The sequence below is a fragment of the Fistularia commersonii genome, chromosome 23 (genome assembly GCF_037954325.1).
Source record: "Fistularia commersonii isolate RoL2024-O1a breed Wild chromosome 23, RoL_Fcom_v1.0, whole genome shotgun sequence".
NCBI lineage: Eukaryota > Metazoa > Chordata > Actinopteri > Syngnathiformes > Fistulariidae > Fistularia > Fistularia commersonii.
In genome coordinates this window covers 10,700,511-10,842,993 of record NC_141306.1, presented here as the reverse complement: position 1 = coordinate 10,842,993, position 142,483 = coordinate 10,700,511, and the positions used below count along the sequence as shown (strand labels likewise).

The following is a 142,483-nucleotide window of genomic DNA, read 5'->3' as shown; positions in this document are numbered from 1 at the left end:
AGCGTTTTGGATTGGGAGTGGAATAAACGAATGAATTTCATCAAGCTGGTTTCTGCTGTTGCAATATGTTGTTTAGGACATGATTCTGGACAATATATGTCAAGTTCAGTATCATCTTATCACAGATTCAAAAGATAGAGCCATTCGTTCAAAATATGCTTATCTCACCGAGTCGACGTGTTTCTGATTAGGAGTGGAAGTAGCCACTGAATTTCATCAATCTGGTTTCCACTGTTGCAGTATGTTGTTTAGGACATGATTCTGCACAATATATGTCAAATTCAGTGTAATCCAGCTACAAGTTCAAAAGATATAGCCCTTCAGTCCAAAAGCACTTATCTCAAAGAGTTGAAGCGTTTTTGATTAGGAGTGAAAATAACTCATGAATTTAATCAAGCTGGTTTCTGCTGTTGTAATGTGTTGTTTAGGACATCATTATGCACAATATATGTCAAATTATGTGGTATCCCATCAAAGGTTCAAAAGATATAGCCATTCGTTCAAAAAGTGCTTATCTCACCGAGTTGAAGCGTTTTTGATTAGGAGTGGAAATAACTAATTAATTTCATCAAGCTGGTTTCTGCTGTTGCAATATGTTGTGTAGGACATGATCCTGCACGATATATGTCAAATTCAGTGTTATCCCATCACAGGTTAAAATGATATAGCCATTCGTTCAAAAAGTGCTTATCTCACCGAGTTGAAGCGTTTTGGATTAGGAGTGGAATAAACTAATGAATTTCATCAAGCTGGTTTCTGCTGTTGCAATATGTTGTTTAGGACATGATTCTGCACAATATATGTCAAATTCAGTGTTATCCCATCACAGGTTAAAAAGATATAGCCATTCGTTCAAAAACTGCTTATCTCACCGAAATTGAAGCGTTTTTGATTAGAAGTAGAAATAACTAATGAATTTCATCAAGCTGGTTCCTACTAGTGCAATATGTTGTTTAGGACATGATTCTGCACAATATATGTCAAATTCAGTGTTATCCCATCACAGATTCAAAAGATAGAGCCATTCGTTCAAAATATGCTGATCTCACCGAGTCGAAGTGTTTCTGATTAGGAGTGGAAATAACTAATGAATTTCATCAAGCTGGTTTCTACTGTTGCAGTATGTTGTTTAGGACATGATTCTGCACAATATATGGCAAAGTCAGTGTAATCCAGCAACAATTTCAAAAGATATAGCCATTTGTTCAAAAAGTGCTTATCTCACCGAGTTGAAGCGTTTTTGATTAGGAGTGGAAATAACTAATGAATTTCATCAAACTGGTTTCTGCTGTTGCAATATGTTGTATAGGACATGATACTGCACAATATATGTCAAATTCAGTGTTATCCCATCACAGGTTGAAATGATTCGTTCAAAAAGTGCTTATTTCACCGAGTTGAAGCGTTTTTGATTAAGAGTGGAAAAAACTAATTAATTTCATCAAGCTGGTTTCTGCTGTTGCAATATGTTGTTTAGGACATGATTCTGCACAATATATGTCAAATTCAGTGTTATCCCATCACAGGTTAAAAAGATATAGCCCATCGTTCAAAAACTGCTTATCTCACCGAAATTGAAGCGTTTTTGATTAGGAGTAGAAATAACTAATGAATTACATCAAGCTGGTTCCTACTAGTGCAATATGTTGTTTAGGACATGATTCTGCACAATATATGTCAAATTAAGTGTTATCCCATCACAGATTCAAAAGATATAGCCATTCGTTCAAAAAGTGCTTATCTCACCGAATTGAAGCGTTTTTGATTAGGAGTGGAAATAACTAATGAATTTCATCAAACTGGTTTTCTGCTGTTGCAATATGTTGTATAGGACATGATACTGCACAATATATGTCAAATTCAGTGTTATCCCATCACAGGTTAAAATGATTCGTTCAAAATATGCTTATTTCACCGAGTTGAAGCGTTTTTGATTAAGAGTGGAAATAACTAATGAATTTCATCAAGCTGGTTTTTGCTGTTGCAATATGTTGTTTAGGACATGATACTGCACAATATATGTCAAATTCAGTGTTATCCCATCACAGGTTAGAATAATATAGCCATTCGTTCAAAAAGTGCTTATCTCACCGAGTTGAAGCGTTTTGGATTAGGAGTGGAATAAACTAATGAATTTCATCAAGCTGGTTTCTGCTGTTGCAATATGTTGTGTAGGACATGATTCTGCACAATATATGTCAAATTCAGTGTTATCCCATCACAGGATAGAATCATATAGCCATTCGTTCAAAAAGTGCTTATCTCACCGAGTTGAAGCGTTTTGGATTAGGAGTGCAATAAACTAATGAATTTCATCAAGCTGGTTTCTGCTGTTGCAATATGTTGTTTAGGACATGATTCTGGACAATATATGTCTAATTCAGTGTTATCCCATCACAGGTTAAAATGATACAGCCATTCGTTCAAAAAGTGCTTATCTCACCGAGTTGAAGCGTTTTGGATTGGGAGTGGAATAAACGAATGAATTTCATCAAGCTGGTTTCTGCTGTTGCAATATGTTGTTTAGGACATGATTCTGGACAATATATGTCTAATTCAGTGTTATCCCATCACAGGTTCAAAAGATATAGCCATTCGTTCAAAAAGTGCTTATCTCACCGAGTTGAAGCGTTTTTGATTAGGAGTGGAAATAACTAATGAATTTCATCAAGCAGGTTTCTGCTGTTTAAATATGTTGTTTAGGACATGATTCTGCACGATATATGTCAAATTCAGTGTAATCCAGAAACAAGTTCAAAAGATATAGCCGTTTGGTCAAAAAGTTCTTTTCTCACCGGGTTGAAGCGTTTGTGATAAGGAGTAGAGATAACTGATGAATTTCAACAAGCTGGTTTCTGCTCTTGCAATATGTTGATAAGGACATGATTCTGCACAATATATGGCAAATTCAGTGTTATCCCATCACAGGTTCAAAAGATATCGCCATTCGTTCAAAAAGTGCTTATCTCACCGAGTTGAAGCGTTTTTGATTAGGAGTGGAAATAACTAATGAATTTCATCAAGCTGGTTCCTGCTGTTAAAATATTTTGTTTAGAACATGATTCTACACGATATATGTCAAATTCAGTGTTATCCAGGAACAAGTTCAAAAGATATAGCCCTTCAGTCAAAAAGTACTTATCTCAAAGAGTTGAAGCGTTTTTGATTAGGAGTGAAAATAACTCATGAATTTAATCAAGCTGGTTTCTGCTGTTGTAATGTGTTGTTTAGCACATCATTATGCACAATATATGTCAAATTCAGTGGTATCCCATCAAAGGTTCAAAAGATATAGCCTTTCGTTCAAAAACTGCTTATCTCACCGAGTTGAAGCGTTTTTGATTAGGAGTGGAAATAACTAATTAATTTCATCAAGCTGGTTTCTGCTGTTGCAATATGTTGTGTAGGACATGATTTTGCACGATATATGTCAAATTCAGTGTTATCCCATCATAGGTTAAAATGATATAGCCATTCGTTCAAAAAGTGCTTATCTCACCGAGTTGAAGCGTTTTGGATTAGGAGTGGAATAAACTAATGAATTTCATCAAGCTGGTTTCTGCTGTTGCAATATGTTGTTTAGGACATGATACTGCACAATATATGTCAAATTCAGTGTTATCCCATCACAGGTTAAAAAGATAGAGCCATTCGTTCAAAATATGCTGATCTCACGGAGTTGAAGTGTTTCTGATTAGGAGTGGAAATAACTAATGAATTTCATCAAACTGGTTTCTACTGTTGCAGTATGTTGTTTAGGACATGATTCTGCACAATATATGGCAAATTCAGTGTAATCCAGCAACAATTTCAAAAGATATAGCCATTTGTTCAAAAAGTGCTTATCTCACCGAGTTGAAGCGTTTTTGATTAGGAGTGGAAATAACTAATGAATTTCATCAAGCTGGTTTCTGCTGTTGCAATATGTTGTATAGGACATGATACTGCACAATATATGTCAAATTCAGTGTTATCCCATCACAGGTTGAAATGATTCGTTCAAAAAGTGCTTATTTCACCGAGTTGAAGCGTTTTTGATTAAGAGTGGAAAAAACTAATTAATTTCATCAAGCTGGTTTCTGCTGTTGCAATATGTTGTTTAGGACATGATTCTGCACAATATATGTCAAATTCAGTGTTATCCCATCACAGGTTAAAAAGATATAGCCCATCGTTCAAAAACTGCTTATCTCACCGAAATTGAAGCGTTTTTGATTAGGAGTAGAAATAACTAATGAATTACATCAAGCTGGTTCCTACTAGTGCAATATGTTGTTTAGGACATGATTCTGCACAATATATGTCAAATTAAGTGTTATCCCATCACAGATTCAAAAGATATAGCCATTCGTTCAAAAAGTGCTTATCTCACCGAATTGAAGCGTTTTTGATTAGGAGTGGAAATAACTAATGAATTTCATCAAACTGGTTTTCTGCTGTTGCAATATGTTGTATAGGACATGATACTGCACAATATATGTCAAATTCAGTGTTATCCCATCACAGGTTAAAATGATTCGTTCAAAATATGCTTATTTCACCGAGTTGAAGCGTTTTTGATTAAGAGTGGAAATAACTAATGAATTTCATCAAGCTGGTTTTTGCTGTTGCAATATGTTGTTTAGGACATGATACTGCACAATATATGTCAAATTCAGTGTTATCCCATCACAGGTTAGAATCATATAGCCATTCGTTCAAAAAGTGCTTATCTCACCGAGTTGAAGCGTTTTGGATTAGGAGTGGAATAAACTAATGAATTTCATCAAGCTGGTTTCTGCTGTTGCAATATGTTGTGTAGGACATGATTCTGCACAATATATGTCAAATTCAGTGTTATCCCATCACAGGATAGAATCATATAGCCATTCGTTCAAAAAGTGCTTATCTCACCGAGTTGAAGCGTTTTGGATTAGGAGTGCAATAAACTAATGAATTTCATCAAGCTGGTTTCTGCTGTTGCAATATGTTGTTTAGGACATGATTCTGGACAATATATGTCTAATTCAGTGTTATCCCATCACAGGTTAAAATGATACAGCCATTCGTTCAAAAAGTGCTTATCTCACCGAGTTGAAGCGTTTTGGATTGGGAGTGGAATAAACGAATGAATTTCATCAAGCTGGTTTCTGCTGTTGCAATATGTTGTTTAGGACATGATTCTGGACAATATATGTCTAATTCAGTGTTATCCCATCACAGGTTCAAAAGATATAGCCATTCGTTCAAAAAGTGCTTATCTCACCGAGTTGAAGCGTTTTTGATTAGGAGTGGAAATAACTAATGAATTTCATCAAGCAGGTTTCTGCTGTTTAAATATGTTGTTTAGGACATGATTCTGCACGATATATGTCAAATTCAGTGTAATCCAGAAACAAGTTCAAAAGATATAGCCGTTTGGTCAAAAAGTTCTTTTCTCACCGGGTTGAAGCGTTTGTGATAAGGAGTAGAGATAACTGATGAATTTCAACAAGCTGGTTTCTGCTCTTGCAATATGTTGATAAGGACATGATTCTGCACAATATATGGCAAATTCAGTGTTATCCCATCACAGGTTCAAAAGATATCGCCATTCGTTCAAAAAGTGCTTATCTCACCGAGTTGAAGCGTTTTTGATTAGGAGTGGAAATAACTAATGAATTTCATCAAGCTGGTTCCTGCTGTTAAAATATTTTGTTTAGAACATGATTCTACACGATATATGTCAAATTCAGTGTTATCCAGGAACAAGTTCAAAAGATATAGCCCTTCAGTCAAAAAGTACTTATCTCAAAGAGTTGAAGCGTTTTTGATTAGGAGTGAAAATAACTCATGAATTTAATCAAGCTGGTTTCTGCTGTTGTAATGTGTTGTTTAGCACATCATTATGCACAATATATGTCAAATTCAGTGGTATCCCATCAAAGGTTCAAAAGATATAGCCTTTCGTTCAAAAACTGCTTATCTCACCGAGTTGAAGCGTTTTTGATTAGGAGTGGAAATAACTAATTAATTTCATCAAGCTGGTTTCTGCTGTTGCAATATGTTGTGTAGGACATGATTTTGCACGATATATGTCAAATTCAGTGTTATCCCATCATAGGTTAAAATGATATAGCCATTCGTTCAAAAAGTGCTTATCTCACCGAGTTGAAGCGTTTTGGATTAGGAGTGGAATAAACTAATGAATTTCATCAAGCTGGTTTCTGCTGTTGCAATATGTTGTTTAGGACATGATACTGCACAATATATGTCAAATTCAGTGTTATCCCATCACAGGTTAAAAAGATAGAGCCATTCGTTCAAAATATGCTGATCTCACGGAGTTGAAGTGTTTCTGATTAGGAGTGGAAATAACTAATGAATTTCATCAAACTGGTTTCTACTGTTGCAGTATGTTGTTTAGGACATGATTCTGCACAATATATGGCAAATTCAGTGTAATCCAGCAACAATTTCAAAAGATATAGCCATTTGTTCAAAAAGTGCTTATCTCACCGAGTTGAAGCGTTTTTGATTAGGAGTGGAAATAACTAATGAATTTCATCAAGCTGGTTTCTGCTTTTGCAATATGTTGTTTAGGACATGATTCTGGACAATATATGTCAAATTCAGTGTTATCCCATCACAGGTTAAAATGATATAGCCATTCGTTCAAAAAGTGCTTATCTCACCGAGTTGAAGCGTTTTTGATTAGGAGTGGAAAAAACTAATTAATTTCATCAAGCTGGTTTCTGCTGTTGCAATATGTTGTTTAGGACATGATTCTGCACAATATATGTCAAATTCAGTGTTATCCCATCACAGGTTAAAAAGATATAGCCCATCGTTCAAAAACTGCTTATCTCACCGAAATTGAAGCGTTTTTGATTAGGAGTAGAAATAACTAATGAATTACATCAAGCTGGTTCCTACTAGTGCAATATGTTGTTTAGGACATGATTCTGCACAATATATGTCAAATTCAGTGTTATCCCATCACAGATTCAAAAGATATAGCCATTCGTTCAAAAAGTGCTTATTTCACCGAGTTGAAGCGTTTTTGATTGAGAGTGGAAATAACTAATGAATTTCATCAAGCTGGTTTCTGCTGTTGCAATATGTTGTTTAGGACATGATACTGCACAATATATGTCAAATTCAGTGTTATCCCATCACAGGTTATAATCATATAGCCATTCGTTCAAAAAGTGCTTATATCACCGAGTTGAAGCGTTTTGGATCGGGAGTGGAATAAACTAATGAATTTCATCAAGCTGGTTTCTGCTGTTGCAATATGTTGTTTAGGACATGATTCTGGACAATATATGTCAAATTCAGTGTTATCCCATCACAGGTTAAAATGATATAGCCATTCGTTCAAAAAGTGCTTATCTCACCGAGTTGAAGCGTTTTGGATTAGGAGTGGAAAAAACTAATTAATTTCATCAAGCTGGTTTCTGCTGTTGCAATATGTTGTTTAGGACATGATTCTGCACAATATATGTCAAATTCAGTGTTATCCCATCACAGGTTAAAATGATTCGTTCAAAATATGCTTATTTCACCGAGTTGAAGCGTTTTTGATTAAGAGTGGAAATAACTAATGAATTTTATCAAGCTGGTTTTTGCTGTTGCAATATGTTGTTTAGGACATGATACTGGACAATATATGTCAAGTTCAGTATCATCTTATCGCAGATTCAAAAGATAGAGCCATTCGTTCAAAATATGCTCATCTCACCGAGTCGACGTGTTTCTGATTAGGAGTGGAAGTAACCACTGAATTTCATCAATCTGGTTTCCACTGTTGCAGTATGTTGTTTAGGACATGATTCTGCACAATATATGGCAAATTCAGTGTAATCCAGCAACAAGTTCAAAAGATATAGCCATTCGTTCAAAAACTGCTTATCTCACCGAGTTGAAGCGTTTTTGATTAGGAGTGGATATAACTAATGAATTTCATCAAACAGGTTTATGTTGTTGAAATATGTTGTTTAGGACATGATTCTGCACGATATATGGCTAATTCATTGTAATCCAGAAACAAGTTCAAAAGATACAGCCGTTTGGTCAAAAAGTGCTTATCTCACCGAGTTGAAGCATTTGTGATAATGAGTGGAAATAACTGATTAATTTCATTAAGCTTGTTTTTGTTCTTGCAATATGTTTATTAGGACATGACTCTGCACAATATATGTCAAATTCAGTGTTATCCCATCACAGGTTCAAAAGATATAGCCATTCGTTCAAAAAGTGCTTATCTCACCGAGTTGAAGCGTTTTTGATTAGGAGTGGAAATAACTAATGAATTTCATCAAACTGGTTCCTGCTGTTAAAAAATGATGTTAAGAACATGATTCTACACAATATATGTCATATTCAGTGTTATCCCATCACAGATTCAAAAGATATAGCCATTCGTTCAAAAAGTGCTTATCTCACAGAGTTGAAGCGTTTTTGATTAGGAGTGGAAATAACTAATGAATTTCATCAAGCTGGTTTCTCCTATTGCAATATGTTATTTAGGACATGATTCTGCACAATATAATTCAAATTCAGTGTTATCCCATCACAGATTCAAAAGATAGAGCCATTCGTTCAAAATATGCTTATCTCACCGAGTCGAAGTGTTTCTGATTAGGGGTGTAGTTAACCACTGAATTTCATCAAGCTGGTTTCTACTGTTGCAGTATGTTGTTTAGGACATGATTCTGCACAATATATGGTAAATTCAGTGTAATCCAGCAACAAGTTCAAAAGATATAGCCATTCGTTCAAAAACTGCTTATCTCACCGAAATTGAAGCGTTTTTGATTAGTAGTGGAAATAACTAATGAATTTCATCAAGCTGGTTTCTACTAGTGCAATTTGCTTTTTAGGACATGATTCTGGACAATATATGTCAAATTCAGTGTTATCCCATCACAGATTCAAAAGATAGAGCCATTCGTTCAAAATATGCTTATCTCACCGAATCGAAGTGTTTTTGATTCGGAGTGGAAATAACTAGTGAATTTCATCAAGCTGGTTTCTACTGTTGCAGTATGTTGTTTAGGACATGATTCTGCACAATATATGGCAAATTCAGTGTATTCCAGCAACAAGTTCAAAAGATATAGCCATTCGTTCAAAAAGTGTTTATCTCACCGAATTGAAGCGTTTTTGATTAGGAGTGGAATAAACTAATGAATTTCATCAAGCTGGTTTCTGCTTTTGCAATATGTTGTTTAGGACATGATTCTGCACAATATAATTCAAATTCAGTGTTATCCCATCACAGGTTCAAAAGATATAGCCATTCGTTCAAAAAGTTCTTTTCTCACCGGGTTGAAGCGTTTTTGATTAGGAGTGGAAATAACTAATGAATTTCATCAAGCTGGTATCTACTGTTGAAATATGTTGTTTAGGACATGATTCTGCACAATATATGTCAAATTCAGTGTAATCCAGAAACAAGTTCAAAAGATATAGCTGTTCGGTCAAAACGTGCTTATCTCACCGAGTTGAAGCGTTTTTGATTAGGAGTGGAAATAACTGATGAATTTCATCAAGCTGGTTTCTGCTTTTGCAATATGTTGATTAGGACATGATTCTGCACAATATATGTCAAAATCATTGAATTTCAGCAACATGTTCAAAAGATATAGGCAATGGGCATAAAATGCTTATTTCACCAACTTGAAGCGTTTTTGGTACAAAGTGTAAATAACTAATGAATTCTTTCAAGCTCGTGTCTGGTGCTGATATATGTTGTATAGGTCATGAATCTGCACTATATATGTCAAAATCTCTGAAATCATGGCACATGTTCAAAAGATATAGCCATATGGTCAAAAAGTGTTTATCTCACCGAGTTGAAGGGTTTTTGGGTAGAAAGTGAAAAAAAATAATGAATTCTTTAGAGCTCGTGTCTAATGCTGAAATATGTTTAATAGGACATTTTTCGGCAAAACATATATGAAAAATCACTGAAATCAATCCAGAGGTTCAAAAGATATAGTCATGTGGTCAAAACGTGCTTCTCTCACCGAGTTGAAGCGTTTTTGAAAGAAAGTGTAAATAACTAATGAATTCTATCAATCTGGTGTCTCGTGCAGAAATATGTTGAATAGGACATGATTTTGCACAATATATGTCAAAATCACTGAAATCAAGCCACAGATTCAAAAGATATGTGGTCAAAAAGTGTTTATCTCAACAACTTGAATCGTTTTTGGTACATAGTGAAAGAAAATAATGAATTATGTCAAACAGGTGTCTGGTAATGAAATATGTTGAATAGGACATGATTCTGCGCAATTTATGTCAAAATCAATGTATTTCAGGCACAGCATCAAAAGATATAGCCATGTTGTTAAAAAGTGCTTATCTCACTGAGTTGAAGCGTTTATGGTACAGAGCGTAAATAACTAATGAATTCTTTCAAGCTGGTGTCTGTTGCTGAAACATGTTGAATAGGACACAATTCTGCACAATATATGTCAAATTCAGTCAAATCCAGCCATAGGTTAAAACGATAAAGCCATGTGGTCAAAAAGTGCTTATCTCACCATGTAAAATCATTTACAGAACAATTTTTGAATAAGTAATGATTTCTGTCAATATTGTATCTTTTGCTGAAACATGTTAAATAGGGCATGATTCTGCACTATGTCTGTCAAATTCACTCAAATCTAGCCACAGGTTCAAAAGATATAGCCATGTGGTCAAAAAGTGCTTATCTCACCGAGTTGAAGCTTTTATGGTACAAATTGTGATTCAGTTATGAATTCTATCAAGTTTTGTTCTGGTGCTGATATATGTTGAATAGGACATGATTCTGCACATTATATGTCAAATTCAGTCAAATCCAGCCACAGTTTCAAAAGATATAGCCATTTGGTCAACAAGTGCTTATCCCACTGAGTTGAAGCGTTTGTGATAAGGAGTGGAAATAACTGATGAATTTCATCAAGCTGGTTTCTGCTCTTGCAATATGTTGATTAGGACATGATTCTGCACAATATATGTCAAATTCAGTGTTATCCCATAACAGGTTAAAAAGATAGAGCCATTTGTTCAAAAATTGCTGATCTCACCGAGTATCAGCGTTTTTGATTAGGAGTGGAAATAACTAATGAATTGCATCAAGCGGTAAAAATTGTGAATCAGTTATGAATTCTTTCAAGCCTGCGTCTAGTGCTGAAATATGTTAAAAAGGACATGATTCTGCATTTTGTCTTTCAAACACACTCAAATCAAGCCACTGCTTCAAAAGATATAGCCATTTGGTCAAGAAATGCTTATCTCACCTAGTTGAAACGTTTATGGTACAAATTGTGAATAACTTATGAATTCTATCAAGTTTGGTTCTGTAGCTGATATATATTTAATAGGACGTGATTCTGCACAATATATGTCAAAATCACTCAAATCCAGCCACAGGTTCAAAAGATATAGCCATGTGATCAACAAGGGCTTATCATCACGAGTTGAAGTGTTTATGGTCCAAATTGTAATAACAAATGAGTTCTACCAAGTTTTTGTTCTGGTGTGGATAAATATTGAATAGGACATGATTTTGCACAATATATGTCAAAATCACTCAAATCCAGCCACAGGTTCAAAAGATAAAGCCATGTGGTCTAAAAGTGCTTATCTCACTGAGTTGAACGTTGATGGTACCAATTGTGAATCAGTTATGAATTCTATCAAGTTTGGTTCTGGTGCTGTAATATGTTGAATAGGACATGATTCTGCACAATAAATGTCAAAATCACTCAAATCCAGGCACAGGTTCAAAAGATATAGCCATGTGGTCAAAAAGTGCTTATCTCACGGAGTTGAAGCGTTTATGGTACAAATTGTTAATCAGTTATGAATTCTGTCAAGCTCGTGTCTGGTGCTTAAGTATGTTAAATAGGAAGCGATTTTGCACAATATATGTCTATATGTTTTTTCATTAGCACTGGATGAGAGCCGGGATGTGCAGGACACAGTGCAACTGCTGATTTTTATTTGTGGAATTAGTGCAAACCTTGAAATGTGCGAGGATCTGGCAGCCCTCCAAAGTCTCAAAGGGACTACGACGGGGGGGAATATTTTTGGCAAAGTATGCCAAACCATGGAAGAGTTGAACCTTGACTGGTCAAAGCTTGTTAGCATCATGACTGATTGACCTCCTAGTATGGTTGGCGTGTCTTGCGATCTAATCAGGGTGAATCGGGCTGGTCTAATCGGGATGAACATATATTGGTAAGCTTACTTTTCTGACTTGAACAAGCCATTCTGAGTACAAACAAATATAATCATAATGAAATCTACTGGGATAAAATCTATTCTACAACCGTACTGGTAGTGAAATGTGATGTGTTGGTAGGTGTTGGTATCAGTTCGGTTTCATAGCCTGCTTGCTTTCTGGTTTTCACAGTGAATCTGATATGAGAGAGCTGCAAAAAGTTGTGTTTACAAGAAAGTTAATGTTCCTTGGTCTTTTTTTTTGTAAAAAACTTAAAAATGGTTATTTGGTTATTATTTATTTCATAAATAGTGTTATTTATTTCATTAATAATATTATTATTTTCTGATTTTTTTTCCTGTCAAGATCCCAGAAAGAGTTAATTTTTGATCATGTGTGGCTTTCTGGAAAAAAAAATAAATGTTTACATTTAGACACCAGATTGACCACCTCACACTTTTTGTTACAAACTGGCCCGGCCCCCCGCCAGAGAAGGGAAAAGTTTTTTGGCCTCGCAGGAAGAAGTTCAAGGACCCCTGATTGGAACCAGATTGGAATGGAGATAAAATATTATTTGATTCTAAAAATTCCTTTAATTTGTCATTTTGGGGATTTTTTTTTTTGCAGGTGGGACTACGGTTAAAGATATGTGAACAAGGCTTACTGATAAAATCATCAGCCAACTTTGTGAAAAATTATTAAATTCTATTAGGACAGCAGCTTTACATGTCCAGCCCCATCAGTGCATTGTTTACCTCTGAAACAGATACAGACACAAACTTGAACAAGCAAGAGGTGGGTTCACCCATAGTCTGCAAAATCAAGGTTGAGTTTACACTTGCCAGACCAGGGTTTAATGACTCAAACAGGAATACAGCAGAGAAATGATCATTAAAACGATTTAGTATGTCTTTCAGACATGCATTGTCTATTTCAGACAGTGTACCAGACTGAGTAATTAAATAATTTGGCAAGTCATTAGTTGTCATATGTCGATAACTGTCATTTCAGTATGGGTGAAACATCTTTTTAAACAGAAATACAACAAATGAAGCAGGGTTAAATTATTTGAGATTGTTCCAAAGGAACATTAAAAGCCTCCACTCTAAGTTCCAGACCCTTGCCTTTTTTCTTCTCCCTATGCTTTTGAACATGCAACCCCCTCACCCTTCTTCTTTGACCCACAGCAGCCCAATTTCCACTGCTACCTTGTAGGTAATAGGCACCAATGGCAGTCATTGTTAACCTGGGCCTCAACTGATCTGGTACGGAAGTCATAGGTTTGATTTGCATAGTTGTTTTATGGCATGAGTTTTACGCCAGATACCCCTCCTGGTACAACACCCTGCATCTATCCAGGCTTGGGAGCGTCTCAGAAGGACACTGGTTTGTGCCTGGTAAGAATTCTAAGAATATAAGAATTAACCTATAAAACATTTCAACAACACACACACCAGTTCCTCACAGTCAGTGAGTTATTAACAAGTTTTTCAAAAATGCTTCAATTGGTGAGATAAGTACTTTTAGACCACCAATGCTGTATCCTCCCCAGTTTTTGTTAGATAACAGTAGCTTCAACATATATCGTGTAGAATAAATATCTAATATCTTATAATATCTTATAAAACACATTTCCCCAAAACACACCAGTTCCCAAGTTATGAACCACTCTTGGAGATAGTCTTTGACCTCTTGGTGCAGCGGTTTTGGGGCTGAAACATATGTCTTTTTCACAGGCGTAGTGTCATGTAGTGTGATGTGCATGCTTAAAGAGGGGATACACCCAACATCTTTGTCATCATAGGCAAATGCATGACACTCCTCTCGTAGCAGCTGCTTCACTGCTTTCTGCTGGTCAGGACTGAGATGGTCAAGTTTAACTGGGGGATCCCGCAGACCTGGTTTAGTGTGGGATTGCATGTTACTGATGACCTCATTTACCTTGACCTGTATACCACAGTCGTTTTCAAGTCTCTCAAATGTATTTTCAGAACCTTGTGCTGCAACTGGATACAGTGCTCTTACTTCTTCTAAGTAACCCAGGTAGTGTGTGAAGGCAGGGTAAGGTCTTGCTTGTTTGCATTCAGAATAGAGATAGGAATAAAAACTGGCCTACCCCGTGTGACAGTGACTAGTCCTTCTTGAATGACCAGGCCCTCAGGTAGTTGTAACAGTTCATCTGGAATTAACAGTAAACTCCGGCCAGCATACTGAGCTCCTATATATGTACGGACATAGATGGTGCTTATTTGAGCTCCTGACAGGCGAATTTCCTTCTTCCCTGTGCAAACAGTCCCAACTCTTTGGTCTCTGTGAGTCTGTAACATCTTGACCATAGATTTAGCTGTTGTGACTGACACTGAGAATGTTTGACTGATTTTTTGTATGTGCTGTGTTTTCACGTTCTTTGTCCCACTTTCCCACTACCTCGCCTATTACATTGAACCCGATAATAGGTTGTTCTGCAACATTTAGATCACTCGAGACTAGGATGGGAACAATTAATGTTTTTGAGGGGTGAGTGTCAGAGTTCAAGTGAAACTCGGTCTCCAGCCAATGAATGGTATTTCGCTGCCATTTGCTGCTACAGCTACCAGTGGTTCAGACAAGAGTTCTGTGAGAGATCTCAGCGTGCTGTGAGGAAGGTGTTTCTGTCTCCATTCCTCATTTATTAAACTTGCCTGAGCACCTGTGTCCCATAGAGCTTGCACTGGTATGTTATCAAGTTGGCACTGTACCACACATCTTCTTCCGATGAGACTGATGAGCTTGGTTTGACACTGACAGGGCAGATTGCCGTTGGACTGAGAGGGAGTCATGGTGTCTTTGTGTTCACCTGATGGCTTCAGCGAACATTCAGTGTTGGCCTGCAGTGTTACAATCTCAATGTGGGACCTGGAGGATGATTGGGTTACTGTTGGTCCCCCTTCAGCAACCCCTTTCCATTTCCCTGCAAATTTTTTTGTCTGCAGCCACGAGAGAGATGTCCTTCTTGTCCACACCTGAAGCAGTGCTGACAGATATCACCAGTACCTACTTCTCTGCACGCATGGCATCCTTTGGCCTGAGTGGATGTGCGTTTTAGTGGCGCTGACCTGGACTCAGTGTAAAGTTTCTTAATCTCCAGCACATCTGCTTTCAGGCTCTCAATTAACTTAACAGTCTCTGGATCTGGCCCTGTATTTTGTCCTTCCTTCTTCTTATTGTCACCTCCTTTATTTTGTCTTTGATCCTGTGTGTCATTGTCACTTTTTGGTTGTGTGTGACTGTGGGTGGGCTGTACCTCTGCTTGTATCTCATTCACTCTGGGGAGTTTGACTGATATATGTCTCTTAAGTTTGTTCTGTCTCTCTGTTTCAAGGCTGGCAGCTTCATTTATTTTTTCAATTAAAATCTCATCTGTGACTTCTGAATCGCTCAGGTATGGTTTCAACTGGAACTTCACTGCTTCACTTGGCAAACCTGTTTCAAGGGAATGCAGGAACTTGCGTTGGATCAGATTTGGGCTAAACTGGTCACCTTCATCTTCTTCCCCAGTCCTACTGAGTAGTTTCTCTTTAAGTTCAATTGCTCTAAACAGAAAGGCTTGAGCAGATTCTTTGGGGTCTTGGGTGATGTTCATGAGCCTGTGCAGTAGGTCTGATGATGAGTCAACCTTAAAATGTCCTCTCAAGATGATTCTGAGAGTGGGGAGAGTGAGGTCCCGCTTCACTTCCAGCAGGTCTTGGAGATGAAGGCCTGGGCTGACGGCTTTAATAACAGCCTCAATGATCTCACTCTCAGGGCACCCCTTCCTGACTCGATCTGGTTGCTTAGGCTAGTGAAAGAAAGCTTTTCTTTCTGCCCTGCTTCTCCAACCTGGCCCGAGATTCTAAATTCTTTCTTTAGGGTAACTTCAGGCACTCTTTGGAAATCAGAGGTTATTGTCTCTCTGTCACTGGTTACTGCCATACTGCTCAGCTTTGTATCTAGCGCTCCTATCTTCTCCTCCAGGAGACGACATTCCACTGCCTGTACTTGCTGAAGTCGTTCATATTCCTGCTTGAGTAGTTCTATTGCAGCCTTATCTGACTCAGGATCATGTATTTCTTGTGTTTCAAGGGACTTTACAAATGACTGGAGCTCTTTAATATATTGTTGGAACACTTGGGAATCTTCACCATCTTCAATTTCACCAATTGTGACTTCCACCATCCTCATCAGGGCATGGCGGGTCTGTACATTGAATCCTTCACCTATTGATTCCTGCACTTAAAATGATGGCACACTTTGATGAGCTCTGGCTTGTCCAAGGTCCACAGAGTTACGAGGATGTCATCTAGCACCTGCTCCTTATTGTCTCTGAATACGTCTAGGTTCGACTCTCAGGTGAGTTGTCTCAAGATTTTTAATTTTTGCCTCCTGGCTAGCTCGCCAAGGTTATGTTACACACAGGAGGCAGGAAATTGTGTGTCACATGTGATTTATTCCTGGAATACACAAGTCAATACGTTTCAGTCAGAGTGGCGAGTGACTGCTGGAAGCCAGACGCCGACAACCACTGATTGTGAGCGAGGCTTCAGAAGTCAACCACCCGCTGTTGTGTCACTACCGCCACCCCCGGTCAAAGTAAGAACTACAACAGCGTCAATTCAAACATTTCCAGCATAGTGTGGGTGAGTGCCATCTGAAATCAAAACAACAACAATATACACACAAAACAAAAATGTCGGGGGGTGTCTCCACATCCAACAATACCAATCCAATAATCAAAATAGTCCTGGTTGCCACACACCTATATTCTCTTCAACTCTCCAGTCTTTCAGGAATGAAGCAGCCTCTCAGATGAGTGCTGAAATATCTTTATTGAATACTTTTACGTGCGTTATTTGTTTATATTTTAATCAATGTCACGTTAAAGAACAATACCCAAACAGACTCATCCCGCTCTTTTAAGTCAGCAGTCGATTCCGGCACACGACTTGTCCAATCACCGCCTGCTATTTCGCGTGGTTACCCATATCCACCAATAATTTCAGCGTGGTTTAATGTAGGTGGGACTTCCGATTCGTTCAATAACCAAAGGCCTCCCCATGCGGTTTTGGACTGTTTGATACGGCTCAGAACGCACGAAAAGGGTAAGCCTTATTAAATACATTGGGTTTTAGAAAATATAGGTTTTCCTTGTCATCGATTTTGCTTAACTATCCGAAAAGATTGTGTTTTGCAATTTTTTTGAAGGAACTACGACTGATTGAACAGACTTATTTCATTGTTTGAGGATTGTAGCAAGCTAACTTCTGTTCATGTGGCTACCGTGTCCAATCCAATAATCTTAACATATTGTGTTGTGAATTGATTTTAGTTGCGCATCTAACCAATTCTTTATCATCCCCAATATTTGCATTTGTCCTGTGGGATCAATTGTTGCTGAAGCAACATTTGATAGTAAATTTTCTTGCCACGTTCGCAGTCTTCATGCAAGACAATAGCTCTACGTGGAGGCACTGGCTCCAGCGAGCCGGGTAGAACACTAACATCGCAAGCTAAACCGAACTTTCACTCACAATCTCGAAAATACGTTGCGTTTCAGCGGACATTTTGTCTTTGCTCAACTAACTCCCCTCGGTCTTAGTCGAATTCATACGCCTGTCAATTTTAATGTAATTCTCAATTTCTTCCCACGGCCTAGTAAAGTGAAAGCGAGCTTTGTGTACATGATGCTTATCTCGCGGGCAATATAAATATTACGGACACTTTTCCTTATGAAGGTCTCCCGATCTTTTCTAGACAACTACGATGGCTGAAAATGACGTTGATAACGAGTTGCTTGACTATGAGGAAGATGAAGAACCTCAAGGGGCTCCTGACAGTGCAGCCCCTTCTGGCAAGAAGGAGGTGAAGGGTTCCTATGTTTCCATCCACAGTTCTGGCTTTAGAGATTTTCTTCTCAAACCAGAGCTTCTCCGTGCTATCATTGACTGTGGTTTTGAACATCCTTCTGAGGGTGAGTTGTGTATTTAGTTTCCATTTTTCATGTGCCTGCAACAAAGGACAATAAAGTAGCGATAATCTGATTTATTTGTAACATGTCTTGAATTGGTTAATTTTTAATGTTCTGTGCAGTCCAACATGAGTGCATCCCTCAAGCCATCCTGGGTATGGATATCTTGTGTCAGGCAAAATCTGGAATGGGCAAGACAGCAGTGTTTGTTCTAGCTACACTGCAACAAATTGAACCTGTTGATGGGCAGGTAAGTTCCTGGGGTTTAACAGATAATATTTAAAAGAGTAGTGGCTCAGAAGTATAATTTTAGGCTGAAGTAAAGTGAAAATTAATTTTTGTATGTACAACATCTTTCAGGTGTCTGTATTGGTCATGTGCCACACACGAGAGCTGGCTTTCCAAATTAGTAAAGAGTACGAGCGCTTCTCCAAGTACATGCCTACCGTCAAGGCCGCAGTATTCTTTGGTGGCATGGCCATTCAAAAAGATGAAGAAGTCTTGAAGAAGAACTGTCCCCATATTGTCGTTGGAACTCCAGGCCGCATCCTTGCCCTCATCCGGAACAAGACCCTCAGTCTGAAGAATGTCAAGCATTTTGTCCTTGACGAATGTGACAAAATGTTGGAGCAGTTAGGTGGGATATTTTTTCCAATATTACCTCTTTTATTTCACACAGCTAAATAACAAGTTGCCCGATTGCTTCCAACCTAAAGCATGATTACAATATTAAAAGTCCTTTTGTTGTTGGCAGACATGAGGTGTGATGTACAGGACATCTTCAGGATCACACCCCATGAGAAGCAGGTCATGATGTTCAGCGCAACACTTAGTAAGGAAATCAGACCAGTGTGTCGCAAATTCATGCAAGATGTAAGTGAACAATGATTTGTTATTTTGATGCCTTTTTTCTTTTTTTGAATATGTAACATAAACAGTAAATGTATGTCCTTCTTCTACTATCAGGTGTGTTTGTATTTATTTATTCATTTATTTATATTCCCTCCTTGTTTACAATTATGGCCAGACACTCAATAACTAACCCAACATCTCCTATGTAGCCTATGGAAGTATTTGTGGATGATGAAACCAAACTTACCCTCCATGGCCTGCAACAGTACTATTGTAAGCTGAAAGACAGTGAGAAAAATCGTAAGCTCTTTGACCTTCTGGACGTATTGGAGTTCAATCAGGTATAATTTTTGCATTGTCCTTGAATTAAGTATTTTGAATTAAGTTTGCTTCATCAAGATCATTAGAATGAAATGTCTTGTTAATGCTACCTCTAGTACAAAGACTGTACTCTTGTGAATGGTTTAGCAGGTAACATGAATTAAAGCCACAGATGTCTAGTTTATTGTCAATGCCAGGTTGATGTAACCTTTAATTTTATAAGATGAAAAGATAAAATCCTGTTTTTATAACAGGCCTTGTCCAAGCTGTTTCTCATATCTTACATCCTTGCTTTACATCTAGGTGGTGATCTTTGTCAAGTCAGTTCAACGCTGCATCGCTTTGTCTCAGCTTCTAGTGGAGCAAAATTTCCCTGCTATTGCTATTCACAGGGGGATGGCTCAGGAGGAAAGGTGAGAGGAAACATATTCACAGATTCTTCTTGGCATTCTTACACTCATAAGATATACCCAAATGCACTGTCGTGTTTATGGAGTATAAATCCGCATTCAATACCACCCTGTCTCCAAAGGAGCTATTGTGCCTCCCGTCTGCTGTGATAATCCCTTATCACTTCTTTTTATCCCTTAGGCTGTCTCGCTATCAGCAGTTCAAGGACTTCCAAAGGCGAATCTTGGTTGCCACTAACCTGTTTGGTCGTGGGATGGATATTGAGAGGGTTAATATTGTATTCAACTATGACATGCCAGAAGATTCTGACACATATTTGCACAGGGTAAGGACTTGAGGGGGAGTTCTGAAGATGTCTCTTTGTAAGACATCATGCAGGGGAAAAAAAGGGGAATTACTGAGATTTCATTTGAGAAAACAATACGTTATCATTTTTTTTTCCTTGTGGTTCATTTTGACAGACTTATAAGTACACTGTAATCTGAACTTTCAAAATCAACTTAAATTGTATTTTTTATCTGTCAGAAAGTATGTAATCTTTTCTCTTCGAATGGCTCATCAAATTGCAAATGGTAAAAGAGCAGACATTACTACGTCACTGCTTTAAAGTTTCTGTATTCATATTAGCATATCATTAGACTTCAACTATAGTTCTGAGTCTTATTCCTTGATATTTACTGTTTTGTGTCACCAGAAATGGAAATTTGAATCCTCCTTTTAACTGAATCTTATCACCTGCCATGTTGCGCTGTGCTAATGACTGTGTTTTGGCAGCCGTATCATAAATGTAATAAATAAATAACCCAATGCTTCTTTTTTTAGAAACCATTCAACATTGCGTTATTTAGGAAAGTTTCTCTAACTTTTGCTTTCATCTGTTAGGTTGCCCGTGCTGGAAGGTTTGGAACAAAAGGCCTGGCCATAACCTTTGTGTCTGATGAAACTGACGCCAAGACTCTGAATGATGTGCAGGATCGCTTTGAGGTGAATGTGGCTGAACTGCCGGATGAAATTGACATCTCTTCTTACAGTAAGTACAAGTACCCAATGAAATTAGATTTATTGTCAAAGCATAGTCGCTAACATTGGTATGATGGCTTGATAGCCATTTTGGATTTAACATATTAAAAACAGTTTTATAGTAATCCTCTATTTTTCTTTTCTTCAGCTTAGCATCAGAGGCAGTTAGTCATGTCAATTCAGGGGCAGATAATCAGCTAGTGTTTCAAACTCTTAGTAAACTTATTTGCAGGAGACACAAGTTCATGCTGCTGTTCAACCACACTAATTAATCAGAAAGCACTCATTCATGATTTACTACATAATTATAAGTTAAGCTGTAGCTCATTGTACTGCCAAGTTCATCTCATTGCTCCTATTCTGTCCCTTTCTAGTTGAGCAGTCAAGATAGATTCTCTCCACCAAACAGAAGTGTCCTCTCTGTGGATCTTGTTTCTCGTAACTGGAAGTAAATATACTTGTTTGGTTTTTATACATCTTCCTGTTTTTTTGTTTTTTTTTCTTGTCCATTTTTGGGACCTTGTATGTTTGATTTTAATCTGTGTGACTTTGTGGTTTTTGTTTTGGCTTCTCTGGTGAAATTAAAGCTTTTTATGAAATTACATTTTACTATTGTGGTCTATGAGGCAGTTTTCATCCATCACTCATGACAGTCTTCATTTATAGTAAGTATTAAGAGCAGTAGTGTTGAGAAACATCGGCATCTTCAGATTTTTTTTAAAATTTGATGTCCTAAACTTTGTATGTTGCAGCTCTGCACAATTTTATAATGTACCATGTACAGGTACAGCAGTTCTACTTGAGTTTTCAATTCAGTGCATCAAATTAGGGGAAGTTCTTTTGTCACAGCAGCATAATGGTTATAAAATCAAAAAATATAAATCGAGACAATTCGAAGATTGCGAAAGTCGTTCTCTCTGTTGTCTATTTGTGAACAACAATGTCAAGGATCAGAATGGGGAGGAAAAAACAGCAAGGGTGAAAATGGACAACCAAATTGACGACAAGGATAGGAACATGACCATAACCATGACAAAAAATAAGCAGGGCTTAGACCAACAAGGATAAAAATAGACAACATAGTTGGGCATCACACATGTAAGTGGGTGAAGTTGTGGTAGCACAGATACACCACCAGCAGGTCAAAATCCAGACTGCTGTTAAACAGTCTGATGGCCATGGGCACAAAGAAGCATCTAAAGCGTTCAGATCTGCCCCGGGTGGGATGAGCCGTGGGGTGAATGAGCTGCCCATCAGCCACAGTTTGTTGTGCAGGATGTGGGAAGGATGAAAAATTGTCAGTTCTAGTTAATGTTCATTCATGAACTATCGCACTGAGTAAGATAAATACATAGGACCCCCTCACCAAGTCAGGTGAACAGCAGATTCCTATCAGCATTTATGAATGACCTCACTGTTACTACACTTTTGAGGGCTTTAAAAGAAACATAAGTGGCCACCTGTGCAGGTAATTGGGCCTACCACGAAGTTTCAGGAGCATGGCCTTGTATGGGAAAAAGGACAAGCTGCGACTTCCGATCAGTAATCTGTCAGAGGAGTTCATGGTTACCCATGCAAAGCAAGCTCTGCTGTGTAGGGATCCAACGACACCAAAATCCTCAACCAGATTGAAGTATGAACTGGTTGGAGGTGGAAAGCCCAGGAGACAGTTAACCAAGCTGAAATATGATTAAAGCTTCCACGAGCAGTTGTGTCTGGCCAGGCTGGTCTTTGAAGCAACCTAAGATCTCTTGGCCTGAGCTTCAAAGGCTGGGTCACTCTGGATAAAGTTCTTGATTAAGTCAGTCTACAACGTCCTCCCCAGCCCATCTGACAACATCTGTCGGGATCAAGCAGAGACACTTGTTTGTCCTCTCTGCTAGAGGAGAGGACATCCTAAGCTCTTGCCCGAAAGCCCTGGCGGAGGAGCGCTTACATTCAGCAAGATTTGACCACTGCAATTAGCCCATCATGGATGAACCATGAGCAGAAGGAAGCTAATGGTTCAGTGTCTTGCTCAACAACACTTCAACAGGCTAGGATGAGCGTGGGAATTGAACTAGACTTTTCTATGTTCAGTTTCAAGGACAACCACTGTAACCCCCTGAGCTATGCTGCCCCATCAGCCATCAAAAACATCACTGTGCTACTGAGAAGGTGTCATAATGTCCATGGATCAGGAGGGGAGATCTGTGGGCCACACAAGCTATCGAGACACAAGCTGGGTACTGGTCAGCCCCTGCTGGGTAACCTGGGCAAGGGTGTCTGATGTTGAAAGACCCAAAACACCCAATGACCTCAGGTTACATTGTCAAGCTTCAGCTCCAACGGCCTTTGAGGACCCGGTGCTGAGCAGACTGGTCTGAGCAGACCGGTGCCGAGCAGATCCGCCGTCACGACTCTCCACAACCTCCTAACATTTCCTGACTCCTCTTGACCTCCGTCATGGCTGGCAACAAGTGTAGATTTTTTTGATATTGTAAAGGCTAGCATTGCAAGCCCCCTATAGAATCTCCCCCGCCACATGGTCCAGCTCCTTTGGGGGGACCCCAAGGCATTCCAAGGCCAGCCTGGAGACTTAGTCTCTCCAGCATGTCCTGGGTCTTCCCCGTGGTCTCCTCCCAGATGGAACATCGGAATACTATAATATCTATGCTGAGGAGCAGCAGCTCTACTCCAAGCTACTCCTGGATGACCAAACCTCTCACTCTCTCTAAGGGAGAGTCTGGCCACCCTGCAGAGGAAATTTGTTTCGGCCGCTTTTATCCGCAGTCTTATTCTTTTGGTCACTACCCATAGTTTGTGACCATAGTTGAGGGTGGGAACGTAGATTGACCAGTAAATTGAGAACTTCGCCTTTTTGGCTCAGCTCCCTCTTCACCACGACAGACCGGTACAGAGTCCGCATTGCTGCAGACGCCGTACCGATCTGCCTGTCGATCTCTCCCTCCTTCCTTCCCTCACTCATGAACAAGACTCTGAGATACTTGAACTCCTCCACTTGGGGCAGGACCTCTTCCCCAACCCAGAGTGGGCATTCCACTCATTTCAGTTTGACCGCCATGATCTCAGATTTGGAGGTGCTGATCCTCATCCTGGCCACTTCACACTTGGCTGTGTATCACTCAAAATAGAGCTGGAGATCATGACCTGATGAAGGCAACAGAACCACATCATCTGCATGTCCTGGGGACTCCTGAAAAATGTCCGCCATCGGGTCGAGAGGCTCATCATCCCGAAATTCAGGGTTAACAGGGTGCTCCGTGGTGTCTGTGGAAAAAACAACCATGGAGAATTAGAGTACTTTATCTATTCTACCTTCTTGTATATAAATATATTTTAAAATTAGATGGGGGCGTGTTTAGTTGATGGATCTGGTAGGCAGGCCTGGTAGGCATATCTAGTAGAGTCTAAGAGCAGGGGTGGGCAAACGACGGCGGGCCACATGGAAACATGGAAAGAATGTACAGCAGGTCCGGATGATTAAGGGTAGAAATGGAAATGTATTGACAGATGCTGTAAGAGTGATGGGAAGATGGAGAGAGAGGCAAGGGTAGAAGAGGTCACTATTGCACTATTGTAGACCACAAAGTAGCGAGATTAGTAGAAGTGAAGTCATTGGAAGGAAGGCATTGAAGAGGATGAAGAGTGTTGGTCCTGATGATATACCTGTGGAGGTGTTGCAGCGTTTGGGAGAGGGAGCAGTTTCTGATTAGATTATTCAACAGGATCGTATCGAGTGAGTAGATGCCTGAAGAATCGAGACGAAGTGTGATGGAATAAGAGGGGAATGTGCAGAGTTGCAACTATAGAGGGATAAATTTGATGAGCCATACAGTGAAGTTATGGGAAAGAGTAGTGGAAACTAGACTGAGAGCAGGAGTCAGAATTTGTGAGCAGCAGTATGGCTTTGTGCCTGAAAGGAGCACTACAGATGCAGCATTTGCTAATAGTACTGCTAATAGTACAGAGACGGTCAGAGGGAGCTGCATTGTGGTTTTGTAGACCTTGAAAAGGCATATGGCAGGGTGCCAAGAGAGGAACGCTGGTATTGTATGAGGAAATCTGGAGTGGCAGAGAAGTATGTTAGACTGGTGCATGACATGTATGCTAACTGTGAGACAGCTGTGAGGTGTGCTGTAGGTGTAACAGAAAAATGTTCAAGGGGGAGGTGGGACTTCATCAGGGACCAGCCTTGACCACCTTCTTTCGCAGTTCTGATGGACAGGCTGACAGATGAGGTTTGACAGGAATCTCCATGTACCATAATATTTGCAGATGACATTGTGAACAATAGTGAGCAGCGTACAGGTTGAGGATAATCTTGGGGGGTGGAGGTATGCTCTGGAAAGGAGAGGAATAGTCGCAGCAAGACAGGGATATATGTGTGCGAATGAGAGTAACCCGCATGAAACAGTGAGGCAACAGGGAGTGGAGATCAAAAAGTTGGAGGATTTCAAGTCCTTAGGGTCAATAGTCCAGAACAGCGGAGAGTTTGGGAAAGAGGTAAAGAAACAAGTTTATGCAGGTTGGAATGGGTGTAGAAATGTGTCAGTGGGACTCTATGCTTGAAAAATATCAGCCAGAATTAAAGGAAAGGTGTATAAGACAGTGGTTAGACCAGCGATGCTATGCAGTTTGGAGACAGCGGCATTGAAGACAGGAAGCAGAGCTGGATGTCGCAGAGATGAAGATGTTGAGGTTCTCTTTGGGAGTGACAAGGATGGGATAGGATCAGAAATGAGTCTATCAGAGGGACAGCACATGTTTGATATTTTTGAGAAGATCAGATACGCAAGAATGAGATGGTTCGATCATGTACAGAGGAGGGATAGTGAATATATTGGTGGACGGATTCTGGAATTGGAGCTGCCAGACAGGAGGTCTAGAGGAAGACCAAAGAGAAGACTTATAGATTTAGTGAGAGAGGCAGTGACATGCGGTGAGGTTTATGGCTGGTGAGGCACTGACGTCGTCACAGTCAGATTTACAAACATATGAACCCTACAGAATAGCTTATTCACCATTTTATTGGCAGCAGTTGACATGTTAAGTTTGAAATATCATATCAGCATTTTTTACATAAACAAACTGTAGCATAGAAAAAAAGCACTTGTAAAAACAAAACATTATTATCTCTTACCTTTACTAATAAATGAAGTCCATGCGCCGCATCCCCTGACGAAAAGCATCGATAACTTGCTTATAGAAGTCTTCCTTATCTTTCTTCAGTTTTAAAAGTCTCTCTGTCTCAATGGAAATCACTGCCAGTGAAGAAGGTCATCCTTGATCGGTCCTGTTCCGACTGTATGTTTTGAGTCTTTTCTGTGCCGAGAATGACCGCTCCACCGATGCTGTCGTAGCCGGAACGGTGACCACCGGCCGGAGCAACTTTCTCGCCTTAGGAAGAGTTTGGATGAGATCCATCTCGGCCAAAAAGTTGAGAAGCTGCCCAGGAGATTTACATTCATCCCTTGTCGTTTGTGGGCTATGCAGCCCGATGAGATTGGCAAAAAATAACTGGATGGCTGCACTTGACTTGCTAACTGTTTACTGTAGCTTGCTATTGCTAATTGTATTATTCGGTAGCCGAGTAGTAAGACGGATCCCTGGGATCAGCGGTGCCCCCTACCATGAGGCACCGTCACTGCATGCCTCACTTAATGTCTCCTCACACTTGTTTTACGATTATGAGAAACATATTACTGTTTTTGACAAAAAACATTTGACACATCAGCTAAACTATGGAAATTTAGTCCATATATTAAAAGTGTTTTTTTAATAGTTACATCCACAGAGACAGCAATATGGTCTCAGTGCATAGCATGGCAGCACAGTTAGCAGAATCATTGTGGGCTCAGCTGGTTGCCACGTCACCGCACGTCTCTTCTTCATATTTGACAGGTAAATAGGATTTTTTTAAACAATTTTGAAAAAAACTAAAAACGGTGAAGTAAACCGGAAAATAACTTTAAAGTACAAATCACTGAATAAATATAACCATTTAATTTATTTTTTCATTTTGCATTTTTTTCTTTCCATGATGACAGGCGAGGCCCGGCCTCCCCTGCCTCTTCTGACTGCACGTCACTGGAGAGAGAATATGAAGTTAGTTTGTATGAGAAAGGAGGATACAGAGAATAAGGTGAGATGCAGAGGGTTGATTTGTTGTATCGGCCCCTGAAAGGAAAAGCCTTAAGGAAAGGAAGAAGAAGTAGCTTTTTTTTTCATTTGTCATATCCTCACCATTTATCTTCAGCTGATTGTTAGGAGTATTTTATATTTATGGCTATTCTAATTATACCCTGTTTTTCAAATAAATGACTAGTCTAGCGTCCCCGTGCTGAAAAAAGACAGCCCTGTAATTTCTAAATTCACCATGCGATGACGCTACTCGTCATACTGCCTTCCAGAGAAGCGAAAATAAGATGTTTTGCTCGCCAATTGTAGTACCCAAGCGGAAGTACTCCTGGTCAGTGAAGACGGGGCAAGTGTCTGCCAAAGTGTAAGGTAAACAGTGAGACCTCTGCTCAAGACAAAACATTGTGTTTAATCGTGTTACGTTTTGGAGGAGATTTTCGCTCCAGTTTGAGTATGTGTGCGTTTCACTGCTAGAAAACGTATTGGCGGTAAGGCGAAGAGGACGAAAGGGCAGTAACATTAATGGCGGAAACGTGCTCCCGGTCGAAACGACTGAATTATTATACCGAGTATTGTTGTACAAACGTAACTAAACGCTGGCTAGCAGTTTGCCAGTTTTCAGCTGTGTTTTTCTTAACTCAGTAACCTGGTCGCTTTGGAAATGTACGTCAGTAATGCAAGCTATTAAACTGGATTTAGTGTATGGTAACACAAGGTCAAAGGTTTTGGGTTTTTACCTTACCGGTTTCAGGGAGTGAAATCCTGATTATATTTAAGGGCTATTCGAAGTAACGCGATCGATCTGCTAAATGCCCATCTGGTCGAAATTCTAAAACGGCTATTCGATTATTTGCTTCAATGGATTGAAACTTGCAAAATGAAAAACATTTTCCAAAAGAAATGTTATCAGCATTTTTGTAGGTTTTTCAATTTAGAATTTTATTAAGATTCAAACACCTATATTTGGTTAAGTATTTTTCGATTACATATCCTAAATTTGGCTGGAAAAATATTAAGTGACTATGAGAATGAGATGCTTTATTCTCTCATCTCTTATGTTTTAAAATTCTACAACTTGTAAATCAGACTAAACATGAATTTAATTATTTTCTGGTATTTTCTTTATCTATTTTTTTCCATGCTTCCCACAAAACTTTTCATTTGTATAAAACTCGTATCCATGTCTCGATAGAGATAGACGCTTTACTCAACTGTTGTGCTATGAAGAAATTCAAATGTCAAATTTTGATGAAACTGCATTGAATTCACATGATTTAACATTCATCGTCTGTTCTTGTATTTCATGTCTTTCATACAGATGACTCACAGACTGCTAGCACGTACAATTTGGACATTGTCTGCAAAACGGATCCGCCAACTTCCTGCATCCTCAGCATCCATTACCTTGTCTTCATGTTCCTTCTCAATGCAGTTGGCCATTCACAGGAACACTCTGCTCTGTCCTTCACGCACTCTGCCCTGCACTCTTTCTCTCACTCCTAGACGGGAAATCTCCTTCAGCGTCCAGAACCATGAGGATTTCACAGAGAGGGTCATCAATAGTGAACTACCAGTGCTAATTGACTTCCATGCAAAGTGAGTGTGTCTAAGAGGGAGTTTGATTAAATCAACATTTTCCAATTTAGAAACACAGATTGATAAAGTTTAGATGTTTGCTTGAATACAGTATGTAGAAAACTTCTAATTGTTTCCAATGCAGTATGGATATGTGTAGATGAGTCATTTTTTTTAATTCAGTAGAACCGAAAGCAAAGTCATACTAGTACAAGTGAAGCCTCTAAACAAGTCCGTTTAAGCTGTAAAATCTAGTGAAATAACTGTGCTTTTATGTGATACCTTTTTTATTGCCTAGTGGAAAGTGATTTCCAGTTCCAGTATCTCTAATTGCTCTAAATTTGATTATTGGATTTCATGTAAATCTGAAGAAACACAAACAAAAAGTCTAGTGTAAACTGAACTGTATTTCATCTGAACTTGTTCACAGCTCATCTTGTCTGTCTGTCTGTCTGTCTGTCTGTCTGTCTGTCTGTTTGTTTGTTTGTTTGTTTGTTTGTTTGTTTGTGTTTAGGTGGTGTGGTCCTTGTAAAATCCTTGGGCCAAGGCTGGAGAAAGCTGTTGCAAAAAAGAAAGGCCAAGTTGCCATGGCAAAAGTTGATATTGATGATCACACAGATCTTGCTATTGAATATGGGGTGAGATTTGGCGTTTTAGTTTGAAAATGTGCACTTACCAAGTACATTTTGTAGTAAGGTTAAACAATGTAGTGTATGTTTTGACATCTGAATTAAGAATTGAGTAACCTGAGTTTCAATAATGTTATAGCATAATTAAAGTTAGTGTTGTTGTGACATAATATTCGTAGGGATGATGACAATGAAGCTGTCCAAAATCAGTGTCATAGGACAAAAGCGCCAGGATTTGAAGTGTGAAGTCAAGCTTCTGAGGCTTCTGCTTCCACTTGGATGTGCTTCTCCTGAAACTTTATATATAAATGTAATTGTAATCAGTGTTGTATTTAATAGTAAACTAAAAGCGGATTATCTTAGTACATTAAGAATATTAAGAACAAGTGTATTTGTCCACGATGACAGGTTCAAGTAAATTAACTATTTTAGTGTTAGTGACACATTAACCTGGCCTTTAAGGTGGACCTGCTTCCAAATGCTGATCATTTGGCTCAGCATAGATAAAACTAAAACTGCCGTCTTCAAGTTGACAGATTTGTGTACAAGTAAAATTGTATCATTTGCACATTATCATAATTTATCATTATCATAATTTTCTTAAAGGCAAAATATTACTTTTGGCAGGTCAACAAGTCAGCAGATGCCAACCATTGCTTCAAAATTAATCAAAAAATGAAATTTTGCCATCACTGGTTTAAGGAGTTATTTATTCATTTATACCATCAAATCATTATACTTGTTCTTATAATTTCTGCCACCAGGTGTCTGCAGTTCCCACTGTTATTGCAATGCGAGGAGGCGATGTAATCGACCATTTTGTGGGGATCAAAGAAGATGATGAACTGGACTCTTTTGTCAATAAGATCATTGGACAATAAACCTGCCACAACAGTCCTGCCAAGTCACCACCGTGGTGTTGTTTTGTATGATTCTGGCATGTTAATCGGGCATGGACTGTCATTTTGAGCCTGTTTCTCACAGATATGCAAAACTCCCAGGTCAGCTGGCATCCTTAAATTGTTAAACCCATCTATAAACACTCTGCCTCTGCTTTGTATTATTGCGTCAATCTCTCTGTGACCTAGTGCTTTATTATATGTAACTACTGCATTGTGCATATATTGATTATTTCTTGTTGAGTTTCATGTCCCTTCCGCAAAGTGATGGCTAGTTCACGTCAGGAACTTGTTAGTAGGAGTGTAAGGGTTGGCTCTAAGGTTTTGTTAATTTAATATGAACCCAGCAAAACAGCACTTACTCTTTATATCATGTGGGATTAACATTGATAGTATATTTTAGAAATTTATCTTAAGACATCCACAACTGAATGCAGTTTGGCAAGTGCTACCTGTAGTTTTTTGTTTTGTCCTCATGAGGGTAGCATTCAATATCATAGGGCCATTGTACAGGTACAATGTGAGAAAGGTGAGTGTATTTATTTGACTTTCATTTCACATTCATGAGCCCTGCCAATTGATTGGAAGTGAAAGCCTTCCCCTTAGTGGAAAAATGACTGATACAATCAAGAACTCAAAGGTGTTTTGGTATAGAATGGCAAGATTGAAATGTCAACCTTAAGTGTTCTAAACACTTCACTTTCAACATTCCTCTTTGGTCTGAATCTGGAGCATGTATAAATATAAAAAAATCTTGTCTTACAGAACTTATGGGGGGTTTAAAAATACAGAGAAACTGACTATTCATGCCTGTCTTCAGTTTTCCTCTGCTCTCTGTTTGAACTTGTGGATTCTATTCATGCTTTCAAAATCCTCAACTGAAATGACACTTCTGATCCTCCCTAGTTATCTGCATTCATCTCTTCAAATCAAAGGTTTGGTCTCTGCTTCCTCTGTTTGCTATCCCAGCACATGAACAAACACCCTCAACCCCACTATCTTTGTGCACCATCATGATGTGATAATAGAGGTTGTGTTCAGTTGGACTTTGAACATTAGCACACTGCTGACTATTCCATTTATGTTTTTAGTGCCACCTGAATTTTTCTCACGTCTACATCAGAGTTTAGCTGTTAATGTAAATATCACAGACACTGGTATTTCAAATGACTGTACTGAGAAGTGCATTCAAATGCAGTTTCTTCCAAAGTTCAGTTGGAGTAATCCTTGGATGTAGACTGGAAAAAGACAGGTTAGATGGCAGTACCAACTGTCAAGGAGAGAGGGTTTTAGACAATCCCAGGGGGTAGCAATCTAAAGCAGGGCAGGTTGTCACAAAATAACTTCTTGGTATCTATTTAAAAAAATGGAAATGAACTTAATAATTGTTTTCCCATTTAAAGAGCTCTTCATTGTTAAAGGTGGGAAGGAGGGTAAAAAAAGCCCCTGTTATTTTAAGTCCCTCCAGTCGTAATTACTTCATCTTACAGCTTAGTAGCTTGAAATGATTTGCATCATAATCTTTTGTCCTTCGATGACTCACAGTGATAGAGAGAGCTTCCAGAGTGTTCATATAGTGTATATCATTTAACTGTCAGCAGCTCTGATTCAAATTTGGTTATTTCAAATTGCCCCACTGATATGTTCCAACTGAGCTGCTCTGTAATAGCTAAGGTGGGGAGCCTGTTGATTCCTTTCATTTGGGAGAAAATCCGCTGGCATAACTTGAATAGTTGAAAGAATCAAGTGGGTGTGGGAAGTCAGTGGTTCAGATGTTGAACATGGTTTGTGGATGGTAGATGAAAGAAATATTTTGCATAGTTTTGAGATGTTTGGGATAGCATGACCACACCATTGACGGGCAGATATAGCTAATCTGCCTCTCAAATATCTGTATTTCAGCCCTCGAGATTCACCAAGCTGCCCCTAAAAGTCACACAAAGCCCCCCTATTTGTGTCTGCCTTTAAATAGGGGAAAAATGAAGACAGACTCCAAAGGTTCATGAACAACTCATAACGCTACACCTCTTCCGCCAAAAACAATAGACCACACCTCCGTCCTCACTCGCCATGGTCTCTCACTGTTGCTCAAACGCTCTTATGACCATAAAAGGCAAAAAAGTCAGACAGGGGAAGCCAGCGGCAGCTGAGCAAATGGCTGAGAGGCAGAGTTGCATAATTCTAGTAGTTTGTCTGTTCCAATTTGCCTTCCAAGTTTTTAAAGCCGTAAGTGCTAGCGCTTGCCGGGTTTGATGGGAATAAAAATTGCATTTGCTTGCTCAAATGATGTAAATGTGGCAGATGGCAGTGGTCTGATGCTGTTTGATGTTATTAATGTGTCGAAAGAGTGCTTCCCTATAACAAAATCCAGATCTGTCATGGTCTATGTGACTTTAGTTTAAAATAGATACATGGCTGTATTTATATTTTACACCATGTCGTCTGCTACCTTGGGAGCTCCCCCCTACCCTCCACAGAAAAAGATATTAACCAGGCACAGACAAAGCTGCTACTTTTTATATCACCACAAGTTTCCCATGACACACATATATCTTGCAATACAACAGCAGTTGTATGTAGATAAAACAGCAATACAGTACATCAAGTAGTGTTGTATAGAGTGCTTATCAAGAACATCATATCATAGATAGGTGATCAAGGTAGCTCACTAAAGCGTTTCATATTTTTCCTACACACCACATTCCTGAGCTTTGTGAGTAAACATGTACCTCATTACTACTTCCTGTGTACTGATTTCTAAGGGGAGGAAGATGGAGTTGCACAAAACAGGGCAAGACCAGATGACTGAAAATGGAGTAACCGTCCAAGATTCTTTTTTTAAACAAAAAAGGGGTGGATTTAGTTTTTCTTTTTAGGCTTTCTGGTACATTCTAGTAAACGCCTTTGCTTTTAGCATGCCAATTGAAACAAGTAGTATTTATCTTGCTGTGGTGGGTGAATGAAGAAAATAATAGTCTTATGTGACAAATATTTACTGTTAAATTTGAGAGAAATCCCCAAATGAAGTTATATATTTGGTTTTTTTGGGGGGGGGTGCTACTGCTGAATACAAAAAAAAACCTGCAGCCTCAACAAAGGGAGAATGTATTGCATGTCTGCCGTAGTAATCTCTATTGGCCTTATCTTAGTATCCTAATAAAATGCTGTGGCACATAAAGTAAGAGTAGTAATTAGGGTAACATGCTATCCTTTAATGTGCTTACATCGAATAGGTTCAATTCTCTCTGACTGTTCAAAATAAAGATTTAACATACCCTGAATTACAGCCACACCCTGCTGCTGTTACAACCAAACGGATAAAAGTAAGGGAGAGGCAGAGAGAAGGAGGTCAGATCTATCCATATTTGGTCACTCAAACTTCATTTTAACCCTGTAATTCTTTCAGGGAGCATATCTGTCTGTTGCCATTGGTTTAGCTGTAGTTTGAGAGTGTAACATATCTTAGTTTAGTGATTTTGATTAGTTTTTTGTCTTACCCCCAAGAAAGCTATGTGTGGTGTTTCATTATATCTTGGCAGCATGAACTGCTGGACCAATTTCCATCAAACTTTTAATCAGGCTGGATTTTGACTATCAGATCCAAGTCATTACAATTAAATAAGGTTATTGATCAAGAAAAATCCTCACCAATCTAAATTGGGGCAAACCATGACATCCTAAGCTGTATCCTCACTACTCTATACACTGCAATTTTATGGTTTCCCTTTTTTTTTAATTACGGATCATTTTCTCTTTAAGTCTGGTTCAGTTAAAAAAAACAACATTATGTTTTAATTTTTTTCAGCCTCTGTGAAGATATTTTTAACCTATTTAAGCCTTAAACTTGATGTTCTTAATTTTCTGATATTTCAAACTGCAACAACTTCACTCACAGTCTGTCAATGTGAGAAAACAGGATGACCTTTGATCTATCTGGTGACATTTCAGATACTTCCCATTCAACCTATAGAAAGAATGAGATTGTGACATTGTGAGGTTCATTAATTTTTCCGATTGGCCATCTGAACGTTAAGTCATTCTCAATTCATCAATAATATGATGTGACAATTTTTTTTAAATAACCAGATGTAATATCAGATTGTAAATATAGAGATATGTTAAGCAATTGTGTAAATTCTTGTGGTTCTAAAGGTGTCTTGCTGGTGTTAAAAATTGCTAAATGGCAATTTACGATGATAAACAGATATTGACATATTAAAATGATTTTCTTTTTTTTTTTTGAAAATAATCAAATGTTATTTGAACAAAAATTAGTGAATTAGAAAAAAAACCTACAACATTCTTACAATTATGTTTCTAGTCGTGGGCTTTTCTAAATCAGTGCTTGATGTACAGTTGTCATCGTGGTCAATATCTTTTATTATTATTTTCAAACGAATATAAATGAGCTATTGATTTTACATCTCTTAACATCTCCCGACTATTTTTGGCATGTGCATTGACCTTTACCCTAAGAATCAGAATCAGAATCAGAATCAGAATAGTTTATTGATCCCACAGGGGAAAATTGCTTTTCGTTGAAAGCAACTCCTGCTACAGAGTCAAGTGGGGAAGATAAAAATAAGAATAAAATAGCAAATAATAGAAATAAAATAAAAAGAACAGTAAAGATCAAAAGAAAGACAGAAAAATAAAGTTAAAGGTATGTAAAAATATATGTAATGTATATACATGTGTATTTACAAGTACATGTATATGATTACATGCAGTCACTTTGTATATAACTAAGGGTTGTTTTACAGATTATCAGTTCCACCAAACACACTAACCACTCAATGGTTTGTGCTTCTGCCTGACAGCATGGAGAGGCCACTAATTTGATTCTGACAGGGGACCTTTCTCTGTGGAGTTTCCATGTTCTCCTGGTATCTGTGTGGGTTTCCTCTGGGTTCTCCGGTTTCCTCCCATGGTCCAAAAAAACGTGCAGCAGGTTAATTGGAAAAGTTGGGAAAATTGGGAATGAGAGAGTGGATGGTTGTTTTTCTTTATAGGTGGCCTGGAATTCACTGGTGACCAGTCCAGGGAGTACCCCGCCTCTTTCTCACTGGCAGCTGAGATAGGCCCCAGCATCCCTTGTCACCCTAGATGTAGGATAAGCAGTTGATGGGTAGAAGGCTTGCATTGCACTGTCCACTTTTTCTGTGTAAACTTTGGCAACAGTACCATAGGACTACTTCCAAATTCAAAATGATAATTGGATAATATATCAACAATTATATCTATTTATATAAATATGTGTGTGTACATATATATATAAAGAAACAAAGGGGACAAAGCAGTAAATATCTGAAGTGCCTCCACCAAGTACCATGAAATTATTTATGATAATCTGGCTGTTGAGCTTTCTTCGGAGCTGCTGGGTGGAGCTAGAGGGTTTAGGGGAAGCAATGATGATATGTTGCACAAATATTCCTATTGATTTTATTTTGGATGGGGGGTATAGAAATTATAATTTAATTGAATTGCTGGCTTCTAATCAGTTTAGTTTGTTACCGAGAACTACATCATCACAGGCCATGAGGTCAATTCCATTGAGTCACTCAGCTTTTGACTGTTTACTTATGGAGAAAAACAACACAAATTCACTTGTACCTACATTATTCATATATATACCCAATGAAAATATCGTTTTCAGTACCAGTTGGGACCAAATGTCTTTTTTCATTATAAACATAGCGATCACAATAAGTTGATGTTGAACAAATACCACTTATTAATTACGCTTGATAAGTTCAGTTTAGCTGATTTGTCATGTCTGACCCAAAATAAAATCATCATACTGTTAGTTATCTGTGTTATCTGTTGTAAAGCAAGCAGTGGTTGGACCTGACCTTGATGACACATGGCAGCGAAGCTGGTGACGTCAGCAATTTTGAGCGTGACTGGTACTTATATGGACATAAAAATCCTTAGTATGCACATACCTCTCTGGTTAAACACAGCTTTATCTGCACCCCTCCTTCTCCTCTCAACTTTTTCAAGATCAGTTTTTGTCTGAGCTTATTGCCCTGCCCAGTGTACCAAGCGATTGTCGCCCCTCCGTTTAGACTCCTCTTTGCGTTATTGGCTAAAAGTCTGCGAATTACCAAAGCGCGGTGGTCATTGGGCCATGGGGCGGATACAAAATGGTTGTGTTCCGCCTTTCCCTGGACCGCACCCCGGCCCAGGCTGAATACGTACTTAGTAAGGCTACGTCTGCCGGAGAACAGTCGGTGGAGGAGGGCAGAAAGCTGAGAGGGAAAGGAAAAAAACGAAAGAGTGAAGTAGAGAAAAAACGGGGAAACGATAACGGTAGTCACCTTGAATTCCCTGCGAAATTGTTGCTGTCGACAGGAAGAGAAGTTTGACTTACGGCGACGGAACCATCCAGTTTTGGTAGAAACCATTTGAGAGGCTTCCTGTATCTAAAAAGCAGGTAATTTTTTTCAGATTCACCACTTTTCCCTGCGACGCAATGCTTGTACTCTCCCATAACTCGTTCAATTCACACGTCACTCGAACAAGTGAACCAGGAAGCACGGATCGGTAGTTCACCGTTGCGAAGGGTGGTAGGCGAATTTCTCAATGTATACGGCGCCTGGAACTTAAATGGGCCTGAGTTTTCAAAGTGTTTGGCTGAAGTATATGCACATTTTAAGCAAAAAACGAGTAGTAACAGGTTAGCATCGGCGCTGTGGCAGTTATTGAGAGGCTAATGGCAGGAAGTGGTTCACTGGAATGCGTTGTAAAAAAAAAAGGGCCGCTAAATAGTTTCCGCATAACTAAGAAGGAAATAAAGGTGGAACGAATTTGGATACTGTAAAACCCTCATCTATAATAGTTATGGCCTTTCGAATGAGCTCGGTTGGGTGTTTCAACGGGTTGAAGCCAGAAATACTGGATGGCCAGTATGTCTGACTGGCGGCTTGACGTAACTGCAGCGCCAGTGGAATGAGAAGCGGGACTCCAGCTCAAGTTTGCAGTGCTAATGCGTTTTCTCTCCATGAGGGGGTTATTCAGCGAATAAATTATGCATTCGACTTTGATTAGTTTCCCTTGATGCTAATTCTTTTGTCCATGTCACGAAATAGTACTCCGACTTTTTAAGTGTTTTTCCGTTGACATTGAGGGATTTGGATACTATTATCTAGTGCTAAAACAAGATAGTGATGGGAAACAACACATGGTCTTACTTAAACATCTTTTTGATGCAGCACTTGAATTGTTAATGTCAAACGAACTTTCTCTTCAAATTTTTAACAGCAGTTTAAGGATGAGCTGTACACGAAAAAAAAATCGAGTGGAAATTCAAAGTACATTCTGAGTATGGTTAACGGTGTGTCAATTAAGGCTGTTTTTTTATGATTCTTGTTTTCTTATCAATTATCCCCAATTAACAAAGGAAATTTACTGAACAAATACTTGAAAAAACAGTCGTAAATGACAGCTTTTTTTTTCCTGTGATTAAATTGTAGCCATATCGGAGGTCATTTTATGAGAGTAGTCTATGACTTAAGAAAGTTTTAGATTGTGCAAGAAAGCATTGAAACAATTTTCAAGCTAGTTGCAATTATTTAATGAACATTATGCTGTCAACATTCAACGATTGCTATCAATATCAACATTATTGCTGACTTTACCATAAATCATCCCTGATTTGTCCTGTTTAAAATCAGCAAATATTTGTGTGTCAGGACATAGTCACCTATTTTGTTAAACATATTAAAACATTGATTGTCGTGTGTAGACATAAATATCTGTCTGTAAGTGATTTCATAAGTGTTTTGATTACTGAGTTACATCCTTCATATTGCCATTCTAGCCCTTGGCTATATTGTAATAGGATTATTTCCCCCAGAAAATATGCAACCTGAGAGGGGTATATTGGGTCACCTGTCCTATCCTTTTGTTACATTTGAATCACAAATAAAGTTCAGCTAATCCATTGTGCAATGGGTTCTCCTGAAGCCGGTACTACTTCCTTGCCAGTTTCTGTGCTGTTGAGGAGTGAGGCCCCTGCTGAGTTTGTTGCATTCCATCATTGGTATGTCAGCAGACTCCATACAGGAGTCCCCTTGGGAGACATTTACTGTCAGCTACACAAAATCAAAAACAGCTTTCTTAAAATCCAAACTTGTTTATGTTTTCTGAAATGAGAACATACAATGTTGACACTTTCAATTAATTCTATTCCGCAGTTGTTTCTTGTAATTGTGTTTTAGTTCTTTTTTGTAACTTTTGATTAATGTTCGTTGATTGTGCTGTGTTTTTATTGCGTTCTCATTTCATTCCTCAAATCAACTTGATAGCATCAAGCTCAGAGGAGAGGTTAAAAATCAGATCCCATGTCTTTGTGCAATATCAGTTTGCACAGAAAATGCTGAGATAATGTTAACTCAAAATACTACAAAACCTTCTCACACTTGGAGACCTGTAAATGTCACTATTCAGTTAAAATGAAAATCAAAATAGTGCAGAAGTCTCATCACCCATGTCTATACTAGGGATATAAAATGACAGATGTGTTATCTAATGAGAAACTACACCCATCTTTCAATGACTCTGTGCATCCTCTACCTATTGTACCAATGGCAACTCAGGCACCAACCTGATGTGTATTCTCAGCAGGATAGAAGTGGATTGAAATGCACATATCGACATGTTGTTTTTTTTTTTTTTTTGAAATGCAGCTTAAACGTTTGGTGGAAACCTCAATACTTACAGCAGTAACTGGGGGAAAAAAATCTACATGCTCACAGATTTTTCCATCCATCCACATCTGTCAGTAGCAATACCGTTGATTGATACGCTGATTACAGGATTGATTGATTGATTACAACACTGAATTCATTGAAGTATCCAGGGACAGATGTCTGTTTTTATCAAGTTGGTTTTGCTTGTTCATAAATGCTACCTTTGGTCAGTATAAACACATGTTTAAGGAACTATCTGAGAGATAAAGTTATGTCTGTTGGTCACTAGTAGTGTCTTTCTCCTATTCTTAAATTTCCTAGTTGACTTAGTCCTCATAGTAGATCTTTCTTGGTGTCCTGTCCTCCATGCCTGTCTTATTACACACACCACCACCCAACACTGGACTCTTTTCCTCTGCCTGTTTTTGTCAATCCCCATCCGTTCCTCTATCCTTCCCCCTCATCACACGCACCTGTTAGGTTTCAGTAAAGCTTCACAATACCAGGAAATGTCTGGTCTCTGACTACATACACAAAGAAGTTAATGGGAATTGTTAGCTTGAAGGACAACCTATGCCAATCCCTGCTGGAATTGATTGATTTTGATTAACCACTGCTTATTTTGCAAAATGAATGAATTAATGAGAAATTGCCTCCTCAGAAAATGTCTACCCTCACATGATTGCAGTTTGCTGTCTTGTAGGAACATTTTCCATTGTTGTCCATAAGTCTCAGCACTTTAATATTCAGGTATGGAGGAAGTAAATTAAGTATTCTATCTCAAAAAATGCTTCAATATGTTTTTGTATTATAACAAAGCGGGCGATTTGTGTATGATATGAGTGCTGTCTATGTAAAGCCATTTGGACACTGTTTTGCATTTGGTTGCTGGACACCTGGCATTAATTGTTTGTTCACTAGGCTTCTTTTGAAACTTTTGAATCTGTTTTGCAACACTTTATAAGTAAATGATGCATGGTAATCAGCCACTCATCTTTGACCCTTAATCCTTACCAAACTTCTTAGACCAATTTGAACAGGCAATCAATATGCAAAGAAATTAAATTCAAATTCTGCCATTATGATATTTTGGAAGTCCTTCATCAGAAAACTTTCACCTGAGCTGTGATGGTTGCACATTCTCCCTCTCAAATCTGCTTCATTAGCTATGGCATTTTTCTATTGAAGCAAAATCCTTGTGGTTATTTCGATGTTTCCCAAAATTGGGAAAAAAAAATTGGGGGGTTGAATTTAAGCCTTGTCAGCCGCACTCTATATATGTATCGGAAACACGTTTCCTTCTGTTATTACTTGACATTATTTTCCCTTCTGGTATTTACGAGGTAATCAAATTTAAGTATTCGATGCCAATACTTATCAAAGCAAAACTGGAACTGAGTATGGGTAGGAATGTGGAAAATGATGCATGTCTGACATGCAGTGAGGCTATTTTTCCAGCAAGGCAGGTGATTTACATCAAGTTATCTGAGCCATTCGGCATGCACTCAAGAAAATGCCAGCTTCACACAAAAAACTCAATAACTTCAAAGTAGCTTTCTTGTTTTGTCATTCCCCTATTTTTTTTTATCACCCTCATTCAATTACGAAGAAATGTGGGCACTAGGATGCAATCCCGATTTTGTTCATCAGACTTATCTTTCCAGTCCCTTCCCAACATGACTTGCTATATCTACAGTGTGTGTGAAAGTAGCTCTGGTATAACAAAATTTAGATATGACAGCAATATCTGTTGGCATTATAATCAAATAAAATGGACTAGGTTGACCTCTGCATAGCCATAGGAGGAGGGTGGCAGAGACAGTATATTGATAAATGAGATCAGACTTCTCTCTGAGAAATAACTTTTTTTTTTTTCCCAACTCTGCTGTCTTAATGTTTACATCTTGTCTATTCACCACAGTATAGCATGTGCAATGGTTTCCCATCTGGAGAAATTCAGAGTGCACATCTGTGACTTAACATTTTCATTTTGCTGTAGAAGATGTTACAACCCCTTGTTTTAAAGTAATGGAGGGAGGGCCTCTTGGCAAAGTAATGAGATGTAGTTTGGTCATTGGGTAGGCTGTTTCACTTTTATGAAGTCAAGGGAAATAAATTAAAGCGAAATAATTAAAAAAATTAAATTATATTCTGGAACTTGTACATTTTCTTCTCTTGTCTTCTGTAACTTGATCATTAAGGTTAGTCCTCTGTTCATAACTACATCACTCTGTGATGTAAGAAGGGGTGCAATTCACCATCATGTTGTTTTATAGTCATGTTTATTTTATATTTAATCTTTAATGTAAACTGTAATTTTGGCAGGACTGTTTTTCCATTTAAGTTTTCGGATTTAAGACTTCATAGTATCACTGTTTGGCTCTATAAAATATGTTATCTTTTGCTCAGTTTTTGATGGCTATCCTAACTTCTGCCTTGTATTAAGTCACTTGTAATATTAAGAAATAACATGACACCAAATGTGAACAGTTCTCAACAGAATAGAAAGAGCTTTTACTACTGACCAGTGCTCCAAAGTGACCGAGAATCAATAAAGACTTATTTCTCTCAGGATTACAGAAGGTTTTGATAGTGGGTAGAGAAAACCTCATCCATGTGCTTGTGTTGGAATTGGATGTAATGTGTGTTTAAAATACTTTTCTTAACTCTGACTCCTTATTGTTTTTCCCTTCTTTCAGTATAGAAAATACCTCTGTCTAATTTAGTTATTTGTTTGTATTTTGGTCTTTCTTCTCAGGAGATGTAATTTTAAGCACACCACTGACTTTTCGATCAGATGTGTGTATATATAGCCTTGACACATCTAAATTTTCATGTTTCTATTTCATGAGCTACATGTGCCATTGAGAAATCTAATATAATTTAGAAGCCTTAGTATACACTGCTCAACAAAATAGAGAACACTAAAATAGCCCATCCTAAATCTGAATGAATAAAATATTGTTATCAATACTTTGTTCTTTACATAGTTGAATGTGCTGACAACAAAATGTCACACAAATTATCAATGGAAATCAAATTTATTAACCCATGGAGGTTTGGATTTGGAGTCACACTCAAAATTGAAGTGGAAAAGCACTACAGGCTGATCCAACTTTGCAATGTCCTTTAAAACAAGTCAAAATGAATCCGTGTTGCTTCCAACGTGGACAGTTTGATCTCACTGAAGCGTGACTGACTTGGAGTTATATAGTGCTGTTTATGTGTTCCCTTTATTTTTTTGAGCAGTATTTAATATACCTTAATGCCATAATGGCCAAGATTACAAATGATTTGAACAATCCAATACAAGAAATAATGGGCTAAGGATCTCTCAAATCAATACAAACTCCTGAAAGGTGCTCTAATCCCCCGAAGGTACACATGACCTTAACATGCAAGTAGAACAAGAAAGAAAGGTCTAAAAAAATAGTCGGGGGGTTTAGAGTAATGTGCATAATGAACATAAATTTGTTGAATGCCTGTTTCTCCCTGATAAAGGGCGGGTATGGCAGGAATGTGACCCTGAAATGAATGGAGAAACAGAAGGGAGGGGGTAAGGCTTCCATAGAGAGAGACTGAAGGCAGAGGAAATGTGGAGAGATAACGCAACAAATCTTCCCCGGTTAAAGTTTAGTATAGCTGACTAGAAATGAGTTTGCATGCAGTGATGGATGCCAGCTGTAGACAGCACTATGGGGAAAAAGGGAAGCTGGGGTCATTAGAAGACGAATTCTCCCTTCGATTAGTGTCTAATGTGGTGGACCCGATGCAATCCAATAATGCACAGTAACTTCCGTTCCTTGTCTCTTGAAATACTAGTGTCTGTCATTTAAGCATGATGTGTGGTTTATCAATTGTGCAAAAACATTTATATTTACAAAGTATAAATCAGCTGTAGGTTTTTGTTAAGGTAATTTTTCAGTTGTACATTTGCAGAGTTGATAACTGAACATATAAGAATACAGAATAATTCAAGTATCTTGGTAATATTGGAGGTAGGTCATACCTTTTTTTTTTTTTGTTCCTTTTTTTTTTTTTTTTTTTTGCTTTGCTATGTTGAGTGTTTCATAACGTTTGCTTTGAGAATTTGGCAATGGCATCATGTCCCACAGGACTATTTTGCAATGTTGAACTGTTCTCATTGAACTTGTGTATCATTTAAGACATTGAAGGAATTGCTTGAACCTTACCTCTTTTTTTCCCTTTTGTTTAAATATCTGTCTGTTGGGCAGCTGTTTTTTGTCATGGGAGTTGGGAAATTGAAAGAGGGTATCATAACAAGTTGTCCAGGAAAAAGTCTAAAGGCACCAGTGTCATTGAAAGCACGCCATGTTAAGTGTCTCGCTTAATTTTATTTCCACCCACTGAGGACATTGTTCCTTTCTATACTGGTTATACTGGTCTAGTCACTCTTTGTATGGGTTTATCCCTAACACTCCCTGTTAACAAGAAGCTGTTTATAGTAATTTCAAGATTCATAAGCAGCAGCTTGTGAATTCCTTGTATGCATTTTCTTGTTGGAGATAGTGTTTACCATTTCATATACATATATGTACATGACTGTTACTTCAATAAACTGCAGTTTTGTTTGTATGCTTTCGCAAGTGAAGCAGTTTTCTGCTTGTTTGCTCTTTGCCCTGAAAGCAAAAAGATATGGCTTTATTGACAAATCTGTTTACATTTCTTAAAGGACTAACACTATCACAAAGAGTTTTAGCCCAATTAGAACCAAGTCATCACTCTATGAATGTAAAAAATAGTCACAAATTGCCTGTGCAATAGAAGTCTTGGAATTGGTGTTTAGACACACCAGAGACTTCCCAATACCACTTTCAAAAGGATTCCATTACAATGGGGTTTTGTTAACAAAGAACCAAACACAAATTGAAGATAACCCATGAGAGTGGTTGTTGTATTTATTTGGAAGTGGGGTTGCATTTTGTAACAGATGATCGAAGGGTTTCACATTTTTCTAACAAAAGCTGGTCATTGGGCACTGACTACTTTTGTCTGCGTTCTCATCTTCATGCATTTTTTGCCTTGGAATGAACATTCAGCAATACATCCACTTGAAGCTGCCACTCGTTGTCATCAGACGAAAACAAACATGGTGGCAGCTGAAGAGGTTGCTATTTGATATCTCCTAGCATATGCTGATGTGATGTGGTGATTGACAAATGTTTTCAATTGGTCAGCAAAATTCCCACTCTGACTGCTCACCACCTTGTTGTGGTCTATGATGTGTCCCTAATGGATCTTCACACATCCTTTTCTACTGTACAATGAACCCACCAATTTCCTCTTGAGTATTTTACAACAATTGCTTAGCCCAAAGTTGTGCTGTTTTGCAATCTTTCCAGCAGTTTAAAATTTCAGCTCAATATTGTCCCTGTGGTTCTCAGGCATACTGTTGCCCTTGGTCCATATCTGTTAAGCTCAGAGCATGAATTAGCCTTATATATGCCTCTCACATTAAATGAAATCGAATACTTTTGATCCTGGAAAATAATGTAAAATGCAAGTGATCCAGCTGCTAGTAGTTTTATTTGCATTAAGCACAGCAGATTGTAACGTCTTGTTTCCTGACACATTTGTGTTTTTGGTCAACCAGAGTTAACAGGAGCTAATACAAATATCTCACTGAGCTTAGACATGTTTTGTCTTTGCATTTTTATAGAGATTACATGCGAAGAAATAGAAACAGCAAAATTTTAGCGCTGTACAAGTTTTCATACAATCAACACAATTTACTAGTTTTGTTGTAGTGACAGGAAACAACTTTTGAGAAGGATCAGTTATTGGTTTTAAATGTACAGTACTAACCATAAACACTTTTCTCTGTGTCTCTCTGAAACAGCAACCATGTCAGACGCAGACAGGTTTTTGTATGTGGACCGCAATCTGGTCAACAACCCACTGGCACAGGCTGACTGGGCCTCGAAGAAGCTGGTTTGGGTTCCATCAGAACGCCTAGGCTTCGAAGCTGGGTCTGTGAAGGAGGAGCGTGGTGATGAGTGTGTGGTTGAGCTGGCAGACTCTGGAAAGAAGATCAGGGTGAACAAGGATGACATCCAGAAAATGAATCCCCCCAAATTTAGCAAGGAGGAGGACATGGCTGAGCTTACCTGCTTAAATGAGGCCTCTGTGCTGCATAACCTGAAGGAGAGATACTACTCAGGACTCATTTATGTAAGTATAGAGTATATTGTATTATTTACAAAAATAATTGAACCATTAATTCAGACATACATTTGCCTTTTATTTGTGTTAGAATTATGTGTGGACAAATGCCATCTGTGTAAGGACATAATCTTAAAATGCCATTTAAATGCAATCAAATTATATATCATAACTCCTACATTGTAGGTTGACCCTTCTGTTTTTTGATACTTTTTGATATGCTAGTACCCATTTTTAGAGTACCATGGATTGGATTGAGTACACAATTTCCTGCTTACTTGTGATAGAGCTTATCTTAATTGAAATTGTCCAAACTCAGTCAATCTATGAAACAGGTAAAATGCAATCTCTTAACACACATTATGCAAGAAATTCTTTTAATAACCATATCTTGATATTCTCTTCAGTGCTTGGCAATTTTTGGGGGGCTAAAGAATTGTAGATTGACTATCAGAGGTAAGCAGGTGTGAAACAGGGGAGTGCAGAAAATGCAGGAATCTGCTCTAAAAGGTAAAGCAAGCTTACAAAATTAATTAGCAGTTTATATTGAAAAGAAGTGAGGAGTGTACATAGTTTTTCAAGTATCCTTCTCATCTGTTTGAGTATTTCTCTCAATATCCTGCTGCAAATTCAATCATAGGCAACTACAAATATCTACCAAGATGGGGAGTGTTCATCAACGGGGAAACTCTCCGTTATGTTAGACTTGAGTGCATTATCTTGACCATGCATTGCACGCTAAATATAAATCAAATGTTTAAATGTTCACCATTTAATGTTTAACATTTTAATAGACTTCTTCTCCCACCACTGCAGCTTTAATTTATTTTTTCCCTTTTTCTGTTTTGAAGCACAACCTAACAGAACTCATCTTTTCTGCAGACATACTCTGGCTTATTCTGTGTTGTCATAAACCCCTACAAGAACCTACCAATCTACTCAGAGGAGATTATTGAAATGTACAAGGGCAAGAAGAGGCATGAAATGCCACCCCATATCTATGCCATTACTGACATATCATACAGAAGCATGATGCAGGGTAAGTCACTGATCCCACTAGAATATTACATTCTGCAAGAACCGAGTAAGAAATCTATTGTGAAGTCATTATAACAGTGAAGTTGGCCTGCATATATTGTTTTGGTTTCTTTTCTTTTGATATATTGGGAGTTAAACCCAACAGAATTTCACACGCTTCACCAGTTCCATTGGACTTCATCACACAATAATGCACTCAAAAGATAGCAAAAGGGGCATGTGTGTATTTGTGTCTTCCTAACGTATTGGTCATACTCCTGACTGTTTTGACAGGGAATCACAACAAACTTTTTGGTATTTATTAAGCTAAACTCAAAATATCCCAAATTGTTTGAATATAAGTAGTGGTATTATACTTTATCAGTGTTTTGCCATTCAAACTGTCCTTACTATTTTAACTTTTTTTTTTACCCCGTTTTGGTGTTAGATCTACTTTTAAAAGGCAATGGACTCTTTTTTTTTTTTATTTGGACAGGTGTTTCCATTCACAAGGAGTAGGGACATTGATTTCCTGTCTGTTTTACATATGATTGATGTAACCCTACTGAAATTATGCATAATTATTCTAGGTAGGTTACATAATCAGTTTTTTTTTTCTGTTTGTTTTTTTTTTCCTCTTTTTAGATCGTGAGGACCAATCCATTCTTTGCACGTGAGTTCCGATTTATAAATCCTCAGCACATACATACTTTCAAGGAGCCTAATTGGATTTATAGTACTATTTTTTTTCAGTTTCTTCCAAAAATTTCTCCCCTGCTTTGCTTTCTGATCCCTCATTCATTGTTTTCACCTTGTGTGTCTCTTAGAGGAGAGTCCGGTGCTGGTAAGACAGAGAATACGAAAAAGGTCATCCAGTATCTTGCCCATGTGGCCTCTTCTCACAAGACTAAGAAAGACCAGGTAATTTATTAATCAATCTTCTTTAAAGCCTTCTCATCTAAACTTTCCTGTTTAATACATTGACCATGTCTTTTGATTTTTCATTTGTCTCTCTCAATTTATCTCTTTTCCCTGTAAGTGTTGATTTCCATTTAATTACTTTTCAAGGGATACAGGATCCCTGATTTCCCACAAAATATTATCCTTTTGCACTATAAAACTTCAGTTCCTACAATTCCGTTTGCATTGTTCCTGTGATAATTATCACTTTTGTGTATGGCAATATCTTTGACACTTTATATTACGTAATTGTTGATCTAACCAACAACTTTTAGCTTTTGTTTGACTAGATTGTTCTATACTGTAGAAGTATGAGATAAACAAAGGACAACCACTAGCCTGAAAGGAATCTGGGTGGTGAACACTATAATAGCTCCGAAGGCACAGAGACCTGGGGGTGGGGGGGTGGTCTTAAGAATTTGATGAAGAATTAACAATTATATAACATTCATTGCCAAAGATAATGCCTTACACAAATTCTATACAAAATAGGTAGGTATAGAGTTCTGCTGTTTTTGTATCAACAAAAGGCAATGCTTCATTTGTGTCTTTGGTATTGCTGATATTCCATGTCTCCTTATGAGACTCAATCTTACATATACTATAAAAAATTAGTCCTGCATTTCATATTCAAAACTATGACCTCAAATTAGTTTTTATGGGCCTGCTAGTTTGCTGATAGGTCCAGTTGATTATGACTCAGTGCATATCAAAGAATATCACATAAGTCATCCAGCATGCCATTTTTGAGGTTGTTGTATTTCTCTCTTCCCATCAACAGAGCAGCTCGGTCCTATCACATGTGAGTTAACTCTCTTCCTCCATTCACACTTTTTACCCCCCCCCCCCCCCCCCCATCCGCTTCTCTCATCACTTTCAACTCCACCCCTACACTGTCCTCCATTTTCTCATCAAATGAGGGGACAGCTATAGGACACGTGGTATTGCAGAAGAGGGATGACTTGATTGTTTATAGCTAAGTGGCAGTTGTGTGGCTGTGTTCCAACTCAGGGGCTTCATCCTTCAGGGCAGCATTTTCAATATCAATTATACAGCAGGGTCATCCAATTAGAAGACTCCTCCACTCTAAGTTAGGTTTGTACTGGGTCTCATTTAGAGCATGGGGCAGAGTTAAACTTTCATGCCCATTCATTTCCTCTCAACGCAGTTTGTGTCCACCAGTAAATCTCTGTTCCCCATCTGATTAAATTAATGTTGAACATTACAATGTATTAAATTGAATACTCAGCTATTTAAATTCTCACTTTTGTATGAAAAAACACACCATCAAATATTTTCCAATGTAAAAGATGGATGGGTGCTGCAGGTTTTTATTCTTTTTTGGAGCTGCAGGATTCACACAAAATGTCTGGTCATGAGTCATTGCAGGTGACAAGACCATTGTTTCAGAGGCTTAGATTAGAAAAAGTGAAAAGTAAATTTGAAAATACTGTAAGTGCTGTAGTGCTGGTCTAATTATTTGGAATATCTGCAGTAAAATTGAAGTTTTCTTAAAAGGAGTCTAGGCTGGAGAAATGCAAAATACTGTAGTGTTCTAAAGTAGAAAAAGAACTCTGTGGGGGAGCTGCTTGTTGTTTCACAATCTGACTTCTATCCCCCCCCCCCCCCCCCCCCCATGTTCAATGTCAACTTAGGTTAGTGTGGATTGTAGTACCATAACATTTACAAAATACGAACATTTTATTACATCTTAAACTAATTCATTTTATCTTGACTGAGCTAAGCAGATGTCTGGTGGACATGGATAGGGAGACTGTTTTGTGAGGGGAGGGTCTGGCTTTTCCTTTACTGGTTGTAAACTGCAGCAGACAGTTGCTATATGATGTAGTGGACCACACAGTATAATTTCATTCATATTCTAGTTGGCCTTTTTGATAGACTGTGCTCTCCAAAGGATGCAGCTCCTTATTCGGGACAATACTCTGTGTTGCTCGGAAAACTTCAGCCAGATATACCGGTAAATGCGTCAGAGGCAGGGAGATGCATCGAAATTGGAAGAAAAAAACAAAACAATTTTTGCGTATAGGTAAGTGTGATGAGTAGAGTGTGTGTGTGTATCTGGCTGAAAAAAATCCAGCATCTTTTGCCCTTTACATGAGTTACTGGTGTTTTTTTGGATTAGAAATTTGTTCGATCATATTTGTTTACACAATGTAAATACCACATGTGTTTAAACTATTTAGTAACTTAACAATTGTATGTCACACATTGCACATACTATATAGTTGCATAAATGTATTGAAAACCAGTAAAGCTTGAGTAACAAGGTTTAAAGCCGGTGATATGCTGAAAATGATCTGCAGAACTACAGTTTGTCTACTGCTTTTTTTCTGGATTATAATGCTCTTGGGTGGATATGATCGGTGACTGGAGGTATGGGTTCTTCACTTTTTACTGAATTGGTATTAACCTTAGGTTTTGTTGGGAAAAAGCTTTGTGTTTGTGTTTTTTGAGGTAGAAAAAAAACATTCTCATTCCTACAGTTTGTATTTATTACAGATCCCACAATATTACAATTTCATCCATAAAATTCAGATCTTTCCATTTCTAGCAAGAAATTATTCTCAACGTTTACTTTTCTCCCTTCCATAGATGTCTAGTGGGCAAATGGGGGGGGAAATCTCTTAAATTTGTGTCCATTGTTCTTTTCCAGGGGGAGCTTGAGAAGCAGCTGCTGCAGGCCAACCCCATCTTGGAGGCCTTTGGAAATGCTAAGACGGTCAAAAATGACAACTCCTCTCGATTTGTAAGATAAAACTTTGGTTTAGATTTCCTTTTAATTGCTCCTCATTTTTCATGTTAATTCCACATACATGGATGTTTGTTCTCCTCCAGGGAAAATTCATCAGGATCAACTTTGATGTCAATGGATACATTGTTGGTGCAAACATTGAAACTTGTATCCTTACTTAGATCTTTTTAGAAAAATTGCACAGTACAATCTTGAAAATTGAGAGGTGTGATTGCCAGATATACGAGAATACGTCCTTGACAGGTTTGTTGTTTAGACTTGTTGGAGAAGTCACGTGCCATTCGACAGGCTAAAGATGAAAGAACCTTTCATATCTTCTACTATCTGCTCACAGGAGCTGGAGACAAATTGCGTGGTAAACACAACTTTGCATACACTTTATCTTCTTTAATACACTTCTTTATAAATTATCTTTTTTTTTTTTTTTTTTTTTTAATACCAAGTTTGCTGTGTAGTTCTTAAATTTTAATTCAAAAGGATTGCGGAAGCTAAACTTTTTAATCTTGGCATAATTATTTCAGCTGACCTCCTTCTTGAGAATTACAACAACTACCGTTTCCTTTCGAATGGGAATGTCACAATTCCTGGGCAGCAGGACAAAGACCTGTTCTCAGAAACCATGGATGCCATGAGGATCATGGGTATCCCAGAGGAGGAGCAGATAGGTAAGCAGAAAGAAATTAATTTCAAACCATCCCCCCCTTTTCTCTGATGGTTTTTGACTTTCTCGGTTTTACCCACTCTGGTTTACTGACATGTTATTCCAGCATGATGCGAACATTTGTTCTTGTTTTTCTCAGGCATGCTGAAGGTGGCAGCCTCTGTGTTGCAGCTGGGAAACCTGAGTTTTAAGAAGGAGCGCCACACAGACCAGGCCTCAATGCCTGACAACACAGGTAAGTCAGAACTTTATCTTTGAATATTTGAGCAGCACAAGTTTGTAGATCACTTGGACCCTTGAGAATTTTTCCATGTAGTTGATGATCAAGCAATGTAATCTTAAAATCTTATTATTTTCTTCCCTTCTGTAACTCTTGTCTCCTCATTCTCCATCACTTTCTTTCTATGTTCTTTTTAACAGCTGCTCAGAAGGTGTGCCACCTTATGGGGATGAATGTCACAGACTTTACCAGGGCCATTCTGTCACCCAGGATCAAGGTAGGGAGAGACTATGTACAGAAGGCCCAGACCCAGGAGCAAGCAGAGTTTGCAGTGGAGGCCCTAGCTAAGGCTACATATGAAAGGATGTTCCGCTGGCTTGTCATGAGGATCAACAAAGCCTTAGACAAGACCAAGAGACAAGGAGCCTCCTTTATTGGCATCCTTGATATTGCTGGCTTTGAGATATTTGAGGTAATTGTATCCGAATGTCTGCCTCAGTGTTAAACAATGCCTTAAAGCCCTCGTGGAGTAATGCAAGTGCAATGCACATGTGTTGTTCTCCTCAGCTGAACTCATTTGAACAGTTGTGCATCAATTACACCAACGAGAAGCTGCAGCAACTCTTCAACCACACCATGTTCATCCTGGAGCAGGAAGAGTACCAGAGGGAAGGCATCGAGTGGAGCTTCATAGACTTTGGCCTTGACCTGCAACCATGCATTGATCTGATTGAAAAACCTGTGAGATTTACTTGGGTTTTTTTTTTGTTTTGTTTTTTTTTTAGATATTTGTTAGTCTCTTACAGACTTGCCATGTATTAAGAGTAGCATTTTCCCCAATGTGTCCAGGCAAGTCCTCCTGGGATTCTCGCTCTGCTGGATGAGGAGTGCTGGTTTCCCAAAGCCACAGACAAAAGCTTTGTGGAGAAAGTGCTTCAGGAGCAGGGCACACACCCCAAGTTCTTCAAGCCTAAAAAACTAAAGGATGAGGCAGATTTCTGTATCATCCATTATGCTGGCAAGGTAGTACTTTTGATGGTTCATTATCGTCAGCTGCGAATCTTTAAGAATCCCAAAAATGATCCTTTTTGTAATGTCTGGTGTGATGCATTTGTTGTTTCTTCAGCTAGAAAAGAAAATAAGCTATTGATTCACCCAAACAATCATGATTTTGGCCATCCTTAGGTTGACTATAAAGCAGATGAGTGGCTAATGAAGAACATGGACCCTTTGAACGACAATGTTGCATCATTGCTTAACCAGTCTACTGATAAGTTTGTCTCTGAGCTCTGGAAGGATGGTAAGTTGAGGCTTACAATTTTATTTTGAATTATCATAAACACCAACCAATTGTTTGGCCATTTGCATTATTCTCATACTGTCTTGATGTGAGAGGCACAGAATTGTCAGGGAGCCTATTTTATCAATGTTTTACTCTACAGCACAGTTTCTTTCATTGGTTTTCTTTCTTTTATTCCTGCTGTTTGTTTCATCTTTAATCATTCTTCGCTCCTCCCAAATCCATTCTTCTATTCATATTGCCTCCATCTATTTTTCCTCTCTGACTAAGATCTTTCTAAAACATCAGTGAATTGTAAGTTGCCTCAGTGTCTTTAGCCAGATCAGTGTGCAGTGAATAATGTGTGTGGCAACTTTCCGCTTCTTGCCCTATTATTGAACTCTCCCTTTCTCCCTCAGTGTAATAGCATTGTTTGGGACTCCTGGTGGTGGTCATGGGTACTACAGCAATGGGTATATACTGCATGGGTTTGGCTTGATTTTGCTGTATTTTTTGGTCATCACAAAACATGCACACTTCAGTCTGTAAAGTTTTTCACCTTTTCAACACATACAGATTTAAATGAATCATCACACAGTTTTCACCAAGAACTAAGTGTGATAGGTGTTTGAGATTACAAACTCACTGCACTGATTTTTTTTTCCTCCCTTAATGTGGTGTGTTTGTACTCTTTCCACTTTTTACTGGGATTTTTGTTTCACAGTCCTCATGTTTCCCGCCACATTCATTCTATGTGATGTTTCACTGGTCCTGGTTTTTGAACATCACCCCCTTGACTCTTGCTTCTGATGTTTGTTTATTCAGAAGAAGGGCAGTGTCATGTGTTTGGTTTGAATCTGCCTAGTTTAGTAATGTGTTTGTTAGATTAAATCCTCATCCAACAGCTGATGTTACTTCTGTCTGTTTACTTTTTCATTGCCCCATCATTTAGTGGACCGCATCGTGGGTCTGGATAAGGTGTCTGGTATGTCAGAGATGCCAGGTGCCTTTAAGACTCGAAAGGGCATGTTCCGGACAGTGGGACAGCTCTACAAGGAGCAGTTGTCCAAGCTCATGGCCACTTTGAGGAATACAAACCCCAATTTTGTGCGCTGCATCATACCAAATCATGAGAAAAAGGTATTCGAAGGCTTGCATACCTGAACCACTATGTAAAAATATATTGAAATATGTTGTACTGTCCTGTCTGCTGATCAGTTTAGCTTTCACTGTCTCTTGCCTCTTGTCATCTCCTGCAGGCTGGAAAACTAGATCCCCACCTAGTTCTGGACCAGCTGAAATGTAATGGTGTTCTAGAAGGGATCCGTATCTGCAGACAGGGTTTTCCCAACCGCATTGTCTTTCAGGAGTTCAGACAGAGGTAGTAGAACTCAAAAAACATTCTTTCTAGGCTTTTTATCTGTTAGAATGTATAACTGTTTTATCCGCTATCCTCCCAGGTATGAAATCCTCACCCCCAATGCTATTCCAAAGGGCTTCATGGATGGTAAGCAAGCTTGTGTGCTCATGGTAAGTTAAGTTTACTAATACAGTCCTATGAAAAACAGCTCATTTTGCTGGAAGACTGAATCACCGAATTTCCTCTGTCAGATCAAAAGCCTGGAATTAGATCCCAACCTGTATCGGATTGGCCAGAGTAAAGTCTTCTTCAGAGGTGGGGTCCTGGCTCACCTGGAGGAGGAGAGAGACATGAAGATCACTGACATCATAATCAGTTTCCAGGCCTGGTGCAGAGGCTACGTGGCCCGCAAGTAAGTAGATAGTAGTATTGGTATACAATAATCTAAAGTGGCTGTTTTATAATATTAAAAAATGAGACCAGCGATGATGTATGGACTAGAAACTGTTACAATGACCAAAAGACAGCAGGCAGAACTAGAGGTTGCAGAGATGAAGATGTTGAGGTTCTCTTTGGGAGTTACCAGGATGGATAGGATCAGGAATGAGTCTATCAGAGGGACGGCACATGTTCGATGTTTTGGAGAGAAGGTCAGAGAAGCCAGACTGAGATGGTTCGGTCATGTACAGAGAAGGGATAGTGAATATATTGGTAGACGGATGCTGGAATTGGAGCTGCCAGGCAAGAGGTCTCGAGGAAGACCAAAGAGAAGATTTATGGACGTAGTGAGAGAGGATATGAAGGTAGTTGGTGTGAGAGAGGAAGATACAGAGAATAGGGTTAGATGGAGAAAGTTGACTCGCTGTGGCGACCCCTGACGGGAAAAGCCGAAAGAAGAAGAAGTGAGACAACAAAATGGCACCTTATTTCAAAAGGGAAAACAAATATATTATTTGACTATTTAAATATCCTTGTAAGTTTAGAATCTTGCTTAATGCTGACATTGCTTTATAGGGCTTTTGCCAAGAGACAGCAGCAGCTAACTGCAATGAAGGTGATCCAAAGGAACTGTGCTGCATATCTTAAACTGAGGAACTGGCAGTGGTGGAGACTTTTCACCAAGGTAAATATGTATCCTAATCTTACAACACCTTTTTGTAAATAATTTGATCTGTGCTCTTAACATTTTTTTTTTTTTTTTTTTACTTCTTTACTCTTACCTGTGTCCATTTATATATTGTTCTTAGGTAAAGCCCCTGCTACAAGTCAGCAGACAGGAGGAAGAGTTGCAGGCAAAGGATGATGAGTTGAACAAGGTGAAAGAAAAACATATGTATACTGAAAGACAGCTTCAAGAGATGGAGGAAAAACATCATCAGGTAAACTTGCAGAAACAGTCTCACAAAAATGTGTGTAAGTGTAAAGTTTAGGGAAAAAACTTTTGGAAACTTTTTTTTTACAATGAGACTATAGATAAGGCCTGGCCAACCTGTGGCTCCCAAGCCGCATGAGGTTCTTAAGTTCATGTCGAATTTTTTGTCTTTCACTTGTGCAATCACGTGCCGCACCAGCGTTCTCCACGCACAACAAACAAAAACACCCAAACACAAAAATTGACATGAACGTCACAGCCGCATGTGGCTTGGGAGCCACAGGTTGGCCAGGCCTGCTGTAGATGTTCAAATGTCATAACGGTGCCCTTTAACTTGGTTTTTAATGAACGCCAGATATAAGTATGATTATCCTTTTTCTGTACATGTAGCTTAGTGCTGAGAAGATGGCCTTGCAAGAACAGCTTCAGGCTGAAACAGAGCTTTGTGCTGAGGCTGAAGAGATGAGGGCTCGCTTGGCTGCCAGGAAGCAGGAATTGGAGGAGATCCTTCATGACCTGGAGGCTCGTGTAGAGGAGGAGGAAGAGCGGGCTTCTCAGCTGACCTTGGAAAAAAAGAAAATGCAGCAAAATATTTCTGTGAGTATGGAGAACACCTTCAAATTAGTTTTATAATATAAACCCTCAATAACATTTGCAACCTGTTTGCATAAACTAGATAGATCCATTTGATTGTTGTAAAATATCGGGAAATAGGACTTGGAGCAGCAGTTGGATGAAGAGGAGGCAGCAAGACAGAAACTGCAGCTGGAGAAGGTCACAATGGAGGCCAAGATGAAAAAGATAGAAGATGATGTCATGGTTCTTGATGATCAGAACAACAAGCTAAACAAGGTTGGACTGACACAAATGCAACTGCGTGTGTGTGTGTGTGTGGGGTGACAGACAGACAGATGTTGGGATGTTTTACTGCAAGAGAGACTGGTGCACTTCATAAAATCAATGTTTTCATGAGGAAAAGAACATTCTCGAGAAATAATTGAGCAATCTCTCAGGACGTCAGCCAGGAAGTCCAAGCTTGTGTGAAATGGGTGCTCCAAATGGACAGTGAACCAAAGCTACCACAATTTTTCTGAGTTCTTTAAGAACAATAAAGTCAACGTTTTAGAGTGGCCATCACAAAAGCCCTCATCTAAATCCTACAAAGAATTGATGGGCAAAGTTAAAGAGGCGGTTGTGAGCAAGGCAGCTTACAAACCTAACTCAGGTACACCAATTCTGTCCAAGGACGGGCCATAATTACAGAAAATTCTTTTGGTTTAGCAAATACAAATTATTTTTGCATTCATAGCTGACCTAGAACCGGTTAGGTTTCGTCTGATTTAATTTCAGACAGTGTGGGGGGGTGTTCTTTTTATGTGGTGTATGTCAACTTGTGGTTTCAACAAAGTGCCCTGCAGTCTGTTTAGAAATGAAAAAGCTTCTTGGATTGGTGACTGAGAATCTGAGAATTTGATTTTACATATTTCGTCTATACAGGAGAAGAAGCTGCTGGAGGAGAGGATCTCTGAATTCACCACTAACCTGGCTGAAGAGGAGGAGAAATCAAAAAGTCTGCAGAAACTCAAAACTAAACACGAGGCTATGATTACAGACTTGGAGGGTAGGAACACAATGAAACATTGGCATGTAATAGATGGACACCAAAGATCAATATAGATCACAGTATTAGGATTACTTCCAATGTTTTATTTCTATCCCTATAAACTTTTTTTGTGTTCACTTAAACAGACCGATTGCGCAGGGAAGAGAAGCAGCGCCAGGAGTTAGAAAAGAATCGACGCAAACTGGAGGGAGATTTTACTGAGGTACATGACCAGATTGCAGAGCTACAAGCCCAGATTGCTGAACTCCGCGCCCAACTAGCCAAGAAGGAAGAGGAGCTTCAGGCAGCTTTGGCCAGGTCTGTATGGACTGAACTGCTCCTCAATAGTAGTAATTTCGGGGTCATTTCAAGGTTATTTTTAATTGCTGACTTGTATTCATATATCTTTCATTGGTTAGTACATTTTTAATGAAAGCAATCCTGTATTCAGTGTCATACCCCAACTCTTTCATAGAGTAAAAATGTGTTTGATTACATTATACAGTTCATGCTGAAATCACTGAACTGTCCTCACCCTCTTTTAGAATTGAAGAGGAAGCTGCGCAGAAGAACCTGGCCCAGAAAAAGATCCGTGAGATGGAGGCTCAGCTCTCTGAACTGCAAGAAGATTTAGAGCTTGAAAGGCAGGCCCGCTCAAAAGCAGAAAAACACCGCAGGGACCTAGGAGAAGAGCTAGAAGCCCTCAAGACTGAACTAGAAGATACTCTGGACTCTACTGCTGCTCAGCAAGAGCTCAGGTAGACATTTAGATGCTGACATAACTTACTTAACCCTTGAATTGTTACCTTACATCTTGGTACAAGCAGATAAACATTTGCTCTCCGTGTCTAGGACCAAGCGTGAGACAGAGGTAGCACATTTGAAGAAGACGCTGGATGATGAAGCAAAAGTCCATGAGCAGCAGCTGTGTGAGATGAGACAGAAACATGGTCAATCTTTGGATGAGTTGAATGAGCAACTGGAGCAGGCTAAGAGGGTAATTTTAAATATATTTTTTTAAGCCTTTTATCCAATATAGTTTTTTGACTTCAATAACATTGCTGGCTTCAATGTCCAGAATAAAGTGTCTGTGGAGAAGGCTAAGCAGGCTCTGGAGTCAGAGAGGAATGAGCTTGCCATTGAGCTGCAAACACTGATGCAAGGTAAAGGAGAATCAGAGCACCGTAGAAAGAAGGCTGAAGCCCAGGTCCTAGAGCTGCAACTCAAACATTCAGAGAGTGAACGGCAAAGAGTGGAGCTATCTGAGAAAGTCACAAAAATGCAGGTACAACTTCGCTTTAACATTTTGTGTTCAAGTTCCTGCTCCTGAATTATATTTGCACAAGTATGCTCTTTCTGTGTCCTTGAGTCACTACAGGACACATCAAAATTTTCCTTGAACCTTTATCCTGTGAAGTTCAAGGGGATATTTTTAAATGTCGATGCAGGAAGTTATAGGTATTTTTTGACACTTTATTGTATGCTGCTTTCAAAGGCTGAATTGGATAATGTTACTGCACTGCTAACTGATGTGGAAGGCAAGTCAATTAAGGCAACCAAAGACCACTCTGCACTGGAATCCCAGCTGCAGGATGTCCAGGTACATACACTATATTCTTGTAGAAATTTCTGTGTTTTTTTCTGCTGCTATCTCCTCTTTTTTATTTCTTTGGTAATCAGTTAATTATTTGTTTATATGTATCATTTAAATTCAAAAATGGTTTTAATGCTTTTGTTGACCACAGGAAGTACTACAGGAAGAGACACGGCAGAAACTGTCAATGGGCACGCGCCTGCGTCAGCTGGAAGATGAGCAGAATAATCTGAGAGAGCAGCTGGAAGAAGAAGAAGAAGCAAAAAAAAATGTTGAAAAGCAGCTTCAAACAACACTCAGTCAGGTAAAAAAAAACAGCCCACACGATTTTTTTTCTGCTGTGCTCTATTAATCCCGTATGAGAATTTATTAATCACATGTATTTAATACATTGTGTATGAACCATGAGCAACTGGCATCCAGTGAGCAGTGCTGTAGGAGCAGTTGGACATTCAATGTCTCACTCAACAACACTTTTACAGTTTAGGAGGGGCTCAGAAATTGAACGATGAGCTTTTCTGTTCCAAGATGATAACTCTACCACCTGAGCAATGCTGCCCTAATATTTGGGTCTGAATAGGTTTTGAGATATCTTATTTAAAAGAGAAATATCAAAAAGTGTCTGCATTCTAGCTTAGGCTAATTACACATCCTTTGCATTGTCCTAGATGTTCTCATAGCTATTTGCACAAAATCTCTTGTCCTTTATTGTTGTGTGTCCAACAAACTAATTGTTAAATTCTTAGTCACCATGACCAATTTACCCAAAACCCAACCCGTAATCCATATTTTGTGCAGAATTTTACTTTTTACAGCTTCGATTGACAGATTATTAGAAGGGAAAGTTGGGGTTTGCAGCTTCCCTGCTCCTCCTGTCTGAATGCCAGTGTCCTTGGGCAAGACACTGAACCCCAGTTGTTCCCAATGTTCTGGTTAGCACCTTGCATGGCAGATGTGTGTGTGTGTGTGTTTTTAAACCATTAGGTGATGATACCTGTATAGGGAAAGAAACTGTCTACCATTATTGCATCATTTGTGATAATGTTGCGCATTGCTACATCACATTTTATCTGTAATATTACCCCACCTCTGTTCCATATAGCTGATGGAAATGAAGAAGAAGCTAGAGCAGGATGCAGGTTGTCTCGAGAATGCTGAAGAAGGAAAGAAAAGGCTGCAAAGGGACCTTGAGGCAACAAGCCAACGTCTGGAAGAGAAATGTGCTGCCTATGAAAAGTTAGACAAAACCAAAACACGCCTTCAGCAGGAGTTAGACGATCTTCTTGTAGATCAGGATCACCTCCGACAGATTGCCTCTAACCTAGAGAAAAAGCAAAAGAAATTTGACCAGGTAAGGCACATTTAGACCTTTAACATCATTAGAATTTTGTGGTCAGTTGATTAGATCTTGTGTTTTTAAACTTCCTTCAATATTTGTTAACCTCTGCCTAGATGCTGGCAGAGGAGAAGAACATCTCTGCAAGATATGCAGAGGAGCGTGACCGAGCTGAAGCAGAGGCCCGTGAGAAAGAGACCCGGGCATTGGCTTTGACCCGCGAGCTAGAAAGCCTCATGGATATGAAAGATGAACTTGACCGCAACAATAAATTGCTTCGAGCTGAGATGGAGGACCTTGTGTCATCAAAGGATGATGCTGGAAAGAATGTAAGATGACCCATTATGCCTGATGGCCTTTTTTTGTTTTGTCTTCAATTTGTGCATGTTTCCTCCTTGTTTCATCGAATGTTCTGCAGGTACATGAGTTGGAGAAGGCTAAACGTGCCATGGAGCAGCAGCTGGAGGAGATGAAGACTCAGCTTGAAGAGTTGGAAGACGAGCTGCAAGCCACAGAGGATGCCAAACTTCGTCTGGAGGTCAACATGCAGGCCATGAAGGCCCAGTATGAGAGAGACCTCGCTGGACGTGATGAGATGGGCGAGGAAAAGAAAAGGGCTCTGGTCAAACAGGTAGACTGCACTCATTTGTTGAGAAAGGAATCTCCTGTATTAATGCAACCTTTCAACATTTGATGTTTCTATGGTCTTTCATCCTTCAGATGCTTTTTTTAATCAATATTAATGTCCATATTCTGTGGCTGACTGATACATCATGCTCTCTTTCTAGCTGCATATTTATAAATTCTACCACTGTGAAATTGAGTATACTAAAGTTGATTGTAGGATAGGGAATTTTTTTTAAAAAACATATGACCAAGAACTATTTTCAAATGTAGGTATGAAATTTACTGTTTCAGGATTTTTTTTTTTTTCATGAACCCATTAGAAAAATTCTGAGAAACCCTGCCTTATCCTAAACAATAAAAGCAGCTCCTTTTTCATCTGTAACTTTACTGCAAAATAATTGTTCAAACACTATTTTCACTAATGCAGAGTCAATTTACCTCCTTGTAAATCTTCTTTTCCTTCAGGCAGTTCCCTTCAGGGGTCAGCACAGCTAATCATCTGCGTCCATTTAAACCTACTCTTTGCAGAAGCCTGATTTGTCTGAATTATATTTAAAAATAATTAAAATTGTAATAGTCCAAATGTATAAGTTAACAGGATCTATTTTACTCAGGTCCGAGAGATGGAAATGGAGCTGGAGGATGAAAGGAAGCAACGTTCTGCCGCTGTAGCTGCCCGAAAGAAGTTGGAGCTAGATCTGAAGGAGCTTGAAGCAGGCATTGACATGGCCAACAAAAATCGGGATGAAGCCCTTAAACAGCTGAGGAAACTCCAAGTGAGTTACTTGTAGTAATATCTTCCATAAAACATTCAAATTCATAAAAAACACAGATTCAAATAATTGAATCTGAGTCTTTAACCCATCTCTATATAGTTTGTCCAGGCTTCCTTTGACTCAGTTTGAAAACCTTTTGTTCCTCAGGCCCAGATGAAGGACCTTGTTAGGGAATTGGAGGACACTCGCATGTCCAGAGAGGAGATTCTTGGCCAGAATAAGGAGAATGAGAAAAAAGTAAAGTCCATGGAAGCAGATATGCTCCAAATGCAGGAGGTCAGTATTTATTTACACTTCTGGTCTAATGTCTTCAACACGTTGCACCAACTCCATCTAATCGTTGCTAGCATCTTGCTACAAATGTGAAAACTATTTGGGTTGAGACGTTTTTAACACTGTGCCCCTCTGACTGCAGGAGCTTGCTGCTGCAGAACGAGCAAAGAGGCAGGCCCAGCAGGAGAGAGACGAGCTGCAGGATGAGATAAACAATCAAGCAACTAAGAAGTAAGGTGTTATCATGTTCCATAAAATTCCAAGATAGCCAGTTCTATGCGTCGCCGTTTTTTTTTTTTTTCTTTAACAGTTGGTCAACCTCTTCAGTGTGTTTTTTTTTTTTTTTTTTTTCTCCCCCTGCCTTTCTGCAATATATCAGTGCTCAAATCGCAGAGGAAAGGAGACGATTGGAGACTCGCATTGCTCAGCTGGAGGAGGAGCTGGAAGAGGAGCAGTGCAACACTGAGCTGGTCAATGACCGCTTGAAAAAGGCAATGCTCCAGGTCTGTAGGTGGTGAAGAGGACACTTTTAAGACCGGAGCAGTTGATAATTAAGTCAACTTGTCTCTTACCTTCTTATTTTAGTTTTGGTCCCACATGTGGTTTGAAATTGGTAGATTTATGTGCTTAATGTGGAGAACTGAGTCCCTGTCCTGCATTTTTAAGACTGACCAGATTAATGTGGAGCTAACTGCAGAGCGCAGCAGCTCTCAGCGTGTTGAAGGTGCTCGTGCCCAGCTGGAGCGTCAGAACAAGGAACTGAAACTCAAGCTACAGGAGCTGGAGGGAACAGTCAAGTCAAAGTATAAGGCAAATATGGCTGCTCTGGAAGCTAAGATAGCTCAACTAGAGGAACAGCTGGACATCGAGACGAGGTGAAGTACTTATTCATGACTTATGATTATTCTTAAACTATCATGGCAAAGTTTACCATATTCATCCATTAAGTCGAAACTGTTGTTGATCTTATGCCATGTTTACTATTGTCATCCTCTTTACATAGGGAGAGGCAGGGTGCTACCAAGCTTGTGAGGCGCACAGAAAAGAAATTGAAAGAGATCATCCTGCAGGTGGATGATGAAAGACGTAACACAGAGCAATACAAAGATCAGGTAGTGTTTCCATAATTATTCCAAAATGACTTCTTAAAGTCATCATTGGAAATGAACATGTACAAATAAGAGATTACACAGCTTATCAGAGTATATACATTTTCTTATGGCTTTATCTAACACTGTTTTTCTTTTTAGGTAGACAAGTTGAACTCCCGTATGAAGCAGCTGAAGCGTCAGCTGGAAGAGGCTGAGGAAGAGGCTCAGAGAGCCAATGCCAACCGAAGGAAACTGCAGAGGGAGCTGGAGGATGCCACAGAATCTGCAGATGCTATGAATCGTGAAGTGTCAACTCTTAAGAGTAAGCTCAGGTAGGTGCAAATGTCCAGTCTTATTTCTTGAATTTTAGAGGTAATCCAAGCAATATTTGTTAATATGAAAGGAGTCATTTTAGAAGATGCTCATTGAAGGGTGCTAATGCTTTTCTTTTCTTTTTTTTTTAATTTGTTTTAGCTTGACAAAATATTTTTCTGTTTTAGGCGTGGTGACCTGCCTTTTACCATGCGCCGCATTGTCTCCCGCACTGGTGTGGAGAGTGATGAGGAGGCTGAGCCCAAGGGTGACAACCCTGATCCCAAGCCTGAATGAAATGCCATAGTGTCCTTTCATTTGTTAACAGCTTAAGTGAATCATACATTGACCAAAAGCATCTCTTTACAAACTGAAAAATGAAGAGCACTAAAATATGAAACTAAGGGCAGGGGCAGGGCCATCCTTTGACAGCCGGATCTCTTAAACATTGATAGCCTTTCACCGACAGAAGCCAGTTAACTCAGACAATCACCATTAAGTTTTTTTTTTCCCTAAATTTTTCTTTTGCTTCACTTATCATTCTCTGGGAAAAAGATATTTTTATAAGGAAACATTGCGCTTATAACTGTCCTGATGTACGATTTATTTTTCTATTCAAAAGCTTAGAAATGGAAGACAGAAGAATGCATAAATGAAGACCAATTAATGGAAGGGGACCAAAGTCATATCTCAATCTTTAGATTTTATGCAGGAGTTTTTATAATGGTTAACAATGAAAGTACTACATGTTTATTATAGATCTTGCTTTCGCTTTTGTCTTTATATAATGAAGGTATATATGCTCAAATATATTCTGTTTATTGAGCTGCAGTTAGTCAGTCACTATGCTTTTTGGTTTTGGTAATTATGAAGCATATTTTAACACAATGCAAGACTTGTTTGACATTTTCTGAAGGCATTTGGGACTGCTGAAGTTTCTTAATTTTGCACTTAAAAAAAGAAGAAAAACAACACTTAAGCCTAGACATTATAAACGACTGCATTACCATCTTTTTAATCAAACCTCAGTGGAGGCTCTTGAAATTTTGGAAATGCACATGCTTATGTTGCCAGTACAAAGATAACCAAAACATACAGAAAACCTTAAGTGTACTTGAGGTGGCCCAAGCCCAGATATTGGGTTTTTTTTTTTTTTTGTTTATCACAATCAATGTTATTTTTTTTTTAATTCATGTTAAGGTTGAGGTTTAAATGGGATGATGGATTAGTTAACTACTCACAGCACACACTGTATTCTCAGTGCACAGTTTTTCAAGGAAGGAGTAACTTAGGTTATGAAGCAGTTTCAAGAAGTATGGACTAGTGGTAGTACATTGATGTGAGGAAATCATCCCTCTAACCTGCTCTCACTATGTTAGAAGGGCAGGTTGAATTCAACAGACCTTGGAGATGAAAACTCTTTACCTCAGGCTGTGCTCAGGGGCAGCTTTCGGCTCACACTGCTGGGAAGTGAGAGGAATGTGTTAATTACACAAAATGAGCTGACAGTTTTAATGGTTCCTTGCTCTCTGACTTAGAAAAAGTCACATTCAAAAAAAAGAAACTACCAATTAAATTTGAAATGTTTGTCTAGACCTCTTGATTTGTAACAATGTTCTGTTAATGTTGGCATTGCAATTAAAACGGCTTTCTGAAGTGTTATCTGTTGACTCTGATTTCAACATTTCTTGTCTAATGATACAAATTTCTTACTTTAAAACTACATGATTGTTTGTTTGCTTACGATCTCTATTGATGCTGTATTTTTTATAAACATTAATTGATGGGCTATGCAGGATGAGGCACTCAACAGTGATTCCCACACAAAAGAAAGGTCCTTTACCTGAAGGTCTTGAAAACCTCAGGCCTGTGGCTCCCACCTCTCCTGGTGATGTGGGTTTTTACAAATCTCTATGGCCTTCGTCACTAAAGTAACTGAACCCCTGGTTGATCCTCTCTAATGTGCCTAATGGGCAGGAAGTTGGGATGGATGATTCTCAGATCTTCATAACAGACTCAATCAACAAACACCTGGAACCCCCCCCCCACACACACACAACACAGTCAGGCACTGGTATCCAGACTTCTCCACACCCTGCAACCTCCTACTGGCTGAGAAGCTTATCGCCTGTGTTGACTTCAGCCACAAATGCATATGATGGATCGTCCGCATTCTCACCAACAGAAGGTGTTGCTCAACAACTTCTATGACACCCTCTTCAGCTCCACTGGCTTACCACAAGGCTGCATCCTGTTGCCCCTGCTCTTTATCATGGACTGTAGGTCCACCCAGCCAAACTGCCACCTGGTGAAGTTTGCCAATGACACCATCCTTCTGTCCTTACTGTCTGGTCCTTCACATCATCATGGATCAGCTACTCAGGACTTTGAACACTGATGCAAAGCCTCCCGTCTTGAGCCGAACGTTAGTTAGACCGAGGACATGGGGGTTACAATCTCCATCCTCGGGAAACCAGTTAAAATAGTGACAGACTGTAGGTACCTGACCACTCTCTTTGACAACCTCCTGAGGCACTCTTCAAATACAGGATATCTTCAGAAAATGTCATCAGCAGCAGTACCTGCTCAAGAAGCTGAGGTCATTAGACACGTGCTGAACCATCCTGACCATGTTCCATTACTCATTCATTGAGAGTAAAATGACCCTCTCTTTCACCACTGGTTCTACTCAATCAACCTCCAAGACAAAAAACACCGGTTGAGCTGTGCCAACTTATGCTCCATAATCATTGGCCACCCCATCAGATCTCTAAACTTTGTCTACAATCTGCAATCGGCTTCTACAGGAGCCACCTCACATCCTGTTTTCAGCATTTGAGTGGCTCTCCTCAAACAACAGACTCCACTGTCCTGGCTGCAAAACACAGAGGAGGAGGGCGACCTTGTCTACAGAGCATTCCAGCTCCTCAACATCCAACGCCTCAGATAACCCCCCACCTCCACCCCATAAGTGTATTTTTTGTAGGTTTTGTATTGTTATAGATGTACAGCTTATTGTATAGATGTAGTTTATTATACAGATGTACTGTTTATTGATTGATGTGTGGTTCTTTGTATGTGTCCCCTGTGCCTTTCAATTGATCCTTTGGGACAACTAAAGTGTTTCTGGGTTTAAATTACCCTTTCTCTAAAGTTGAGGGCTCAGTACAAGATTTTTTGCCCAATTTAACCCATGATTTACTGCTGGGTAGGATCGGCACCAATCAGCACTAGTTGGGGACAGTTGGTGTAGGGGTAGAGACTAATCAGCAAATGTAGGAGGAGACGAGACCTAATTCAACCTCAGTGCTGTCAATCAAACGTAAGAATTTTTGAGTCAACTCTGAATGCAATCGGGTAGTGTGTGCTGATTACAAACCCATGTTACCGACAGCCAATGAAAAAAGTAAATGGTAAACAGGGAATAGGCATCAGAAGATAAAGGGGGTAGTAATTTGCCAAAATTTAAAAACAATGGCGAACAGCAAAGGTGGGTGACGGCATACCATGGACAACTGGATGACATGAAATGACAAGAAAGAGCAGATGAAAGGCTGATGAAATCCTTCTGGATTTGGAGTTGGATGAAATTTGACATCTGCATTTACTGCTGATGAGGAATGCAGCCAAGGCCTGCTTGCTGCGCTGCAGTAAGTTCGCAGGCTACAGTTGCATTGTGGGGAGTGTAGTATTGGTGCGTTCAAAATGCCAGCGGCGGCTGCGGCCTGCGGGCTGCTTATGATAATAATCAATTTCATCCTAGGGGCCAGAGATAATTTGTTCCGGCCCGCGGCCCTTGAAATACTGGAACCTGGAAATTCTGGTGTAAACTCTTGCAGAAAGGGAGAACATGCAAACTCCACACAGAAAAGCCCCCTGTTGGAAATTTATGAGAAACTATCTTAGTGTGCACTGCACCACCCTGCCGCCCAAGTAAAGAAAGACCTTTTCTTAAATCATATTGTGGTGGACACAAAAGGGTGTGGTCTCTCACCCCACAGGACTAAGGGTCGAGGGGCATGGATAAGCCAGGTATATATAGACGGTCCCGGATGTTCAAGTTTCAGTGTTATTTTTGGTGTTTCAATAAAGATTCAAGCTCCTCTAACGCCTCCGCCATCATTCATCGCCTGAAACACCACATTGGTGACCCCGAACTGTACATGTCGGACTCGGATGAAGCATGCAATGCTATCTCATGTATGGCGCCCCATCCTGCTCAGTCGGACCCGGCCGTCACGGCTGTCCGGCTGCTGGAGTTTTGGCAGAGCGGCCCGGCCGATTGGTTCCAACACGCGGAGGCGATTTTCCAACTGCAGGGAATTTTGTCAGATATGCCAGATATTTTTTGGATGTCGCGGCTCTGGACCAGCATCGGGCCATGGAGCTGTTGTGCAACCCTCCGCGGCGTGGCAGGTATGCTGCGTTAAAGGTGTTCCTGCTCCAGAGGTAGGGGCTGTCCGCTACGGAGCGGGTGGACAGGCTACTTTCCATGCCTGGCTTGGGAGACGGGTCTGCTGTGGATCTTATGGACGACATGTTGTCGCTGCTGGGATCCGACGACGGCGGGTTCCTTTTTCTACATTTTTTTCTGCATCAACTGCCGGCTCCTGTGCGCGTGATCCTGGCAAACTCCCAATGTTTAGCCGCTGGTGACTACCGCGGCTTGGCGGAGGAGGCTGACCGCATCTTGCTAACTTCCAGAACATTCGTTGTCCAGAGTGCAACTCCGGAGCCCTTGAGGACGGCGCTGGATGACGAGGATGCAGCCGTCATAGCTGGTGTCGTAGCTGGTGTCGTAGCTGGCGTCGTAGCTGGCGTCGTAGCCGTGCCGAGGCCCGTCCTACGTCTCCACGGCGCGGAAACTTTTCCACCAGCGATTTGATAGCAGGGCACAGCAGTGTGTTCCGCCCTGCTCAGTAGCAGCTGTGGGCGCCGGCGATCGCACACAGCTGTTGTTCGTCAAGGACTCGAGGTCTGGGCTCAGACCTGGTTGACTCTGGATCGCAAAAGAACCTGCTTCCACCGACAAGGGAGGACATGCAGGCCAGAGGCAGCGAACCGCTGTTGAGTGCGGCGAACGGGTCCGCCATAGACATCTTCAGTTCACGGTCGTTGTCGGTTTGCTTTGATGGCCGCCATTTTGAGTGGGAGTTTGTGATTGCCGCCATTACGACCCCAATTATTGGTACGGACTTTCTGTGTGCCAACGGCCTGTTAGTAGACATCGCGAACCGCCATCTTATTGCCACCGATCCCTGTGAGACAGGGGGTTTGGGCCAATTTTTTGGTTTCAGGGGATGTTTATCATCGGTTATTGGCAGACTTTCCGTCGCTGACGATGCCCACATTTTCCACCCGCTCATTGAGACACGGAGTGGAGCATTTTATTCCCACTGCAGCGCCGCTGTTATTTGCGCGGGCAAGGCGCCTGGACGTTGCCAAACAAGCGACTGCTCGGGAGGAGTTCGCTACTATGGAGCGTTTGGGGATCGTGAGGGCGGTCTGACAGTCCGTGGGACTCCCCACTTCACATGATGCCCAAGGCAGACAGATCTTGGCGTCCGTGTGGCGGCAATCGCAGGTTGAACAATGTGACCTTGGCGACTGTAACCCTATTCCCCACATCCAGGACTTCTCCGTGCGGCTGTCGGGCGCCACCATCTTTTCCAAGGTCGACCTGGTGCGTGGTTATCACCAGATACCCGTACATGCGGAGGATGTGCCCAAGACCGCGGTGATCACCCCCTTTGGTCTGTTCGAATTTCTTTGTATGCCCTTCGGGTTGAAGGGGGCCGCCCAGACCTTTCAGCAGCTCATGGACTCGGTGCTGCGTGACCTCCCGTTCGTTTTCGTTTACCTCAATGACATTCTGGTGGCCAGCCCATCGGCTGATGTACACCTGGAGCACCTAACTCAGGTTTTCTGCCGCCAAGCCGAGCATAGCCTCATTATCAACACGGCTAAGTGTCAGTTTGGTCTTTCGGCTATTGATTTCTTAGGGCACCGCATTTCACCGCCGGAGTGCAGTTCAGTTGCCATCGAAAGTGCAGGCAGTGACGGATTTCCCGCGTCCGAAGTCGGTCAAAGCGCTGCAGGAGTTCTTAGGCATGGTTAATTTTTACAACCGTTTCCTCCCTCATGCTGCTCACCTCCTTCGGCCGCTATACGAAGCTTTGCGCCCCCCACGTGCATGGGGACGCAAAGACAGGGTTGACTGGACTCAGGAACGGGTTCAGGCTTTTGACGGCGCTAAGGTCCCGGCGAAGGTGGCCCTCCTCGCCCATCCTGCACCCATGGCGCCGATAGCATTGACGACTGACGCGTCTGATGTGGCAGTGGGGGCTGTGGTTGAACAGTGGGTGGCGGATACCTGGCAGCCGCTTGCCTTCTTTAGCCACAAACTGAGGGACAGCGAACGGAAATACAGTGTTTTCGACAGGGAGTTGTTGGCCCTGCATCTGGCCACATGGCACTTCCGTTTTCTTCAGGAGGGTCATTCCTCCACGGCGTATGTGGATCACAAGCCGTTGACTTCTGCCCTGGCAAGGGTTGCCGAGCCATGGTCTGCCCGCCAGCAGCGACACCTTGCAGCTGTTTACAAGTTCACTACGGACATTAGGCATGTGGCAGGGAAGTGCAACCCTGTACAGATTGCTTGTCGTGGGTTCTCGATTGTCCTGTGCATGTCGGGATCGATTTTGCGGCTATGGCCGCTGACCAGCCCGGTGACACAGATGTCCTTGCACTGCGGTCATCAAGTACGGGTCTCGTGCTGGAGGATGTGGCTGTTCAGGACGGTAGCCCTGCACTTCTCTGCGATGTCTCCACTGGCCGGCCCCGACCGGTGGTCCCCGAGGTTTGGGGGCGTCGGGTTTTCGACTCTGTGCACTTGCTCTCACACCCGGGAGTCTGCGCTTCGGTGAAACTTGCCAGACAAGTTTGTCTGGCCCGGCATTCGTAGGGATGTGAAGCAGCGGGCTGCCGCGTGTGTGGCATGTCAACATGCCAAGGTTCAGCGGCACGTAAGAGCCCCCCCCTTGCGCCGTTCCTGGTTCCGGCCAGGCGTTTTGACCATGTCCACGTCAACCTGGTGGGCCCTCTACCCCCTTCGCAGGGTTTTACCCACCTACTCACCATGGTGGATAGGACTACTCGGTGGCCTGAGGTGGTCCCGTTGTCCTCCACGGCTGCTACGGACATGGCTCGAGCATTTCTGTCTTCTTGGGTTGCCGGTTTTGGTACCCCATCAGATATTACTTCGGACAGGGGTCCACAGTTCGTGTCGTCGCTCTGGTCGGCATTGGCTGGGTCTTTGGGGACGACGGTGCACCGTACGACGGCGTACAACCCTCAGGCTAACGGATTGTGCGAGCGGTTTCACCGGTCCCTGAAGGCGGCATTGTGGGCTGAGCTCTCGGGCGACAATATGGTGGACCGTTTACCATGGGTCTTGCTGGGGTTATGCTCCGCTCCTAAGGATGACCTTGATGCCTCCCCCGCTGAGCTGGTGCTTGGTCAGCTACTGCGTGTGCCAGGGGAGTTTTTGCCTGAGAGGTCTGCTCCATCTGTCCGTCCATTTGCACCCCTGGGTTCGCGTTTTCTGGACCCGGCCCACCACTGTTTCCCGCGGTCTTTTGTGCCAGCAGAGCTCATGTCTGCTTGTTTCGTGTTGGTTAGGCATGACGCTCACCGCTCACCACTGCAACCCCCATCTGATGGGCCATTCCGGGTGCTGGAGGCAGGCACCAAGAGTTTTGTTTTAGACATGGGCGGGCGTAGGGAGCGCGTCACACTGGATAGGTTGAAACCGGCGCACAGGGTGGCAGGTGAAGATGTGTCCCCTTTCCAGGTGCCCCGCTGGGGCCGCCCCCCGTCCAAGCCTGCAGTGCCGCCCATGCAAACACAGCGTCCAGCCCCTCCTGTTGTCGTACCCGAGGGCCGTCGGAGCCGTTTCGGCAGACTGATGTTTCCTGAGTCTCTTCTGGGTGTTCGGGGGGGGGAGGGTGGACACAAAGGGGTGTGGTCTCTCACCCCACAGGACTAAGAGTCGAGGGGCGTGGTTCAGTCAGGTATATATAAACGGTCCCAGATTTTCAAGTTTCAGTGTTATTTGTTGGTGTTTCAATAAAGATTCAAACTCCTCTAACGCCTCCGCCATCATTCATCGTCTGAAACACCACAATATATCCTTTATTTAACTAGAAAAAATACCATTGAGATTAATAACCTATTTTTCACAGGGGTTTCATTACATAAAATGTATGTTTGGTGCTTAGTACAATGTTATCTGGTCGCTTTCTTTCACCATTAGTTTCATCCCAAGTTAAGAATTTTTTCTGATGGTTCACAGGATTCACTTTGGACGGTCACCAATATTCAATGATACAGAATAACGCTTGACAACTACGTCCATAAAATACTTTATCAGAGACGCTTTTGACAGGAACATATGCACGAGGACACCCTGGGCCACAGTTTGATGATCCTCTTTGCGGTCATTTCATCCAACTTGGGGCCACATGTCTCAGACACCTGGTTGAAGAGACGGGTGGAGCTATGAACTGATCAGTATCTGAAAGTGAGTTGACCCCCATGGTGGGAAAGGATGCTAGTCAGCCCTGGCAGGTCCAAACCTGGTGAAGATCTGTTGGGAATGTGTGCCAGAGTCCTCTGTTAGAGGGAAATTCAAATCCCACCAACAGTAAACTTTGACCATGTCCCAGGGGAGTCAAAGGACATAGGGTCTGAGTGGGCCATGTTCTGTCATGCAATTTTAATGGCAGTAATCCCCAAACCTGCCAGTGGATACCTGCAGTGAAGGATGCCATTAAGCTGAAAAAGTTGTATCATTCTCCTTTGGCCATCAGGAGGCCACTGATGGGTGATTTTGCCCACAGTAGAATACAGCTTTGGCAATTACCAAGTTAAAAACTTGGGGATTGAGAACAGGCTTGTGAGGCCATGGAGAACTACTTCTGGACACCTTCTATCGAGCCGATCAGGAGGGGGAAGCAGTGTGCCGTCAACACTGTGTATTATGGGGATTGGATGCTGCTGACCTTTACTCATGACATTGTGGGTCGGTGGAGGGAATACTTCAAAGTCCTCCTCAATCCCACCAACAGACAGCATTACCTGGATGCCAGGGAAAACACCCACGATGGTGGTTCCCACTTTCTTAAATAGGGGAACGAAGGGCTGTTCCAACTACAGGGGACCATACCCCTTAGCCTCCCTGGAAAGGTCAATTTTGAGGCTACTGGAGCATTGGGACATCTAGTTGTTGAAGAATAATTATTATTATAATAATAATTTATCCTTTATTAATCCCTGTCGGAAAATTCATTCTCTGCAATTAACCCATCATGGATGAACCATGAGCAGTAGGCTGCTGTCAACCAGCACCAGGGGAGCAGGGGTTCAGCGTCCTGCTCAACAACGCTTTGACACACTGGGAGGAGCCGAGAATCAAACCAGGAATGTTCGGTTTCCAACTCCTCCATGAGTGTGAACCACCATGAGTGTGTCCTACTCATGAGTCACTGACTTTCTAGGAATCAATAAAGTTTTATCATAACAATAAGATATGAAAAATTACGAAGCAGCCGGCGCACTTGTTAGGATTACGGTCTCACGGCAAAAGGGACCTGACTCAAGTGGTCAACTGAGGCGTTTCTGTACTGAGCTTTCATGTTCTCTACATGCTTTTGTGGAATTTCTGCTAGTACTCTTGTTTTCCCCTGCAGCCCAAAATCATGCAGAAAGTTAAATTAAGACTGTTACCAGTTACCCAGTTACCAGATCCCCAGTTGCCAAGATGTTATTGTCCTATTGCAAATGTGTCAAACTCAAGGCCCTTGGGCCAAGTGTGGCCTGCCACATCATTTTATGTGGCCTGTGAAAAAGTCTTAAAAGGTCTGAGTGTCTTAAAATAAATAGGTCAAATGTTTACATTGACCATTAACTACATTTCCAACAATTTATTTTCATGTTACCCGTGAAGTGACTGAATCCCGCCATTAGATTGCAGTGTATCCACAAGTTAGCCCTCCAGAAAAACAACAATTGTCCAGGAATTAAAAGTAGCAATGTTTTTAGTGTTTACAGGTTTTTGTATTTATGCAGACCAATCTGCAAGGCTGTCTGCAGCCATTTGTTTTTGTAAAATTCTACATTTGTCACATATGTTCTTAATAGCTCACTATTGTTAGTTGAACTTATTCTGTTATTCTGCCCCTCTCAATTCTGACAAAAAAGTTTTTAACAAAGTTAATGTCATAACTCGTGCTGGATGATGTTTTTTCACTTGGATACTATTCACTTTGATCATTGGTTGATGGCGTAAAGTGGATTTCTTAACCTGACGATAAAAAAAGATTTATTTTGTAAGAGAGCAACTGGTAAACATATGTTTGTACATCTATGCAAATGCATATGCAACATTTTGGATTTGAAAGAGTTATTTAACATTAAGGTGTAGTTACATTTATTTTACATTACATTTGGTTACATTTAATTGTATTAATACTGTTACTGTTACATGTGGCCCTTTGAGAGCAGCCATTATGCTGATGTGGCCCTTGGTGAAAATGAGTTTGACACCACTGTCCTATCTGATCAATAATATTACCAGCTACACAAAAACGATAATAAAATCCTTCAAAATATCATAGTTTGTATAAAATTGTAAAAAAGACTTTTCTTGTAGGGCGCAGTTGATGTTTACATCGCAATAGTGTCAGGGTAGTGATGTCACAAGGTTGACTTTGGCTCAGCCCCATTCATTTTACTCTATGGTGCAAAAAATGTAATTCATACAACCCTTCTCATTTGAACCCAAGAGAGGTGTGAGCGAGGAGGAAGACAGAACTCAAAATGAGCTTTAAAATGAGGACAAACAAAGATGTGAAGAGGCAAGAGCCATTGCTCGGTCTTATGTCATCAGATGCTACTTCTGCAGTAGCAGTAGCGGATTTTTGACATTCTTGCTGGAGAATATCCTGCATCTTCTTCCTGTTTCTTTGAGCAGGCTTCAGTCATTTCGCTAAGACCTTTTGTCTGCTTGTGACAGAAAACTGCTGGCATGATGTTTTGCTTCAAATGTATCTGGAAAGAAGCAGTGAGAACACAGCTACGGCTCCTGAGGAAGTTGTATGCATCTACAAGCAACTTCCCACTTCTTTGTTCTCCTCTTTTCCCTGAGAAAACAGTGTCAATTCACTCCCTTTGTTTCCCTTGGAGTGGAAATTGCCCCCAAAAACAACACGATATGGCATTATTACCACGTATATTTTAGCATACCGAACGAAAGTTAACACAAGCAACCTCTATATGTCATCAACATGTATTGTCCTAGTAAAACAATAGTGGTGTCCTTAGGTTACAATGTATTTTAAATTGTGATTTAAAAAAAATGTCATGTTTTCATGTTTTTTAACAACAGATTCTCGTATGATTTAAAAAGCAAAGCATATCTATGCCTATTATCCTCCCAGGCAGGGTTCTCCTTCATAAGTGCGAATAACTGTTTTAAATGATTGTATGTCCCTATTTGTGGACTCTGTGTGGCTCTATTTTTTCACCTATTTTGCAGGCTAAGAGGGATTGAATGAATAAAATTGTTGACAATTGTCTAGCAATATTGAGAAATATCCGCAATTTTAGATAAACTACCCATATTGTTTATTCTTCAGCAAAATCTTTAAAATGTGTTTGCATAGTCTGCCTCTGAGGTCCCATCCGGTCAATGCCAGCTTCTACAGCGCTGGAAAATGCACAACAAATACACTTTCCTAAACACATTGCATTACCCTACATGACTCTGTCTTATGCAAACAGGATTGCCACAAAGGTCAGTCTTTCAGCAATAAGTCAGCGCAAAGACTGGGTCTTTCCATCTCCGACGTCCTACTAATTGGATTTGTGATTGGAGTATGGATTCTGTTGTATTTATATATCAATATTCACACTTATTTGATCATAGATTATTGCGATGAAGTAATTACGACCAGAAATTATTCTGCTGTAATGTTCAAGATAAATCATGCCCAACTCGTTTGCAAATGGCTGAAGTATGTATCGTCATACAGAAGAACCAACCAATCAAACGCGAGAAATCTCACTATAAATTGAACGTCATTTCCTCCTAGCGCCCTCTTTTACACGCGTCCCGCAGATCTTCATACGGCTTTGTTTCGTGTGAGTATTAATCGATTATATTATATTATAGAAGCTATAATAGCCACTCATATAGCCAGTGGGCGATGGGGTACACCTTAAGCCCCCAACAACGTTAATACATATTTGAGGTATCGCCTCTCCCACCATCCGCCGTCTTCTCAAAATGTCTGCTAACTGATGTAGCTTAAATGCTAATCGCACATGCGCCGACAAGATCGTGACTTCATTTACTCTCAGTCATACGTGTTCATGTTTTACGCAAGCTGTGTGTTTATGGAAACATCATGGTATAGCTCGGAACATCTTTTGAAACGTTAGCAGATAATGTATTGAAACCTCGAAACTACCACAAGTTATCTCGAACAATGATCTAGCAATAAAATGTCTGATGCTGATTAGACTTTCATCCTACCGTTCACTCTAGCTCTACAAGTCAGGCATGTTTTTTTCTTCAACTTGAGACAACTTTGTTGTTACATCAACTTGTTGTAATGACTACGACAGAAAACCTATAATAAATATTAATAGGAAAAGCATAAATCCTTTAACTAGTGATGGATAAGGCCCCATTTCGTTGGCTTCACTTACAATAGGTGGCACATACAACCATAAAGGCAAGAAAAAATTAGATTGATCAGATGATTAATGCTACCATTTTTCCCCAGCTCTCCCATCTCACTCGTAACGCAGGGAAAGAAGTCACGATGTCCGGAGGTTTGGATGTCCTTCAAATGAAGGAGGAGGATGTGCTGAAGTTCCTGGCAGCAGGAACCCATCTGGGAGGTACTAACCTTGACTTTCAGGTGGAACAATACATTTACAAGAGGAAAAGTGACGGTAAGTACCAAAGTCTTTAATGGAATGTTTCCCCTCCTAATACCTTTTTATTAGATAGTATGGTTTTCAGTTCTTTGATCTTAATCCTTGGTCACTGGTGGTGATTGCATCAAGACCTGTATCCTGGATGTTGTATAAATAATGAGGATGCAAATTACTGAAACCCTTTACTTAAACTGCCCCCCCACTGTATATATGCCCTAGTACTTAGCACATAAGTTTAACATAGCAAATAGGATAGCTTGCATGTATATATGCCCTAGTACTTAGCACATAAGTTTAACATAGCAAATAGGATAGCTTGCATGAGTTAAGTCAGAAAATCTTTTAGCAATTTAATATAAACTCCCTTCTCACAAGGTGTGTACATCATTAACCTTAAGAAGACCTGGGAGAAATTGCTGCTAGCAGCCAGGGCCATCGTAGCCATTGAAAACCCAGCGGATGTTTGTGTCATCTCCTCCAGGAACACTGGGCAGGTACAGTAAATCAAAATTTCTTATTTAGGTGGTCTTCAAGTTTTGAGACCAAAGTGTAAGAACAAATGCACACCATTAAAGCTTGGCTCCGCTGTCGGTGTTCAGGTGTCGGAAGTGTGCGATAGTAACAAGGCTGGGTTTTCGCTAACGCCATGAGGACTAATGTCCTTTGACTGGGGTTTGATGGTAACTTAAGCCACAGGGTCAACTTCTTGCCTCATGATACAAAAAAACATTTCCATCGGCATTAGATTTCTTAAATGTTTGTGTACCCCTCTAGAGAGCAGTGCTGAAATTTGCCTCTGCTACTGGAGCCACCACCTTCCATGGCCGCTTCACCCCTGGTACATTCACCAATCAGATCCAGGCAGCCTTTAGGGAGCCCCGTCTTCTGATTGTGACAGATCCTCGTGCTGACCACCAGCCACTGACTGAGGCTTCCTATGTAAACATCCCCACAATTGCCCTTTGCAATACTGACTCTCCACTTAGATACGTGGACATTGCCATCCCTTGTAACAACAAGGTAAGATTGACTTATGTACAGGGATATTCTAAGGATTTCAGACCTATTAGTCCCAAAGTCTTGTTATCTGCAGTGTTTTCAGACTTGTAGTCAACATTAATCCAGAAAAAATGAGCAAAAGTCTTTCTGAAGTTCCTGACTACACACAAAATTGAAAAGTTACTAGCCTGCTCTGATGTTGACAGGGTCACCACTCTGTGGGTCTAATGTGGTGGATGTTGGCCAGGGAGGTGCTCAGGATGAGGGGCACAATCTCCAGGGAGCACCCATGGGAAGTCATGCCAGATCTGTACTTCTACAGAGACCCAGAAGAAGTAAATCAATCAAGATTTTGTACTGAGATGTGTTAAGCGATTGCTGAATTTACAACTATACAACTTTGATTATAGATTGAAAAGGAAGAGCAGGCTGCAGCTGAGAAAGCTGTTGGAAAGGAAGAGTTCCAGGGTGAATGGACTGCCCCTGCAGCTGAGTTTGCCCAGCCTGAGGTTGCAGACTGGTCTGAGGGTGTTGCTGTGCCATCAGTGCCAATTCAGCAGTTCCCTGCTGGTAAATCCCGTTATTTGCAAGTCACTATTTTTTAACCCTTACAAGCATGTGGTATCATATGCTGTGTTATTTGATACTCCTATCATATGTCTGACCCCTTATAGCTGCACCAGCTGTGAAAACTGGAGAAGTTTTTTCTGGTGAGTATGTAATGAGAATTTAAAGTCATTAAGTAAATGTTAGTTACACAAATTTATAAATGGTATTGTCATTACAGAGGACTGGAGCACACAGCCTGCTACTGAAGACTGGTCTACTGCTCCCACTGCCCAAGCCTCTGATTGGGGGGGTGCCACTTCTGACTGGTCTTAAGCACCCATTTTGTCAACAAATAAAGTGTTTCGTACACTTGACATGGTTCTGTCTCTTTCTCCCCCAGACATCAATAATTTGGGCAGCGTTTTGTAGACCTGCAGGGAAATGCATGAAATTCCAGTTCTTGAAGTATAGTAATCTGTAATTGACAGAAATTATAGCATAGCTGAAGTGGTCTCAAACCTAACGATGTTTGACTGGAGTGCTTTGAAAGTATTTGCTTTTAAAGTGAGCCCGAGATGGGGTAAAACTTATCGTAGGAAGAATTAACTTCAAGAAAATGAATTAACCCAAATGGATAAGACTGTTTTAGAATTTACATTACATTGCAGTTGGCAGATGCTTTTATCCAAAGTGACTTACAATAGAGGACATAGGGACTGCAAATACACAATGCACAAGAAATATACAGAACAGTAAGCTTGGGTTAGTGAGTTGGTTTTTTTTTTTACAAGACACACACAAACGTACACACACTGCATAGCCTAACTTTGACTTTGCTTCAAAATGTGAAGCAACATCATAGAAATCAGTACATCTTATGATTTCTTTCACAATAATTGGGCAAGTAGCATACTAGGACTAGTCAATGTGATGAAAGATACAATTTGGCTGTTTTGGGCATGTTGGCACAATCTAAATATTGTAGATGCGAACTAAACTCTAGTCGCACATCTAGCAGTGCAATTATATCATTTCTTTTTTTCTTGGCTATCAGCGTTTAATCGTCTAAAGTTTGTCTTGCACTAAGCTTTAACGTACAGCTGAATACTGCCATTGCACAGTCACACGGGCAGAGCCTTGCAAAAACCTGTTCATCACTGATATTCAACCCAGAGACGATTTCTGTGGAGTCCCAACTGAAGTAGAGCCGCGATCTCAACGTTAATCCTCGTCACCCTGGTGGGCGTGTCCTGGAGCGGTCCCAGCTCTGCCATTGGACTAACATCGTTTCCTTTCTTCACCGACTTCCGCTTTCTTTTCATAAGCACGCCCAACCACGGAATAATGATAATAATGATCAAGATGGCTACTAGAGAATCCTCCTTGCTGTAGCTAAACACTAGTCTCATGGAAGCACCCCCAGCTGCGTTTTTTCACCCTTCAAGATCCTTTTAAATAACGGGGATTGAGCCAAATACTCTGCTATATGGATTTAGAGGATTAAGAGAAGTTAAAGTAATTGAGTTGGCTGCGATACTCATTCCGAGAAAACTAGCTACCAGCTAACTAGCTGTAGCTGTCGACTATCTCCAGGTTAGGTCTCCAAATTGAGCCTCTTCCCCCACCTCCCCTTGTTTCGCGTGCCCGGCGGGTGGATGAAAAGCTTCAAATGGCAGAGCCCAGGAAAGTCCCGTTCATTACCATTTCATCCTTCAACACATCGACACCGACCACCGACTCCAACAAGAAACGCCGCCGCGAAGATGAGGGCGTCGACGTCACTTTTCGGAGCACCGGTGAAGCAAGTATAGCGGCGCTCGGGTCAGGAGGTTGCGGAGGTCTTTTTGGGAACGCGAAAAGAGGGGACACCGAGACAGGGGACACGAAACCCACGGTCCGCCTCGACCTGCCCCTGAGAGAACCAAATGAGAGAGGTTCTACTGAATTCAGCTACAGTGAACTGGTCCTATCAACTGTTTGCCAGGTGAGTAGTTCTGTCAAAGCAGGCAGGCTCACACAGCAGGAGTTGCTATCCTTGAACGCCGCAGAGGAAGTGAAGTTTCATACATGCAATACATGCAATCAGAATTATTTGTTCAGCTGTGTAGTACGCATTAAACCATTGTTACCAAACTATTCCGTGTCGATGTTATCCACAAACACGTATCCTCATCCAGAAACATCGTCTGGAGATTTGTCAAGGTACATTTAGAACCAAGACAGTAGTAGATAGTGTATTAAAGGAGAACAGACCAATGAATGTGAATAAAATTTCAATGACATTTATGATAAATAGCAATTTTGGTGTCCTACCCCTCTCTTTTTTTTTTGTTTTCTTCAGGAAAAGGTTACAGGTACAAATGTCCATAAAGTGCTAACCCCTTCATTGGATCCCAATGACCCCTTTGCTGATGAGGAAAGGGAAAGATTGAAGCTTGAAGAGTTGGCCAGGAAGTTTGAGAGCAAATATGTAAGTGTTACAATGTTGCTGCAGAAGTATTAATTTGTGGATGTCTTTTTTTTAAGTTTGCTGAAGGATGTAATCCCCTCTGTCTACAGGGTGGCGGCTTAAAAAGGAAGAAGAAAGACAGGATGCAGGATCTTATTGATATTGGCTATGGCTATGATGAGTGTGATCCCTTCATTGATAATTCAGAAGCGGTGAGTTCCCAATTTACCAAACTGCCTGCATTACAAAAGTACTAGCAGCATTACTTGATATAAATCTGAGTTTTTTTTTTAAATTTTACCTAACATCCAGATGTTTTTCAACTGCATTTCAAGATAATGTTTTTTAATCTTGTTGACTGTAAAAAATTCCAAGTGGAATTTCGGAAGTTACGTATTAAGGCTTAAGCATTTTTGTACCATTCAAGGATTGTAATTTTTTCTGATTTGTGAAATACTATGTAATCTATTTATTGGAGGCATATATACACACACACATATGTATATATATATATATATATATACATATATATATATATATATAGTTATATACACATAAAATCAAGAATAAATAGGTATCTTTGTTGAAAAATGCTTAAAAATTGTTTTCGTTTTTTTTTGTAACATTTTGTTAAGAGCTGCTAAGATTGATACCAGTAGTTGTAATCTCTCTGATTCAAATAAAAACAAATTATTGCAATTGGTGACGAGCATGAAGAGAATTGTGTTGCACATATATTTTTCAAGACTGGAGCTATTTATTTTCATTCTTTTGTTAAATCTCAAGATGTTGTGCACAGAATTCATTCCTCAAATTTCCACAACCCATAAATTGAAACTTAGCATAGATAATTATCAGGAAACAAGAACTTGATAATATTGTTTTAGGAGGTGCGCTTAAGTTCATAGTAATTTTAAATATGACTCAAAGTAATTTATAACTATCAATTAATGATACAAGTTCGTATTTTGATTTAGTTTCTGTACAAATGTAGTTTGTTGATGTTTGAAAAATTGTCTACTTTAAGCCAGGTCATTATGCCTGAGGACTTAAAGGGCCTGCCACTTAACATACCAAGAGATCCCAGGATTAGCGAAGGTGGGAAATAAAGCCTGATAGTTCTGGTAAATATCGAACAAGAGAAGGAAACTAAAGAATGGGATTGTTATAGTGTTGTGGCTCACATGAAGGGGGCAAAAGAAAATCAACTAGTGACAGCAGACACTGGGTGTGGCAGTGATGGCTGTTTGGCTTGCAGGAAAACTACAAGTGGGATGATGTGAAGTGATACACATCATCCCCCCGTTCTTGAGCTACAAAAAGGACCCTGAGGACCTCAATATGCTAGGAAGTTGCAGGATTGCATGGAGTCTGGATTTAGTTTGCGAAATTAACTTCAAAGTACAGAGGAAAGACTGAAGTGCAGTATGTGTGCCAGGGGCTGATAACAAATGGCTAAGAATTATTTAGGTGTCCAGGCCAGAGGAACAAAATCAGGTATCCGAAGGGGGAACAGTGTATGGATCCTGACAGGACACTGAGAGATTAGGGGAGGTTTTGTGGGTTCCAGTATCTGCAAAAGTAAGGAGAGTATCCCTTACTCTGATTCACAAGCTCCTTTCTAGTTGGGTATTTTGTATTATTGAGCACTTGCCATGACTTAGAGTAGATGTTCATTTGTTTGAGAAGTGCAAGAAAAGTTAAAATCTCGTCAGGAAGGCAAAATATTAGATACAGTAGTCATTTGCTTGCTTAAAGGTGTTCAGCAGTTATTGTAAAAGACAATCAAACAATAAATTTGAATCTCCTTTGTGTGCAGTATGATGAGCTTGTACCGGCCTCTCTCACCACAAAACATGGAGGCTTCTACATCAACACAGGCACACTGCAGTTCAGAGCAGCATCTGACTCAGAAGAAGAAGGAGCCAGCACAGAAAATAACCATTTCAAGGTATGTTCCATTTACTTGGATATTCAGAGATTTCATGTTCATCATAGCAAAGGGACAACATCCAAAAACTACTCAACCACTCTGAAAACTGGCATACAAATTAATAGCCATATCCTGTGTTACAGAAGATAAAAGACAGTGAAGAAAGGGTGAACAAAAAGAGACGGAAAAAGCCAGATGGAGGAATTCTGGAAGACAAGAAACCTAAGAAGAATAAAGTCACAAAGCCAGGGTGAGGGTTTTATTTTAATGAGGATTTCAAACAGGCCATATGTTTTCGTTACATTTTCCATAAGGACAGTATATTTGTATTTCTGTATGTATGAATGAATGCATGAATAAGTCCACCTCTAGTGGGATGACTAGTACTTTTAACTCTGTTGTCAGAGGGATAAAAACCCATGGCGAATGAAAGTGACATTATTGGTCAATAATGCGAACATGTTGCCTGCTTTTTTTTCGCAGTCATTTTCAAAATCTAATGTAGTCCAACCCATTGAATTTCAGTTAGAGCCGGCTTGTCATGGTGGATCTCTTAATATTTATCAGGTTTCGGCAACGTGGTTCTGGTTGAATTTGGTCATGTCGATGAGTGTGTTTGCACATCAATCGGGTGGGGTGGGTCACTTGAGTCAGAATTTGTTTTCCTTGATTTGATTTGTGTGTTGGAAAAACAAAAGAGAATTTGGGTTGCTCACCTCAATTGATATTTGAATGGAGGATCATAAGGGTAATGTGTGAGTCTTAGGGGAGGAGCCCCATAACAAGCCCCATTCAACCTAAACCGGTCCCAACCAGTCACAATAAAAAGAGCTGTCAAAGAAAGACCATGACCCGGATGACCAAGAACCATCATTCAATTAACTATTACCTGAACACTTCAACAGTACTGTCCTAATCATGAACTATTATTGATATTATTATTAAACAGTCTCAACTTAAAAGAAGGTAAACATGGACAACAAATGGCCCTGACCAGTTGCTTTTCGCAATCGCTGTTTTGATATTCGCACTAATTCATCTTCATCTTCTGACACTATTTCTTGTGTCCCACCTATTCTTTTTTATCGGTTAGTGATAACATGTGCTTGCAGTTGGGTTGGTAATCAGCACACATTACCTGATTATGTCCAGCGTCAGCTCTTAAAATTCATGTTTGATTGACTGTGACTGAGGTTGGGTTGGGTCTACCCCCCTCACATATTTACAGATTCAGGTCTTTACCCTTCACACACTACAGATTTTTTTTTCCTCAAGTTTTTACCAAATTGGTAACAGCTGTGAAAGATCTGTGAACCTAGATTTAGCGTGACATTATTAACTCAAAATGGCAAGCCTAAGTTGTGCTTGGTATATGTCACATTTTTGCAAGACCCATGAATTAGACAAGTGTACCAAGGATCACCTCTTTAACCTTCTCCAGGCAGATGTTGCAGATTTGCGACAGCCAAATATCAGATTTTTCCTGCAACTACAACTTAATTTGAGCCTGAGAGGGTTAAGTGAAATTACTTAAGCAGACTATGAGTTTAAAATGTCAACAGGATGTTCACCTGTTTTGGATGTTTTTTTTACAGCCACTTACCTTTTTTTTGTATGTGTGTGGCTTGTTTTCTGGGACCTCTGGTAGAGTTTCATCCCTAAATGTTTATCGGCCAGAAAAGAAAAAGAGGAAGAAGCTCATGAAAGATTCTCTCCACCTGGCCAACATGCTGCGCCGCTTCACCAGGGAAAAGGAGGAGATGCGAAAGAAGAACTTGGCTGCTGCTTGTCTTCAACGGCCCAGTGCTAAAGTGCCTGCTACCAGTAATGCAGTTGTCAACACCCATGCCAAGCCGTCTTGTGGGAATGACTGTAGAATTACTGACCTCACTGCTGACCCAGCAGTGATGTCGCTTTTGGGATCAGCCAATAATGAGATGTTACAGGACATGATGGGGGACTTGGACTTTGGGATGCTGGACTCTCCTCAGCCATCCATTCCAGGTCAGATGGAGAATGGCTCCTTTGGAATGGGGCATAAAGCAGGTGGTGGCCGTGTGGCACAGAATAATATGATGCCCTCACCTCCCCTGCCCAGTGGACTCCCGGGCCCACTCTCAAAGCGCATTGAAGATCTAAGAGCGGTATGAGCTTCACAAATGTCACTTCAATCCGAGTTAGCATATACAAATCTCATTTATTCATTACTGAAGACAATCAATTTTTAATATTGTCGTGTGTGTTTCTAATGCTTACTTTATGTCTCAGGCATCTCGTTTGTTTGATGAAGAGGGCAGGAAAAAATTCTTCACATTGGATATGAACAACATTCTGTTAGAGTGAGTGGCAGTGATATGTTCCTTTCTGCAGGATTGCATAGGATGTCAGTTTAATGTAAAATTTCACTTTTATATGTTCCAGTATTGAGTTGCAGGTTCAGGAGCAACCAGCCGACGTGCGCTCAGCAGTCTACTCTCACCTGGAGGCCTTTGTCCCTTGCAATAAAGAAGCTCTGTTGAAACGCCTTAAGAAACTTAGCCTGAACATCCAGGTGTGTAGTTGCTGCTTGGTATTTTTGTTTTACTGGAAAAAAAGCTGCACTTTTTAAGTATTTTTTTTCCTAAAGAAATTCAGGCCACAAAGACTGTATAAGCAATGTCATTTGCTCCACTGTCACACCTATCAGATCTACTTTCTTAACCCACTTTTTTTTAACAGTGTCAGGTGTCAGCATTCGTATTAACCATTTTGTCATGCATATAAGGGCAAAACCAAAACTTCGGATAATAAAAGATTTATTACAAAAATAAAGAAACTGTATTAAAACTGAAGTTCAAGGTATTAAATACCATATAAATAATCATAGCGTTTTTTTGGATTGTAATAAAATGGAAAATGACAAGGTTACTTACTGAAAATTTAAACTGTCCTTTCTATAAAAAGGTATATCCTTTATAATCTAAGACTAAGACCTGCTGCCACATGTGGATGATAATGATAGTTCATTCACAGGAAATTAGTGCAATAGTTAAAGATGTAGTAGTGAACTGTTTTGTTATATTTGCTAACTGTTCTCTGTCCTTTTCAATCAGGATGACCGTCTGAGAACTCCCCTGCTGAAGCTCAAACTGGCTGTTTGCAGCGTAATGCCAGAGCAGATTGCTCGATACAACATGGACTGTATTGCTAAGGTGGCAAAGTAAGGGAACTTTTTTATAAAATGTTATTAGTTTTGTTCTGATCAGGGTTAACTTTTATACATGCTACTAATTTCTTGAATAATAGGCAACAATCTGAGGAAGGAGAGAAAAATGGGTCAGAGGATGATGATGATGAGGAGAAACCAGGCAAAAGAGTGATGGGGCCTCGAAAGAAGTTTGTCTGGGATGACAAACTCAGGTCAGTTACACAGAGGCTGTGATACTCTTTACACATTCAGCATTAACTTTTTTTGAAAAGGCTCTTAATCGATATATTATTCTCAATAAATTGTTAACCAATTCAAAATGTTTTCTGTGAGCTTGCAAATTGTTAGGACCTGATTTACAAGTGAGTGACATAAAATAGAATAGTGTCCATAAACGTTTCCACTACATCGATTATTCTATCATACCCCATTTGTTATGTCTAGATTTGAAAATGTAAAAATGTAACATATGCATGTTTATGGTCTTATTTTATGCCATTTTATCCCATGATCATCAGGTAGTCTTCTGCTTCAAAGATCCTTTGTGCTTTGCAGGACATTACTGTGCAATTTGATGCGGGTGAAGCTGAGCTGTTATGAGCTTGAGGCCAAGCCCTCTCTGTCTCTGGAAGACTACCTCAAAACCTTCATGGAGAATGAAGTTAAACCTCTCTGGCCAAAGGGTTGGATGCAGTCCAGGTGTTTATTTGTTTTATAGTATTTGTAATGACTGGTGAGGTTTCAACCCTCTTCATCCTTTTTTTGCTTGTGTTTTCATCAAAGGATACTTTTCAAAGAGAGTGTCATTGCTCATGGTCACCTCACAGGGTACACGTGAGTGATGCAACATGAAATATATCTTTTAAATAATTGATTCATGTTGTAGTTACATCAACTGATGTTGTTTTATTGTTCTAGGGCAAAGAAAAAGATGGTTCCTGCAACTAAGTCCAGGCCAAAGGTGAGTCTGTGCTACTTTAGCTTGCTTAACTCTGCTCAGTTTAAACTTCCCAAAAGATAATATCCTATATTTTGATACAGTCAGAAACAATTATTTCCCTAACTGATATTGAAGTGTGAGTTGTAAAAACTGAGTCCTGGTCCTGTCCCTGATAGAATATGTGGCTCTTTTATTTTTGATGGTGTTTCAAAGCAGGAGTGATGCATACCTTGCAAAATGCGTAAGCTTGCAAAAGCAATTCAAAGTAAGTATCACCAAAAACCTGATAAAGTAAACTGTTGCTGAGGCTGGCACGAGATTGAACTGAGATAAGGTTTCAGTGCTAAGCCCGATTAATCTGTAACTAAGGGGCAGGGCAAGATGTCAAGCTCAAAAAATTGACTTATCGGTCATTTAATTTAGCACAAATATGCAAAAAATGTTGATCCATCTAAACGGTCAATGCTGGCCAGCAATCCTCTGAATATCACCAGGAAGAACAGTTCTTAAAAGCTGCAAAACACTAAGTAAACCAAAGCTACAGTGGGGCAAAAAAATTCTCCCACTTAAAAAGATTATAGAGGCCTCTACTTTTCATCATAGGTACACTTAAACTATGAGAGACAGAATGCAAAAAAAAATCCAGAAAATCGCATTGTCTGATTTTTAAAGAATTAATTTGCAAATTATGGTGGAAAATAAGTATTTGGTTACCTACGAACAAGCAAGATTTCTGGCTCTCACAGATCTGTAACTTCCTTTGTAAGAGGCGACTTAGTCCTCCATACGTTACCTGTATTAATGCCACCTGTATGAACTGGTTATCAGAATAAAAAAAGATACCTGTCCATAACTTCAGTTGTGGACAGGATGTGCACAGTCACACTCCAAACTCCACTATGGCCAAGACCAAAGAGCTGTCAAAGGACACCAGAAACAAAACTGTAGACCTACACCAGGCTGGGAAGACTGAATCAGCAATAGGTACACAACTAGGTGTGAAGAAATCAACTGTGGGAGCAATTATTAGAAAATGGAAGACTTACAATACCTCTTATTATCTCCCTCCATCTGGGGCTCCAAAATAAGATCTCACCCTGTGAGATCAAAATGATCACAAGAACAGTGAGCAAAAATCCCAGAACCATGCGGTAGGACCTAGTGAATGACCTGCAGAGAGCTGGGGCCAAAAGTAACAAAGGCTCAGTAAAACACTACGCTGCCAGGGAGTCAAATCCTGCAGGGGTAAGCATCCATCCGAAGTTTGCTAGAGAGCATTTGGATGATCCAGAAGAGGATTGGGGGAATGTCCCATGGTCAGATGAAACCAAAATAGAATTTTTTGGTAAAAACTCAACTTGTCGTGTTTGTAGGAGAAAGAATGCGTAGTTGCATTCGAATAAAACCATACCTACTGTGAAGCATAGCGGTGGAAACATCATTCTTTGGGGGTGTTTTTCTGCAAAGGGACCCGGACAGCTGAGTCATGTAAAGGAAAGAATGAACGGGGCCATGCATCGTGAGATTTTGAGTGAAAACGTCCTTCCATCAGCAAGGGCAGTGAAGATGAATTGTGGTTGGGTCTTTCAGTATGAGAATGATCCCAAACACACCGGGCAACGAAGGAGTTGCTTCATTAGAAGCATTTCAAGGTCCTCAAGTGGCCTAACCAGTCTTAAGATCTGTGTTGAAAATCTGTGTTGCCCAGCGACAGCCCCAAAACACCAATGCTCTAGAGGAGCTCTGCAAATACCAGCAACGGTGTGTGAAAACCTTATGAAGACTTACATAAAATGTTGGACCTCTGTCATTGCCAACAAAGGGTATATAAGAAAGTATTGAGATTAACTTTTGTTCTTTGACCAAATACTTATTTTCCACCATCATTTGCAAATAATGTTTTTTTTTTACACTCAAACGATGTGATTTTCTGGATTTTTTTTCAAACTCAGGCCTCTCATCTTTTTAAGTGGGAGAACTTGCACAATCGGTGGCTGACCAAATACTTTTTTACCCCACTGTATGTAAATGTAACTTTGTAATCCCATTTTTGAAATGCTATAAGACCCCCTTGGAATGTTCTTGTGGCTACAGTTGAATATTATGGCAAAGCTTGTCATTTGAAGGCAGTTTTTGACATTCAGACATGGAAGTGTTTCAAAATTCTGATTGCTGAATTATGGTAAACTTCTATTTTTTTAGGAGGCTGTGTGGGTACAGGGCACCACTCCTTCAACAAGTGCCACTCCTCCTCCAGTGTCCCAGGATGCTAAGCGACCATCTCAGTCAGATTCTGAACCCATTTGTCTTGATTCCCTTGATGAGGACCTGACAGCTCCCTCGCTGGATTCCATCTCACAGGCCCTTGCCATCCTTGGGAATGCAGCAAAGGGTTTGGCACAGGGTGACAACCCTCCGTCTCCAGAAGCAGTCAAAACTGCTCTGATCCCCTCTTTAATTCATGTTTCGCCTCTCGTTCAGCATCAGAAAAAGAACTCTATCAACACAACCAGCTCCAGTTCACCTCACTACATTACCCCCGCTTCGTCTTCCTCCACATCCTCGGCTCGGCCCTCTGTCACACCTTCACCTCTACCCTCAGCGAGTGTGGAAGGGCTGGGGGGTGTAAAATGTGTCGGACAGGTGCCTAGACCCCCAGTATTGAATACTCAAAGACCTATTGGTGTGGCTAAAGCCACGACGCCTGCTTCCCCATCTAAATCACGACCACCACCCACTGCATCTCCACTTGTGCCCCCAGGATCAAAGATTGGGGTTTCCACTTCCTCTTCTGGCCTCCTCAAATGTAGCAATAACGTTAAAGCCAGCAGTGGCGACACTCTGATTGTTACTTCACCTCAGTCAAGGCCACACACCCTCCCATCACCTGCGCACATGACACCCAAAACTTTCCAGACGACCCGCCTGTCTCTGACCCCACAGAGCAAATCATCGCTCTTACTACCTGGGGTTCAGCCTCAGCAGAAATCAAATTTTATCACCCCCATGCATGCCACTCTGACTAAATCCACCCACAGCAGTATCCCACCCATTGTCAAACTCACCCCCCGCACCTCTATCACTGCTCCCACTACAACCTCAATTTCTCAAAGCCCCAGGTCTCAGGCAAGTCCGTCCATACACCAGTACTCTCCAAAAAGCCAAGCAGGCTTCCGCCCACCTTTCTCAGGTGCCATAGCAGGAACAGCTAAAGCAGGGCAAGGCAGCTACACTCCTTTGGGCAACCAGAAGACCCCTAACAGCATTAGCACCACCAAGACCAGCCTTAACACCTCATCCATCAGTAAACATTCAGGATCAAGTGCCTCCTCCACAACAGTCTCTTCCAACCCAGGCTCGCGTCAAAGGCCGGGGAGTGGGACGCCTCAGGTTACAAAACCAGTCACGTCTGTCCCATTGACATCAGTCTCTTCTCAGTTGCCACAGGTTAGCAAATTGCATATTACCACTGTTCATATTCACAATATATATATATATTCTTCACATACTTAAAATCTTTGTATATGCACAGGTCTCTAGTGCAGGTAGCAGTGGCCTGCTTGGGTCAGCGCCATCTCTTCCCCTCGGATTTGGGATGCTTGGGGGTCTTGTGCCTGTCTCGCTGCCCTTCCAGTTCCCCCAACTGCTAAACCTGCCTCCACTGGGGACTGCAGGCTCCAGTACAGCAGGCTCTGCAACAAGTAGTAATAAACCATTCTCTACACTAACCCAGGGTGAGTGTGTAACTTAGAGCTGGCTTAAATTGCTCAAATAAACACAACCCACATACACTATTAACAAATATGACGTCGTTTGTTGAAAGTTGGACCAGTCGGTTGTTCATGTGCTGTCTTTTTGTGTCTAGATGTTAACTTACACTTTTTTATAAGTTTGTTTTGCTTCACTTTAAGGCCTTCTCCTTTTTGCTAGCTGTCATAATCCTCTCCTTTCCCATCTACTCGCATCCTCTCCTCCACTCTCCTGTGTTTATAACTGTTGTGCCCCCATTTCTCCCTTTCTTTTTCCCCTGTCCTGTCTCTCAGAGCTGTATAAGAGTCTCCAGTCAGGGTCTCAGGTTGCTCTGCCTCCTCACTTGCAGCTCGCTTTCTCAGGTAAAATGAGACCCTCTCTCCCCATAAACCTCCCACTCCATTTTCTTGGTCTCCTCAAAATCTATCAAACAACTGTTCCATCTTATGTCTCATTTCTGTTCTTTGGCTTGTTGGTTGTGACTGCATGTCTTCTTTCAAGTTACTTGAATTATGTGACCTCAGGCATTGATTATCTTTTGATCCATCAATCCTTTCTGCTGATCTTTCAAGTACTCTACTATTTCTGTCCAGATGTCAGTCAGAGCCAGAAAGGAGACACCAAGAGAAAGACCCTATGATATGAGCTTGATGTCAACGCCTCATGGATGCTGTCTATCACGATGTTGGGACAAATCGCAATGGCAAATCGACAGACCACTTTCAATCAGAGCCTAAAATAAAGACAAGGCTCCACTTACCCAACTTGATCTAAAAGGACAATTTTTCCATGTTTAACTTTTTCTAGATGCTTTGATAACTTTTAAATACTTTTCTCATTAGGATTGTTAAATGAAAAATGCAGCTTGTCAATGTTTACATCATAGACCTCTATCACTGTGGACAGGGGGATGGAATGAATGAATATTTTTTTTTGCTGTGTTTGTGGTTAGTGAGTAATTGAACATGTATTTTTATATGCCACTCGATGAAGCATGGTCAGTGTCTACTTGGTGATGTTTTAACCATATTTATCAGCCATTCTTGTATGAAATGTAAACTACATATAGCTTAATTTGAACATTTGAGATGTCTGCTTTTCATCCTACTTGAATTTTTCTTTCTGTATAGTACTCAAACCAATGTACCTAAATTTTTATCCCACCACAAGGTCATCTGATCCAAGTTATATATTAATGTTTGAAATCTGCTGAGTGGCATTTCTAGAGGAGTATTTCCAGCAATAAATTTTTTTTTGTCAACCGTTCTTTAACTAATTCACAACACCATATACAAGGTCATGTAGGTTTAATTGAAACCTTGATTTGGCCATTTAATCATATTCAATTATCAATAACTCAACATAAACCAGACAGCAATTAAAAAAACAAATCAGCAACCAATAATGTAGGCAAAGTTTCAGACACCTGAAAAAATCTGCAAGGTTCAACAAATAAGACATAATACAAAAAGAAGTTTGTCAAAGCAATTTGCAAAAGGCAATGTGACAGAAATGTTGATCCTGCAGTATGTGTTGGTCGGGATAGGTTGCCCTTTCCCCAGCATCTCCCTGGTGGTTTCCTCTTGCATTGCTGGTTCCATTTTTGCCTTTGGGGAGTTCACTTAACCAGAGGCCTAGTTTTATCGTCGTCCCCACACTGGTGTGCTTTGTACTTTTTGACTTCAGCCATGTACTTTGACCAAGCATCACTCTTGCCTGGCTCAGCCTGGAAAACAGGAGTCAGCTCAATAATGGGTAAGACTGCAATTCCATAACCATCACTTCCTACTTACTTCTGTGTCCTGTTTCTGCTTCTTAGCAACCATGCCAGTCTTAAGGAACACACCGCCTCTGCGTTTCCCCACCTGGGTTAGGGGATAGAAGACTGAAACCGTTATAGGAGCCCTTGCAGATGGATTGTCAATGAAGGAGTTAACACCAGAGCAGAGGGCCTACATTAAGTCTCGTGTTGATTCACCACCTGGGAAACCATCTGTGAGGGGCATCCCTAATCGGCACTCATCTACATTTGGTTACATAATGCAAGTATCATACAGATTTTACCATGCTAGTGGCAATAAAATTGTGTAAAGTGGGGCATTTATCCAGGATGTTATAGCTCAAGGGCCAATTTGATTAGCCTGTTAGTATTTTGTCAATTTGAATGTGCTATCTAGTCTTACAACTGCCAAACCCCTTACAAAGCTCGTCACGGGAAGGGACCTCTTTTCCACTGATGTCTGTCCTTGCCCTGTGGCTCTCGCATCTCCACCTGTTTCTTGCGCCTTTTTCCTCATCTCCTCCTCCATCTTCTTCTTAAACATCTCCATGAAGCTACCGTCGTTAGCGAAAGCGTTACCGGCGGACGCCAGGCCTTGGCTTGGTACCGGTGCGAGGCTGGCGGACGGTGTCGTTGGGCTGCCACCGCGAGAGTCACCGTTGCCACTCATGTGAACTTTGTTGTGTGTGCGCTTTGAATCCATGGCTGTCGCGCGTAATGTTCACGCAGTAAAAGCAATATAGCGCAAAACGGTCCCCTAAAATGATTTGTTGTGGAGATGGTGTCGACGGTTTGAGCCACACGCTGGGAAGCAGGCTGGAACCTCCGAATTAGCCGGACAGAAGCCCCGCTAGCTCCAGGAAAGTCGTGAGTCTTCAATACCAATACGTAATGAAAATTACATATCACATAATTTGAATCCTTCTGAGCATATTGACCGGTAAACAAACAAAAGAAGGCGCTGGTTTGGTTTGCTAACAGGGCTAAGTCCGGAGCTTCTTTGAACCTTTACGGATAAAAAAAGCGAACAGGTACGCCGATTTCCGCCTCAGAATCCCTCAAAATACGTATTGCAACGTTTTGACGCGGCAAATATTAAACATCAGTGTTCGGGGGAAAAAAGATAACTGTCGATTTTACCGACGCTTTCGATACTTTTTGGTTATCTCCTGCTAGCTTCAGCCATGTTTAATTCTCCCTGATGACGTCAGATCGAGGGCGAGTCGCATTCTCAGAGGATGTGAAGCACGCTCTTTAACCCTTATGTCCTGTTCCGGTCAAATGCTATCAATTTAGAAGTTTACTGTCAAAATTGTGGTTCATTTCATCAGACAGACCCAAGATTCCATAGATTGGAATACACAAAATAAGTAAATAAATTAGTGGATTATTTTTTTATCCAATGCTGTCTGTTGCTGGAGCTTTTCACTTTTTCATACTCTTCCTCGTTATCAGAAAATAATTTGAATGACTGCGAATACTGTAGTTTTTTTATTCTAGCTCAAGGACATCTTCTACGACTTCATTTATCATTAACACACACATGCCCAGGGTCCCCTGGCAAACGCTATGGTAGCATTTTTTACAGTCTCATCCACAGGAACAACACAGTTTACGGTCTCATCCACAGGAACAACACAGTTGTTCTCACAGTGGAACTTTTCTAGTGGCTTTGGTATAGAATGCTTGCTCGAGGCCTTGCTACACCTATCAGAATATTCATGGACTGCCTGCTTGACTGTTTACCTGCCAGGTCACTGCTTTCTCGACTTGTACCTTTTCAACTTCACTTACTTTCATTCAAATTCTTTATTGTGCATATTTATTTATTAATTTATGTCCTTACTAAATCATCTGTCTTCTCCATGTCAATGGTCCCCAACCTGCGGTCCACAAAGAAAATCTTTCTGGGTACAAATCATAGTTTTTTTCATTAGACCGTCCGGATCGCGTTTTGAAAAACGCTGTTTCGGCCTTCGCCTTACTGCTCCACGTAATATTGTCATTGCCTAATGCCAACTGTAATCATTGTATGCAGATTGAATACTGTGAACTGACAATTGTTTTTAATATTTTAACCCCTGCGCCTCTAACCGGTCCGTGGAAACATTTTCATGCATAAAACTAGTCCCTGGTACAAAAAAAGGTAGGGGGGCGCTGCTTTATGTGACTAACACCTTGCCATACTATCTGGCAGTCACTGCGGACAGCTGAGTAATAATTTAATTGTACAGGGGTGTTTCCTTACTGTGCATATGACAAACATTTCACATCACTGCTTATATTGTGTGGACGGCCAATATACCGCGAAGCAGAGGAACAGGAAGCGGGATTCAGGACGTAGCCCTGTATATGATTTTCAGACCGAGAAACCCTGACGCTGAACTCCTGAGAAGTCATCGTAGACTCCGCCTCCTGTCGTACACGTCATATGCGCTGAGGATTGTGGGAATGTGACAGAAATAACGCAGCAAAATCGCTGTGCCACTGTGAGACAGATAATGTCTAACTTTGATTTACTAAAGGAGAATACTTTTGAAGCAGTTCGCTGTTCGTTACAATTCTTGCACGAGCTTTTTTATTAATATTAAAAATTTGAAAAGTTTGGTACGACTGGTGTTGCTCGTCAAGGTGCACAGGGCCGATTAACTCCCTGTCCCCGGGGTGAACACTAGCTATAAACCCTTCTTGGCTTCAGCGCCTTTATCTAGAAGTATTGTGATCTCTTGCGACAGAGGCTCTTCTCTGTAGACAGCATTCGGGCTACCACTTTCCGAGTGTAATTAGCTATTTGCGTGTCTCTTTGTGACATACAACATTGTCTTAATAGATTTCGAACCTTTTCACCGCCTCGACAAGCGGATCCTCGAATCAGACAATACTTATGCAACCTAGAATTGCGACTCTCGTTTTTCCGCATTTACCCCGCCTACTTGAAATTCAATTTATTCTCGTATACGACGTGAGGAAAAATCAAGTTCTGGTCACACGACGTGATGAGAACAAGCAACTTTTCGTCGTTTTGACCTGTCACCCCAGGGAAAGAAAAAAAAAAATTCTGTTCCTATGTACAGTCCATTATTATGCTCAAGTTTTTGCTTCTGGTCACACTGGTGAGGTGGAGAGAGGCCAGGGCAGACAGTTAGGAAGGATTAGGAGTCAAGCTGAAGCCAAAACCTAAGTATTCTGGGGAATATTTCCTTTGTAGACAAATAAAACCTTTCAGGTCACATCTGAGGGAGTAAAATGGTCATATGTCTGTTCATTTTGAATGGTTTTAAAACAGGGGTGAGCAAACTACAGCCTGTGGGCCACATTCGGCATGTTGATCTTTTTAATCCGGCCTGCCAACGAGTGTTACAGAATTCATACTTGATACAAATGATCAAATGATTGGATCAATGAATGTGGGAGCTCAAACAAGAGATGCTTTAATATGTTAAGCGACTTGAGAACGCTTGAGGATTTGTGATTGGATTTGTGATTAAGCCTTTGCTGTGGACATACTGACACACATGAATGAGCTGGACATGAAGCTATAAGGGAGAACCGGTTTGTGCATGAAATGCAAGCAAACGTCAGAGCCTTCAAAACCAAGCTGGTTTTATTTTCAAAGCAAAAAAAATGTCAGACTCGTCTGAAATTTGTCTGAACATTGCCTGATATGTACTGTTAACAATTGCGTTTTTTTAAATGTACCGTATCTTGCGCAGACCCAGCCTGTCTGTCAAATTTCAAAAGTCTATGCGGCCCCTGAGCCAAAAAATTTGCCCACCCCTGGTCTAGGGTGTACCCCGCCTCTCACCAATGAGAGCTGGGATAGGTTTCAGCACCCCTGCGACCCCAAGTGCAGAATGCATAGATGCTGAATGATTTATTTCAAAACAAATGTCTTTTGTAACCTCAGCCCAACCTAACTTGGGATAACCATATATGTTGTTTCATCTGATTATTTTCATTCTTTTACTTTCTACCTCTTATCCCAGTTAGGGTCACAGGTGATGCTGGAGCCCATCCCAGCTGCCACTGGGCAAGACATGGGGTACACCCTGAACTGGTTGCCAGTCAAACACAGGGCCATGTAAACTGACGGACAACCATTCAAGCCATCATTTATACATTATTTTCAGTTAACCTGCTGCATGTTTTTGGACTGTGGGAGGAAAATGGAGAATCCAGAAGGAACCCATACAGACACGGGGAGAGCATACAAACTCCACACAGAAAGGTCCACTGTCCTGAAACAGGATCATTCATGTGGTGAGGCAGAAGCGTGCTGCCCCCGATTATCTCTTTTATACCAAATTTATGATCAATTTTGGTTTTTAGAACTCGGAAGATGTATAAACTCATATCAATGATGCATACAGGCCATTAAAAAAGTTAATCAAAATTTGTAATGTTCATGAGAACTGAAGTTGACACAACAATCTAATACAAAAAATGGTAGTAAAATATAAAGGACAACATGGTTAAAATAATCCAGGATGTATCAGAATAAAAAAAGATACTAAAAAGTTTTATAGTTTATGGACCTTCTAGAATTTTGTGAGGATCTGATTTTGTTGCAGTGTTAAGAGATGTCTATCTATACATGAAAACAGACATTTCCATTACTGAGTGCAAAAACTGCTAAACAACTGAGATATTAGTATTAGTAGTAAATCACAGTATTGTTATAGCTCAGTACCAGGTTTTAATGGCTGATTCAAGTCAGCTACTAAGAGTTAAATCCAATGGCAAGTGAATTTATTAGGATGACACGGTCAGTGGAGGCAGTGAGTTTTTTAGACTTAGACTACACACCTGACACGTTTATGATGAGAACCCATTTATTTGCAGGGCAAAAGCAGAAGCAGCCGCACACAAGATCTTGAACATGCCCCTGAGCCCTGTGTGAAGTACAGTGCCTAATCCACCAAAAATCAAAACCAAATAAAAGGACTAACAAACAGGTGAACCCTGTTTAACCCACATAAATGAGCAACAAACACCATAAATAAGGACTCGAATAATGTACTGGGACTGTAAATATGTGTGCATTGCAGGATTTTAAATCTCCACAAATTAAAGCACAAATATTCACAGGGATGTATGTCAAATCACAAAGCTCTGCTCTGTACCCTTAGGTATTGTTTTTTTGTATTATCTATGGGGTAATTAATAATGGAATTACATTTTGTATCTTTATTTTCCAATTAAAGGTATAGGTGTTTAAGGTTTCAGTTTCTGTCACATTTTTAACTGCACACCTAATCACAAAACCACAATCTTGCCAATTCTCTGTAAAAAAATGAAAGTAATTTTGTGAATTAAATTGAATTTATAAGCAATCCGAAATATTCAAAATACATTTGCAAATTGCTAGGTTTTCTCCAGATATGTTGCTTGCTATTCTCACAGGTGGGATTTCACCATAAGATTGATTATGAGGGTATGTTACAACCTTTCTCATTAAGTCCCACCCAGAACATTGAGTGCAAAGAAAGCAAAAGCAGGTACCTGCAACTGCTTTTAATTGCAAATAGGTGTTTTGGATTTGCAAAGAAAAGGTTTGGTTTCAAAATTAAAAACAGACAAATTGATACTTATTTTGTCTAACACACTATACTTTTGATAAAAGGTGACTACCAATAGCTACCTAAAATTCACATTTGTCTGGGGTCTAAAGTGTCAATTATATTTCTATCCTCTAGGATGTGAATGCTAAAATCATCCTACTGTTTCAGTAAAGAAAAAAGAAAGTCAAGTAATGATAAAGAGGCAACTTTTGAAGAAAGAAAAATCACATGGAGATGTCACATAATTGATGGACAGATTTTGTAATGCCAAAAATCCAAATCTTCCAAACATTATCAGCAAAGAGTGATTTATGTATTTTGCAAGGCACTAGATAAGCCCACTTTACAGAACTAAATGCTTTGGTGTTTTGCGAGAACAGAAAAAAATTCAGGTGATAAAGGAAAAAAAAAAGTTGTATTATGTTTGCATGCTCTTGACATCTTTTAGGCCCCTTAAGGAAAACAAAAAGCAAAAAAAAAAAAAAAAAGGAAGTTCTCTCAAAAGTGGATACTGGCTTGTGCCAAATGTATACTGGAAAGAGCTCCATTACCTTCATAACATTCTGAGCAGGATAAGATGCATTGGTAATGAATGAGTGAATTACGAACTCAACTCTCAAATTCAAAATTTGCCAACAAACCAGTGTAATACGATTTGTTTAGTTCTAGTACTGGGAGGACACCTCAATCACCACCTCAGGGTGTGTCACATGTTCGTTGTTGAAAACATAACGTGAAACTGAAGAAGCCTAGAAGGACATCAAAGTTCTTCTTTGTATCTCATATTTGAACTGTAAAAACCCATGTCAAAAGTATTTCATTGTGCCTTATTGTAAAACAAATATTTAAAAAAGACAAAAGTGAGGTCAATAGGTCAAAACGAGCAAAGAAAAGTAAGTCACCTTTAAAGTGAAAACAAATTCTTTTGCAGCACAAGAATAACAATTTCTACAGGACTGGGTAGGGTTCAACCCAGTCTTCACTATGGAGCTCCAGAGGAAAATTGCCACTTTGTTGATTGCAGATTGCAGTGGGAATCAATGGCTTGAGGTTGAGAGATGCAGCTGTCCAGTAGTAATGTGGAGAGAGATTGAAGTGAACAGAAAAGTTACTACAATATCCTTTCATTCATTCTCTGCAAATGTTTTTAGCAGTGTTATCTCGGATGGAGTCGCACAACACCTCTCCTGGCATTGGTGGACTGCCTCTGCTGTGCAAGGAAGGACATGGCCTGGTTGGAGGGACCAAGCCACTCACCTGACACTTTCTGATGCAATGGCATTCCCTAAGATAAATATAAAGAACAATGACAAGAACAACAAAAATAATAATTTTTCAAAATGTTCTCCCTGGTGATATCATCAATAGATATCTTTCTTTTCACTAACTTGACTCATTGTATGTCCCTCTGTGCCTGCTGAATCTGTGAGGAGTTCTGAAAATAAACTAAAGGACTTAAAAATTCAAACATCTGTTAATCCCCATCATCACAATGCCACTAGCATAAGAAAGAATCTTTCACTTTTGTATGTTATGCTGCTCCTTCCCAATAATTTCCCAATCCTGGAATCAATAAAGTACCTCTTATCTTATTTTAATTTAAATCTAAAACCACTACATAGCATGTTATCCCCAGTAAAAAAAAACTTAATGTCAGTGAAATCAGTGGTTAGATGCTTTGGTCAAATTATTATTGCAATTCTGCAAAATAACCAAAAAGACAGCCTCTGGTGTCTTAACTGAATTGCATGTAATGGAAACACAAGTCTAGAGTGAAATTGTTCAAGACATGCCACTTTTTTTGAAAATAGCTTACAGAGGGAGGTAAAGTATGGATGTGTTTTCTCACATTCACTTACCATGTTGTACCAGGCACTAATGATGAGTTTCACCTCCTGATCATGTCTGGCCCTGCTCTTTTCAAAGTCCTTCTTCAGATGAAAAAGAAATGACTTTTTAAATTCTGCTGGCTTGTAAAGCACTGGGACCAAAATATATTCATGATCTGCATTTACTCTGTAAGCTGGGTACTGGGCTTTGATTTAAGTGCAAAAACATGAAGAAGGCTGGTATTTATTAAAAAAAAATCTAGCCTCTACATAGTCAGTTTTCAATCTCTTTGCAGAGAGCAGAGGGGTCCAAGATGCAGACATTTCAATTTGATACTCCTCTAAAGGCAATTGAATTCATTGTGTCTCTTCTTTCAAAGAAACTTGATTTTTATTTTTGTAAATGTTAGGACATTTTATAATGTCCTAATCTTATTATGAAAATTTTCACTTTAAATTGAAGAGTTGTACCTCCAAGTGCTGGATTTTCTTCTCTTTCTCAGTCAACTGGTTCTTTAAGGCCTGAATATCAGGGGTAAATGTCATTGGGTGCTGCTTAGGATCCATGGTTTTGATCACCTGTGTGCACACATGTAAACAAATACACACACCCACTTATTCCAGATGCATTAATGTGTTGATCTTAAGACCAAGTTTTCTAGAGGCTGACCATTCTTGCCCTCTCCATATAGCGCTTGTATCTCTCCTCCATCTGCTTCATGTCTTCATCCTTCTTCTGCACAATCCTCTGGAGTTCATCTACCTTCTTTGCCACTAGCAAAAGAGGAGGGGGGGTTATTGTCATAGAGAAAAGAGCGGAAAATTTAAGGAAAAAAGGAATTTTCAAAGCATCACTGACTGTTGTTATCTACATTGGGCTCCAGGAAATCAATGACCTCTCTTTTCTTTTGGAGATCTGAGTGAGCTTCATGGAGCTTCTCCCTGTAAATGAATTACATATCACAACAAATGTGAAGGAATATTCTTTTTCTCAAGACCATTCATGAATTAATCAAGCAAGTTGTACTCAAGAACTTACAGATGCTCCTCTAGCTTCTTCTTCAGTAATGAGGACTTTAATAAGGAGAAGTATAAATAAATCAAGGTTAACATGCATGTTTTTATAAATAACACCAACACTAAGGAGTTGATACTGTAAAAATCAAACATTAGAGATAGTCATGGGCCATTTGGAGAAAGGGTGGGCCATACTTACTATAGCCTGATTTTGGCAGAGTTGTTTGAAAAGGGCAGTCAGAAAAAGACACAAACATGGGCAAGAGTTAGCACTGAATTGCCACAGCAAGCATGGGTTAAAAAACAACATGAATGAACATGGAAGAAAAACAGTTCAACAAAACTTTAATTGTGTAAATAAAAAAACTGTGCATATATATTTTTTAATTTAATCCTAAATCTGCATCAAATACGTATGCAAAAACTGTTGAAAGCAGTTCTGTTGAGATTATTAACGCTTTTTTTCCGTACATCTAAGTAAATTGTGTTTGAGGGTGCCTTCACACATAATTATTTCAAATTTTAACAACTTGTAGAGGAATCCTCTTGAATAGTTAAAAAAAAAAGATGCCACTTGAAAATTAGAGCATCCACTGCAAACTTCACAAAGACCCCGGCCCCTCTTCAGCTGGACAATGTCTAAAAATGTAGTCTAACCAGCAAGTTCCCTTGTACTGTGTGCATGTATTTACTGATCAGTTTATTGTGCAACTGAAACAAAACATGTGCTGCTGAGGAAACTTCATTTGTACACATCACACTTACAATGTGCAATAACTGTGCTGAAAAATGCCTGGAGAAACAACAATAACAGGAATTCAGAGTCCAGTTGCTGCAAACACTGCATTCTATGCAGTGTACTGATAATGTCATGCTTCCTGTTGCTCTGTCAAATCCTTCCTTCCATGTCTACCATAGACTACGTCACCATGAGCAACAAATCTATCAGGGGCAAAATCAGTCAATTGCCAGGCCTGACTTTTCATGTATATAACTCAACAGCAATTATATCTCCAAGAAGCCTTAGAACAGTCAACTCAAAAATGAGATCAATAGATAAGATGGATTGTTTGATAAACTCATAATCAGCTAAGAAACTATGGGGACACTAATAGACCTCCACACACATTTTGATATTTTTGGATTGTGACAAAACATGAGTAACATATATAATTGTTCAACCCCTTTTGCATGCTGAATACTTGCACAAGATCCTATCAAATTTTGAATCTCAAAACAACCAGTTGTAATACAAGGGAGAAAAAATTGAACTGAAGAAATGAAGGCTCTATCTGACACTCACATCTTCAGTCTTGCTGTTCTCCTTGTGGAGTGCTTTTTGAAGTTCCTCCACCTGGGACCGAAGCTCAGAGATCTGATGCTGATTCAACCTTGGAGACAGAAGCGCAAGGGAAAAGGTTATGAGCAGGAAGAGGTACATTGTGGCAAGTATCATAAATAAAAAGGCAGACAGAAGGTGGAAGGAGTTGACCCACCCGTTTGTGCATATGTGCGTCAAATGCTTTGACCCACACACAGTTCTGATCAGTCCTCTGCTCCAGCTCATAGAGCTTGGTTTATACTACAGTTAAGAGGGTTAGTTTGTAGGTAGCACTCTATTTTTCCAAACAAGTATCTCAATGCCAAGTCAGACACAATATGGTTGTCTTGATTTTGAAAAAAACTCTTGTATTTATGCTGCGGACTGTGGTGGGGGCTGAAACTCTCACAAAACCAACACTGGCGCACTCACCTGTTCTGGGTTTCAAGGACATTCTTGCTGCGCTGTGCTTCCTCCAGCTCAGTTTGCACCTCCACAAGCTTGTGAAGATGAGTCTCCTCCTGGACACACAACATCTTGTTTTCACTCTGTAATCTCACCACCATGTCCCTTCCAAAGAAACAGGAGGACAAGAGGAGTGGGACAGAAGATGGAGCAACCATAAAAAAAAAAAAGTAGATTTAATTAGTCAGAGATAATCAGAAGTATAAGAAACTCTAATGTAGGGACAGTGAATTTTATACGGACACACAAAGCACAGTTGTGCAAGTCCTGCCATGTATGTTTAAGACAGATTTAGCAGGTCTAATTAGTGTATGTCCAGTTGAAGAAAAATTCAGGACACAGATCGATAGGTTGATGGTATTGAAACCAAAGCAACTTTGTGTCAAGGATAAAATGAAGAATCAAATTTGTTCGGACAAAGTTTAGTACTGTGCCATATAAAACCCACATTAGCTATTAATACATACTTCATTTCAGTAGGCATCATCTCCACAGCAAGGTTTCCTACTGTGTTACCACTGTCACACATGCTTCCTACAAAGAGGAAAGATCAGTTTTAACTGGAATCTTAATAGCTTACACAAATGGTTTGCTGAAAAGAAAACATATGGCGACATTTAATGCATGTGGCTCTGTTTAACTTTTGAGTTCTATAGCTGTGAAATTAAGGTTTATTGAAGCCTGTCTGTGGTGGTCACGGTCAATTCTTTGTCAAAACCGTCCTAGTAGCAACTGGACTAGATTTTCTTCCCTAGAGGATGTTTCAGTTCTCATCAAAGAGGCTTCTTTAGTCTAGATGGACTTTAGGGAGTCTTCAAGGGAAGAAAATCAAGTACAACTGCTTCGAGGGGTAGATCTTGACAAAGATTATATTGAATCTTTTTCCTTTGTTCTCATATATTCAAAGATTTAAGATTCAAAGCATTTATTGTCACATATACAGGGTAGAAATGAGTTTCCCTGTACAGTGAAATTCCTACTTTGCTGTCTGCAGTGCACTGGGATATATGCTGGTAGAAGAGAGTGAGCATTGTTATAAATATGAATGTGATCATTGCAATAGAACAGTGAGTACAGTGCAATAAAACATTTGAGTGCAGCTCGGTATGCAATGCACAAAGTGCAGGTGCAAGGATGAGTGCAATAGGAGTGCAAATTAAGTGGCAGTAGACTTTACATGTGCAGGAAGAAGAATGACTATTAGTTGTTGGGTTAGGGTGTCTAACATATAAGTGTCTGACATACACTTTATTGTATAGTTTCATATCTAGTCTAAAATCAACATTGAAGACCAACTATATTACATGCACCAAAAAACACCAATTACTCTTGGAGACACCTTTATATCAAGAAATTCTCTAAAGGATGGGGGTCAAAAAGAAAGTGTAATCAACACATAAAAAGAGATCATTCCCCACCCATTAGGATGTTCGGAGGCTCATTAGCCTGAGAGATACAGGCTATTAACTTCATAATTAGGTAAAATTAACAATAGTATGATTAAAATTGTATTGGAACCTTCACATGGGACTAGGGAAAGCCTTTCATTCTTCATCTATTTTTACTTGGTATACATCTAGAAGAAGTTAAGATCCCTTGACTAACTAATGCAACGGTAGACTGAATGTACTGGTAAATGAAACTTACCAGCTCCACTGAAGCACTGCTGTTGTACTTGTGCACATCTAAGCTCATCATTTGTTTCTCGAAGTATGTCTCTCTCTGAAATGAGACACTGGAAAAAAGCACAATGCAATTTCAAGTTTTTTGTAGATGCTGCACTTCAATTGACTAGTGTGATTTTGTGGCCCTGTGATCTACTGGCGAATGGTCCCGGGAGCACCATGCCTCTTGCCCAATTATAGCTATGATAGGGACCCCCCCCACCCCCTCCTTTAAGATTTCAAAATGCATTAACATAAATGAAAACAAATTACTCACCCATGTTATAACAATAATAAAGTTAGACTTACTGTATATACCACCCTGAAACAGTTTTTGAGTTAGTGATGAAATAAATCATTAAAATTTTTCGACATGAATCACTAGAGTTTAATTCATAAAGTTGAGGCTCCGCAAAATTGGTTGAAGAAATAATTACAAAAAAAGTTCCAGCAATGGCAAATAATTAGCTCTGGGAGATTACTAAGTACTCCCGAAAGCACTAAGCGTACTGATTAAGTTACTTCCTCAGTTTAACTACTAAACTTCTTTTATAGACTTACGGGCCACACCAGTTCAATTGCTTGTTGATGCCAATAGCTACGACCTTATAAAAAGGTCATAGCTAAATATCAAACACATCAATGATTCAAATAATGATGGTCTAACATGATAACTAGTTCCTGAAAATGATTTTGTGAGACTGTAATAAAACAGCTATCAACCATAAAAATTACTCCATATAGTTCGACAACTCACTTCTTTCTCTTTCAGTAGGGCTTCGTACTTGTCGTGAAGATAATTGTACTCAAACTGCCACTTCTCAGCTTTCATTGCCTCAGCTGTGTGTTTGGTGTGAAGCTCATTGGCCTACAAGTCATATAAAATAGTAAGTCCTCCTTTTCTCAAAAGTGCATCATAAAAAATTACAGGGGTTTTAAACAGCATGCATGAGCCAGACTGTCAAATACCACTTAGATGTGGACAGATACAAGTACCACACAGCCTCCTCCTCCCAGTCCAGTGCTTGCCTTTCTCTTGTAGGTGTCCAGCTGACCACAGACAGCATTGGCCCTGCGGAGCTCCTCCTCCAACTCACAAGTGCGTTGCATGTAGACAGTGTTGCGCTCCTCCAGGAGGCGCACTTGTCTGCGCAGATCTCCCAGGTCCTCCATTTTCCTCTTGTATGTCTCCAACAGTGCTTCTAAGTGGTTGACCCGGTCAGATGAGTGCCTTAATAAGAAGCAGAGTTAGGAATGTACAGAGTATTGACACAAGAACATGGGTTTTGTTAAATGAAATACATGACTAAAGATGTATGTTGCATTGAAGAATAGTGTGAGGAACATAGATTAACAAGTGATTACCTCTGCCATAAGCCTTTGTTTAAGATTCTACATGAAAAACAATGTTCCAGTTGGGGATACATTTTTCACGCTATCATGATAATATTAACAATATTTCAGTATTACCTACAGTGCTTATTTGCAAGTTTCAGAACGGGTTTATGTGATCCCAACTGTCATTTGTAGTTGAGTGGGTGGATATACTATGATCTAGATGCATGTCAATCACTGTATAACATATACCCATTCACTCTCTTATTCAAACTTATGAGCAATTTAGAGTCATCAGACTGAAGGAAGAAGCCAGAGATTACAATCAGGCAAGTGGAGATCATGCAAACCCCTCATGAAAAGACCTCAGTTGGTCACAGTGCTCGCACTGGTAACCTTCTTGCAATGAAAGTACTAACCAATGCCCTTCTCTATTGATACAATAATCTTGATGCCACTTTTTCCCCCATTCACAATAAAGAATATCCCAGCCTTGTCTGTTTCTTTCAAGAGTAAATTGAAGGCTCACCGGAGAATATCCATCTCGTCTTTTAGGGCCTGAGCTTCCTGGGCAAGACTTGTCAAGTCCTCATTACGTTGCTGTAGGTTAGCCAGCTCACGCTCTAGTATCTCTCCTTTGCTGCACATATCATCTCTTATGATCTCTAATCTGAGAAATAAATTATACAAATCATGTTCATGACAGCTATGATTCACAGTATAGCATAGATATATTTAGATAACATATCATGACAATAAAATGATCTGTAATTATGCATATTGAGTCACACATGGCAAATTTGTTGAATACACTGACTTTAGAAAATAGAACTGTATATAAAAGGTCAATATAACTATTATGCACATGCCTTATAAATGTTTGCCGTTATTTTAATTCTGCAGTTTTCTGAGTATTGCATACAAATCCAGGAACATTTTATTAGAGAATCTTAATAAAATGTGTGTGTGTGTTAAACCAATTGTACCTATAGTTCTCCTCCTGGAGCTGCTCCATCTGACTCTGTAGCAGCAACAGCTTTTTACTGGTAATGGCAGTGGTGGAGACATCAAGAGAGTCACAATGGTTCAGCTTCTCCTTCAGGGAACTTGCCTCTGCTTGCAAGGCCAACTTGTCCTCCATAGCAACCGACAACTGTGGCAAAAGAGTCAGAACTTGAAGAAACAAAAAAAAAAAAAAAACAGTTCTGCTATATAAGCGTTCCTACATAAAACTGACAGCTTTTTTCCCCTCTGCTCAAGAACATGAATGAAAAGGATAGGAAACGCCTGCTTTTAAAGTACATCTGTACCAGTGAACATGTGCTCATCCCATTTATACATGCTCCATCATCTAAAATTAGTCAGTCAGCTGGTGAGAAATAGTCAGGGTCCCCTGGAACATTCTCAATAGTGAAATTGTTAGTATTAGCCTTTGGGTAATCTCCAAGATACACATAGAAGAATATGCATACTTTAACACTGACATTGCTCAACACTAAGGCGCAACACATTCGTGAGACTGAAAGCAGGACAACACATTGGAGTTTGTTTGTCAAACATTTTTTTAGAGAAGGACAACATGACAAGTTGGGGATCCTACGCCACAAAGCAAAGAGTATAATTATCTGTTGGTAAACCTAGCTTCATGAAACTCCAAGCTGAACTTTAAGGAAAGATTGTATGCTTTTGTACAGGAACATGTGGGCTCAGTAGGTAAACAGGTGAGCTGGAAATTGTGCCAAATATGGGTGGCTACCGCTCTATCGTAGGGCATTGTGTCAGCTTAATCATGCTGATGTGCAACTATTGACTTGAAAGTGTCTTTTTTTTATTTTATTTCAGTCTACAAAGCACAAACCAGTCGTGTGCGCATGTATATGCACAGAAAAAACAAGCCTCAGGAGAGCTTGATGGAAAATCCATGTTTCTGAGAATGACACAACATAACTACTACTGTGTGATAACAAGTATCAAACAGACGCGCTATTTCAATTTCAAGAGTACTATTTGATGGAGACTACATCAAATCTATCTGGTGAACCAACCTGATGTTCCAAATGTTGACAGTGCTGCCTTAGGTCTTCCTTCTCATACACCTCTTCACTTAGAAAGTAATATTTTCTGGACTTCACACACAGAACAAAAGTCAAAATAGAGATGTTCCATTTTGGAGTTACCATTGGTGAAAGGGTCAAACACAATTTATGTAACTAGTTGGCTGAATCAAAATAAAGAATACAGAGTGAGAATGTAAATGTTGCAAGCCTCACCTGAAAGTCAAAGTCTTCATAGGTAACAGGGCTGCCTTGTTCAAATGAAGTTTCTTTTGATAAAATCTAAACCAATAATAGCAAAAAGAAAAACAAGAATCGTAAAGATTGATTTTGCAAATAGTTAACATTAGTTGTAAATCCAAAACAACAAATGCCAATTTGTTGACAGTCTAATTTGTGATTCTCAAATACCTTTTTCATGAAAGAAACAGTCTTGTTTAACTTTTTCTCATTATTATTTACAATCATTTAATTGTGAACTGTGAGTAAGAGAGGGAACTTGCCAAAAGAAGACATAAACAAAAGGTTAATCAAGATCAATGTACCTCCTGAATGGCTGTCATGACAACATGCTGGACAGATTCCTCAAGTGTCATTATCCGCTGTATTTGTTCTTTTTTAAAACAACACAAAAGAGGAATTGGAATTGCAGCCAAACAGATAAACACAATTAACAAATGAACACAAAAATTCCACAATCTTAACAACTTAATCATTTTATCTAGTGACGATCTGGTTATACGTATTGTTAAACAATAATTGTAGAAAATATCAAGGTTTAGCCAAATCACACAGAGGACTGCTTTGTCTAATTCAGACACAGAGAAATGCTCTACCTTGTTTCTTTTCACAGCTGACAGCACACCCCAGTACTAGCTGTAGCATCTTGCCCAGTTCGGTGATATCGTCCATCTCTCCTATGAGGTTCACATCTGGCAGATGTTCATCGGGGATCCTGTGAACCAGTACCTGTTTGCAGAGTTTAAAATTACATTGTACCTGACAGAAGCAGACACATTTTCATCCTGTTCAATTCATATGCTGGTTAAGCGTTCATGAGCAGTGACAAGGTTATTGTCTTACATCGTGGTAATAGTCCAGCATGGTCTTAAGAATCTTTTTCAAGTTGCTAACCTGAAACAACAACAAAATAAATAAATAATCAAGTGTACAATGTACGGGCTTGAGTAGACAAAAAGTACAGGCTTAAGTAGACAAAAAGCCTTATCATAATGCTCATTCAAAGATGACAGGTATTGTGGCAATACTTTAAGGCGCCAGTTGTCCCCACTCTCCTCCTTGATTCTGCCCAGCCATGTCTCATTAAACCAACAGGGATCTCTGTTGATGAGAAGAAAAAAACTACACTGAGCTAAAATCTCTGGAGAGCAAGATGGACATGATGACGTGGGTTTAAGGGCCTATTGGCCTGGTTCTGTTCTGCTTAAACAATACAAATTCATCAAAATCTTGTCAGATGGATTTTTATTTGTGAAATCTATTAAATAATATCTGTATTCGTGTAAGTATGTTTGTCTGGCTATTCATTTTACCGAAGGGATTTCACACAGCTACAAACCAGGACTAATTGTACCATAACACCCAAAAGGCAATTTTTGCCAGGCATGGGAAAAAGGACATTTACATATAAGAAACATATATTTTAAATATGTCAAAACAATATAATTCTTAAATGCAATTATTTAAAAATGAATAAATAAAATGCATACTCACATTCTGTGAAGAACTTGAGCAATGGCAACGCCACTAGATAGGTCATGTTTGGTTTGGCATGACTGCACCTGGAATGTCTGTAACTGAGAAAGAACACATTAAGAAATATTTAATAAAAATGTTACATTTGCTGTATTTATGCCGAATACCATTTCTATTAACATTGCTCCAGCGCTCACGACAAATGTTTCAGATTAAACACCTTTAAAAATGACAAACATTGTCTCCAACTGATTCATTTGTGGTGGTATGATGTCCTCTGCAGGAGGCATTTGATATGAAATAGCTTTTGACCAACTTCATTAAATATTTGAATAGAACAGACAAATCTAATATTCTTTTTAATTACCCTGGCACAAATGACAAGCACAGGACATTTATGATGAGGCCTATTATGCTCATCTATCTGATGAAACACTTTACCCACAGACAAACACACCTATGTGGACATATTTCTTAGTAAACAATTAGAAAGTCATGTAAGAAACCCAGGCCAAGACCAAAGTACATCTGACCTTGAAGTCAATTTAATGGAATAAACACTGCAATTAAGGTTAGATCAAAGTTCAGTTGTTGAAGGTGTGTTTTTAGCACAGTTGATCGTGACTATTGAATGCTTTGCATCAGCTATGAACGACAAGTACCCACACAGGGAAGCTGAAACTTTGGATGGGACATCTCAACTTTACAGCTCTCCAAATGAAATATGCACAGAGAAGGAAAGGATCTGTGTGCTCTATTGACAATAAAATAAAACATACAGACAAAAGTAGAAAAGAGACAGATTGTAGACAGAGAATATTTGCAGCTATTGAATGTCATGTCAAAGATAATGTAAGTGTCCTTCAAGCAGATCACGTACTTTCAACCAACTCAAGAATATTAAGATCCTAGAATACAAGAGAACACTAATGTGAAAGCAAAGTAGTGGGTAATATTGGTCTTTACTTTTGGAACAGGGAAATGAGACCCTCTGTTCTGGGGGTATGGGCATATACTCATCAGAAAAAATAGAAAGGGAAGCGCACTGCACACCCCTTGGTACATAAACCCAGACTCACGTGCTTCAAATGCCACCAAAATAACAGACCTTAAACTGATCATGAGATTTCACGCCAGTGCCTGAAAACCCAACAAATTTGATTTTTTTTTTTTTTTTTTAAACAATCAATGTTTACTTATGAATATGCTGTGAGTTTGCTCATTGTACATTCCCTGTTGGCACTCAGACCACCCATCAGTATGAGCTACTTTTCACAGGCTACAAAGGTATTAATAAAATTCAGTTAAATTTGGTAGTATTTATAGTGATTGTTGTTTAAAGTAACATGACCATTGACAAGGAATCAAGAGGTAAAATACAAACTGGAAAAGTTTAATGGCTGTCCAAACATACATTTAATTATCGGACCCACTACCAATGGATATTGTATTAGAACAGGACATACGCCTGCCATGGACCAAATGACAAATATTTGCATAATCATATTTTTGGGGAAAATTTAAGGATAAATAAAGAATAGATGACAAATTAAATATTATACTGTGATTATATTTCCCCCGTTGTGTAGGCACACAGTAAAATATTTACATACGTTTATGCCCTTATAACTATGTGGAATTAATGTAATACTAAAATGTAGGCACTTTGTTTTACATCACACTACAGATAACATATTTACAAGTGTTTTGGGTTTAGCTCTTGCACTTGCCACTATGAGGAAAGTACGTAGCAGGTGGATTGCCTTGGGACTCTAAAAGTTACCACGTCGAACAGTGAAACATTTTTGCTTACGTCTCATGGCTTACTAATACGCGCTGCCAGCCCTCCGGTAGGCTAAATTGCTAATGTCGCCGTCTGTCACGAATAATACGTCTATAGTGAGAACATTTCCCAATTCGTTACCTAGAGACTTTACAAAAGGGAATGTGGATAAATCTTATGGAGCGCACATTTAAAAGCTGCTAACTGCTTACGCTGGGTTTTGATTCGTCATTGAAGTATTATTCATTTATGCTTTTAGACTACTTAAGTAGAGTATATCCATTGTCTACGAAGCTACATTTACCCGCTGCCCAAAGTGAGTTTGCCACCGCGTCTAGCCTTTCACCTGTTAGCGGTTAGCCTCGCTACGGAAATTAACTCAAACTTACCCAGGTTAACAGTGAATCACATTGCTCTGCTCTATTTAGGCTCATTATGGGTAGACTGGTGAATTCAATTGCAGTTATCTAGCTAGCATTAAAATTTGCTCTCTGGACTTTCTTCCTCTAAACAAGCTGTTCTCTAGCCACATTCTCCAAGTCAGTCTTCCATAACGTCCCGCTGTTCCCTCTGTCGTCGTATTTCAGCCCGTTTATCCCAGTGAGCTTCCGTATAAAGATGATTCCCATGCAAAGGGATCACTGTAACAGCATTTATAGTCATGGTGAAATAAAAGGTGATATAGCGAAATGTTCATTTCGTTGCTGTTGTCAGTGCCTACCTTTTATACTACATGGGGATGGATACATTTTGTTTGATTGAATTATTATAATTATTATTAGAATTGTAAATTTAAATACAATGGTAATAATAATAATAATAATAATAATAATAATAATAATAATAATAATAATAATTGTTATTATTATCCTCGTTATTATTATTAGTAGTAGCAGTTGTAGGCTCATCATCATCATCAATTTATGAATTCTCTATGCTGCTTATTTTACACACAGGGGTACTGGAGTGAGAAAAGTTCAACAGTTCAGCAGGACTGTGAAACATAAGCCCTTATAGAGCCATGAGCAGTTGCTCTGTCCTTCAGTGTGGAACCTTCAAACCTGCCTGCCTGTCTTTCCATCTGGTTGCCTATCTAACAATGGAACTGTTTTACTTGGATGTATAGATCCAAGCACATGAAAGGCATCATCTGTACATCTAAATACATTTCTTCTATCATTGCAAAAAGCCAACCTGCTATTGCCATCTGTGCCTCCCATTTAAAAACAAGTTGGTTGACAGCTGTAACTCTTGTTATAGACACCTCAAATTCAAACCAATGGATATTTAGCCATTCTTTTGTTTATATGTTTATTGACAAAGTACCAGCATTGAAGTCTGAACAAGTTCTATTTCAAAAGCCATAAAGCAGGCATGCAGCTTTACTGCATTTTGTTTGTTTATGTTATGTCAATATGTCAATTATGTTTTATTATTCAAAGTTCCCTGAAACACCACTGGATGGCTCTGGTTGACAGCTATCTGTATAAAGCAGCTTTCCACACAACTTGAGGAAATTACAGGTGGTTTTAAAATCGATCCAGGATATTGATCCTCTATGTTCTGCAATATAAAGTAAAAAATAATTTTGCCTATTTGTTTATTAAAATTATGCCAATCTTTGCAGTTTTCTAAAAAAAATCTGTTTAATGAAATAATGATGTTTTGCTATTAATTCAACCACACACAAACTGGTTTGGCTTGAGCTCTAATATGGTCAACCCTCTCATTTGCATTTGACCTGTTTAAAATAAATGTTTTAAATGTAGTTGGTTTAAAATGGTCTATTCTTATACATCCTGCAGTGGAGGTCAATAATGCCATCACAAACTGAGGTATGGGTCAAGACAAAATATTGTTTGAGTGGCAGGAAGTGTTGTGGCGGGGAGCCTCTGGCAAGGCATGTGCGTAGGTGGACTATTTTTGGCCATCTCCTCTTCCCCAACTCAGATTCCTCTATTCATCTGTTCTATCTTTCCATATTTCTGAGGTATGTTTTGTTCCTGATAGCAAAAAAGCTGAGGGGGGGGTCCTTTTTTAAGACTGTGGTTTTGGAAAAAAAATGTGATAGTTCCCCTATTTATCTGTTGTTAGCCAAGAATAAATAATGTTTTTATAACTTTGAGAAATTTATCAATTATCTGATTAAATCTTTTTTTTATCATTCAGAGTAAAGCTATATGTTCTATTTAAGAATAAGAATAAGAATAAGAACAACTTTATTAATCCCGAAGGAAATTTGTGCATAGAAACAGACCTATTTTAAGCCTAAAACACTGAAATGGCAATTTATTTATGTCTCTATTACTTGTATTCCATTTGAATTAAAAATATACAATGACATAACCAGCCAAATGATGGCTGTTCTGTAGTGACATATAATGAGATGAGATAATTTTGGTATACATTTGAACCAATGGATAATTTCAAAAATCTCTCAAAATGCACTTTGAAAATGGTCATAAAGTCTTGAGAAAGTTACATAAAACCCATGTAATATTAATGATTAAGCAGGACTAAAACACAGGAACCTTCAAATATACTCTAAGAATGGCAACAATGTGCAACTGTGCCAAAGCATTTGAGGCTGGAATGCTCAAATGCTGGCAGTAGTATATGTCCACTGTTGCCCTCCCAGGTATTATGGGGAGGGAGAAAACATGGTCACCATTGCCTTGTACAAATTTATCACATGTGGTCTGGGCCCAGATTAACTTCAGAAAATAGCTATAGAGGTGTCATACACTGCTGCAGGGAGACAAATTTCAGGAGTACCATGGGTAATTCCCTGAAGCAGTGCTCAACACCACCATACCCAGCCTTACCCAGTGCTGAATAAGAAAACTAAGCTGCCACGTATTTACAGCAATGATGAGTTTAGGAACTGCACTGGTGCTGTATTTCTGATCCAGCCCTTTATGGAGAGCAACTATAATGACATCTTTTCAAAGACGTGCACCACTTAAGATCTTAATCACCACTCTCATGACAACAGCTAAATCTGAGAGGTGCTTTTAAACCCCAGAAAGATGTTGCAAGACAGTTTAAATGCATTGGTCATGCTCTCAATAGAAAATGCACTTGTCAGGGACATGCCGGACTCTAACTATAGAGTCATAGAAAGATTTGCATGCTTAAAGAAGAGATTGGGCAAAAAGTACATATAGAAAATAAACAACTGAATCCCCATATTGGGCTGTGCATTATTTTTATATTAATTACATTTAATATCAGTAAACGAGAAACCACTATGTGTAGTTGTCACAATTCCACAAAATCCCTCTCCAGTTACTCCACGAAATCCCTCTCCAGCCTCACCACAGCAATCATCAATCAGATCCTATTCACCTGTCTCCTAATTGGTCCAATCATCCAATGATCCTCTCCACCTGTGAGGCATTCCCGACCTGAACTGAATTTCAATCAGTAGCCTGGCTATTTAAGTTGAACTGTGTGCCTGTGCCAATAGAAGTCTCCTGAGATTTTTGTAGATTGTTTAAGTTTTTGCACTGTGAATAAAACCTCCTAGAAGTGAATTACCTGCAGCCTTCTCCTGCTGGGCACACAACTGTAGTATTTGTTGCCAATTGTTCAAATAATTAATGGGAGTTTAAAGTCCCTGCCTTTTACCAAGCTCCCTTGATTCTCACATGCACTGAAAACAACATGTGAGAGGTAAGCGTACTGTATCTTTCAAGATGCTGTGATGTATTTTTCTTAGAGTTCAAAATGTCAGTAGAAATAAGACATGATGAATAAAACCATTGTCTGTCTGTTTGTGCATTTAGCCAGTACAGTTGAGCCCCAGTAGTAGGCCATCAAGTGCCTCTTATTTGGGAGAGTCCTTCTGCATGTCTGTCCGATTACGACAAGTCACTTGAAGTGTATAAAGTACACTACTCTGGATAGTAGACTGAACGATTGCCATGTTCATGTAAAGCACACATGTCAAAGTCAAAGGCTGCGGGCCTTGACGAATTGTCTCTGGCCCCTTGGAAGAAATTGATTATTATTAGAACCAGGCCACAGCCGCCCGCTGGTGTTTTGAACCCACCAATACTACGTTCCCCACAGTGCAACGGTAGCCTGTGAACTCACTGCAGTGCAGCAAAGCGGGCTTTGGCTTCATTCTTCATCAGCAGTCAGAGCAAATGTCAAATTTCAACTACCTCCTCCCCAAAAAGGAGTAAACGAAAGGTGGATGCTGAGAACAGGGGGTTTCAAGCCAAGTAAGGGGGCAAAGTACAATGCAACCTCAGGGCAGCACTGGCCCATGTCTCCCTAAGCCTGCCTTGGGGGGGCACGGAGCAGTGTTTCCCTGTGCCGGTCCCAAGCCCGGATAAATGAAGACCAAAGAGAAGATTTATGGACGTAGTGAGAGAGGATATGAAGGTAGTTGGTGTGAGAGAGGAGGATACAGAGAATAGGGTTAGATGGAGAAAGTTGACTCGCTGTGGCGACCCCTGACGGGAAAGGCTGAAAGAAGAAGAAGAGCTAAGTAGAAAATGAACAACATATGAGAAATAAAACAGGTTGGCTTAGAATTGTTAAAGGACAGTTGTTCCTTGAAACATTGCCACTAAATATAGCAAATCACTGGACTGTTCTACATATATATACAACACAGCATATCCTTTTCCCTCTTTTAACAGATGCTAAACGTCCTGTTTTGCTCTCCTGTTTGTCTTTAATGCATGTTTCTACTGTTTCTCTCCTGATTGTATGCTAGGTTGGAAAATAAAGATGGGGAATATTAAGTTGGAAAAACAGACATGGGAAGGATATGCAGCAGGTTTGGGGGGATTAAGGATAGAGAGGGAAATGTATAGACAGCTGCTAGAAGAGTGATGGAATGATGGAGAGTCAGAGGATGCCTAAGGACTGGAGAAGAAGAGTGATATGCCCATTTTTAAGAATAAAGGAGATGCGTAAAGTTGTGATAATAGAGGAGTAAGGTTGAGCCATACAAAGAAGTCAGCATTTGTTAGCAACAGTATGGTGTCATGCCTATACAAATTACAACAGATGCAGTATTTGCCTTAAGACTGCTATCAGAAAAGTACAGAGTAGGTCAGAGGGAGTTTCTCTGTGCCTTTGTTGATCTAGAACAGGGGTGGGCAAATGTTTTGGCTCAGGGGCCGCGACGACTTTTGAAATATGACAGACGGGCCGGGTTTGCATAAGATATGATGCATATACAAAAAAATGCATTCATTAACAGTACATATCAGATTCGTCTGACATTTGCCTGAACATTGTCAATAAAACCAGGATGGTTTTGAAGGCTTGGACATTTGCTTGCATTTCATGCACAAACCAGTTTTTCCCTTGTAGCTTCACATCCAGCTCATTCAAACTACGGCCCGCAGTCCACATCTGGCCCGCCAAAGATTGGTGCAGAATTCATACTTGATGTGAATGATTGAATGACTGGATCAATGGATGTGGGAGCTTTCATTTATGGAGCAACTTGAATAGAATACAGTCATTTGGCAGACGCTTTTATTCAAAGCAACTTACAGTGGAGATGCCGGGGATTGAACTCAGGACCTCATACGAGCAAGGCATGCTCTACCACTGAGCTACATGTTCACTTGACAAACAATGGGATTTTTCCTTAGCTGAATGACTGATTGGCCTTAGCTGATTGGCTTTGTGATTTAGCCTTTACTGTGGAGATACTGACACACGTGAATGAGCTGGACGTGAAACTACAAGGGAAAAAGTGGTTTGTGCATGAAATGCAAGCAAACGTCAGAGCCTTCAAAACCAAGCTTGTTTTTATTCAAAGCAAATGTAAGACGAGTCCGATATGTACTGTTAACAAATGTGTTTTTTTTATCTTGTACTGAGCCGGCCCGTCTGTCAAATTTTAAAAGTCAATACAGCCCCTGAGCCAAAAAGGTGGCCCACCCCTGGTCCAGAGCAATGGACGGTGTGGAAAAGAGGTAAAGAAACCAGTTCAAGCAGATTGGACTGGTTGGAGGAAAGTGTCAGGGATAATGTGTGATAAGAGTAACAGCCAGAATGAAAGGAGAAGGTTACAAGACAGTGGTGTAATCAGTGATTGCTGTATGGTTTAAAGGCAGTAGCATTAAGGAAAAGACAGGAAGCAGAGCTGGAGGTCATACAGATGAAGTTGTTGAGGCTATCTTTGGGAGTGATGAGGATGGATAGAATCAGGAGTGATCTATCACAGGGACAGGACATGGCTAGATGTTTTGAAGATGAGGTCAGAGGCCAAGCTAAGGGTTTTTTGTTCATGTACAGAGCAGGAATAGTAAGTATATTGGTGGAATGATGCAGGGGTTGGAAATGCCAGGCAGAAGGCGTGAGAGAAGAAAATGTGAGGGAAGAGGATACAGCGAATAGGGTAAGATAGAGGAGGTTGATGAGAATGCAGCCACAGGGCGGCACTGGCCTATGTCTCTCCAAGCCTGCCTTGGGGGGGCACGGAGCAGTGTCCCCCTGTGCTGGTCCCAAGCCCGGATAAATGCAGAGGGTTGTGTCAGGAAGGGCATCCGGCGTAAAACTTTTGCCAAAACCAAACATGTGAGTCAACCATAACTATACCATACCGGATCGGTCGCGGACCGGGTTTACAACGACCGCCATTGGTACTGATGACCTACAGGGTAGTAATGGAAATTGGGCTACTGTGGGTTGAAGAACAAGAACAAGAAGAAGAGGAGGAGTGCGTGTTCGGAAGCAGAGAGGAGGAGGAAAGGAAAGAGCCTGGGACAGAGAGTAGGGACTTTGAATATTGGGACTATGACAGGAAAAGGTAGAGAGTTGGTCGACATGATGCAGAGAAGAAAGGTGGATATACTGTGTGTCCAGGAGACCAGGTGGAAAGTTAGTAAGGCTAGAAGCTTAGGAGCAGGCTTTAAGTTGTACTATTATGGTACAAACAAGAAGAGAAATGGAGTAGGAGTTATCTTGAAGGAGGAGTTTGTAAGGAACGTCCTTACAGAGGTGAAAAGAATGTCAGATAGATTTATGAGTCTGAAATTGGAGATTGAAGGTGTGATGCTCAATGTTGTTAGTGGCTATGCCCCGCATGTGGGATGTGAATCTGAAGAGAAGGAGAAGTTCTGGAATGAGTTAGATGAAGTGATGCAGAATATTCCCAGAAATTAGAGAGTGGTAATTGGTGCAGACTTCAATGGACATGTTGGTGAAGGCAATAGAGGGGATGAAGAAGTGATGGGCAGATTTGGTATCCAGGATAGGAATGCATAGGGACAGATGGTGGTAGATTTTGCAAAAAGGATGGAAATGGCTGTAGTGAACACCCTTTTCCAGAAAAAACAGGAACATAGGGTAACTTAGAAGAGTGGAGGTAGGAACATGCAGGTAGACTACATCTTGTATAGACAAGGTAACCTGAAAGAGATCAGTGACTGCAAAGTAGTTGTAGGTGAGAGTGTAGCCAGACAGCATAGGATGGTGGTTTGTAGGATGACTCTGGTGACAAGGAAGATGAAGAGGACAAAGGCAGAGCAGAGGACAAAGTGGTGGAAGCTGAAAAGGGAGGAGTGTTGCATGGTTTTCAGGGAGTTGAGAAAGGGTCTGGGTGGTCAGGGTGAGCTTCCGAGAAGTGGCAGAGAAGTATGTTAAACTGGTGCAGGACATGTATGCTAGCTGTGAGACAGTGGTGTGCTGTAGGGGCAACAGAGAAGCTCAAGGTGGAGGTGGGACTCCATCAGGGATCAGTTCTGAGCGCCTTCATGTTTGCAATGGTGATGGACAGGCTGACAGATGAGGTGAGACAGGAATCCCAATGGACCATGATGTTTGCGGATGACATTGTGATCTGTAGTGAGAATAGACAAAAGGTTGAGGAAAATCTAGAGAGGTGGAGGTATGCTCTGGAAAGGAGAGGAATGAAAGTTAGTCGCAGCAAGACAGAATATATGTGTGTGAATGAGAGGAACTCGGGTGGAACGATGAGGCTACAGGGACTGGAGATCAAGAAGCTGGAGGATTTCAGGTACTTAGGGTCAACAGTCCAGAGCAACGGAGAGCGTGGAAAAGAGGTGTAGATGCGGGTCCAAGCAGGTTGGAATGGATGGAGAAAAGTGTCAGGGGTACTATGTGATAGAAGACTTTCAGCTAGAATGAAAGGAAAGGTGTACAAGATAGTGGTGAGACCAGCGATGATGTAGGGACTAGAAACTGTTACAATGACCAAAAGACAGCAAGCAGAAATAGAGGTTGCAGAGATGAAGATGTTGAGGTTCTCTTTGGGAGTGACCAGGATGGATAGGATCAGGAATGAGTCTATCAGAGGGACAGCACATGTTAGATGTTTTGGAGAGAAGGTCAGAGAAGCCAGACTGAGATGGTTCGGTCATGTACAGAGGAGGGATAAAGAATATATTGGTAGACGGATGCTGGAATTGGAGCTGCCGGGCAAGAGGTCTCGAGGAAGACCAAAGAGAAGATTTATGGACGTAGTGAGAGAGGATATGAAGGTGGTTGGTGTGAGAGAGGAGGATACAGAGAATAGGGTTAGATGGAGAAAGTTGACTCGCTGTGGCGACCCCTGAAGGGAAAAGCCGAAAGAAGAAGAAGAAGAAGAAAAAGACGGGTGTCCTCTTCCTCAAAAACATCCTCCAGTGCTTTCTTTTTTGGTGCTGTATGGATGACATCTGAAATCAGACATAACCACTCGCTTTAGTTTCATTAAATGGTGTGATAATCCATGCAATATACCTCGTCCTCTAAATCTGGGGTCTGACACAGTGCTAATGGTTTCTTGATTTGTTCAGTGTTTCTCCATTGGCCCAGCATTTGCCCCCTTATTCTGCCTGGCCCACCCACCCTGTCAGCTCATTAACCTCACCTAGATACACAGCTGCAACTCATCAGTGCAATCAACTCTCCTCCATAAGTACCAGGTTCACAGTCACTGCATTGCCAGGCTGTTCTGTGCTATGCAGCAATGTCCCTCACTCCCTCACTCCCTCACTCCCTCACTCCCTCACTCCCTCACTCCCTCACTCCCTCACTCCCTCACTCCCTCCCTCACTCCCTCACTCCCTCAATGGCTTCTGTAAAGACGCTGCTCATCTGCAGAAGATGATTTACTCCTATTCTGACTTGACTGGAATTCCTGCCCAGTACCATGATTTTGTTAATTGTTAGATAAGGCTAAGGTAATTTTCATTACCTCCTTACATTACCTTTCATTACCTCCCTCTCAGCAATGCTTGCCACCATGTTCCTGTCAAAATCTTTTTCATGGAAACTGGACTTGATTTGCTTCACCTTTTCAGATTCAATCCAGGTGAATCCCCAAAAGTTGTACCTTTCTTCCCGCCGAATGACACCCAAGTTTTTGCCATGGCAACCACCATTACTGCAGTTACCACCTTCAATCTAGTTTCTGCTGATCAACTATCCCATTTGTATGACCATTGTAACCTAGACCCCCTCCAACCCTGGCAGTTATATTCAGAAACTCCCTACTGGCCATCGGAACTGAAAAAGCATCTCAGATGGGGGGGTGAAACCTCTTAAAATGACGAAAATCAGGTGAAGTTGCCACGGCAAGAAAATTTTGTTGAGAATTTATCATAACTCAAATCATGGTACCTTCAAGGGGATGAGCATCGTCCACATCCAAGAGGGGGATGAATGAGCTGTTTGACATACCCTCTGGGCATTATGAATACTTAGTAATGCTGTTAGGCCTCGTCAGTGCAATGACATCCTTATCTTTTCAAGATTCCTCAAGAAACATATCCAAGAGTTCTCAAATGCCCGCTAGAGAACTTTTGTCAAAGCAGAGAAGTGTGCATTCCAAAGGCACTCTGTGTCCTTTCTGGGATATATTGTTGCCTAAAAATGGCTAGGGTGGATGCGGTAAGATCCTTGCCTGTTCCTGAAAACAGCACACAGCAGCACCGCTTTCTGGTCTTGCCAACTTTAAGTGACTCTTTGCAGTTATCGCCCCATTGCTGCCACACTCACAGCCCTTAATTTCTCAAAGACTCCTTTCTGCTGGTCCCAGTCGGCAGATACTGCCTTTAGGGCTATGAAGGCACACTTCCACTCAGCACCTATCCTCATGGTTCCTGATGCAGACCATTCATAGTGGAGGTAGACTAATCAGATGTCAGCGTAGGTGCCGTATTGTCCCAGTGCTTAGCCCACAACCAGAAAAAGACACATGAACCTGGTTTTCCCTTGCTCAGACATGGGTCACAGGGGTACCTTGTACCCAGGCAGGCCCAGGGCCGGGACTTGATGGTGAGTTCCTGGTAGCTGGGCCTGCAACCATGGGGCTCGGCCTGAAAGGGCAGCCTGGGTCCCTCTGCCCTTGGGTTCACCACCCATAGGAGAGGCCAAGGGGGTTGGGTGGGATGTGAGCTGGGTGGTGGCCTTGGCAGTCCGATCTGCAGTTGCAGAAGCTATTCTCTAGGAACATGGAACGTTACTTCTGGCGGGGAGCAAGGCAACCACCAAGCGGCACGCAGCTGTGGAGGTTGCCATGGCAAAAAACTCAGATTTTGAGAACTAAGGTCTGCCTTCTGCTGGCTTGGGAGGGGGAAGCGGTGTGCTGTCAACACTATACAGTGGAGATGGTGGGCTGCTGATCTTGACTCGGGACACTGTGGATCGGTGGAAGGAATACTTTCAAGGTCTCAAGCCCGACAAGCAACCTTTCATTGAGGAAGCAGAGTTGTGAGTTAGGGTGGACTCTCCCGTTTCCGGGGCTGAAGTTGCCAATGTAGTCAAAAAGCAGGGGCCCGAATCATGTTGGCTGTGTCTTCATCAGAGACATCCAGATAGTATTCAAAGTGGGGGAGAGCAAGCAACACCGCAACACATGTGACATTTTTGGCCCTAAAGAGCTTGTTCACATATCGAAGGCAGTTGATAATTTAGGAGAAGAGAGAATTTAATTGTACTAATTCCCAGTCAAGAAAAAAGCGATATTGTAAAATGAACACAGTAGCTGTCTGAGTGATCTTAAAGGAATGGCACATTTATTTTGTGCAAAAAATAATATTGCACCTTCAATTAAAAAAGCTACTCAGTAACTGGTAAAATAGTGTTTATGAAGGTTCTCAGTCATGGTTGTATTGTTGTGGCAAATGGACTTGTTTATTTTCTGTTGAAGACATTTCACCTCTCACAGGGGAGGCTTCTTCAGTTCAGATTATAATAATGCAATGCTGCACAGTATGAACAGAGGAACTAAAACATCTTCGAAAGCAAGAAACAAGTCCAGTTGCCATAGCTGTATTCTACCATGATAACTGAAACCGTAACAGTTATATGTTGATGTATGCCTGCATGGATCAAGGAGGGTGTTGCCAAGCTCAGCAGTTTTTTCCACTCCAATACTGTCAACATCATGAACCAGAGCTTTTGTCTAGCTAGAGTGGCCTTCACAGCCTCTTGGTACTTCAAGAGATGCTTGATCATATACAGTGTCAACCCCCACTGTGTGTAAAAACATCTTGGATCATTGGCTCATTTTTGCCCAAGTGCTGTGTGCTTCTTTCTGGGAGTGCCTTATATATGAATGCCCCACCAACCAACCTTGCTTCATCTGGCTTACCCATCATTCTAATCATGTTGTGTGTCAGTATAATCTTTACCTGGAACTTGTACACTGAGAAACATGCCACAGTGTAAATTAAAGTATGATTTAAATTGTGACAAGGAACCTCCTTACATACAATGCATGAGTCTTGCATCCTGAGGCTAAGCTGAAAACAGGAAGGCAGAGCATCAAAGCCACTGAGTCCTTGAGGAGGAAATTGCTTGCCTCCATGAGTAAATTAGGAAGATGGGCGCTAGTATGATGAATGATTGCCTCAGAAGTCCAGTAAGGATGACCGAGAAGGGCTGTTACTAACAGACAAGTCCCTGCATGGCATGTACTATCAACAGCTTGAGGGCTACCACTGAGACTACTCAGCAGATAACAGTGGTATGTAAGATGCTGGCAGGGAAGGGGTACATAGAGTGCCATAACCAGGTGACAAACATCAAACCCAGGAACATCTGTACTGAGAATGCAGGTCTCAATATCAAGGTGAAAGACACCTCAAAGATTATCCATAACGGCAAAGCCAACTTACTGTAGGACTTGGCAGGTGGACAAATTAGTGATGGCAAACCCATTCGACATGATTGTGGTGCTGCAGAAGACACCCATAGTGGTTGATGTGAAAATCCCAAGTGACAATAACATTAAGAAGAAACAGACTAAGAAGCTGGAGAAAAACAGGACCTAAAGGAGTAGTTAGAGTGGATATGGGTGGGTAAAAGCATTTGTCTGAGCTGTGATCTGGTCACTTCATGCAGTAATCCCCAAGGGGGAAGAATGGCTCCAGTAGATTTGGGAAGAACCTCTCCATATGAATGCAATCCTTGGAACAGCCATGATCTGGCCAGAGCCTTCTAGCCCCCGGCCTCTGGTAGAGGACCCAAGCCTAAAAGATTCACAATACAAACAAGACAAGCACCAAACAAATACAGCTACAGCTTTTCACTGGTCTCATACAATGACAGTGAACATAATGATAAAGACTGACAATAAGGAACTTGCAGACAACCTTCCCCTCCCATTAAAAACCAAGAAAAACACCTCAAATGGCCATAGTCTACTGTTTAATTGCACTCAAATCACTTCATCAACACAAGTCCTACCCGTTAAAGGGTGATTCCCGCCTCTTGCTCAATGACAACTGGGATAGGCTCCAGCAGCCCTGCAACTCGATGAGCAGGATCTGTGTACAGTAGATAACAAATGAATGAACATGTAGTTTTCCTCCCCTATTTGCTTTAAAGTTCACCTTGCATCCAACATCCTAAAGGTTTGTTCTTCTTAGGTGTGTTACATGTACTGTGTAACAGGCCACCTGGTGAGGGCTATGGTGGCTGACTCAAAGTATTGTGATTGGAAAGCTGACTGACGAATCCAGTCACTTGAGAGTACTTTTGTTAATAGTGCTAAGACATGGTGAAGTGCTCATACTTGTGCCTTGTAATAATGTTTGTCACAATGAAAAATTCTGTTGTCTGTTCAAGTATCTGTGAAAATCTTTAAAACTATCAGTATTGGCACCTAGCAAATTTGATTGGAATTCAGAAAGCTATCAATACATGCCAAAAAGAGAAGGAAACACATACGAACGCATGCACGCACACACCCTCAGCCTTGCATAACTGCCCTTTGGGCCATTCACTCTTAGCAAACACATCTTTGAGCCCATTGTTCAGTGTTCAGCAAAATAATACCTTTCCCGAACAGTTTGAATTATACACTCAGTCTTGGAGGCCAGTGAGTTGCTTGTCAATTAGTGAGGTCTGATTGAAGCTGCGGCTCCTTACCTAAAGCGACACCAACTAACTCAGCAGTACACAAGCACTGTTTAGTGGACCTGTCTGCCTCATTCATGCGTCTGCATTGGGCCTGACTGTAATTTCACTGATGTTCATTGATGTTAACCTCATCATTCCAGCAGGAAGGGGGGTTGGGGCTCCAAATGTCATCATTCATTAACATTATTTTTGAGCATGCAAACAAAATCGGCTTATGCACACAAAGTGCAACACAGTGCAACACACAGGCACCCATAGCAGAAATGTTGAACTGAATTACAATTTTATTTCCTCCTTACAGTTGTTGCTATGTACTCATACACACACTGTTATTACATTGACATGCAATGAAACTGCTTTTGGATAAGATAAAATGTTGAATCACATCAGGTTTCTATACCTTTGTATTTGTTTGACCACGAAGTTGACCACCACTTACTCAAATTAAGTGACTCTATTTCATGGGGACACATAAATCAACTTTTTTTAAATAAATGTGCAATCATTCTTTCCACATAACAAATGCTCTCTGTGTCTGTCTTCTTCTCTGTCTCTCTCTGTTTTTCTCTCCCACTCCCAAAGTGAAATTTCAGTTCTTTTACTACAACTATTTCTCCGTTATCTGGAGATCTCTTTGGGCCACCACGCAGAGAATCTTTCAGAAATGCAACTGGCATTGTTTATGCCAAGTTATTCAGAGTGGTAACACGGCCCTGAAAAAATTGACCTTCACCTCTGAATATGCTTGCAAGGTGCTGCTTTTTACCACCGGGTACACACACAGATGGTGTGTGTGTGTGTGCCTTGGCAAAAACACATACTCATTATTTCTTGATAAGTAGTAATTCCATCCATAATTAACCCCCAAAACAACTGAATTGCTGTCAATTTGTTTTATCCAGTTCAAATCTTCCGTTTACTCACATCCAGCTCACTCATTTGTATTATAAAATAATATTCAGCAGGAAAATGGTTTGGACAAATCATTCCAGACAACCAAGTGATGCATCAGCTATTCTGCTGTGTTATATGCTATTTAACACAGCTAGCCAGTGACCTGTAAGACAGAAAGCTGCTGACCCTACATGTTGTCATTATCCATTTCACACTTGTGTTCAGCATGTCAGCTCTCTGATTTCTTTTCAACAAAACCCAGCTGCTGACTGAGGAGCTGAGTAGATCTCAAAGTTCTTCGATGTGGAAGCAGGGCTGACATAAGTGTGTCGAGATTCCTAAGGAAGGATGGCACCTTTGGTGTGCAGAGCAGTAGTTAAATGTTAAGTGTTTAATAATTGCACAGAGGTATATGATTATATCCTCACAAAAATAAAAACTCAATATACCTTTCTCATTGTAAGACTGAAATACAGACTGGGCCTTAATGCCTGAAGAATGGCTTTCCCAAACGTCAGAGTGATTGTACCATCATACAGTCCCAGCTCAAAATTTAACAACCGTAACAGTAATGTGTGGTCAGGGGAGGAAGGTGAGGCAGATCCTCACCTGTCACTATGAACAATAAAAAAAACCTAATATTGATAACATGAAATAAAGATAAATATTTGGCAGCATGGTCACGCAGTGGTTAGTGCTTCAGCCTTACAGAACATAAGACCCTGGTTGGATTCTGACAAGGGGACCTTTCTGTGTGGATTTTGCATGTTTTCCCTGTGTCTGCATGGGTTTCCTCTGGGTTCTCCTGTTTCCTCCCACCGTCCAAAAATATGCAGCAGGTTAAAATTGCGCTGAATGAGTGAGTGGGTGAATGTTGTCTATCTGTATATGTGGCCCTGTGAGTGGCTGGCAACCAGTCCAGAGTGACTGTCAGACTTGGGTGGTGATACCCCTTTTTCACACTCCTCAGCCTCCCTGGTAGGGTCTGTTCAGCGATGCTGGAGAAAAGGGTCCACCGAGTTGTTGAACCTTGGATCCAGGAGGAGCAGTGTGGTTTTCATCCTGGCTGTGGACCAATGGACCAGCTCTATACCCTCAGCAGGGTCCTCAAGGAAGCATGGTTGTTTGCTCAACCAGTCTATATGTGTTTTGTGGATCTGGAGAAGACATTTGACCGTATCGCGTGGTCAATCCTGTGGGGTTGCTCCCGGAATATGGGGTACCAAAACTCATCATATGGGGTTTTTGGGCCGTGTATGATCACAGTCAGAGCTTGGTCTGCATTGCCGGTTGTAAGTTAGATCAGTTTCCGGTGACAGTTGGACTCCACCACGACTGCACTTTGTCCCCAATTCTGTTCAAAACTTTTATGGACAGAATTTCGAGGCACAGCTAGGGCATCGAGGGGATCCAGTTTGGTGGCCAAAGGCTCGAGTCCCTGCTTTTTGCAGATGATGTGGGTCTGTTGGCTTGATCAGGCCATGACCTCTAGCTCTCACTGGAACGGTTCCGAGTGGGAAGTGGCTGGGATGAGGATCAGCGCCTCCAAATCCAAGACCATGGTGCTCAACTGGAAATGGGTGGAATGCCCACTCTGGATTGAGGAAGAGGTCCAGCCCCATGTTGAGGAGTCCAGGTATCTTGGGGTCTTGTTCAGGAGTGAGGGATGGATGGAGCGGGAGATCGACAGGCGGATTGGTAAGCGTTTGCAGCAATGCGTACTCTGTCCAGTAAAGGGGAGCTGAGCCAAAAGGCGAAGCTGTCACAGGTCGGGGGGGCGTAGTCAGGCAGGGAACCACAGCACCAAGGCTGAAATCAGGTCGGAACTCTTTAGGCAGGGCAAGACGAGGGGGACATGGTGGGCCGAGCAACAGAGGTGGGTCAAGGGTCTCTCGGGCAGGGTTACAGGAAGGGTCCCACAATCCTTCAGCCCTGGGACCTCCTGTCGCTCCTTCCTCCTCTCGCACGCCTCTCGAATTCCCCGGGCAGGGTGTGCCGTTGCTCTTTATGGAGATGGGTGATTAGCGGCAGCTGGCCGCTGCTTCAGCTGGCGCTGATTGTCAATTGGACCCAGCCGTGTCTCCTCTCGGCTGCCGAGAGGAGATCCTGACAGTACCCCCCCACTCAATGGGCACCTCCCGGCGCCCCACGGAGCCAGCCTGGGTGGGTGTGGGACAGGACGCTGATGCTCTCCCCTTGGATGAAAGCGGGAACGGGGAGGTTGTCTCGGCGGCCTTAGTCATCTTTGCGGCCTTGAAGATTCACCTTGGGACTGGGACCGGTCCCCGGTGGTGGGCTCCCCGAGTCCATGTTGGCCGGGGAATTCTGTCATGGGTCGGACTTGGGCAGGGAACCACACCACCAAGGTTGAAATCAGGTCGGAACTCTTTATTTAAGCAGGGCAAGACGAGGGGGACATGGTGGGCCGAGCAACAGGGTTAGGTCAAGGGTCACTCACAAGGCGGGGTCCCACAAGGCAGGGTCCCACAATCCTCCAGCCCTGGGACCTCCTGTCTCTCCTTCCTCCTCTCGACCTCCTCTTGACCTCCTCTCGAGATTGCGGATACAAGCGGCTGAAATGAGTTTCCTCTGCAGGGTGGCCGGACTCTCCCTTAGCAATAGGGTGAGAAGTTTGGTCATCTGGGGGGAGCTCGGAGTAGAACCGCTGCTCCTCCGCATAGAGGAGGCAGATGAGGTGGCTCGAGCATTTGTTCAGGATGCCTCCTAGACACCTCCCAGCGGAGGTATTCTTGGTCTGTCCATCTGGGAGGAGACCACGGGGAAGACCCAGGACACACTGGAGAGACTATGTCTCCAGGCTGGCCTAGGAACACCTTGGGGTCCCCCCAGATGAGTTGGACCATGTAGCGGGGGAGAAGGAGGTCTGGGCCTTACTGCGCTGGCTGCTGCCCCCGCGACCCAACTCCAGATAAGCGGGAGAATGGATGGATGGATGGATGACCTTCTACGGCCTGCAGAATAGAATGTCTTTCATGCAACTTTGTGACAGTATTATTCTCACTGATCAGAGAACAAACCGCAGGTTAAAGTCACAAAAGGGAGGTGGGCAGGACTGTGCCATACCTGAAAGGGGTACACACGAGCTGGCAGGTGCTTGTATCTTTCGCCCTTCTATAAGCAAAATAGAATAACAAATACCGTATTTTCTGTACTATAAGACGCACCTAAAAGCCTTTAATCGTCTCAAAAACCGACAGTGCACCTTATAATCCGGTGCACCATATATATGGATCAATATTGAGCCGCAAGAGGTCTCGCAACTACGGAAAGCAGCCGCCTACTCCATTTTCTCCCGTAGAAGAAGTAGCGTGTTGCATGCTGGGATATGTGACTGCGCGAAATGGGCAAGTGTGCATTTTCATTTCCATTTGTGTGTGTGTGTATGTGTGTGCGTTGCTGAAGTAGCTGCGGTAAAAACGGTTAAGGTGAATTCCAGTCCCAAACTACTTTTGAGTGAATAAAGACCCCAAAATGGCACCTTTCAAGAGACACGCTTAAGACACAGAGTTTAGACCCAAGGCTATCAGTCACGCAGTAGAACACGGGATGGTGTAGCACATGGTGCTTTTGTTTTATGAAAACTGTGACAAATTGAATTGGAAATACATTGTTTGAATGAAAACGGCACAAATACCAGTAAGAGCTACAGGTACGTACGGTACTATATTGTAAATGCTCTAACTTGTTTTGGGAGTGAACAGAGTTGTCAGAACGTTGGTTTGTATTCTATTAATAAAGTTTGACTGACTTATTTGACTGTTTTGTTAACATTCCTTTAAGCGCTGCTCCTTTTAGTGGATGCATAACGCAACCCTAGCCACTACTGTAGCTTCTATAATATGCACCTTATAATGTGGTGCCCCTTGTATATGAGCTTTTTTTAAAATAGGCCCTTCATTGAAGGTGCACCTTATGATTCAGTGCACCTTATAGTGCAGAAAATACAGTAATTAAATAACATGAATGAAACAAGATAAAGTAATACACGGAGGACTTTTACACAGCATCCAAGCTTTTTGTGGAGAAGGATAAGACTTTGTATACAAATAAAGGTAAGACCATAAATGGTTCTCAGTTACATGAAAAAATATGAGACAAGACTAGGGAAAAAAAATCTTTGCACCAATTCACAGTCAACTTAACTCCTCCTGATGAACAACCTGTATTAAAATATATCAAAACACAAGAATTTTAAGTTTTAATAATCAAAACAAAGGGTAAAAACTGAAATGAGTGGCAGCATGGTGGCGTAGTGGTTAGCACTTTGGCCTCACAGCACAAAGGACACTTGCTCAATTTCGAGTATGACAAGGGGACCTTTCTGCGTGGAGTTTGCATGTCTCCCTGTGTCTGCCTGGGTTTCCGCTGGGTCCTCCAGTTTCCTCCCACAGTCCATGCAAGTTAATTGGGAATGAGTGAGTGAAGAGTTGTGTTACGTTACCCCCATGGACGACAGACACCGGCTCATGGACTTGCAGATGGGTTTAGTCAAGGGTGTAACTTGAACGAGACCGGACGCCGACTGAGACCATGGGTCCGACTTAAATACTTGCTTGATTAGTTGAATTCCTTTCTGGTGTGGCGTAGTCTCCAGGTGCAGAGGATAATTGCTGTGATTACTGTGCCGCTGGTCCGGGGACCCGAGGAATCGTGACAGTACCCCCCCCCCCCCCTCCAGCCTTCTCCTCCATGGACGAGGGGGGGGGGGGGGGGCGACCCTGGGGACGGTCACAGGGATGCGGAGCAGGCTGACCAGGAGATCTGGCAGACTGTGGAGATGGGGACCCTCGTCCAGGAGGAGAGGCGATACTGCTGCTGCTTCGGGAGCTGGCCGGGGACCTGGGTGAAGGCGGAGGGCTGCTCCACGCCAGCAGAGGTGGGCTGAGCCTGCAAGGCGAGAGGCTGTGGCGTCGTCGCCATCACCGCCATTTTCAACTTTAAGCCACTCGGCTACACGGGCGCAGCAGTGAAAGAGGATGCTGCGGCAGTACTGACAGCCGGCGTGGAGGTTGTGGTGGAGCTGGCCAGAGGCGGGCTCTTCATCTTGAGAGCCTCCAGCAGCAGGTTGGGTCTCACAAGGGAGGGTCTCAGGAAGGAGCCCAGGTGGGAGAGGCGTTGGGCACGCTGCGACCAGGGAGGTGTCGGACTCTTTTGGGGCTGCTGCTTGGCCAAGACAGGACTCCAGAAGAGGCGTCTGTATGGCGGTGCCCCTCAAGACAAGATTGCGGCCAGGGGCGAAAGCGGCAGTCCTCTGCGGCCGGGGGCGAAAGCGGCAGTCCTCTGCGGCCGGGGGCAGCCCACGCTGGAATCAGGCAGTGGCGTGGGGAGGCGTTGACACGCTGGAACTAGGCCTGGCCAGGGGGGCGAAAGCGGCGGCCCTCTGCGGCCGGGGGCGAAAGCGGCGGCCTGGGGCAGCCCACGCTGGAATCAGGCAGTGGCGCAGGGAGGCGTCCAACACACTGGAACTCTGGAACTAGGCCTGGCCGGGGGCGAGCAGTTCAGTCCGGTCTTCTGTTACGTTATGCTCATGGAATTGCAGGTGGGTTTATTCAAGGGTGTAACTTGAACTAGACCGGACGCCGACTGAGACCATGGGTCCGACTTAAATACTTGCTTGATTAGTTGAATTCCTTTCTGGTGTGGCGTAGTCTCCAGGTGCAGAGGATAATTGCTGTGATTACTGTGCCGCTGGTCCGGGGACCCGAGGAATCGTGACAGGTTGTCTGTCTGAATATGTGGGTCTGCGAATGACTGGCAACCATTCCAGGTGTGTAACCCTGCATCTTGCCCAATGACAGCTGGGATAGCACCCCCCGAAACCCTGAATGCAGGAGAAGCGGCAGACAATGGATGGGAAAAAATTGGCCAGTGTAAATGTAGTTGTCTGCTATTTAATAGCAACTCTCGTCCAATAACGACTGGAATATAGGCCTCAGCATCCCTGCGACCCTAACTGCAGGAGAAGTATATAGCTGAAAGTAATGAACTGTTTAGAACACATGAAGGTATGTGCAGTATATGATGGTGTGTGAGAGAATGGATACTGGAATTTGTTTTGCTACAAATTGAATAGGACAGAAGATACTCATATCAGCTCTTACAGTAATAAATCTGACTTCATAGGAGTCTCAACAGCCCTGAACCTCACCACACACACTACTGCACTGTAACTGTTATCTGTGGGATAATGACCTGCAACCAAGAGACAACGTGGGTCCCCTTTCCCTTGGGCTCATCACCCAAAGGAGGGGCCAAGGGAGTAAGGTGCAATGTGAGCCAGGTGGTTGCTGGTGCGGGGGATCTTGGCAGTCCAACTCTCGACTGCACAGGTTGGATCTAGGAACATGGAACATTACTTCTGTGGCGTGGAAGAAGCCTGAGCTAGTGCATGAGGCTGACAGGTAGATACAGTTGAACTCACCTTGATGCACAACTCAGGCTCTGGAACCAGTCCTCTTGAGAAGGGATGGACTCTTTTTCTACTATGGAGTTGCCCGTGGTGAGAGGTGCTGGGCCTACTGATTGCCCCCAGACTCAGTGCCTGCATGTTGGGGTTCAACCCAGTGGATGAGAGGGTAGCCTGCCTTCATGCTGGGGGATAGGTTCTGACTGATTTTGTGTGCCTATGCACCCAAGAGCAGTTTAGACTACCCACCATGTTTGAGGTCCCAAGAGGGGTTGCTAGAGAGCACTCCTGTCTGGGACTCCCTTGTCTTACTGGGGGACTTCAACACACATGTGGGTGACAGTGAGACTTGGAAAGGCGTGACTGGGGAGGAATGGACCCTCCGATCAGAACCTGAGTAGCGTTTTGTTACTGGACATCTGTACTCATTGTTGACTGTCCATAACACCCTGTTCAGACACAAAGGTGTGCATCTTTGCACCTGACACTAACACACGTTGGGCCACAATTCGACGATCGACTTTGTGGTCATGTCATTGGGCTTGCCGCAAGTTCTGGACACTCGGGTGAAGAGAGGGGTGATTCTGGATGACCTGGCACTGATGGTGGGGGAAGAGGCCGGTTAGACCTGCCAGACCCAAAGATATTGTGAGGGTCTGTTGGGAACATCTGGCAGAGTTTCCAGATGTCGAGCCACTGTTGTCGAGGCGGTGGACGGAGCTGTGGCCATAAGGTGGTCGGTGCTTGATGAGGCTGTAATCCCCAAACCTGTTGGCGGACCCCACAAGTGAGGGAATGTGTCAAGCTGAAGAAAAAGTCCTATTGAGCCTTTCTGGCCTATGGGGCTCCGGACGCAGCTTCAGAGGGTGCCAAGGAAACTCTAATCCGGTGGCTCAGGAGGGGGAAGCATTACGTTGTCAACAGTGTGCAGTGGGAGAGGTGAACAGTTGACCTCGACTTGAGATGTGGTGGATCGGTGGAGGGAATACTTCTGAGGCCTCCTCAAACCTGACAACATACCTTCCAAGGAAGCAGAGTCGTGGGACTTTGGGTTGGCCTCTCCTATTTCTGCTGCTGAAGTTGCTGAGGTAGTCAAAAAGGTTGTTCCTTAAGGCTACATAGGGGTGCTGGAGAGGAGGGTCTGACAGTTTGTTGAACCTCAGATCCAGGAAGAGCAGTGTGGTTTTTGTCCTGGCCGAGGAACAGTGGACCAGCCTGACACCCTCGGCAGGGTTCTTGAGGACACATGGGAGTTTGCCTAACCAGTCTAAATGCGTTTGTTGGACATGGCGAAGGCATTCAACCATGTCCTGTGGAGAACTATGTGGGGAGTCCTATGGAAGTAAGGTATACCTGACCCTGTAATAAGGGGAGTTGTATGATCGGTGACAGATCATTGTCTGCATTGCTGGTTGAAAGTCGGATTTGTTCCAGGGCTCCTCTTTTTGACAGATTCTGTTCATAACTTTATGGACAGAATTTCTGGGCACAGCCTGGGAGGTTGATTGGTCTGGTTTGGTGGCCCCAGGATTGGGTCTCTGCTTTTAGCGGATGATGTGGTTCTGTTGGACTGTGATCTGGAGAGGTTTTCAGCCAAATGTGAAGTGGCTGGGATGAGGCTCAGGGTGTGGAGTACGCTCATCTGGGAAGAGCTCTAAGAGGAGTCATGATGAGGTGGCATCTGGTCAGGATGCCTCCTGAACATCTCCCTGCTGAGGTGTTCTGAGTATGTCCAAACCGGAGGCGGCCCCGGGGAAGACCCAGGTCATACTGGAGGGACTATGTCTCTACACTAGCCCGGGAGTGCCTTGGGATACCCACAGAAGAGCTGGACTAAGTGGTTGGGGAGAGTGAACTCTGCCTGGGCTGCTGCTCCTGCAATCTGTTCCCCGGATAAGCAGTAGAAGATGCATGGATGGATGGATGGATGGCTTGATGGTGGGGTTTAAGTATTTATATAAAATCAAACTTATGGAATATTGATGATGATAAAAACATATCGCATTGTCTTGTTTTCAGTTTGAAAGGATCAGAATTAAAGCCTTCGCTCCAAGTTTGGGAAATTATACATTAATTGCATTTGCATGAATCCAGCTATGTATAAGTTTTTTATAACTTTTATAAGTAAAATTCGACATAAAAAATATAGACATGAAAAAAATTGTTGATCTTGCATTGTGCTTAATTTGTGATGTTAACAACTCAATTACTCCAAAATTGATGGATTTCCAAGGAAAAATGATGCAATCTTTTGATGTTAATATTTTTGGTGCTGGAAATCATTTGATATGGACCAATGACAAAGCTAGTTGTTACGGTTCACAAGGCTTCTCAATATTATTGTCATCCAATGCAACTGAATAACAGATTCCAATATCGTACATGACTCAAGAAAGGACACAATATAATGCTTCTGAAGAATGAACTGGAATAAATGAGAACCACATAATATTTTTATTGCTCTAAGCACATTTTTTACACATTTTTTCCTGGTAACACATACTGTAGATCTAACAATTTTTACTTGAATATACAGTGAAAATCTAGTATTCACATGGATCCTGTATTCATCTGAGTATTGTTTTGGGGTATTTTTTATTATTTTATGCACAACAACTCTCTTTGGGTTAAAATACCTCAACATGTAATATTATAAGCTCCCTTACAACATTGGCAATGAGGTTTACAGAATGTTCAATTTAATCAGACTTGGGAACATAAAAAAAACGCCAGTATCTGTATATAACACAAACTGCTTTGGTTAACAGATTAAGTAATTTGGTAGATGGAAAATATAAGATTATTGGCTAAGATGCAACCGAAGATTTAGCTGTCTCAGTTTGAAAATTGTTAATGTCCTGCCAGAAACTGCTAACACAGTTTTAAACACAACTTTTAAACACACATTGTGTCACAATTATTTTTCCTTTTTTTCTGATTATGAACAGAGGAGGGTCTAGCATGTCAAGAAGATGAAGTTGGAGACTGGGTAGAAAAAAAGCTGTCAATTTCCCGTAAACCTACAAGGGGGAGGGGGGGGATTTTGGGAAGTTTGGTGAGTCACCACCTTTTTTTTCTTATGATGATCCCCAATTTGACACTGCACTGTGGAGCTTCAATACCTCCAACACAGATTGCCCCATTATACTTTCAGGAGACCCCCTCGAATCTTTACAAGAGTCTCAAAGCGATTGTAACAGAGCCAAGAAATCAATTGCGGCTGTCGCTATCATAAATGCCTTTCTGACTCAGGCAAATCCTTTACATAGCAACCTAAGCAGTTCAGCCTTTGCACAAAAAAACATGAATGCCATGAGAGGCTGCAAGTTCAAAACCAATTGTCAGACAAGTTTGTGTTAAAGTTTATGAGTGTGTGAGAGAGTAAATATTGGGAACTCCCATATACAACCTATCAATGCTCCGTAAAATATGTAGGTTTGCTAAATAATCATCAAGATCATTTTATGGTCAGGGACTCTCCAGTGCAGATGCTTGCTTTACACACAATAGCAATCTCAAACATTCTTTTAAGGGTCATTTAGCAGCAGGGTCTGATCTTCCCACACTACTTTCACAGACAAGATATCTACAATGTTTTTAAAGAAAGATTCTACATTGAATGATATCATAAAGAGCAACAAAAGCATGTACCACAACAAAAATGGCCCACGTCCTCTTTCAGATTAACTGTGTTGATTGAGGTCATTTGTAGTTAGTGTGAAAGAGGGGGATACAGAGAATAGGGTTAGATGGAAAAGGTTTTTTTTGCCATGGCGACCCCTGAAGGGAAAAGCCAAAAGGAGAAGAAGAAGACGAGGTCATTTTGTATAGAAGGCTCATGTGCAATTCAGATCACAATGTCATGTTGCTCATTAACCTTCTATGCATGTGGTGACAGAGAGGGGCGTTATCAAAACAGTTGTAAAAGTTGATGCAACTTCATAAATGTGTGTGTTAAAATCCATCCATCTTCGTCCACATATATTGCACTCAGGGTCACGGGGGATGCTGGAGCCAGCTGTCCTCAGGCACTTGTACACTGTGAATCACAGGGCCACATACAGATATACCTGTACCTATATATAGATAAACTCCACACAGAATGGTCCCCTGATCAGAATCGAACAAGGGTCCTTCGTGCTATGAGGCCAAAGCACTAACCACTGTGCCACCATACATGTAGTATTGTGTGCGGCATATATACAGTGTATACATATTACCCATTTCTCTGCTGCGATTTGAGATTTTTGTCTGCAAAAATCAGTAATTTAAAAGTAGTGTATTGCAAACTTTTATTCTAAAAGTACTGTTATTTGAACAAAAGTGCAATGACATCAGGTTTGCCAAACTTTTTAACAAATAAACGGGTAACAGCTGTATTTTTTTTTACACAGTTGCGGTCTGAATATTTCTAGTAAATCTCAACTTAGACTTCAATTCAACACTATTGCCTTTGTAACAACACTAGCTGCTTTGCAGATTATAGCTAACCACTTAAAATATGATAGGTTTTCTTCTTTACATTTATTTATAAATCTTCCAGCTGCTGCATCAGAAGTAATCTGCTGAGGCCCTGAACACATTGATTGATGTTATTTAGATGCTGACTCACTACAAAAGGGGGTTTGCAACATGTTTATGTGTATTGCACTTAAGTGATACTTCAGACTGGAGGTACTCCGGTGATAAGAAAATTCAGCTTTGCAGTAGTCACATGTATCTCTTGTTCCACTCTACCGTCTGGGGGACATTCAATATGAAAATCTCCATGTAAAGGCCTGTACATACTCTGCAAGAAGTGACAACTTTTTCTCACACCCAAGGGTGCGAGAACAAAAGTACGTCATTCTGTTCTCACATTCCGGGTTTGGGAGTTCTTGCAGCTTGTCCTCAACACATTGTCTGGGCTGAGCTTTTGTCTTGTGGGATGTCTAAGAAGTATTGTGTGATTGGTCAAAAACTTGAAGTAGGTGTACGTAAAGTGTTGTTTTTTCAATTTTCCACAGGCGGTAAGATTGCACAATGATGGATAGTTTTGAGTCATGAATGGATGAAGTAAGAAAATCCATGTCACATCTAGTAGGATGTACTAGATGTACATCCTTGTTCTCTTACCCCCATTTCTCCTACTCTCCTATATATTTTTTTCCTCTAAAATTAATTTCAAATCTACTGACAGTTCAACTCGTGGAGCTTTACTTATGTATTTCAACAATATTGTTCTTAGATTTGATAAAAAATTAATTGTACGTTGTCTTCTTCTCCTTCTCATTTTGGCTTTTTCCTTCAGGGTTCGTCACAGCGAATCAACTTTCTCCATCTAACCCTATTCTCTGTATCCTCCTGTCTCACTCCAACTAACTTCATATCCTCTCTCACTCCGTCCATAAACCTTCTCCTTGGTCTTCCTTGAGACCTCCTGCCTGGCAGCTCTAATTCCAGCATCTGTCTACCGATATGTTCACTATCCCTCCTCTGTACATGCCTGAACCACCTCAGTCTGGCTTCTCTGACCTTCTATCCATAACATCTAACAAGACCCATCCCTCTGATAGACTCATTCCAGATCCTATCCATCCTGGTCACTTCCAAAGAGAACCTCAGCATTTTCATCTCTACGACCTCGAGCTCTACCTCGTGTCTTTTTGTCATTGGAATTGTTTCTAGGCCATATGGCATCACTGGTCTCACCACTGTCTTGTCAACCTTCCCTTTCATTCTGTCCGATACGCTTCTATCACATAGTACCCCTGACACTTTTCTTCACCTACTCCAAACTCCTCAAACCCGTCTCTTCACCTCTTTTCCACACTCTCTGTTGGTCTGGACTGTTGACCCCAAGTACCTGAAAACCTCCAGCTTCTTGATCTCCACTCCCTGTCGCCTCACCGTTCCACCCAAGTTCCTCTCATTCACACACATATATTCTGTCTTGCTGCGACGAACTTTCATTTCTTTCCTTCTCCAGTACATACCTCCACCTCTCTAGGTTTCCTCAACCCGTTCTCTGCTCTCACTGCAGATCACAATGTCATCTACAAACATCATGATCCATAGAGATTCCTGTCTAACCTCATCTGTCAGCCTGTCCATCACTACTGCAAACAAGAGGGGGCTCAGAGCTGATCCTTGATGGAGTCCCACCTCCACCTTGAACTTCTTCGTTACCCCTACAGCACACCGCACCACTGTCTCACAGCTTGCATACATGTTCTGCACCAGTCTGACATGCTTCTCTGCCATTCCAGATTTCCTCATACAGTACCGGTTATTCTCTTGGCACCCTGTCATATGCTTTCTCTAGGTCTACAGAAACACAATGCAGCTCACTCTGGCCTTCTCTATACTTCTCTGCTGGCATTATCAAAGGAAATACTGCATCTGTAGTACTCAATTTACGCATGAAGCCATACTGCTGTTCATAAATGCTGACCTCTGTTCTCAGTGTAGTTTCCACTACTCTATTCCATAACTTCATTGTATGGCTCATCAACTTTATCCCTCTATGGTTATGGTTGCCGCAATGCTGCACATCCTCCTTATTCTTAAAATGGACACCATAACACTTTGTCTCCATTCTTCAGGCATTTATTCCCTCTCTAAGATCCTGTTGAATAATCTAGTCAGAAACTGTGCTGCTGCCTCTACTGGACGCTTCCACACCTTCACAGGTGTGGGACCGGTTGTACATCCTTTCCATCTTTATCTTTCTGTTTCACCAACCTGTATAGATCAGTCTCTCCCTCCTTACTGTCCAACCAAGCATACAAGTCATTGTACGCCCTTTGTTTTGCCTTTGCTCCCTCTATCTTTCTCTTCAGTCCTCATCAGTCCCACTTCTTCCTTGCTAATCATCTCTGGGGATATTCTGCATCACTTCATCTCACTCATTCCAGAACTTCTCCTTCTCAAAGTCATATTCAACCTGCAGGGCATAACAACACTGAGCATCACACCTTCAGTTTCCAATTTCAGACTCATAAGTCTATCTGACATTCTTTTCACCTCAAGAATGTTCCTAACAAATTCCTCCTTCAAGATAACTCCTACTCCTTTTTTCTTCTTGTCAGTACCATGATAGTACAACTTAAAGCTTGCTCTTAAGCTTCTAGCCTGATTATCTTTCCACCTGGTCTCCTGGACACACAGCATATCCACTTTCTTTCTCTGCATCATGTCAACCAGCTCTCTACATTTCCTGTCATAGTCCCAATATTCAAAGTCCCTACTCTCAGTCTCAGACTCTTGCCTTTCCACTTCTGTCTCAGCGTCCAAACATGCCTTCCTCCTCTCCTCTTTTGACCTACAGTAACCCAGTTTCCATTGGTTCCCTGTAGTCCATCAGTACCAATGGTGATCATCGTTAACCCGGGGTTCGACAAATCCAGTATAATCTTCTTATTAGGTTTGATTCGCAGGTTTGGTTTTGGCAAAAGTTTCACGCTGGATGCCATTCCTGACGCAACCCTCTGCATTTATCCGGGCTTGGGATCGGCTCTGGGAGACACTGCTCCGTGTCCCCCCGAGGCTGGCTCTGGGAGACAGTGGCCAGTGCCACCTTGATGCTGCATTAAATTAAAATAGATAAATTAATTAATTAATTAAAAAAAAATCACTTCTCTGCAATTCTTATTTAGACCCATTGAGTGATGCAGTGATCCTGTAACAGTGCACATCCCAACACCTGATACCCTCAATGTTTAAAACAAGCCTGGACTTGGACTGGAATGACCTACAGCCTGTAAAGCTACCAAACTCACATATACATCCAAATGTTTTCATTTGATCATATCTCCTTACACCTAGACAAAGGATTAGTCACAAATGTAAATAAACACCTGCCAGGGCACCACCATCCTCTGAACACATTAAGACACACCTTTACATGCTGTCTAGTTTTTGACTAATAGGTTTGTCTTTTTCAGTAGACAATTGTTTTGAGCATGAAGTTCTCCACCACTATTCAAGCATATTTGTTTTGTAGGTAGGAGACACATCGAGGATGCACAATAAGCAGCCAGAGGTCAGTTATAAGTATAAAAGTATATAATTTATAATCAAAAGAAAAGTTAACAAAACTGTCGGGTTTCACAAGGGCTGAATGCAGAGTGCATGACAGCAGACTACAGAATATCACTGCAAAGCTCATTGCTTACTCCGCAGAACAATCAGAAAAGTGAAAGCGAGTTCATCATAAGGCAAGTAACAGGACCAAGCAGTCATATTTGCAAGAGAAACCGATAAAACAGCCAAGTTGCATTCCAAAAAACAGCCTTGTCATACATTGAGGCTGTTGTCTTTATACAGGCCTTGATTGCTGGTGATCATCTTCAAGTGAGTGCAATCAAGTTAATGAGGTGTGTGTAGTATACAATCACAATACAGTAGTAGAAATGCACTGACTCCAGCTGAGTGAATCTGCAGACTGTGACAAGAACAGAAAGCAAAAGTAAATACTAGAAAAAAGCCAAGCAAAAAAAGAAAAATTGGAATGGAAAGGAATTCATACCAAAGAAAACAACTTTGGCAGAAAACAAATCGCTTTTCCAGAAGTCCAAAACAAATAACATAATCTTCCTCCTAAAATCTAAAAGTTTGAATTAATTGCTACTTAGTAAGTTTTTTTTTTATTAATCTAGAAAAAATATATAGGTTCTTATTTTTCACTCACAATATGAGTACATATATTTGCATAAAGCATTCTAAAAAGTAGAATCAAAGTTCACAGCTAATTATTCAATGAATTAATGGATTAATTCATTTGTTATCTGAACCGCTTAGCTACCCATACATCGGGAGACTTGAAAAGAAAAGAAAAAGAAAATAATTTGAAAAGATTCAGGAAAGACTCATGGAAAAGTTTTTAGTTGCAGCCGAGTCTCCTACTGAGATTTTACAAAGACTGTAATTCTTACAAAGTCACAATTTACAAGACTACAACTAGATTCCTTCAGTAATTTTTTTCCCACCGTGTAATGTTTTCACCAGGTATTTGCAGAGCCTCTGCTCTTTCAGTTAATCGTTTTTCCTTTTTCAGCTCTACTCTTGATATGTTGGAGAGTTGATGCTGTACAAGCTGGGCTGTTCTGCCCAAAGCTTCATCATCTGGTCCTCTTGATGGACGGTCCTTATTGGTTGGCATGTCCTTCGACATTCCTGTTCATCCAATACCACCCAAAAACACCGTCTCTGCCACCAATACCGCTCTGGTGATTGTTTGTCTACCAGGTTTCCTCTTTCTGGTTTCGTTGGAGCTCATCAATTGGTTGCTGATTGTTTTACCTCACTGTAAAGATTGAAAGACTTGTTTCAGTCCCGATATCAAACCCGTTTGATATTAAGGCAATTAGGTGAGTTCTAATTTTTGAATAACAAACTAATGATTACATTTTTATTTTCATCCAAAGAACTGTATCAATCAAGATTGAATACAACCGTTCAAATGAGAAAGATCACTAATGTCTCCAGGTTGTTTGTTTCAATGCAAAGACTTCAAGGATTTTTCTCAACATTTGTCAGTAAAGCTCAAGTACAAAAATAGCTAAACAGTGCCTTGTGGGTAGAAGCTGAAAATGTAGTGACCTCAGTCTTGTAACTGAAGAGCTCTCTGAAAGACACAGCAGTTAAGAGTCGGTGGCTACACTACAGCGTTGTCTGACTGAATACACATATAGAGGTGCGCTAAAACACAGTCATTCTCTAGCTGTTTGATGCATTCTGAATACATGTTTTTTTATACTGCACTTTCCTAACACTTTCTCATATTTGTATGTAATGAGACACAGACAGGCTCAATGGTATAGGCAAACATGGATGCAGCCCAGCTTATTCTATACTCTCACAAACTTACTGCTTAAAATGGCTGACATAACACTGGGAAAATCAATGCTAATCCTTGTTTAAATTCTCTTTTATACAGTAGTTGTTTAACAATAATTAACTGGTGCAAATTTAGTGTGAGAAATAGATGATAGCTGATACATTTAAAACTATAACTATACACATCTTTATTTCACATTTCGTGCTGTCTGAGTTTTTGCCTGAGTGCTGGGCTGCCCTTTGTCAGAGATTCTGTTCATAACCTTTGTGGGAACAAATTTTTAGGTGCAGTTGGGTCATTGAGGGGATCAGGTTTGGCAGTCTTAGGACTGGTTTTCGGCTTTTTGCAAATTATATAGTTTTGTTGGCTTCTTTCTTCCGTGATATTCAATGCACACCGGACTAGATGGCAGCCAAGTGTGAAGCTGGGATGAGAATCAGCACCTAAAAATCCAAGACCATGATCTTCAGATGGAAAAATGTACTGTCCTCTTTAGGTCAGGAATGAGACCCTGCCCCTTAGGAGTAGTCTAAGTATTTTGGGACTTGCTCATGAGTGAGGGAAGAATGGCGATTCAATTTCTTGGTCAAAATATGTTCTTTTTGTAACCAGTGGTAATGAGGTGTTTCAGAGCTGTAAGCACTAAAACAACATTGCTAGCTGCCAAAATGAGTCCCCTCAGGGTTTTGGGCTCTTCCTAAGAAATAGGGAGAGAAGCTTGATCACCCAATAGAGGCTCAGAGGTGAGCCTCTTCTCTTCTGCATTAAGCGGCCCCAGATGAGGTGGATCTGGTATCTAGTCAGGATTCCTCCTGGATGCCTCTCTGGGAAAGACCCAGAACACAGTAGAATGATAATGCCTCTTGGCTGGCTTGCAACTCCTCAGGGATCCCCTGGAAAAACTAGATGAAGTGGCTGGAGAGAGGAAAATCTGGGCCTCACTGCATAGGTTGCTACCCTGTGCCCAGACTCCAGATAAGAGACAAAGACACCATATTTTCTGGACTATTGGGCACACCTGAATATAACACACTGGCTAAAAATAACTAAATAAATATATGTGTACATGTACAGGCAGCATTTGTCTATCAGCTGCAGATGTCCACATTGAAACATGAGATGTTACACAGAAAAAGATGTTAAACTTTTAATTGAATATATACTGGTAACATCCACAAATACATATTGGAATTTTGTTTTTCCAAATAGTACTTGGAACACGGTCGATGAAAAGATTAATAAAAAACAACACAAGGAAAAGTCCATCCATTTTCTGTCCCTGCTTTGCCCTACCCCAGCTGATCTCTATTTTTGTCTTCCTTCTGTGCAATAAAACCATTAACGTCATCTTCTTCAGAGTCGGAATTGAACAGCCTCAGATTTTCATGGCAATTTCATTGGTCCAATGTGGCTAAATGTTCTGGCGGCATGAAGCTCATTAGCCCCCCCAAAATTCAGCTGCATCGTTGTCAACTTATATGAATTATAAACAGTTGTACTCTCCTCTCATGGACATGCTGAGAAAAATTTATGATGCAAGTGGCTTAATTCATCTTTCATTCATGTATTATATGTCTTGTGATACTGGTAAGAGAAAAAAAATGCAACGTTAAGGAAACCAAATAGGAAGTAGAAACCTGACTTGTTTCTATGCCATCAGTGACTATATTAAGTATAAGTGTACCATTTACTTGGCGCCCAATAACTGACTGCTCAGTCTTTTCAGTTTATCATAGAGGATTGCTTTGAGGTGTGTGGTTGTGTCCATTACACACACCTGACACACACACTATAGTCGGGAAAACAAGTATTTGATACACTGCTGATTTTTCAGCTTTTCCGATTTACATGATTTTTAAATAATTGATATGCTTTTTATTGCATGACATAAATATTTGATCACCTACCAACCAGTAAGAAATGCAGCTGTCACAGACCTATTAGTTCTTCTTTAAGGAGACCTCCTGTTCTCCTCTCATTACCTGTATTAACGGCACCAGTTTGAACTCCTTACCTGTATAAAAGACACCTGTCCACACACTCAATCAAACAACTCCAACCTCTCCACAATGGCCAAGACCAGAGAGCTGTGTAAGGACATCAGGGATATAATTGTAGACTTGCACAAGTCTGGGATGGGCTAGAGGACAATAAACAAGAAGCTTGGTGAGAAGGTAACAACTGTTGGCACAATCATTAGAAAATGGAGGAAGTTCAAGATGACGGTCAATCTTCCTTGGTCTGGGGCTCCATGCAGGATCTTACCCCGCAGGGCATCAAAGATCATGAGGAAGGTGAGGGATCAGCCCAGAACTTCATGGCTGGGACCTGGTAAATGACCTGAAGAGAGCTGGGACCACAGTCATAAAGAAAACCATTAGTAACACTACGCTGTCATGGATTAAAATCCTGCAGCACACGCAAGGTTCCCCTACTCAGGCCAGCACATGTCCAGGCCCATTTGAAGTTTTTCAGTGACCATCTGGATGATACAGAGGAGGAATGGAAGCAGGTCA

At 40.9% G+C, this 142,483-nt stretch overlaps 7 protein-coding genes across 13 annotated transcripts; 5 read left to right on the top strand and 2 right to left on the bottom strand.

The window, feature by feature from the left end:
• The first annotated feature begins 17,216 nt into the window (after positions 1–17,216).
• On the top strand, positions 17,217–21,372 carry LOC147221056 (ATP-dependent RNA helicase DDX39A-like). Its single transcript, XM_086170638.1, has 10 exons — positions 17,217–17,298; positions 17,951–18,167; positions 18,287–18,414; positions 18,525–18,801; positions 18,919–19,037; positions 19,226–19,357; positions 19,641–19,750; positions 19,929–20,073; positions 20,631–20,778; positions 21,143–21,372. The coding sequence occupies exons 2-10, from the start codon at positions 17,960–17,962 to the stop codon at positions 21,157–21,159; spliced, it is 1,284 nt and encodes a 427-aa protein (XP_086026764.1). The 5' UTR covers positions 17,217–17,298; positions 17,951–17,959; the 3' UTR covers positions 21,160–21,372.
• Positions 21,373–27,180: 5,808 nt separating this feature from the next.
• On the top strand, positions 27,181–30,830 carry txn2 (thioredoxin 2). The gene is made up of 4 exons (XM_086170534.1): positions 27,181–27,278; positions 28,228–28,505; positions 28,999–29,122; positions 29,878–30,830. Exons 2-4 carry the CDS (start codon positions 28,228–28,230, stop codon positions 29,992–29,994), a joined length of 519 nt encoding a protein of 172 aa, XP_086026660.1. The 5' UTR covers positions 27,181–27,278; the 3' UTR covers positions 29,995–30,830.
• Positions 30,831–36,202: 5,372 nt separating this feature from the next.
• On the top strand, positions 36,203–63,804 carry LOC147221054 (myosin-9-like). 2 transcript variants are annotated; one of them, XM_086170620.1, is made up of 41 exons: positions 36,203–36,448; positions 44,566–44,897; positions 45,771–45,927; positions 46,551–46,578; positions 46,733–46,826; positions 47,647–47,667; positions 49,540–49,632; positions 49,722–49,785; positions 49,895–49,993; positions 50,160–50,303; positions 50,439–50,534; positions 50,720–50,991; positions 51,087–51,260; positions 51,369–51,542; positions 51,705–51,819; positions 52,751–52,938; positions 53,058–53,179; positions 53,259–53,328; positions 53,410–53,570; positions 54,173–54,281; positions 54,406–54,537; positions 54,921–55,127; positions 55,245–55,382; positions 56,028–56,151; positions 56,280–56,451; positions 56,679–56,891; positions 56,986–57,130; positions 57,212–57,418; positions 57,629–57,733; positions 57,879–58,031; positions 58,830–59,078; positions 59,180–59,392; positions 59,482–59,694; positions 60,305–60,466; positions 60,614–60,742; positions 60,882–60,970; positions 61,119–61,242; positions 61,406–61,614; positions 61,743–61,851; positions 61,990–62,162; positions 62,331–63,804. In XM_086170620.1, the coding sequence occupies exons 2-41, from the start codon at positions 44,571–44,573 to the stop codon at positions 62,437–62,439; spliced, it is 5,883 nt and encodes a 1,960-aa protein (XP_086026746.1). In that variant the 5' UTR covers positions 36,203–36,448; positions 44,566–44,570; the 3' UTR covers positions 62,440–63,804. The 2 variants fall into 2 exon arrangements, with proteins under 2 accessions (XP_086026746.1, XP_086026747.1); XM_086170621.1 differs by lacking the exon at positions 47,647–47,667 and having other exon boundaries at positions 36,204–36,448.
• A 10,484-nt stretch (positions 63,805–74,288) lies between these two features.
• On the top strand, positions 74,289–77,069 carry rpsa (ribosomal protein SA). Its single transcript, XM_086171102.1, has 8 exons — positions 74,289–74,343; positions 74,991–75,162; positions 75,523–75,641; positions 75,922–76,167; positions 76,353–76,481; positions 76,557–76,716; positions 76,821–76,856; positions 76,934–77,069. The coding sequence occupies exons 2-8, from the start codon at positions 75,030–75,032 to the stop codon at positions 77,026–77,028; spliced, it is 918 nt and encodes a 305-aa protein (XP_086027228.1). The 5' UTR covers positions 74,289–74,343; positions 74,991–75,029; the 3' UTR covers positions 77,029–77,069.
• A 998-nt stretch (positions 77,070–78,067) lies between these two features.
• Positions 78,068–90,217, top strand: ubn2b (ubinuclein 2b). Of its 3 annotated transcripts, none has more exons than XM_086170770.1 (17): positions 78,068–78,679; positions 79,037–79,165; positions 79,255–79,356; positions 80,964–81,095; positions 81,224–81,327; positions 82,726–83,221; positions 83,346–83,416; positions 83,499–83,628; positions 84,170–84,276; positions 84,363–84,476; positions 84,820–84,963; positions 85,048–85,098; positions 85,183–85,225; positions 87,407–88,651; positions 88,737–88,938; positions 89,248–89,316; positions 89,548–90,217. In XM_086170770.1, the coding sequence occupies exons 1-17, from the start codon at positions 78,365–78,367 to the stop codon at positions 89,592–89,594; spliced, it is 3,501 nt and encodes a 1,166-aa protein (XP_086026896.1). In that variant the 5' UTR covers positions 78,068–78,364; the 3' UTR covers positions 89,595–90,217. The 3 variants fall into 3 exon arrangements, with proteins under 3 accessions (XP_086026896.1, XP_086026894.1, XP_086026897.1); XM_086170768.1 differs by having other exon boundaries at positions 81,221–81,327; XM_086170771.1 differs by lacking the exon at positions 89,248–89,316 and having other exon boundaries at positions 81,221–81,327.
• A 27-nt stretch (positions 90,218–90,244) lies between these two features.
• trir (telomerase RNA component interacting RNase) lies at positions 90,245–91,959 on the bottom strand. The gene is made up of 3 exons (XM_086170772.1): positions 91,156–91,959; positions 90,748–90,819; positions 90,245–90,680 (listed from the first exon to the last, which is right to left on the bottom strand). The coding sequence occupies exons 1-3, from the start codon at positions 91,435–91,437 to the stop codon at positions 90,573–90,575; spliced, it is 462 nt and encodes a 153-aa protein (XP_086026898.1). The 5' UTR covers positions 91,438–91,959; the 3' UTR covers positions 90,245–90,572.
• A 3,589-nt stretch (positions 91,960–95,548) lies between these two features.
• On the bottom strand, positions 95,549–110,089 carry hook2 (hook microtubule-tethering protein 2). 4 transcript variants are annotated; one of them, XM_086170723.1, is made up of 22 exons: positions 109,869–110,089; positions 107,715–107,797; positions 107,249–107,321; positions 107,064–107,114; positions 106,817–106,949; positions 106,526–106,593; positions 106,197–106,262; positions 105,972–106,052; positions 104,913–105,079; positions 104,456–104,596; positions 103,621–103,822; positions 103,349–103,459; positions 102,575–102,662; positions 101,395–101,461; positions 100,895–101,032; positions 100,445–100,532; positions 99,164–99,198; positions 98,984–99,066; positions 98,795–98,898; positions 98,596–98,703; positions 98,155–98,223; positions 95,549–97,580 (listed from the first exon to the last, which is right to left on the bottom strand). In XM_086170723.1, exons 1-22 carry the CDS (start codon positions 109,911–109,913, stop codon positions 97,452–97,454), a joined length of 2,130 nt encoding a protein of 709 aa, XP_086026849.1. In that variant the 5' UTR covers positions 109,914–110,089; the 3' UTR covers positions 95,549–97,451. The 4 variants fall into 4 exon arrangements, with proteins under 4 accessions (XP_086026849.1, XP_086026848.1, XP_086026846.1 ...); XM_086170722.1 differs by having other exon boundaries at positions 98,155–98,226; positions 109,869–110,088; XM_086170720.1 differs by having other exon boundaries at positions 95,549–98,226.
• Between the last annotated feature and the right edge of the window lie 32,394 nt (positions 110,090–142,483).

Excerpts from the sequence above, each read along its gene's own strand:
- LOC147221054 (XM_086170620.1), top strand. The coding sequence starts at position 44,571 with ATGTCAGACGCAGACAGGTTTTTGTATGTGGACCGCAATCTGGTCAAC. Across the intron at positions 51,543-51,704 it reads TCATCCATTATGCTGGCAAG|GTTGACTATAAAGCAGATGA; the intron begins GTAGTACTTTTG and ends GGCCATCCTTAG. Across the intron at positions 61,615-61,742 it reads CAGCTGGACATCGAGACGAG|GGAGAGGCAGGGTGCTACCA; the intron begins GTGAAGTACTTA and ends CTCTTTACATAG.
- txn2 (XM_086170534.1), top strand. The coding sequence starts at position 28,228 with ATGACTCACAGACTGCTAGCACGTACAATTTGGACATTGTCTGCAAAA. Across the intron at positions 28,506-28,998 it reads CTAATTGACTTCCATGCAAA|GTGGTGTGGTCCTTGTAAAA; the intron begins GTGAGTGTGTCT and ends GTTTGTGTTTAG. Across the intron at positions 29,123-29,877 it reads ATCTTGCTATTGAATATGGG|GTGTCTGCAGTTCCCACTGT; the intron begins GTGAGATTTGGC and ends TTCTGCCACCAG.
- rpsa (XM_086171102.1), top strand. The coding sequence starts at position 75,030 with ATGTCCGGAGGTTTGGATGTCCTTCAAATGAAGGAGGAGGATGTGCTG. Across the intron at positions 75,642-75,921 it reads CCTCCAGGAACACTGGGCAG|AGAGCAGTGCTGAAATTTGC; the intron begins GTACAGTAAATC and ends GTACCCCTCTAG. Across the intron at positions 76,857-76,933 it reads AACTGGAGAAGTTTTTTCTG|AGGACTGGAGCACACAGCCT; the intron begins GTGAGTATGTAA and ends TTGTCATTACAG.
- hook2 (XM_086170720.1), bottom strand. The coding sequence starts at position 109,913 with ATGAGCCTAAATAGAGCAGAGCAATGTGATTCACTGTTAACCTGG. Across the intron at positions 107,322-107,714 it reads GCTCAAGTTCTTCACAGAAT|AGATCCCTGTTGGTTTAATG; the intron begins GTGAGTATGCAT and ends TCTCATCAACAG. Across the intron at positions 98,899-98,983 it reads GCCCAATGTAGATAACAACA|TGGCAAAGAAGGTAGATGAA; the intron begins GTCAGTGATGCT and ends CTCTTTTGCTAG.
- LOC147221056 (XM_086170638.1), top strand. The coding sequence starts at position 17,960 with ATGGCTGAAAATGACGTTGATAACGAGTTGCTTGACTATGAGGAAGAT. Across the intron at positions 18,415-18,524 it reads TTGAACCTGTTGATGGGCAG|GTGTCTGTATTGGTCATGTG; the intron begins GTAAGTTCCTGG and ends AACATCTTTCAG. Across the intron at positions 18,802-18,918 it reads CAAAATGTTGGAGCAGTTAG|ACATGAGGTGTGATGTACAG; the intron begins GTGGGATATTTT and ends TGTTGTTGGCAG.
- ubn2b (XM_086170768.1), top strand. The coding sequence starts at position 78,365 with ATGGCAGAGCCCAGGAAAGTCCCGTTCATTACCATTTCATCCTTCAAC. Across the intron at positions 84,477-84,819 it reads GTCTGGGATGACAAACTCAG|GACATTACTGTGCAATTTGA; the intron begins GTCAGTTACACA and ends TGTGCTTTGCAG. Across the intron at positions 88,652-88,736 it reads TCTCTTCTCAGTTGCCACAG|GTCTCTAGTGCAGGTAGCAG; the intron begins GTTAGCAAATTG and ends GTATATGCACAG.
- trir (XM_086170772.1), bottom strand. The coding sequence starts at position 91,437 with ATGGATTCAAAGCGCACACACAACAAAGTTCACATGAGTGGCAACGGT. Across the intron at positions 90,820-91,155 it reads CCCTTCCCGTGACGAGCTTT|GTGGGGAAACGCAGAGGCGG; the intron begins GTAAGGGGTTTG and ends CCCCTAACCCAG. Across the intron at positions 90,681-90,747 it reads AGCAGAAACAGGACACAGAA|GCTGAGCCAGGCAAGAGTGA; the intron begins GTAAGTAGGAAG and ends CCTGTTTTCCAG.